At 41.2% G+C, this 142,610-nt stretch overlaps 5 protein-coding genes, 2 long non-coding RNA genes and 2 pseudogenes across 8 annotated transcripts; 3 read left to right on the top strand and 6 right to left on the bottom strand.

Annotated features, from left to right (window-relative positions):
- Positions 1-19,726: 19,726 nt before the first annotated feature.
- On the bottom strand, positions 19,727-25,313 carry LOC146235995 (uncharacterized). The gene is given in 7 exon segments (XM_084686970.1): positions 19,727-19,786; positions 19,886-20,004; positions 20,324-21,616; positions 21,619-21,774; positions 24,200-24,234; positions 24,475-24,591; positions 25,303-25,313. Coding segments are annotated over 7 exon segments (1,791 nt in total).
- A 5,505-nt stretch (positions 25,314-30,818) lies between these two features.
- On the bottom strand, positions 30,819-37,426 carry LOC146235994 (uncharacterized). The gene is given in 13 exon segments (XM_084686968.1): positions 30,819-31,111; positions 31,255-31,403; positions 31,490-31,661; positions 31,800-32,048; positions 32,321-32,501; positions 32,606-32,682; positions 32,829-33,006; positions 33,097-33,149; positions 33,152-33,366; positions 33,619-33,856; positions 33,978-34,105; positions 36,647-36,861; positions 37,253-37,426. Coding segments are annotated over 13 exon segments (2,208 nt in total). The 3' UTR covers positions 30,819-30,932.
- A 7,101-nt stretch (positions 37,427-44,527) lies between these two features.
- LOC146235993 (uncharacterized) lies at positions 44,528-45,935 on the bottom strand. The gene is made up of 2 exons (XR_014740972.1): positions 45,638-45,935; positions 44,528-45,463 (listed from the first exon to the last, which is right to left on the bottom strand). It is a non-coding gene; the product is annotated as an uncharacterized LOC146235993 (long non-coding RNA).
- Positions 45,936-60,451: 14,516 nt separating this feature from the next.
- LOC146235992 (uncharacterized) lies at positions 60,452-62,579 on the bottom strand. Its single transcript, XR_014740987.1, has 3 exons — positions 62,497-62,579; positions 61,169-61,282; positions 60,452-60,658 (listed from the first exon to the last, which is right to left on the bottom strand). It is a non-coding gene; the product is annotated as an uncharacterized LOC146235992 (long non-coding RNA).
- A 614-nt stretch (positions 62,580-63,193) lies between these two features.
- On the top strand, positions 63,194-68,522 carry LOC146235991 (uncharacterized; annotated as a pseudogene). Its single transcript, XR_014740930.1, has 10 exons — positions 63,194-65,496; positions 65,663-65,891; positions 66,021-66,303; positions 66,384-66,561; positions 66,670-66,744; positions 66,964-67,143; positions 67,289-67,533; positions 67,646-67,816; positions 68,120-68,270; positions 68,371-68,522. The product of XR_014740930.1 is annotated as an uncharacterized LOC146235991 (transcript).
- Positions 68,520-70,954, bottom strand: LOC146235990 (P2X purinoceptor 7-like). Its single transcript, XM_084686967.1, has 4 exons — positions 70,889-70,954; positions 69,168-69,290; positions 68,918-69,072; positions 68,520-68,692 (listed from the first exon to the last, which is right to left on the bottom strand). The coding sequence occupies exons 1-4, from the start codon at positions 70,952-70,954 to the stop codon at positions 68,530-68,532; spliced, it is 507 nt and encodes a 168-aa protein (XP_084543093.1). The 3' UTR covers positions 68,520-68,529.
- LOC146235989 (zinc finger BED domain-containing protein 4-like) lies at positions 69,095-78,951 on the top strand. The gene is made up of 2 exons (XM_084687492.1): positions 69,095-77,831; positions 78,051-78,951. Exons 1-2 carry the CDS (start codon positions 76,455-76,457, stop codon positions 78,552-78,554), a joined length of 1,881 nt encoding a protein of 626 aa, XP_084543618.1. The 5' UTR covers positions 69,095-76,454; the 3' UTR covers positions 78,555-78,951.
- Positions 78,952-93,610: 14,659 nt separating this feature from the next.
- Positions 93,611-98,087, bottom strand: LOC146235988 (regulator of G-protein signaling 3-like). The gene is made up of 4 exons (XM_084687594.1): positions 97,993-98,087; positions 96,723-96,784; positions 94,089-94,255; positions 93,611-93,811 (listed from the first exon to the last, which is right to left on the bottom strand). Exons 1-4 carry the CDS (start codon positions 98,082-98,084, stop codon positions 93,611-93,613), a joined length of 522 nt encoding a protein of 173 aa, XP_084543720.1. The 5' UTR covers positions 98,085-98,087.
- An 11,262-nt stretch (positions 98,088-109,349) lies between these two features.
- Positions 109,350-116,931, top strand: LOC146235987 (uncharacterized; annotated as a pseudogene).
- Positions 116,932-142,610: the final 25,679 nt, after the last annotated feature.

Raw genomic sequence — 142,610 nt, 5'->3', positions numbered from 1 at the left:
GGGTCACGATCCAGGCAGGCAGCTCTGAGGTGAAATGGTCGAAAAGACAAACGGTTGGGAAAGCGCGAAATCTGACGTCATTTCCACCTCGAAACGATTTAACTTCCTGAAAATTGCACGTAAACCCATATATATATCTATGTGTAAACCAATCTCATACGTTTGAACTAATTGAATCTTGCTTGTTTCACAGCTAGCCATATTTAAAACATTATAGTATATTTTAATTGATAATGTTTAATATATTTAGGAATTAATAGACTTATGCTCATTCTAAGGATTTTAATTAATACATTTTAGGAAAATAATAAAATAAAATAGATGTAAATACTTAATTATAAAATATGCCATGATTCATTTCTGTGAGTGTACCCTTGAACTCTATCTGCCGTATCCACCGTGGATCCACCTGTCTTTCTTGATCCCACAATGCAGTGCAGTTCAAGTGCAATTCAAGTTTTACAGTAATGTATTGGGTTATCTCAAAGGATGATTTGAATTGAGTATTTTACTGTGAAATAACATCTTCACAAAACCCCTTTACCATGTATAAACAGCCACAGAAGCATATTATCACGCTTCTAACATCAAGAAAACCATTCAGCCAGAAGTGACATGCCAAACTTTGCAAATGCATTGAAAACGCTATTAAGGAGCTGAAAAGCACTTTAGAGCAATAAATAAAGGAAAGTCTCAAAAACGGAATCTAATGGCTAAACATCTTCACAAAACACCTTTTCCATGCATAAACAGCCACAGAAACATATTATTACACTTCAAACATAAAGAAAACCATTCAGCCAAAAGTTACATGCCAAACTTTGTAAATGCATTGAAAACGCTATTCAGGAGCTGAAAAGCACTTTAGAGCCATAAAAAAAGGAAAGTCTCGAAAACGGAATCTAATGTCTAAACATCTTCACAAAACACCTTTACCATGTATAAATACCCAGAGAAGCATGTTATAACACTTCAAACATCAAGAAAACCATTCAGCCAGAAGTTACATGCCAAACATTGTAAATGCATTGAAAATGCTATTCAGGAGCTGAAAAGGACTTTAGAACAATTAAAAAATGAAAGTCTCAAAAACGGAATCTAATGTCTAAACATCTTCACTAAACCCCTTTACCATGTATAAACAGCCACAGAAACATATTATCACACTTCTAACATCAAGAAAACCATTCAGCCTGAAGTTAGATGCCAAACTTTGTAAATGCATTGAAAACGCTATTCAGGAGCTGAAAAGCACTTTAGAGCAATACAAAAAGGAAAGTCTCAAAAAGTGAATCTAAGGGCTAAACATCTTCACAAAACAACTTTACCATGTATAAATACCCACAGAAGCATGTTATGACACTTCAAACATCAAGAAAACTATTCAGCCAGAAGTTACATGCCAAACTTTGTAAATGCATTGAAAACGCTATTCAGGAGCTGAAAAGCACTTTAGAGCAATAAAAAAAGGAAAGTCTCAAAAACGGAATCTAATGGCTAAACATCTTCACAAAACACCTTTTCCATGTATAAACAGCCACAGAAACATGTTATAACAGTTAAACATCATGTTAAACAAAAACAGAGAGAAGAAAATAGGGATAAGATAAGGAAGGTTTGGGTTTGGTTAGCTGGTCATTTAGATATTTCAGGTGCCTTTCGTTGAAACTGTTCAACTTTTCATAAAGTCGATGAGCTTGACAATGTCACTTCGTCAACCAACCAATTACAGTCTAGTTACTCATCCAGGTTGTGGACAGATTTAGATATAGCCAGAGTCAGGATCCATTGTGCCTATTTGCTCCTTTCAGCCAGCCTCCTCCTGAGAGCAACACGTTCCCCTTGTTCTATTTTACATCTGTTTACTTAAGAAATAGAAAAGTATCCATAGTGGTATCGATAAAGACTCGAATCGTTAAGCAGTCTCGAAAATGGTATCGATATCGATAACAATTAACGATATCCATCCCTATACACAATGCTGTAAGATCGCCTATACTCGTGCATTGCTCTTGGTACCCAGAATGCCTTGCGGCAAGCTGAAAAGCTACTAAGTTAAGGGCCTTAGCTTGGTTAAATAAGCATTGTTTGGAGTTCTATTGTTGTGTTCGTTTTGTTTTGATATGTGTAATGCTATGGTCTATAGTTTAGATAATTTGAGTGTTCACCCTGATTGTGAATGTTGTATAGTTAGTTAGCTATCCAAGCTATCCGCTACAATAAATGTATATGCAAGTATTCCATCATGAGCAGAATATTCGCTCATCGTTGGCTGCATAATGGTACATGCGCATTAAAAGTGCGATTTGTACTCAAGTGCGGGTTGAACTCCAATTTGGACGAAAAGCCCCTCTGGGGGTCCAGGTAAAAAAGGTATATGTTAAGTATACTTAATCATAGCATACTTGAGTATACTTGAAGATTGATTAGTCATCAGTATACTTCAAGTTATTGAATGATTAATTAATTTGAAGTGTGCTGGAACAACTTTTTTTGTACTTAATATATTTAAGTTGTAATTAAATTTTACTAAAGCACAATTTAAAGTGTATTAAGTGTACTTTTATGTGCTAAAATGGAACAACTTCAAGTAAACTTAGTACACTTTAAGTATATGGACATAGCCACACTTAATATACTTTAAATTGTGCTTTAGTACAATTTAATTACAACTTAAATATATTAAGTACAAAATAAGTTGTTCCAAAATAGCACACTTCAAATTAACTAATCATTCAATAACTTGAAGTATACTGATGATTAATCACTCTTCAAGTATACTCAAGTATGCTAAGATATAGTATACTTAGCATTTTTTTTTTTACCTGGGAAGCCTCGCCCTTTCACGCACGGCCAGGGGCGGATCTAGAAAAATATTCATGGGGTGGCAGGAGATTTTGAGGGGTGGCACCCCCGTGGCAGAAGTATATATGCTGATTTAATCGCAGTCATATTAATCAATGTTTATTTGGAATCAATGTTTATTTGGAATTCCCCCAAATTAAGACATTTTAACTAAAAAACACAAGGCTACATTGTTATGGCACATTATTAAAGCCTTAAATCAAAGAGATTGAGGAAACACTGAACACAAATTTCAAAAGTGTTTTCATTGATTTATTGGCTAATCCATAATAAACTGTATCCTCAAACTAAACTTTGGTCAACTTGGCCGGCTAGCAGTAGAAGAATGTGCCACAAGTTTGAGGTTTGTATGGTCCATTTTGACAAAAATGTTGAAGAAACACTGAAAATGGTGTGTATTCAAACGGCTGCTAGATTTTTTCAGCATTCAGGCTGTCTACTCTTTTACCCCGGTCCCTAAATATGACACGGAGCCTGTACAGAGGTACAAATATGAATGTCTGTTGAATCTCGTATATAAAACTGATTTCATCTCGGTCTCAGTCGGCGCAGTGGGGAGGGTGGTTTGAGTCGTCTAGTGCTGCATTCACTTGCAGTGGGATATTAGCAGGCCCAAAATTCGCGAGTTAAGTTTAAGTAAAATTAAGTTTTACGAAAACCCACAGAATTTCAAATAGAATGCATTAGTCTGAGGCAAAATGTAAATAAGCTTTTCAACGCATTATGTCTGTATTCTTTTCTAAATGTTTAACCTGTAAACAGAGACCATTTCCACCAGTGTAGGTAGTAGCCTAGGTCTGTGATAGCAATCAAAGGAAGTCTGTCAACCCTGAAACTGATACAGTAATGTTTACGTTAGACTATAGCCAATATTAAAACGTTAGTCAAAAATGATCAGATTCAGCCCTGAAGAATTGACACGGAAACATTTATCAACCAAAATTACAGGAATAGACAAGGACAGTGAGTTCAGGCGATCTTTGTGAGGATGGATCACTTTTCTGCAAAGACTGTCAACATTCAATCGACCATAGCCTATTCCGCGTCTAACTGTTATGGAACATCTTCGGTCACTCCAACAAAAGAACAAGAAGGCTATCGTAATTCAGCAGTTTTTTAGTCTGAATAACCGCAGAAAATGTAAAAAAAATCTGCTTGTATAGAAATTCGCTCTCGCAAATATACGAGTGGGTAGGGGGGTTTGAGTCGTGTAGTGCTGCATTCATTTGCAGTGGGATATTAGAAATTTGCTGTGGAAAATGTCACACTCAGCGGAGTGGGGAGGGGGGTGGAGTCGTCTCATGCTGCATTCGCTTGCAGTCGGATATTAGAAATTTGCTCTCGCAAATGTCACGAGCCACAACTTTTCTTTGTTTTCAAAGTTGCCAACTGGGGTGGCAGCTGGGGTGGTAAGGCTAATTTTAGGGTGGCAGTTGCCACCCCATGCCACCCCATGCCACCCCGGTAGATCCGCCCCTGCGCACGGCAAATTCACTGCTTAGCTAGAGCTAATTGATTAGCGCAGTATATTTTCAGCTGTCTGGGCTGACTCAAACATCCCCTCAACTTGAATTATTTAACAAAAGCAAAGAAGAAAAGTGTCTGACACTGATCCGAACTGAGACTACTGGGTATCATAACAATGGGCTCCGCGTTTCAGCACCGTGGACATGTAGGCAGTGCCGCCGCTCCCATAACGCGCACTACGCGCTGTGCGTAGGGTACCGAGTCTTGGGGGGGCACCAAAAAATTGCCAACTGAACAATCATCATAGTTATAATAATTATAATGCCAATATTATTTCAGTATAGAAATATTACGCACCTTTTAGGCATGTATATCACAACATAGGCAGAACAAGAGATATATTTATTTGTTCAAAAAAAGTTACGATGGTGCCCCCGACAAAAAAATTCACTGCCCAAGCTCGCCGTGGGTGCCCTTTCCTATCTCAGTGGCCTGACGAACTTTGACAGTAGGCTAGGTCAACTATTCGAAAATTGCCTCAAAAAGACAAGAGGAGTCAGGGGCAGAAAAAAGAAAGAGAAAGAAACTGCGAGATGATGCCCATGCATCACTTTCAGGTAAGTCCATGTTTATTCATTGTTAAATATGGGAAATGTGCTGCTAATTTAATGGTTAGCCTGGGCATACACCTCGAACTAGCTGACGTTATTGCTAATGTTAGCACACTCAAATATGTTAGGTGCAAGCTAAATTGAGATTTTACTGTTAAACATTATCTATACATTTTACAAGTAACTGACGCCAGCTAGCTGTTACTTTACTTTACATTCTATGATGCTTTTATATGAAATGTATCAAATAGTTTTAAAATGAGTAATAAAGGTGGAGAGCTCCTTGGCTGCTTTCAGTTGTAAATGTTTTGGAAAAACAGGCTAAGAAATGTAAGGGTGGGGCTGAAAAATTAAGAGACAAAAATACATCAACTTTACTAGACAAGGTTTTACCAATTTAAAATCGGCTGTTTATTTTACATGAAGGTCAAAAAACTATTTTGCGCTGAAATAAAGGCCAACGCTTGCACGTGTTGCGCGCTCGCATTAAGTCGGGAACTCCGTAACTAGCATCATCAAACACAGAATGTGGATGCATTGGCAGCAGGGTTGCCAGGTCTGTGTGACAAAACCAGCCCAATGGCCAATCAAAACCAGCCCAATATCAGAACTCAAAATATGCCCCTGCTAAACCATATACACTGCTTTTAAAGTCCAACAGCATTGCTTTCATTGCCAAATCTATTGTAATATCTACAAAGTAACACCAAATGTTTAGTATGCCAGCATTAAAAACAGTTTTTAGAAGATTTTTTCAGAAGACTGAGTGCATTAGGCACGTCTGCACACGCACAGTGCGTGTGTGCATGTGTGCGTGCCCCATGTCCATGTGTGTATGGAGTCAGTTTGGTAGGATTTGGGCATAAATAAATTATTTCATTTAAAATATAAATTTCTAGTTAAAGATATTAATGTAATTTGCATGCAAAATATGTGTACCCGAACCAGCGGACAAAAAAATCAACCTGCGTCAACACTTCAAAAGTAGCCCAATTCCGCGGGAAAACCGCAGACCTGGCAACACTGACTGGCAGGGCAGCTGTGGTGGCGTATACGGGGCTGGTTCTGGGGGGCCGGTTCTGGATCAAAGTCCAGGGCCTATTTTTACTCCCAGTCCGTCCCTGCCAAGCCCTGATCAACCACCCTCAACCAGCTGTTTATGGACAGATACACAGCAGAGAACCACCACCTCTCAATAGGTGTTACATTGTGATGCTGCTGTTGTGTTAGGCTATTGGTATTGAGGTATATGTATAATAATAAAAAGTTAAACAGGCAAAAACTATCGGTTTTTTTCGGAGGGTGGGGGTGGGGGCATCATGAAGGAATTATGCTTAGGGAACCAAAATGGCTCTAGCAGCGGCACTGCATGTAGGTCACTGGGTGCAGGGTTAGAGCTAGCTCTACAGATGCTGGACTAAAGAAAGAGGTCCCGTTTGGTTGACTGAATAAGCTTTTCTTTTGTTGTACGATATGTTTCGATTTTCATCACCACTGGCATATGTACGTTTCATTTCTTTTCCTGCTCAAACTAACATTTAAACTTCAGATCGCTGAAACCAGTCACGGGGCTGGTAAACGTTGCCATGGTAACGGTGAGTTCGACCTATCAGAGATATCAGTGTTGTTTTGCTTAGGATTGTGGGTAGTGTAGTATTTCAACAGAAGATAGCAAAAAAGGACTACTCGCTCTTCTTCTTGCCGACTTATGTTGGGGCCAGACAGACAGCCAATCAGATATTAAATACAAGATGACGCTATGGTGGGGCTACCGGCTCTCTGCCCCACTTGGCATCAAATTTGTGTGATCTAAATTAATGGATTAGAATTCTGAGCATGCGTATTAATACAATCCCACGTCCAATGTACATTATATTGTAAAGAAGAGCTAGCCCCACCAGAGCCCCACCAGAGCCCCACCTTCACGATTTGCCTATGCTAACTCGAACACATATGAAATGTAAATAACCCTCAGTCAATGGCCTAAAGCAAAACTGATGTATAGCTAAAAATCAGAAAGGGTGAGGAAACTACATTTAAAGGCCCAATCCAGAATTTATAGGTCTTGGCATTTATTTAGTATGTTACCCATGTCAATCACATAGGAGCAACTGTAGGCAGGCTGATTTAAGTAATTGTATACAGACAATGTATAGCTCTAATGAATAGCTACACTGTGAGCTTGTGTACCGGTCCCGTTTTAACGTTAAAAAGAGGGTCTGATTCAGGGGTAACAATGAAGTCATACATTAACTTTTTAGACTAGCCTGGCTAGGTAATGTACTCCTGTGGCTAGCATGGTCTAACAGTTGAGTGTGATATCTTTGCTGGTACTTTCATTCTTAATATTATAACTATATCCATTCAGCCACTTCATGTAAGGGGAAATCCAACCAGACACCAAGGTAATTCATATTTATGCATACAAACCAATATTGACCATTATGGGGATTTGTAGAAGCAGTTTCTGTTCATACCAACCCAAACAACACTAATTGTTAGGCAACCATCAGTACTCTGGTTGGCTGTCAAAAGTAAATCCTTTATTGAAGATTGTGGAGACAATGGTGATAGCTGATGAAGGAAAGGTGAGGATAGCAGACGTGGAACTGTAGCTGGGCTGAGTCGGAGTTGTGGCGTGGCAGGACAACACAGGAGCGTTGAGGCAGTCTGGTGTGTTCTTGAGGCAGAGAGACAAAACTATTAGACTGGCATGGGTGAAACATTAACAGTCATTTGACAGACACACCATAAATGGAGTAAAAAATAAATTAAAAAATGAATAATTATAAATTGCAGACCAAAGCTTTCACTGTAGAATCACACACAATGCAAACATCTGCTCCAGTTATGAAAGTGGTAAATGGCATTACAAGGTCATTGTTCAAGAGTTACATTTCAAGAGACACAGCTCTTCCTTAGTTAAACCTATTGCCATATGGGAAATCATATCATACAAATACTAAGTGTAACATTGCCAATGTATCACCTTTCTCACACTCTGTAATCCTCTAGAATTGTATGTGGTGTCAGTGTAGTTGACGTGTTTTGTTGTTTTAAGTGTGGCAGTGCAGGTTCTACGCTTGAAAGGGATCCCTGGTGATGTTCAGAGCCTCCGCAGACAGTCCTCAGGAAGATGGTGTTGAGGGACCAGGAGAGCTCCTCAGATATGTGGACACCCAGGACATTGAAACTGGAAACAACAATACTTTCTATCAGTTACCAGTTACATCAACAGTTCATGAGTGGAAAACAAATACTTGTACACGCGTTTGTAACATGTTTCCAATAGCACACAGTACTGGATTTTACAACACATATGGGACAAAACTGTCTTATACTGGGTACAGAAGCGCAACACGCCAAGCTGGCTGAATAAACATCACTAGAGCCAGAGACTGAGCTCGAGGGTCGGCACGTTTCATGAACAGTTCAACATTCAAATTCTGCTAACGTTATTCTTCTTGTTGGTGAAGAGACAGTATATGTGACAATAGTATTTTTATTAGCTTTATTACAGTAATTATTTAATCTTTTATATAGTAATCGTTTTTGATAGTTGTTATTTAGATATAGTGTTTAGATATAAATGAATAAATACAGTAGCTTGTTTTTGTACTTTCACCTTAGAATAGTTTGATATTACAGTAGTGTTTGTATATGTAGTTTAATCAATCGTTTTCTATTAGTGTTTTTAGTTTTGTTTTCTATTAGTGTTTTAGTGTAGATTATATTGTAGTTTAAAATTAGTTTTAGCGTTCGAGTTAACGCTAGGTTTGTACGTAGGGTTACCAACCGTCCCGATTTGTCCGGGACATCCCGATTTATGGGTGATTTTGATTTGTCCCGTCCAGGACAGCTCCAGTCCCGTTTTCCAATCACAGCCTCGCCGGCCGGTATTCATATTCAGTGAACTGCGAACAGGTGTGCGTGTCAGAAGGGAGCGCGAGTGCATGGAAATATTAACGCAAAGGGCCTTGCATCACCAGTGCAGATGACCATCAAAAGCTGAAAGCACTCCTGGCCTCGGCGATTTACCTGACTGAATTTGGTGAATGATGGTTTCAATCATTTTTATATTTTCTGGTATATCTAAGTTAAGTTACCCAGGAGCTCTGTTGACATAGACTTAGCTAACGTTAGCTACAGCTTGATGAATTGAGTCATTGAACACAGGAGGAGAGAACGCAACGTTAGACAGCTAGCCAAAGCTCTGGTGGAAAATTCCAATTGAATGTATGCAGCCCTAGGGCCTTAAGGTGCCAGTATGGTACTCCGACTCCGTTACGGATGGGCGGGCCGCCGGATAGGACGGATTAATTAGCATTTCTGTTGCCTTTATGGTTCTCCGAAGGCTGGGGGTGCTGAAAACAATTCACCGCCAGAACAGTAGGTGGAGAAGCGTTTTTTTGTCGAAAACACGTTGCTTTGTTGCGTCTTTTGTAAGTTACAAATCGTCGTTGTTTATCTCCCACCTCTCATCACACGTGTGACACTCTTACCAGCTGTCACTAGTCAGACGATGAGTGCAGCAGGTGCAGTCACATAATATTATATTAAAGACAAACTCAAGGCCCGCCGCGTCATTTTATGTGGCCCGCGGAAGATTAATGGGCTATTGAAATAAGTCTACGCTGCTTTACAGCGTGCACTGACCATAAACGACATCTCTCACCATGCATTTCAATTGTGTTACGGCAAAGTGACGACATCCCGCCTCTAGAAAGCAGTGTATGCACATCAGTGTTAAACGCAAAGTTTAACTGGGTGAAGGCGAGCATGGTTTGAATGACAGCACTCCAATGCAGCCGGTTCTGCGAACGTACCCCATGTGCATTTTCAGCCAAGGTCCTCGGGCATTCAACCCAAGTTGGTATCGCTCTCGAACTTGGTTAGAGTACTCAGCCAAGGTAGCATGTTTCTGCTTCCCTTATCGACAATTTGGAGCCAGCAATGATAAAGACATCACCTTCATTAGACAAGGTTTTACCTAGGCTATTGGAAAACGGCAATGTTTATTTTACATAAAGCTCAAAAAGCTATTCTGCGTTCAGATGAAGGGCAAAACAAGTTTTGCTCTTGCGCTATGCGCGCTTGCATATTGTCACCAAACACTGAGAAAAATTTGCAAATGTAACCTCCAAGAAAAACAGCAGATTGTCCAAGAATTAAAAGGCGGACTTAAATTGTAGCATAATATGCCCTATGTTCACAAAAGCTACAACAAAAACACCATGTTTTTACATCGTTACTGACGTTACATCGTAGTTACAACTGGCCCTTTGACGGCGACCATGCTGATGTGGCCCTCGGTGAAAATGGGTTTGACACCCCTGCGATATAGACAAGGCTCTGGTTTTGTGAATTCATTTCTCCACCAAGTGTATAATCCAATGTGAAAAATTATAAACAAAAAGACTGATATAATTGGAAACAAAAAGATCCATACAAACTGTATGTAGGCTACAGTCAAAACTACAATGTACTACTCTAGGTCACTAAACTGTGGCAGTCAGTGCACAGACAACAAACTCACGTTTCTGAATTCGCTAGAGTAGAGCATAAACTAGCTCACAATAAAATTTCTCTCCAAGAAGTTCTCATCACAGACGTCTTTCAAAAAGACGACCTTAGAGAAAACGCCTTTCTGTCGAAGTCGGTAATGATGTCGTTTGGAAATGATGTCGTAGCGGACCAATCACGGCCAAGGGGTATCCGTCGCGTACAGCACGGCACGACGGATCGACAGGAATTTAAACGGTTCACGGGAAAGGTCTCAGGAGAGGGCGTTTCAGGGCGTTCCAACTATGCATAGGCCCTTCCCATGTGTCCGTAATCGTATAGTACGGAGTAGCATATAACGGCCTTTAGTGCCGCTTATAAGCGGTGTATACACACAACAGTGACACTGACAGATCGAAAGCTAATTTGATTTTTCGCTGAAATCAGCCCAAAAAATGTGCACGCGCGCGACGCGAGGTTGTCTGTTTAAGGTGCCAGTATGGTACTCTGACTCCGTTACGGATGGGCGGGCCGCTGGATAGGACGGATTAATTTGCATTTCTGTTGCCTTTATGGTTCTCCTAAGGCTGGGGGTGCTGAAAACAGTTCACCGCCAGAACAGTAGGTGGAGAAGCGTTTTTTTGTCAAAAACACGTTGCTTTGTTGCGTCTTTGTAAGTTTCGTCGTTGTTTATCTCCAAGCTCTCATCACACGTGTGACCCTCCTACCAGCTGTCACTAGTCAGACGAAAAAATAGGGGAAAATAGTAGCACTCTATAACAAAATGATATACTTATCTTATATACACTCAAGAAACTATTAAAAAACTATTCCATGAAATGAATACGTTCTTATTTTGTTTGGTATTTTTGTGATTAGCAATGATGATTGCTAGTTAATATGTATGTTGTTGTGCAATGGCAAGTCTCTATGAATTCGCTACAGTAGAGCATTAACTAGCTCACAATAAACTTTCTCTCCAAGAAGTTCTCATCACAGCCGTCTTTCAAGAAGACAACCTTAGAGAAAACGCCTTTCTGTCGAAGTCGTCAGCGTTGTCAGCGTTGTCGTCGAGTGTTTATGTACCTCCTCCCGGCTTTCCTCACACACAGTGAACGATGGCAGCTAACAGCGGACCAATCACGGCCAAGGGGTATCCGTCGCTGTACAGCACGGCATGACGGATCGACAGGAATTTCAACGGTGCACGGGAGAGCTCTCCGAGGGCCCCGGAGACGACGGAGAAGTACGGAGTACCATATAACGGCCTTTAGGGTGTTTAGCAGGGGGCTTCACAGGTGATGCTGCTGCTTTGATGTTTCCATGAGGCTCCACTTGCTCCAGTACAATGATAGTGTCAGCTAGACAAAACAAAAAACATATAAAACATTAGGAAGCTACCTACAACTGTATATGCACAATGCACTTTACTCTTGAGGTCCAATGACATAGGAAATAACTAATTTAATAAATTACCATAGGCTACCAAAGAAAACATGGAACTGTTATTTATGTAGTATGATGTGCTATTCAATTTGAAAATGATTAACAGCTGAGGGGTATGTACAGTAATACATCATGCTCTAACAAATGCTTTGTAGGCAAAATTATAGCCTTTCGTAATTGTTGTCACGTTATTGCTGCAATCAACGGCGTTGAAGTTTGTAGTTACTTACTTGCAGCTTCTGTGGCTGTACTGTCATCTAATGCGCCGTCATCGTCGTAGGGGTTGGGGTGGGGGGAAATCTGCTGCGGGATCATGTCAATTATCTTCTTTGACAGAGGATCCGTAGCATTGATTGGAGGTCCTCCGCTGGTTTGAAATGGGCTACGCCTCTCTTCCGCCGCATCTTTTTTGGCTTTAGCAGAGCCTGTTTAAGGAGAGCCTTGCCGCTCCCTATTAAGCCCCATTGTACCGAATTTGGTTGCAGTTCCACCAGAGTTCCACTGGGGGTGATTGCGAGCGAGTGCATGTTGAATGGGAGTCTATGGAGCAAAACGGCTAAATTTGTCTCTTTTACCTGATTGTCGTTGAGAAATCTCCGATTTGATTGTAGTTTTTGCATGTTCAACATGGATTATAGGTCGAAAGTTGAATGAACGAGTACTTATGTCCTTTTGATTTCTTACAGGGTGAGTCGTTGTTGCCTATAACACGCTAGCATTCTGCTAATGAATGCTGATTGGTTAGTGCAGGACTGATACGACCAGAGCTCTTGCTTGATGGCATCCGAAGCGGAATCAGAATGTCAGAGCATAAGCAACATTAGCAACAACATTAGCAAGCCAAAACTCTTTCTAGCATGTGTATTGACAAGAAGAGCCTAACCTGTCAGCTGTGTTGTCGAGCCCTGAGAGAAAAAAGTAAGTGACCAGAGCTTGCTGTAAAGCAGTAGCTCTGGTCGTACGATGTGTATGACGTCAATTACATTTTCAAAGGCTTTTTAGAACAGAAAGGTAACTTTCAAAAAAATCTAACAGCCAGCAGTGTGTATTTTTTTTGCCTCCCCTTTCGAATTCAGAATTCAAATTACTAGACAAAAAATTATATCCTGAGAAAAGTGGATTTTGAGGGGTATAGCTCCATAGACCTCCATTCATTCTGCACTCGCTCGTTAGCGCCCTCACATGGAACTTCAACCAGTTCAGAACCCGGAAGTTTCCCGAGAGTGGCAGTTCTCTCTATATTAGACATTCTCTGTCTTTAGCCGTGAGGTTTTTCCAGCAGGCTTTAAGTTGCGCCCTGTCCCTCATCTCTTTAATACCGGTAGAGCCATTGAAGCGCTCAGCTAACCGGACCCAGTTCCGCTCCTTCGTTTCTAGAGTACTGCTGTCAGTCCTCTTGTCCTCAATTATCACCCCAAACTCCTCCATCAATTCGGTCAGCAACATCTTTTCAAATTTTGAAAAATGTTACCCTCTTTGCCGTGCCATAATGTTATAGTTAGCTAACGTTAGCTGGCTAAAGTGACGGGGTTGATAAGCTATTTTATAGCCGTAGTGGTAGGTATAAACGGTAACTAACGGTAGCTATCAGTAACGGCATTTATTCAAAAAGCAGCTAGTTTAGGAAAAAGAGCGCATGCATTCATTTAGGGCTCTTTAGTTCCGTATACAGTGCCGCCACTCCCATAACGCGCACTACGCGCTGTGCGTAGGGCACCAAGTCCCGAGGGGGCACCAAAAATGTGCCAACTGAAAAATCATCATAGTATTATAATGCCGATATTATTTCAGTAGGCCTATATACATATTACGCACCTTTTAGGCATGTTTATCACAAAACAGGTAATACAAAAGATATATTTAATTGCTCAAAAAACGTTACGATGGTGCCCCCCCTCACCCCCACCCCACAAAAAAACAAATACACACTTAACTTTCCAAGCTCGCCGTGGGTGCCCTTTTCTATCTCAGTGGCCTGACGAACTTTGACAGTAGGCTAGGTAAACTTTTCGAAAATGGCCTCAAAAAGTCAACAGGAGTCAGTGGCAGAAAAAGAAATAAACTGCAAGATGATGCCCGTGCATCACTTTCAGGTAAGTCCATGTTTAATTATTGTTAAATACGGGAAATATGCTATGCATACACCTCGAACTAGCTGACGTTATTGCTCATTTTAGCACACTCAAATATGTTAGGTGCAAACTAAATTTAGATTTTACTGTTAAGCTAGATGTTACGCCAGCTAGATGTTACTTTACTGTACATTCTATGATACTTTTATATTCGATTGATTAAATCGTTTTTAAATGAGTAATAAAGGTGGAGAGCTCCTTGGCTGCATGCTTTCAGTTTTAAATGTTTATAATTAATTTGGAAAACCATGCTAAGAAACGTAAGGGTGGGACTGAAAAATTAAGAGACAAAAATACATCATGCACTCAAATAAAGGCCCCAAAATTTGGCTCGCGCGCATTGCGCCCTCGCATTAACTCCGTAACCAGCATCATATCAAACACAGAATGTGGATGCATTGACAGGGCAGCTGTGGTGGTGGTGGTGGTGGTGGGGGGGCATCATAAAGGAATTATGCGTAGGGCACCAAAATGGCTAGCGGCGGCACTGTCCGTATATGTTAAACATACGTTGTGAATTTGTTTACATTTCGTCGGAATCCATCACGGTGGACATTGAACATAAACTAATCCTGTTTTAACCCTTGTTTAAACTAGTTTAGCTAATCCAGGGTTAAAATTAAGATGTGCAACACATCTCTGATTAATTATAAACCAGTTTAAACATAGATTTACTAACCCTAGATTAACTCTAAACCAGGATTAATTTAATCCATGTTGGTGCAACCCAGCCTTGATCCGTTTGCGCGTCTGCTGCTGGCTGTCCACCAGAGGAAATGTTATTGCTGTTCTTAATTTTTGACGCCTTCTGAATTATAACCAGTAGCCTAGATGGAAACGTGCTTCGTTATAACTACCAAATAATCCTGTTTCTCTCCTCTATCCTTCGCAGGGGCTGCCATGAGAAACCCATGGTGCATGCCACTGAGGCCGAGGCTGAGAAATGTCTCTAGGATTTCTTAAGATTGGCATCCGGACGGAAATAGCCTAATCCTACAATTTATTGAATAAACATTTGATATATCATTTACTGTACATGCTGTCTTTTTTACCCCTCACTACAGGCTAATTATACATCTGGAATACATCGGCTAAATGTCGTTTGAAGGTGCAATTGATTGCAAAACCGATTTTACCTTGTCATAGTTGAATAACGACAGTTCAGTGGGTAAAATGAACATACAGTGAATATCAAAGTCCATTGACACCTCTTTCCTATGTAAATCTCAAAAAGATGTTTTTTTGCTGTAAAACGCTAGCTTTTCAACAAAGCCCCCGGTGTGACGTAGGACCGTGGACTGCCCTTTTTGGCTATGGTCTGTATCTTGTATCTATCAGGTATATGGTCTTTATCACACCCCAAAATTTACATCTAGACCAGCCCAAGGTAGCGACTATCTCCAATACTAGTTTTGCTGCTCGACGCTCTGTGTAGGCTACTTATAAAGAAGTACAAAGAAGAACGTTTTGAATTATAACATGGATATTGAAAATGGACCACGGTCGTAAATGCTGTGTTCCAGGCTGTACAGGGAAGGCTAACACTCACAGTCTTCCCATTCGACAGATGGTTGCTGTTGTTTATGAGAAGATCCCGGCGAAGTTTGACAATCATTCATTTTCTCTGAACATTTCACTCAAGACAGTTTTGTCAACCTTGGACAATTTCAAGCAGGATTTGCTAGGAAGCTGAACCTGGAAAGAGGTGCTGTTCCGACTGTATGCTCATTGTTACCGCAAGCTGTAAGGACAGTATGATGTTGTGCTAACTGTTATTAGCAATGCAAATGTGTCCTGTATATAGCATAGGTAGAATGCTAAATACGTTTCTACACACATCAAATGACTCTAGCTAGACTAGCTGTAGTCGGCATTAGAAGGGAAGCTTCCGAAAAAATAGCCAGAAAACGAACAGCAGTCTGGCTTATTGCGCCTGTCTAGATAATCTATTTTAAAGAACTGGAGAAAGGCAGGTGCCAGATACAGGATACGTTAGCATTGCTAGTAACTGTTACTAGTAACACCTAGACTGTAGTAGGCATGTAAACTAGTTTAGCTTGCTAAGCTTGCAAGAGCATAGGTACAATGTGTGATAATTTAGCCTAGGTTATTGGCAATGGGGCTAACGTTGTTTCATGTTCCTGACTGTTTCATTCAAATAAATAACCTGTGTCATGTAAATCTACAATTAACGATGCATGTTTGTCCAAATCTTTGTCAGGTTATTTTTCAGCAAGATATCTAGAGCTAGCTAACTGAAGCCGAGTTGAATCACGATATGGTTTGGTTGATAAGCCTAACGTTCTACCCACCCAGGTCAATCCAGTTTGCTTCAACAACAGAAGTGGAAACAAGTAATGTTATCATTTCAAATGATATGTAGTCAATCTGTTGAAAACAGTGTTGTGTAGACATAATAGATTTATTTCAAGTCTCCACCTTCGGTGTTTCCGTGAGTGCTGCTGTTGGCCGTGTTGCGTTTTTGCTCCCAGTAGTGATGTGTCGTACGTGAATGATTTGTTCATTTTGAACGAATCCCCCCCCCCCCCGTTGAAATGAACGAATTACTTGAAAAAAGATTTGTTCATTTTACTGAACGAGATTCAAAGAACCGAATCAGTAAAATGATTCGAACTTCCCATCACTACTCCCCAGTTTCACTCGTTGAAAACCAACCAATCAGCGTGCAGCTTATCTAAATATTAATGAGCTTACCATAAAATGAGAAAAGCTAGTGTTTTTTCCCGGGAACATTTCAGAGGATTTATCAGGGGGCATAGAAAAGCACCCGGGCCATTTTCAACCCAACCAATGTTACATACCCAATTCGGAGACCTTAAGGAACAGTGTGAAACCCAGTCAATCGCCTCTTTAAAGATCTATTACAGACGTCTCAGAGACGCTTATCCTATGTGCAAACGACCTTTATAAGACAATAAAACGATGTAGCTTCTATTATGATGTCATCATGTTCATCTGGAATACATCTGCAAATGTCGTTTAAAGATCGGATATAAACGTCTCAGAGACGCTTTCCCTATGTGCAAACGATGTGTAGAAGACGTCTTACAGATGTTCCCCTGATCTTTCACATACATCTGCAAGACGTCTTACAGACGTACATTTGCTGACTGGGACGGCGACACTTTGTTGCAGAAGGATGATGGTGCACGTTTTGTCCGTGGACCATACAGCGATTAATAAAAGAATCATGTAGACGTGTTTGAGTAATTACACATGTAAACGGAGTAATCGTATTATAGGCATGAACTGACAATGGCTATCGGGTTTCTCATGGTCAAGTGAATGCACTCAGTGGCGTAGTAGAACAAAACAGTAGCATTAGCATTATAGATAGCAAAAGAGATATTAGCAACATCTGCAGAGTTAGTAGTTGTAGTGTGGCATAAGATATAGCAGTATTGGTAGTGGAAGTAGTTGTGTTGTGGTGCTCTTAGTCTTTTAATGAGACGAGTTGACTGAATAGCTTGTCTTGTGTCTCCATTAATCAGCTAATACCAATCAGCTGTGCAAGAGACTGGCGCATGTTTGTGTGGTTGCCACGGTGATGGTGCAGCTATGGCTGCAAATGCGCTGAAATTTATGAAGAATCCACACCTCTAACAAATTAACCTAGATGCAAAACTATACGACCAATCCAAAAAATAGAAAATCAGAAATACGACTCTACCGGCAGTTTCTAAATCTGGTTGTTTTTGCCTTTTCTGACGAATTTGTCAACAGATTTGCATTGGACTCTATGGGGCGAGAGTTGGATTTTGTCTCGTGGGGCTCTGAACAAATGTGTAAGTCTGTTGGATTCCACAGACAACTGTCTATGACCAGCACAAAATTAGCTATCTATTGATCCAAAAACAAACCATGAAGAGCGAAAATTGTGGCAATGTTGGCAAACTAGAAATATTTTTTCAACGACATCTGGAGCTCCCCTCCCTTTTAAGCGTTTCAGTCTGCACTCAAGGCTTTCACGTACACACCCATGTTAAGCTCAGAAACGGTTTGAAAAAAGTCATGAAACATAATCAGGTACATTGAAAAAAGTTGAACAGATATCAAAAAGCTGAATTATTCAAAAATAGTTTAGGGTTTTGTCAACATTTTAAAGTTTAAATGGTGGCTCTTGCTGAAAGATTGAGGAAGAAGAAGGATTTGGAAGTTGAAGAAGTTTTAAGAAGTTTGAAAGGATTTGAAAGAAAAACTCCATCGGAAAACCATGTTAAAAATATTATGAATATTTATTTATATTAATTCAAGCATAAGAGGTACAAAGCTGAAAAGTAATAGCCCCCATGGCCTGAAACTGCTGAATTATTTGATAGCTGAACGGTTTTAATAGCTGAAGATTTGAAGGCGGGTCATTCTCATGAAATCCTTTTTTAATAGATTTCAAATATGACAACTTTCAAAAGCCATTAATGAGGTCATTTTCTTTTGAAACATAAAAAACAAGGTTTTCAAAACATATATTGACAATATATCACATTTATATCACATTTTACCAAACAGCTCCTAAGAAAATCTCATTACCGCAACTATCCAAAATACCAAAAACATTAGAAAAACTAATTATTATTTGTATTTTTGGAAATTAATTATGTACAGACCTGTACTGAGTTACATGAAACTTTGGTAAAATGTTTTTTTTTCATAAATGCATTTATTTCATTTGACTGATTTTTCTCATTACCACAACAGTTCCTTTAATCTACAACTTGTTTTTTCTAATATTTCAAGGAAACCTGACATATTTTAAGTTATGCTGCAAAATTGATTTAACAAAACATATATATTCTTCAAACGAAATTGAAAAGCTAAATATGATTTGTTAGTTAATTAATTAACCTCTCATTTATCAATTGTTTCGGTAATGATATACATGTTTCGGAAATGAGGGTTATGATTGCGGCAATGAGAATTAGTCAAATAGATTTTTTAAATTCCAGCATTAGTAAGATATTTGAACTATTTCAAAAGCAAGGACAGCTGCAAAGAAACACCTTAACTCACAAACATTTGAAATGAAAAGAAACAACATTTGAGCTCAGCTCAAAACTTTATTTTGGTTAAAAACAGGTTGGTTGAAAGCAACAATATACAAGATGCAATATACAGCACAATAACAAAAATGTTTTGTAAAACGTTTTACAAACATTATTTTCACCAGAATTTAACTTAATACATTATTTAAATATACATTTTGCTTAAAACAAAATTGTGAAAGTGAAAGAAAATACAATTAATGAAATGAATTGATAAAAAACTATTACAAATGTTATTAAATAGGCCAATTGAAGCAAATATTAAACTTTGTGCTTAGATTGACTGCCCCTGAATTTCAATTGCAAAGAATTTCAATTCATATATTCTGGTCAAAAACAGGTAGGCATATACAAAATTCATCAAACACACACACACACACACACATACATACATACATACATACATACATACATAAAAACAGAACACAGACATAAAAACAGAACACAAACAATCATGACAAAATGTGAAACAAGCGTTGACTTATAGAACCTCCACACGTTTCTTCGTGTGTTTAGCCCAGATCTCAGCCGCATCACTGAAATTACGTGCAGAGGATGTGGCAGGTAGTGGCTCCGGGATGATACATTTGATGTCATCAAAGTAGTACCACACTTTCTCTCCATCGTATCTTATTGTCGGAATCTAGAACTTGTACTCTCCAGCACAATTAATTGTGTCCACCTCGTACTGATCCCCCACAATCTGTAGAGGAAATAGAACAGATAAAAAGGTACAGAATAGTACTCGGGATTTATCATTAACATGGAGTGTCCATGTAACTCCAACTAAAGTTCCACATACCTTTGTGATGGTGCCAGGGAAAGGTTCTGCATCATATTCAACAAGGCACCACTTTCCCACTTCTAAAACTGGTTCTGGCTCCTTCTCTGGCTCCTTCTCTGTCTCCACATTTTCTCCTTCTATGAAATTGAATTATTTCGGGGAAAAAGCAGCCACATGCACAGCCACAAAAGTAGGACACTTCTCGGGTCTGGATAACCCCTGGTTTTGTCGATGTCAGATAATGATAAGCAGAAGAGAAAGTGTTTTGGGGTGAGATTCAACTCAGAGATTTAACTTAGTGGCACATCATCAATAATTTGATTTGATAACTTATCTTCAATATACATGCAGAGTAGTTAAGCAAACTAATGACAATTAAAATTGCTGAAGTTTTTATCACATTAACCTACCTGATGTATCTTCATGGTCCCGGTCATCGTTTTCAGTGATGGAGGCCTGAGTTAATCTCATCTGCCGTCACCATGAACAGCCTCACTGATGAATGCTCTGCAAGCTGTGTATACAGAGTGTTTGCATCTGGGATGTTAGTTCCATATGCAACAATCCTGTCTGCCAGGTTCTTGAGGGCCCCTCCCACCCCATCAGGGGCTCCCTTGCCATGCGACGCCTCTGTGAAATTCCAGCTGACATATTGAAACCCCCTCATGAAAGGCACTGTTGAGGCCAGGTAGAACGCCGTTTTGTTGCGGTACTGGGAGGTGGGTCCATCTGAAATGAAATGAATATTCCTGACTGCTGGATGCTCCTCTCGGATGGCCTTCAGCACAGGATCAAGATGAGCCCATGTTGCAACGGCATGATGCTTCAGGCAAGCTGATAGGGAGGCAAAAGACTCCACGTGTCCACCGCTCAGGTACTTGACCCCAGTATGAAGCATAACCTGCTGGTTTCCCCCACCAAAGTGGGTGTCTTTCACTTCCCTACTGTACTTGCAGCTGTAGTTTTCACTGTAGTCAATGTGCACAACCACATCCTTCTCGGTCAGGCTCTCCCGGAGTGACTTAAGTCTCTGAAATTGGTGCTGGATGTTAAACAGATGGATGGTGAACTTGCTAACATGCTCATGGGCAAGGTCAGCAAGTTTTTCTATCGAAGTGTGCTTCTTTTCAAGTATGGTGTTTTTGACTTCAATCTCTTCCAGTGCACCATTGCTGCCTTTTTTTGTCACTGGAACGGTACGGGTGACCCACTCATCCCAGGAAATGATGTTTCCTTTGGTAGACTGATCGATGGCTGTAGGGAAGGTTTGTTCTTTACATTGCATGCACCTTCTGTACATGCATTCCATGTTTTTTGTACTGCAGACACACAACTCAATGATCTGATGTACATTAGGACTTGCAATAATGCCCAGTTGGTGAAGTTTCCTGATCTTAAAATTGATGTTCTCATGGCTTTTACATGCACATGTTTCTCTTTGTGAGATATTTGGTTTGATAATCCAGAAGGGCTTTAGTCTGCAGAATTGAGCCCTGGACAGCGTGTTTTGTGGATACTGACGTATAAACTTTGAATGGAGTCTCTCCCATGTATCATTTAAGGCCCTCTTCCGGTATACTTGACCTTTCTTGCGGGCCTCCTCAGTTTTGCCATTAATTATGGTAGAGTTGTCATCTTGGTGCACGAAACGACTGACAAGATGTCCCATCAGCCGTCTCTGGCTGTTGTTGGGCAGGGTCTTGGGGTCTCTCCGGTGGGTAGCTCTTTTGTGACTAGTGGTTTGGGCTGGACCTCTTTTTTTTCTTGGAGCCTTCTAAACTGTTTCTTTAAATTACTAATTGTTCTGGCCTTGATTTCCAGCTTATCTTTACTCTCCCTCAACTTTGACCTCAGTGAGGTTATGGTTGCCTTCCTTTTTCTTCCCGCTTTGGGGGTGGAGGTCTGCACTGGAGTCGAGCAGTTAAACAGCAGTTGTGGGGGACTTACATTTAGTCATTTAGCAGACGCTCTTATCCAGAGCGACTTACAGTAAGTACAGGGACATTCCCCCCGAGGCAAGTAGGGTGAAGGACACAATGTCATTTGGCATGATGGGGAATCGATCCAGCAACCTTCTGATTACTAGCCCGACTCCCTCACTGCTCAGCCATCTGACTCCCTGGGACTTGGTGCTGACTTGGTGCTGCCTGTACATAATGTACCTGTACAGTATCTGGCTCATTGATGGAGGGAGGGGTCAAATTCAAACAATTCATGTTGTTTTTGGTAAGATCTTACGTTTTTTTCATTATTGGGGTGTGCTTGCCTTCGGCTAGCACAAACCATTGTAATCTCACATATATATTGTTATTATTTTTTGTTTATTTTCGCGCCCCTAAGGCTCAGTCAATATTTGGACTACATAGACTATGGTGGTGTCAAAAGTTTCGTCTTGGTAGCGATTGCGTTGCGTTGATTTGGATTTACGTTCGGTTGCACAGTTTAGGAGGTTACAACGTTTTTGTGGGGACAAAGTGCCTTTTGTCGACGAAGGGTAACCTGTGCTAGCTACGTCACCACGTCAACACACGTTAGCAACGACGCATGGATACAACTTGATAGGGACTTTCTAGCTCGCAAATTGGAGCTTGGATTAGGAGTGAAAAATACCACCCACAAAAAATCAAAACCATTTGGCTTTGTAGAGAAAGCGATTTTGAGTGGAACTGCAATCTCGGATTTTTGATTTAGGTCGTGACAGTCTTTAAAATTTGAGCGAGTGCAGGTCGCCCGTGAGACCACCTAGTCTTTTAGGCGGCAGCCATGCTACAAAGCCTCATAGTAGAACAACGCATGGATACAACTTGATAGAGACTGTCTAGCTCACAAATTGGAGCTTGGATTAGGAGTGAAAAATACCACCCACAAAAAATCAAAACCATTTGGCTTTGTAGAGAAAGCGATTTTGAGTGGAACTGCAATCTCGGATTTTTGATTTAGGTCGTGACAGTCTTTGAAATTTGAGCGAGTGCAGGTCGCTCGTGAGACCGCCTAGTCTTTTAGGCGGCAGCCATGCTACAAAGCCTCATAGTAGTATTTTTTGTAGCTAATTTTATAGTTCAATTTTAAACGAAAAAACAGAAAGAGGGAAATGTTATGACGATATGACTATTGTGAAAACAGCCAGGTGGTGAGATTTTATTATATGTTGCTGTAAAAACGTTGATTTGTTTGCTACGTGAGAGCCTGTCAGCCTCAGAAGCAATGTTGTCAAACAGTGTTGACACTCAGTCAACTGTCTATCTGCGTGTGGTGAGTATTTTCTTAATTTCGTACCAGGGTCAATTCTACATCTAAATGGACAGCAGTGTTTTAAAGATATGGCGATTGCGAAGACAGCCAGCGGGTCAGCATAGTTTGTTATTTGTGTAAAACTTGGAATTTGAGTGAGACAGCGTCTTGTTTTGACGTTAGCCACAGAGTCACAGACTCGGCTCGCTACACTGGCAGTGTAGTAGGCTACAGTACTGTCTTCAATGCCACAGCTACGACCAAACTTTATTATGTCTTATTACACGGCTGTTCTTAATACTGTAAAATGCTCCATTCACTTGAATGGGGCTTCCCAACGTTCTGCGGTGAACAATTTTCTAATATTTGACCGTTGCTATGCATATTTGACAGCTGTCAAGGGAAGTGGCCTTTTTGCCTCGGATTCATGGCACTCCGCAAGTAGTCCGGTAATTTTTCAACCCCAGCGTACTCTGTAGCTTAGCGACGTCAGCTGATTTGAAGCCTAAAGAACATTCAAAGTCTATGAAGTTCAACGGCGAACTATTTCTCTGCTGATCAACAATACGAATGGTAACAAATACATTGTAAAAAGACACACAGTGTTAAGTTATTTTTGTTGGCAAGTAGCCGTGTAATAAGCGGGATGATTTATAGAACGCCGGTCATTATCGGGGAAATAAGCCCCTTCAGGGCGAAACAAAACCCCTCCGCTTTGTGCTTTTCGCCCTTTCGGGTCTATATCCCTTACAAAAGAAACTTTCAAATTTCCTGCGCTTTCAAACAATCAGTGGTGTATGTCCCCCTAAATTAATATCGAACTTATTTACGTTTTGGGGGGCTTATTTTCAGTTAGCAGACGGTACTATTTGAATCACAATTCCATCTGAAATACTGCCAGTGACAACGTTGATACAGTAGCTTGTTTCAAAGGGGGTTCCTTGTTTCAAAGGCTGTTCTTAATGAATTATGCAATATGAGTACTAAATATGAGTAGGCTAAATGCTTGATTGAAATATAAAAATATCACTAGAAGGGAAAACGGACCCACCTGCAACTACAGCAAGCAAGCACACCCTACAATTTCTCCAGAAATTGTACCCTCTCTAGTTCCATGTTGTTTCCTTCTCTGATACCTGAAAGTGCAATATTTGTTATATGACTAAAGTTTCCCTCTACAGTAGAGGTATTGTAGTTCTACAATACAATGCCATTTGACTAATTGCTTTATATAATACCACAACAAATGTTGAGTGAGTGAGTGAATGGTTGAATGATCAGTGTATAACAACCAATGGGACTCACTACAACTAAATAAACATGCAATACCAGCTGCACATGACAAGCCCTGCTTAATGACTTTTCTGACTCCTGACCTTTCTCTTATCTTCCTCCTGTACTCCTCCAGGAGTTCTGGGTTGCTGTATATCCTCTCTCTATGCTTTTTTAATCTAGCACTTGCTGCAGCTTTATTTTTTACACTAGCTTTAACCCTGCAATAAAAATCAGCAAAATATCATGTTAATATGCTAATCAATTCAAAGATAGACTTGTAGTTGGCGCTCCAAGCATTACAATGCCCAACTAAAATGGCACTATTAGATGTCATTTATTTACAGGGTTTCCCGCAGAAAATGTGTTAATAAAGGTGGTATTGGGGGGGGGGGGGGGTGCCGGCAGACGGGAGGGTAGTTTGTACGATTGCCTAATGAAGGGAGACTGTCGTTTTGGAATGGAAGGGAGAAAGCAAGACAGGGTAACACGGCGGATATTGCTATTTTTTGGGGCCTACTATATTTAATCATAAATTATATATATATATATGTAATCATAAACCTGTAGGTGGCGCTATATGCTCTTACAATACCAATATAAAATGAATGAATTCTCACTACCGCAACAACAATTCTCACTACCGCAACAGGCATCAGTGTTGCGGTAAATGAGATATGTGTTGCAGAGGATGAGAGGAGCTAGCATATTTCGCTAACAATGGAGAAGCCATTATGACTAAGCAAAAACAAAATCATGGTTCATGTTAGGAACTTAGCTACCTTTATATTGATCAAATATTTATAATAAATGCTTCTTTCTAACAAGTAATATTTCATGTTGCGGTAATGAGAATCAATTATGTCGTGTACAGGGGATAAAGAGGGAAGTTTTCATTTTAAAGTATGACAAATTGAAGAGACTTATATTACCTGGTATCCATCTTGTAGGTTCTCTTCTTTGTGATGCATCTTGGGAAATTAAAACTTTATTAAAAAAATACTTTTAGTCTTTACAGGAACAAGAATAATGTTGCGGAGGATGAGAACTGCACCCCAACACCGTGTTTTTCCACACATTTTTGGGGGGGGAAAGTAAAATTGTATTACGCAGCCAATTTTATATTATTACAATACATAATAAACAATATACATATTGTTTTATTAATTTTATTTTCCTTTAACTCATCTAAAATACAGTAAAATAACCTCTGAAATGAATGGGGACACGTTGCGGTAATGAGAATTTTTGCAAAAAATTTATAAAAATACAATAATAATGAACTTTTATGCATAAATCACAGACTGTGCATGAAAGAGCGCAACATTATCTTTAATATTATGTTTTTCAATTTGACTGAAGTGTGACATTTATTTTTAAAAGATCACAGCCAATCATTGGTTTCGTGAGAATCACCCAGGCGCTGAAAGGTGCCACGGAAGAAATAGAAGATAAATAATAATAAGTTGAATAAAGATTCAAAGAACAATACTTGGAATGCTGAAGCAGCATTCCAACAACTAGAAAAGGCTGTTCCTGCAAAACAGCAGTGAGAATGCTGAAAACCTGAATGGGGATAGCTGACCATGCTAAAAAAGCTGAACATTTTGAACATTTTCATAAAGTTATAAGCTGAAGCTTCAAAGCGACCCAAAGGTATTTTAAATAGGGGCTGGAGCTGGACGAAGGCATAAAACTACAGAAAAGAGAAGAAAAATGCTAAACAAAGTGGAAAAAAATCAGAAAGAAGAGAAACAATGCATAAAATGTGAACATTTAGCAAAAAAATTTTTGCTGGAGTTTCAAAAGGCCTGAAATATTTGTTAGAAAGGACCTGCAGCAAGATGAAGGCAGAGAAGAATGATCAGAATGATTGCTGAGCTGCAGGAAAATGTGAAAATTGAGCAGAAAAACAGTTACTCAAGTCTGGGTTGAACGAATTTGAAGGTTAGAGGACAACACTGGAATGACTGGAACTTGCTGGAAAAACGTAGCAACCGTTAGTCATTTGCAACATTTCTAACCTACAATCTAGGTTTCAGGTTCAAGACGGAGAAACTAATCATGCGTGCCTGCCCACCCAGTCCTGTTCAGACACTCTTTTTTTTTTTACAATATATTTATTGGCTTTTCTTATTTTCAACACAAACAATACAAAGAAGCACCACACATATACAAACAATACTTACAAACAAACAAAAACAAATACAAAGTACAGCTCAAGTCAACAAAGATTAGGTTGAGGCCACAGGAAACAGTTTACATTTCAGGACGATCAAAAGTCACTGTTCACAAGTTCAGGTTTAGGAGACTCCTTGTGCAATAATCAAAGAATAGTCCGGTCCAAGATAGTTCAAATAGGGCTGCCAGATTTTGTAGAACTGATCCACTTTGTGATGTATAATATTTGTGAGATATTCTAAAGGAATCAACTCCAGTAAAATCTTCCACCAGCCATTAACAGAGGGGCTCTTGCATCCGCAAAAGTTAGGATGTTGTATAATCTTTTGCCAGATTTAGAGGGTATACTTCTACTTGGTAGACCTAATAGCAAACACAATGGATCCATTTCTAATTCCATACCAAATATTTTTTCAATTTCATTTAAAATGTCAGACCAATATTTCCGTAATTTATGACATGACCATAGACAATGAGTTAGGGTACCTATTTCTATTTTACATTTAAGACACAGAGGAGAAAGTGCTGGGTTGAAAGAATGCCTGCGATTAGGAGATATATGAATCCTATGTATTACTTTTAACTGGATTGCTTTTGCCCGAGTACAGATGGAAATCTTTTTAGCATAACTCCAAATATCAACCCATGTCTCGTCATCAATATTAACTGATAATTCCTTCTCCCACACACCCTTGATCCTCTGTGTGTCAGTAGTAGAGGTACCAGCTATTACACCATAAAGCAGACTAACAGACACCTTTCCTGGAGGTTGAAACAGCACTTTCTCAACAAAAGAAATCTCAGGGTGTTCAGTAAGGGTTGTACTCTTAGTGATGTAATGCCTTATTTGTAAGAAACTGAAAAAATCTTGTTTTGGAAGTTGGTATTTCTTTATCAACTGTTCAAATGACATTAAACCGTTATCTGAAAACAAGTCTCCAAGTTTGGTTATGCCTTTGTCATGCCATTGCCGGAAGAATGAGTCCATCATTCCCAGTGAAAAATCAAGGTTATTATTTATTGGAGTAAACATGGAAGTCAATTTGAGCCTCCCTTCTTGACGACGGGCTGATCGCCAAGCCTTCAGAGCATTTATTGTTATTGGATTGGTACAGTTATCTCTTATGTTCTTAAAATTCTGAAAGAATAACAAATCTTGTAATTTACATTTTGACAAAGATGATTCAATGTCTAGCCAGATAGAAGATGTCGAATTCTTTAACCACTCAGATATAAACCTCAAATGAGCACTAAGCTGATATATTTTAACGTTTGGCAAATCAAGGCCACCCATGGAACTTGGCAGCTGCAAAACTGCCATTTTTAACCTAGGTCTGCGTTTACTCCAAATAAATGAACTGAGCCAGCTATTCAAATCTTTTAAGGCCCTATTCGAAAACAGTATAGGAATCATTTGAACGGGATAAATTAATCTGGGTAACACATTCATTTTAATCAGAGCTATTCTTCCTAACCAAGAAACAGGGAGTGAGTTCCAACGTTCTAGATCTTGTTTTATTTTCCCAAATAATGGGACAAAGTTGGATTTGTACATCTGACTAAATGATGGGGTGATAAAAATACCTAAATAGACAAAACCAGAGGGCGACCATTTTAAAGGAAAGAGTGGTATAGTATTAGGTATTGTTTTAAGATTCCCTAAGGGCATAGCCTCTGATTTGTTTAAATTAATCTTATATCCAGAACATTTACTAAATATGTTAATCATCTTAAGAAGGGCCGGAACTGAGGTCTCAGAGTGACATAAAAACACAAGGACGTCATCAGCATACAGAGTTATTTTATGACATCTTTCCCCAACCCGTAAGCCATATATAGAGGGATCCATTCTAATGGCCACAGCCAGAGGCTCTATGGCCAGGGCAAACAGGAGAGGAGACAAGGGACAACCCTGTCTTGTACCTCTATGTGTAGGAAAGCATTTAGATCTTAACCCATTAGTTAAAACTGCAGTTTGAGGGTCACTGTATAGAATTCTAACCCATTTTATAAAATTACTACCAAGTCCAAATTGTTCTAATGTGTAAAATAAGAATGACCATTCAACTCGGTCAAATGCTTTCTCCGCGTCCAGAGAAAGCACAAGACCGGTCATGGATTTTTGTTCAAAGGCCTGGATAACATTGAAAAGACGTCTAATATTATTAGTGGAATTCCTGCCTTTTATAAAAACCAGTTTGGTCTTCTTTAATTAGGGTGGGCAAAATATCCTCTAGACGAGTGGCTAGTATTTTAGAAAGCAACTTTCGATCTACATTCAAGAGGGCTATGGGTCCATAGGAGGAGCAGGACTCAGGACACTTCCCCTTTTTCAATAAAAGTGATATGTTAGCCTCCTTAAGAGTTTGTGGTAATTCTGTATTTGAAAACGAATCATTAAACATTTGGAGTAGTGGTCCTATAAGCAGGTCTTTAAACTCCTTATAATATTCGGAACCGAACCCGTCAGGCCCTGGTGATTTCCCACTCTGGAGGTTTTTAATAGCATTCAGTACTTCATCTCTAGTGATTGGACCATCTAGTAAACATTTTTGTTCTTCTGATATTGTTGGGAGATCGATCTGTGTAAAAAAGCCTTCCATTAGTTGAGGTGCATCATTTGTCTGTTCTGAGGCGTATACATTTGTATTATATTCCTTAAAGCAGTCATTTATCAATTTATTTTCATACACTCTAATGCCATCGTCCTTCATAATTGCTGCTATAGACTGGGATTCTACTCTTTTTTTAGCAAGGTATGCAAGACACTTCCCTGGTTTGTCACCGTGCTCATAAAACCTCAGTTTGGTATATCTAATGTTTTTTTCTGCCTCTTTAGTAAGGTGACAATTTATAGCTGATCTGAGAGCAGATATTTCTTTTCACAAAATAGGAGTTGGTGAACTGATATAAGCTTTTTCTTTAAAGGAGACATGACATGCTGTTTTTGGATGCTTTTATATAGGCCTTAGTGGTCCCCTAATACTGTATCTGAAGTCTTTTTCCCGAAATTCAGCCCTGGTGCAGAATTATAGCCACAACGAGTAGTCCCACAATGAGCTTTCCTCAGAACGAGCTGTTTTGGTGTCTGTAGCTTTAAATGCTAATGAGAAGCGGAGGGGCGGGCAAGATGGAGGGTTGGGGTGTGGCATTGACCAGATTGCGGACAGGTACCATGCGCTAATGTTTACAGTGGATGTAGGCCTATCGCAATGGCTCGTAGAAACGCAGTCGTTCAAGCTTTCCAGTTTGACCCAGAATCTGATCCAGATGCACCTGAAGATGGAGAAGCACCTGAAGAAGCTGCAAGTCAGCGGCTACAGCAGGACGTTTCCGGATGGTTAGTTTTAAAAATGGTGTCTAGATACGGTACTTTAGTTTGTTTGTTTATGTATGCTGTTACACTTATTATCATGTAGCTAACACTAGCCTACTTTGTTGGCTTTTCATGCTGCTCTGATTTGCTATCGTTCCAAAGCTGTATTGGCATGTATTTCAGTCATATCAGTAATCTTTGTAGCTTAATGACAACGTTCTCCATGACCAGTAATATTCAAGTAATGTTACACGTAATCCATGATTTACTCCTGAAGATTTACCACTACTCAATACCTGCCATATATAAATAAAATATCAGCGCCACTATATTAGTCAGCCATTATTACATGTATATATTTGGATAGGTGCCGTTGTGGAAAATGTGCTACCATGCCTACAGAATCAGAGAACATTTGCTGCTTGGAGATACCTCAGGTACCATTCTCACCACTAAATAGGAAACGACTTTGTCTCTTCATTTGACAACTACTTATACTGACACCTACCATTTCTAATTCTAATTAGGTTACTAGAAGACTACGGGAGGTCGAAGAACAGCTCACATGTATGGTTGACCATCCTGGATTTGAGCCTGTCTGCCTCAATGTCTACTCTTTGCAGAATGCTAGCCAAATACACAGAGCTGACTATGGTCCTTTAACTATGAGAGGAATACACAAGTAAGTTGTGCTTTGTTACAAAAGTTAATAAATAAGTATTTTCTAGAGTCTTGACTGTTTATTACACCAACAAATCTTGTGCCTAATATTCATTCAATAGTGTAGACAATTTCCAGATTGATCAGAAAATGATTACAAGACAAGCATTGAAGTTTAGCCATAGGAGCATATGAATATTATTTTGATAACACCAACAATGAGAAATCTCAGCAGAACTAAATATTTGCATAAATTCTTCAGGCGTTACAGGTATCTCTCCTATCGTTCAATTGCGAGTTGGTGCTGGGGCCTCCTTGGAAGCAGAATCCGGGTCGTTATTCCAGCTTGTGTGGTCCTGCGCATCCGCTCAGAGTTTCCGGATGATGAAGGCCACTACGTAGGGTTTAAACACCCCCCCGTTTGAACCTTGAAACATAGCTAGCAATGACCTCCTCCTTGTCTGGCTTCTCATAATGTGCTGATAGGTGCTCTGGGACAGGGATGGCCAACATCGCATCAGTGTATGGCGTAGGATTGACAAAGACTTTGTCAAAAAGGAGGTCCATCATGTCAGCAACATAACCTGTATCAAACACAAGCACAATTATTATCAGTTTTTGAAATGGTTATGTTTTTGTTAGATTATTTTTTATTAGATTGATTATCAAGAGAAATACATTTTATAATTCCAAAATATGTGTTGTTTGAATTGATTTGAAGCTTTACCAAAGGTCGGCTGTGTCTTTTGAGGTTTAGCTTTGCACTCTCCCTTCCTAGCCTTTGGAAAGGAGATTCTAAAGAGAGGTACACCTTCCTTAGTTTTGGCCTGTAGTCCGTTTGCATTTTCATTGTAATGCATAGCAGCCAGGTATAATCTGGAAGTACAAGATGAAACATGTTCATATTTAGATATTTTAGGGTACAATTACCAAAGGTATTGAGTAAAAAAAAATGTTTTTACCTGCACAGCATTCCAATAAAGGGAAAGACAACATTCTTTGGGGCAAAACGAAGGATGACGGCATGGTAAGCCTCCAACGATGACGTTTGGTGGTGGGGGCTAAGTTTTGCAACATCCTTCAGCGTTCTTTTGTTGGTCAGCAACTTGTCCAACTTGTAGAAAGCTGTAGTTTCTGCAGACAATTAGAAATAATCCTCTTAGAAAACAGTACAGAAAATGACAACAATGATCTATGGTACATTTCTGAAAGTGACCAAATAGCAATGTGTAGTTGTCTGTTTAAAATGTATCCTGTATTTTTACGATATACCTGCTTGGAGCCATTTACTCTTGTCAGTTGTCTTGCGGATTGCATGCTCGCACTTGGGATAAAGAGGATCCTCATGTGTGTGGATATCTTGCACATGGTTCAGGATCGCAGTCCACTTTGCGATTCTCTCTGGCCCTGAGGTTGAGCCAGCTGCAGTCCAGTATATGTGGTTGTTGATGCTTTTCATCCACTTCTTGAGTTTCTCACAGTCTTTCAGCTTACTGATTGCATCCAGTTTCTTAGAAATTCCTACAATGAAAGCAAAATACATTCCACTTACTTAGGATACTCAAACTTCATTTCATTAACAATTTCAAAGTATTTAGTACAATGTACTCATAGTGTCACAATTTCTAAGTTAGGACAAGTCTTTTCCTAATATGGGAGCTTTAAGCAAGCTTCAAAAAAATCAAAACATCAGGTCCTTCTCACCACAGGGATATCAGCAAAAATGATATATTTGGTATGCTCTAATGGACTTTGGACATCAATCAGATTCCATATTTGAAAACACAATATACCTTTGGCCATGTGCCAGACATCGTAGTAATGGGTTATGGTTCTCTCCCTGAGGAACTTCTGCACTTGTGGATGACGATCAGTGACAATGCAATCAAAGTTGACGCCACGCGACTCGAGTAATGCTAGACTCCTCGTCAGGCCCTCTTTTTCCATATGGTAGCTACCACCAACCTCGTTGCTCTGTTAACACAGAAAAACAATATATTAAAAGAAAATACATTAGGGACTTTGATTTTCAAAAAACAACCAATAACCCCTTTACGAAATACATTTTGAAAACTCACCTGAACCAACTGAATGTCCACAACGGTGTTAGTAGGGAGATCCATCATTGTATAACTCCCATACTTTGCAGAGTGGCCTGTTTTTGTTCAAATTGTTACATTAGTAATCAGTTCACTATTCAATACTTTGGTATTATGTCTGGCATTGTATTTACATCACTCCTTTTAACTTCAAACATCTTACCCCTATATAAAAAACATTGTTATAGTAAAGTATCAATACCTGGAGAGTCAGCTCTCATGTCACCGCCAAGTATTACTTTTTCTTCCACACTTAGTCGCTGAAGATACAAATCCTGTGTGACTTTCCAGTGGTGAATAACTGCCAGTTCAATGAAAGCTCTGGCATGGCGGCGAAATGTTTCATAAAAAAACACCTGTAGCTTCATTGCCTTGAAGACCTGTTGGTGTGAGGGGCAAAATAATACATATAACTTGATCTAAATTGAAGTAATTCACAGTCAAGGTAACTACAGTTGTACATCATTTACCTTTTCAATTTGTATGAAAGATGCACCACTCAGGTACACGGCGGCAGAAAGGTGCCAGCTGGCGTGCTCCCAAGGATAGGCTGGCTATTCCAGTGTCTTCTAAATGTGCAATGAGGGCACCGCTGCTTCACAGACAGGAATGTCCCCAGCCTTTGGGTTCTCACATCACATGTCCGCGTGCAGACTGGACAGCCATTAAACAGCTCCATGATGCAGTTCTCGTACACTATGTACTTTTTGATGTTGTGGGTGGTAGTGGCTGAAGCTTCTCTATATCAAACAACAAAGAAAGGAAAACTCATTGAGTTAAACCGATTGAGCTTTCATCTGTACTGAACTATCACCCTGTTTGCAGCTGGTTTAAACATCTTTTTGCACATAAACCATCCTAAGTAATGCTATACAAAAGTCTCCCTGAGACTAATACTTTATTTTAGAATGCCACACCATTTGTAGAAATTAACAATTTAAAAAAAATTATCTAGATGCAAACATGTATCTTGACACTAGACAGTAACTTACGACTTTTGTGTAGAGTCTAACGATGTTGTGATGTAGTCTGCAGGATCATAAGTGGAATCCTGTCCCTTTGAAGCTTCTACCAAAGAGCTACCCTCCAATGGATTGTCCTCCAGCTCTTCATCGAGGTCTAGACGAGGTCTTTTGTGTGGTCTCTTTATAGGTGTCGATGACAGGCACAAAGGGTCTGCATTGGAAGTCCCAACACCAACATCTTTGCAGCAGACAGTTGCCTGGACACCTGTGAACAAAATAATTTTTAATAGGGAAAGTCTAATGAAACAACACACAATGAAAGCTAAGAGAAATGCCAGATACTAACTATATCAAAAGGACATTTACTGAAGGTGGAAAGTACATACCAATACTTCTAAAGTGGGACTGCAGAGTCTTCAAGGATAGCTGCGTGCCTACAGTACGTGTTTCCAGGTGGTCTGTCTGGCAGGCCTGTGAGAGAGGCAGTTGATTGGAAGCAACTCGATGTGCTGGCCTGTGTAGAGACAAGTACAAATTAGTAATCAATGTAATACTTTGTATGTATTCCAGGTGCAAGAATATAGAAGCTAAGCATGTTTTGTCTCATCTGATCACCCTGGTTTGCAAAGGTGCACACTCAGTCATTTCAATGAGGGGAATGGCGGATATCGCATGCGCCATTACAACAACAGCAGAACGGCTATCCAAATAACAAAGAAGGGTACAACAATCGCATTACAGTGTGTATTCACACACATATTTTCCGGACTTTAAATTGCTCTTTTTTGGATAGTTTGCCTGGTCCTGTGGCTTATAGTCCACTGCAACTTGTGAGATGTATAATCCAGACTGATTTTGATTCAGGAAAATACAGTATTTGATGCTATCTACAGTACCTTTACATTAGCAACAGTAACTGGGCTGTTAGCTGCTAGCTGCAGAGCTGATGTTACAGCCACATTCGAAGGGTAACAAGCTAGGTAAACATATACAGTAAAGCAACACAATTATGTAGTGTAAGTTGACTTACTTGTCCGAGGTTTGGAGCTGGACCTGATCCAGTCTTCAATTGCAGACGGCCAGCAAAGCCAGCTTTGTATTGTCCCGAGTTGTGGAAACAGTTGTCGCTGAAATGTTTGGCCCAGACATGCAAAACTTTGGGAATTGGTGTTGGCGCATTTCCAGCGAAAATAAAATTGAGATAGTGGCTGTGCAGAGGCTCGGATGAAGGAACTAAAAAAAGATTTGTGCTTGCATTTGTACATCCAAGCACTGAGCAACTTTTATGCATCGTTTGTTTGCTCGCCATTATGTCTCTCCAGGAAAAACCGATATCGCACTTGCCCCTGCACAGAGGGAGCTCAGTTTTTCATGGGCGGGCCAGATGATCTGGGCGGGCAAAGCAGAGAGGGGAGGTAACCTTCCCCCTATCTACGTCACTAGGGGGAGATTTTCAAACAGAGCAATTGAGCCTTCATTTTGTCAAAGGCGGAGAAGAACACGCAGGGCTTGGTTTACACTTATCGAAAATTCTAGCCACTGGGGGACCAAAGGCAGGCTAGGGGAACTCATATTAATGTTAAATAACCTCATAAAACAAAGTTTTCATGTCATGTCTCCTTTAACTGATAATTTAGCCTCTAGAGATTTTTGCTTCTCTACGTTTTGGCGCCTCTTAGTGGCAGAAAATGATATGATCAAACCTCTTGCATATGCTTTGCAGGTTTCCCATAAAAGTGAGGGATTATCTGTTGATTGTGAATTAATAGAAAGAAAAGCTTTAAATTCAGTGGAAAAGTGGGATCTAAAAATATTATCTGTAAGAATAACAGTGTTAAGTCGCCATTGTCGAGACTGATGACGAAACTGGAAGTTTTATATCCATAACCACACTTGCATGATCAGATATAACAATATTACCTATGTAACAAGTTAAAACTAACTGCAATTGAACTCTTGGCAGAAAAAAATTGTCAATTCTGGTCTGACAACCATGAGGTGCAGAAAAGAAAGTATATTCTTTGATAGCAGAGTGGAGACTTCTCCAGACATCATCAAATCCAAGATCGTTACAAATTGCAGTGAGAGCTTTTGCTTGGGGAGAAGGAGCCTTAGCACTATGAGGAAACCTATCTATGAGTGGATTTAACATACAATTAAAATCACCACCCACAATTACTGTATCGGCTCTCATTTCTGCAAGGTCCACAAACACTTTAGTGATAAAGTCTAATGGGTGAGCAGGTGGATAATAAACATTCATTATTAAAATCTCTTGTCCTTGTAAACTACCTTTAATTATAACATAACGACCATTTTTATCTTTGAGGCATTTCACCATTTTAAAGGGCAAAGTACGTCTAATAAGTATAGCAACACCCCTGCTTCTGGTTGTAAAAGACGAAAAATATACTTGTCCAAACATACCCTGTTGTAATTTTAAATGCTGTGTCATCAAGGTGGGTTTCTTGCACCAGTGCAATATCTATATTTTCACTTTTTAAGAAGGTAAGTACTTTTCTACGTTTTATGGGATTATGAATCCCTCGTGTATTCCAGGTGCAAACCCGTAGTTTATTTGCCATTACTTCAAATTCCTATTGTAATACCTTGGCACACTCCCTTTAAATAACTGAAAAATAAAAAAGACTGAGCTGCATAGAAACGGTACAAACACACAACACATACAGAACAAACCCCATAAAGAAAGGGGGAAATCCCTACTATGCAGGGAATAACAATCCTTCTTTTGCTCTCAGCCAAAAGCCGACGGCTCCACCTTGCGCAATCTCGCGCCTAACCATAGAATAAACGCAAGTCCCATTCCTCACACAGTGATGTAACTTTAGTCCACATTGTGCGTTATAAAGAAATAAGATAAAAAATAAAAAATGTCGAAAACATGGCCACATGAGTACTTACATACTGTTATATCAGTCCAATAATCAGAGCGTAGGACGGGGAAAGAGAGCACGTTTCCGTCAGAATGTTGAAGAGCCTGTCATCTTAACCGAGTGAGTCAACAAACGCCGCAGCAGCCTCCGGTGTGTCAAACCTCTTCTCCGTCCCGTTGACCGTCCACTTCAGCGTGGCGGGGTAGATCAATGCGTAGACGATTCCCATCTTCTTCAATTGCTCTTTCACAGAATCAAATGCCTTGCGCTTCCTGACTACTGCTGCCGAGTAGTCGTTGAAGAAAGAGATGCGTGGTCCAGTGCGCGCGGGCTGGTCCGGGTCCACTCCGAGACGGCGGGCTGCCGTTGCTTGTCGCTGAAGTTGTGGAACTTTAGAATTATGGGTCTCGGTCTTTGGTTGGGGCCGGGCTTGGGCGCCAGGGAGCGGTGCGCGCGGTCCAGTTTAACCCGTCCTCCTTTGGATGTCAGTTTAAGATAATCAGGTATCCACTTTTCCATGTAACGCACAGGATCAGCTCCCTCCGTACCTTCACCCAGTCCCACAACCCGAATATTACATCTGCGCCCACGATTATCCAAGTCATCAATGTGCTGCAACATGCCGCTCACTTGTTTTTCCAGACTTGTGACTTTGGCCTGCAACGACTCCGTTGTGGTTTCTATGCCAGCAATTCTATCTTCCGCCTCGCCGACTCGGGATCCCGAGCCTGAATTTGGGTTGTTTGGTCTTTTATAGCCGCAAGCACCGTGTTTATTTTAGCGTCGATGACTTTGGTGATGTTTTCAGATAGTTTATCCATTGCTTGGAAAATATCTGTGTCAGTGCTGCTGCAGCTAGCATCTTCACCCTTGGCCATTTCCACGGCGTTAGCTTCCCCGCTCTGCTCCGTGAGCTTCTTTTTCGGCCTGGATCTGGTCATGTAGTCGGTTTTTTTAAAGAAATAGTTGTCCAAACTCATTACAGAGTTACTCCCACCGCCAAAAATGACAATTATGCAACGCAAATGTGTTAAGTAATCGGATAACTGAAAAGTATCACCGGAGCCTCCTGGAACTACGACGCCATCTTCACCCGAAACAGACACTTCATTTAAGATGACATCAAAATAATAATACATAGTGCAGGGTTGCCGATGTTGTCGTTGTCCCTGGTGAGTTTTTTATACGTAAATAACAAGATCATGCTACATCTAACCAGCGGATCATTTCTTGCAAGTGTGTCAAAGTGGTATTAACACCGTAGGCTTGAATAATAACCGAAGGCGGGAACCCAGAGAGAGGATGCAATTGAAGATTTCCTACATAAGTAGATCTACTACTTCAACTTGAAAACGGAGAAGATATTTAGAGTAAAGACAAGTTACTTTACATGTGTTCAATATCGTCAATTAAAGTAAAAACTTTCCAGTTACAAAGTATTTGTTCGTAGGATTACCGCCAGCTGCAGTAAACACTTAGCGTTAGCGTTACTGTACCCCAACCCTGGTTTGGCTGTTTGTGATGGTCAGCTGTGACAGTCGCGACTTGATTTTTGCAGATTTCTCTAAAACTTGTTAAACTAAAAACTATCTACCAAGAGTATGTACACTTTAAGCTCAATGTACATACCTTGTTTGGCCAATTTGGTCGATTGTGGAAAAAAAAGTCGAACCGTTATTAGCCTAGGTATGGAGAGCCATCACTAGCTAGCTCGATTATGAGAAATGTAACTAGAATCCACACCTCAAACAAGTTAACCTAGACGCAAAACTGTACGTCCAATCCCAAAAATAAGGATATTTTCCGAGACCCAAGACTCTGCCGAAACCATTGATATCCTTTATGTGTATGTGCGGTCAGAAATACAACTCTACCGGCAGTTTAAAAACACGTCTAATTTCGAAATTCTATGACGAATTTTACCCACCTCTCCATTGAAGTTAGTGAGAGAATTTGAAAGGCTGCTCTCGCTTCAAGCCTCAAAAGCTGAAAATCTGTAAATGTGAGCTCTTTAATAGTTACCTTGGCTGAAAGAAGACAAGTTTTCCTACATTTTAAGGTATAACTTGTTTCTGTAAGTTAAACTATATGAACGTCAGAGGAATTTGTTTGACAATTTAGTTGAATATCAGAAAAAGAGCAGCCAGCAGAGTGTGCTATTTTAATCTCAATGGGACTTCCTGGTTAAATAAAGGTTAAATAAAATAAAAATAAAATTGCTGAATGTCTTGTGAACATTTTAAAGGCTGAATGGTGTCTTTAGCTGAAAGTATGCTGAAGTAGTTAAGTTTGAAAGAGGAAGAAGCTTTTTAAAGATTTGAAAGGATTTACCATTACTAAGAGAATAATTTGCACAAAAACCTTAATTCTTTAAAAAGTAAAAAAGTGAGAAATACCACAAGTCATAGCCATCATCTCCTGAAGGAGCTGAACGTTTTAATACAAAAATTGTAGGAATCTGTGAAAGTATGCAGGACTAGTTAATGCTTAACAGCATTCTCACAACTAGAACATGCATTTCCTGATGAAAATGTGTTGGAATGCTGAAATCTGAAATTCATTCTTTTAAATGGCTGAAAATACAGAAATGAGAAAATACCCTCAAGCTGAAATTAATTTAACAAATATATGACTTACACAAAAGAGGGAGTGTGGAAGCTGAACTGCATCATCTAACGAAGCTCAGTGCTTAAAAACTATGCGGGAGAATACGTTTGAACGTTGTGAAGCAATCGAAGAAATAGTTGAATTTCAAGAGGCAGTGTGGAAGCTGAACTGCATCAACAAAGCTAAGAGCTTAAATAGCCTACATGCAGGAGAAGCTGAAAGTTGAACTGTTAAACAGAAGAAGAAGTAGGCTATAGTTGTAACAAGAATATTATAGTTTTAACAGCTGAAATTATAGTTGGGATAGTAATATCAGTAGCAGATGTAGCCTATCATTGAGTGCGTTTACTCGGCTTTCTTAGTAGGATTCAATGTTTTGTTTGAATGAAACATACAGTAGTGGGGCTGATAGGAAGACACGGCGACACTTTGTTGCAGAAGGATGATGGTGCAAGTTGTCTGTGGAGCACACAATCATGTAGTTAGACGTGTTTGAGTAATCGCATAACTAATTACACATGTAAACAGAGTAATCGTATTATTGGCATAAACCAACAATTGCTATCGGGTTTCTCATGGTCAAGTTAACGCAGTCAGTGGCGTAGTAGAACAAAACTGTACCATTAGCAAAGTTGTTAGTAAAAGAGATATTAGCAGCACTGCAGAATAGTAGTTGTAGTGTGGCATAAGATATAGCAGTATCGGTAGTGGTAGTAGTTGTGTTGTGGTGCTCTTAAGGTGATCATACACGGGGCAACTTTTTGAGCAATGTTGCCGGGCAATGTTGCCGTCAACGGGCAACCAGATGAGACACGGCAACTCATTAGGGCAACTGACAGTTGGCAGCAGCCAATCAGAGGAGCAAATGTATTGCCATGGAGACACACCACAAAGATGGATGCTGAAACTTTTGCAGCTGTCACTGTTGTCTTGGCTTCTTCAACAATAATTTTACTTTAGTAAGTATCACTTATAACACAAAACTTTTGCCATTTTATTACATAAATTAATTCATATTACAAATACATACATACCATCTTTCCTTTTTTCTTTTGCTTAAATGTCGTGTGTGTGTGTGTATATATAGCATATATTGGGTAACCTTTCAATTTAATTCATCTCAGCAAAATAGAAAAAACGACATGGACCAGAAGATGGCTGCTCAGGAGGAAGAGGGGGTGTTACAGCCAACTACTGAGGGAGCTGGCTAACGAAGATGCTCCTGGTTACAGAAACTGGTTAAGAATGGCGCCAAACACATTTAATAGTCTGGTGAGCCTGGTGGAACCATCATTAAGAAGGCAAGACACAGTAATGAGGGAGGCAATACCTGTTGGGGAGAGACTGGCAATAACATTGAGGTACTTGGCCACAGGACAGACCTTCTCCTCTCTGGAATACACATTCCTGGTTAGTAGGCACAGCATTTTCAGGATAGTAGTCGAGACCTGTGAGACTCTTTACAAGGCATTACAACAGGATTACCTCAAAGTGCCATCCACAGAAGAGGAGTGGAAACACATTTCCACCAGATTTGAGGAGAGGTGGAACTTTTCGCATTGCACTGGGGCCTTAGATGGCAAGCATGTCAACATCCTTCCGCCACCTAATTCAGGGTCTCATTACTATAACTACAAAGGTTTTAATTCAATAGTTCTCATGGCTCTAGTAGATGCAGACCTGAAATGTATTTATATTGATGTAGGGACAAATGGCAGAGTTAGCGACGGGGGAGTTTGGGCCAAGTGTGGGCTGAGCCGGGCATTGGAAGACAACACACTGAACATACCACCACCAGAAGACCTGCCTGGCCATCAAACCCCTGTTCCTTATGTTGTCGTGGCTGATGAGGCTTTTGGTTTGAAGCCATGGATGATGAGACCATACCCAAGGACACAACTGGATAACAACAAGTAAAACTTTAACTACAGGCTCTCTCGTGCACGTCGTTGTGTTAAGAATGTTTTTGGAATCTTGGCAAACAGATTAAGAGTTTTTTGCAAAGCAATTGCACTGGGGCCCGTTCGTCGTAAGAGTTGAAGCTAAGCTAATCCATTGTCCCTTTAGCCCGTTAACATTAGCGAGCTAACTGAGAACCGCAAAAATCGGTTCGTCGACGGCTGATCCGCATCCAAATCATGTGGTTAATTTCAATCAGGCTAAACTTATCAGGGCAAGTGCACGAGCACGTCATACTTCAAAAGGCAGGAAAGGTCGATCACCAAAACCGTGATTTTCTAACGGTATGATGGCGGAAAAGACGAAAGAGAGAGCGGTGATATTCTCGCCATCTGAGCAAACTATTATAATGAGTCTCTACGAAGACGCATAAGCATATTATCATGGCTAAGTCAAACACCGCCACCGCTGCCAGAGCAAGACAGGCATCTTGGCAAAAAAATTGCCGATAAACTAAATGCGTATTTTGGTAAAATGGCTCATCTTTAGTGCCTTATTACCCCGATCAATCAGATCACATTTCTTTAAATGTGCCTGCTGGCAGTAGGCTTAATGGAAATGAATCATCGAATGAGATCTTGCTTGCGAAAATTATGATATCAACTTTTTCAGAATAAGTATAAAAACAAGGCCAAAGAGTATAATTGATACGAATTCATAGACACTTATGAGGATATATGTAGGCCTACTGAAAGCGCATGTACTAGGGTGATATCAGGTAAAATGGGCCACTTTTTGGTAAATCGTTTGGGACAATAATACAATACCATATATGCCTTTTGCATGTATTTTTATGATTACTAATGACTGTTTTTGATCCTTTTTTTTAAATGATGTAATAAAATATAATTATTTAGGCCCTACAGTTCTTGAAACATCAGCTGTGCCAACTTTTTTGGCACAAGCATTTTCAGGTAAAATGGACCAGCTGTTCAGGTAAAATGGGCCAGTGAAACTGCAAAGGGAAATAGTAATTTATCATCAAATTTACTTTTAAAACACAGTTGCTTATACAGCCACAAAACATTAAAACTGCATTAAACAAACATATTCATATTTGCCATAATTAAAAAAATGATCCTGAAGCCCAGACTCGTCAATGTTCCATATACATGTGACGGTGTGCCCTTCAATACCCAGCTCAACCAAAAGGCTCTCATACTGGTTAAACCACTGGCTAACCACCTCTTTGTTGAGTCCAGCAGCCCGTGCTGCAGACAGGACCTCTGGCTTGCGCATCCCAAGCTCTGGGTTGTGCTTTAGAAAGTTCTTAAACCAGTAATATCCGGCTCTCCCTGCTGTCTTGAAAAAAACAGATATGTTGTTCTTGGCTGCAAAATCAAAGGCCACTTGCTGGACATCACGTTTTGTGAAGGGAAACCCCCTCTGCGCCAATGTGTTGAGGGTGGCAGCAAGCTCCCTTTCTGCCTCCTGTGGAAGGTAGGGCTTCTGCCCTGACACATGTTCACTGCCAGTCACCTTTCCACTGATGCGTCTTTGCAGTGTTGATTGCGGCACACCCCATGCTCTTGATAAGAGGTGCACACTCACTGTAATTCCTTTCTTCTCTCCCTCCATGTATTAATCTAAGGCCCCCTTCATCCTCTCCTCTTTCCACAGATTGTAATTGTTTGGCCTTCCTTTCCATCCCTGTTTTATCATTGTATCCTTTCCTCTCTGGTCCTTGCTCCTACTCTCTTTTCTCTCTCTTTCCTTCTCCCTTTCTCCTCTCCTCTCGCTTCCTTCTCCTTCGCCATACTCACTGTACATAAAATATCTACTACCATTATTACTGTTGGGGGATTCATGGTGTGACACACACACACACCCTCACACACACACACTCCAACACGTGTATGTGTGTTTGTGAGTGACACAGATGATGGCCCATTTTATCTGAAACCATGTTGCCCATTTTACCTCAGTGGGTTAAGGTAAATTGGACCACCAAGAAAAACATAACTTTTTCAAAAAATATGTTCATATACCAAACTAACAACATTATTTGTGATTGATGCCATCAAGACAGATATGCAGTTTTTTATGTGCATGTAAATAAAAAAAAAAGATTTATCATCCTTATAATAGTGTAATTAGATTTGGTGTGCCAGGCTACTTACCATGCAGCTTTCTGGTGCAGTATTGTTTGAATTATTGGCCCGCCCACCATAGCAACCATAAAGCAATCAAATCCCCTGTTACTTGTCAGGGCTGGGATCCCCAAACCTTAAATGGCCCATTTTATCTGATATCACCCTATATATGTGTATATGCATGTAGGCCTATGTGTAAATCCCTCTTTGATTTAATTGACTGGGGCATGGCCAGGAATATGATCAATTGATTGATCAGCTGGTGAAGCGCCAAGTACACTTTTCTTACACCAACGCATGCTGTGGCTTTGCCAATGTTTTCTGCATCGCCTATACTGTATGAAAATGTAGCCTACCTGACGCGAAAAACCTGAAGGCTATGCAGAGAGTCTGAAGCACAGTAAAAGTTTCAAGTAGCTTTATTGTCCATTTCTTCACGTCAAGACATAAAAAGGAATCTATATGACGTTTCCCACTCTACCACAGTGAAACATAAAAAGCACAGGCACAACAGATAAGACATTTCTTAGAACATAGCGTTACATATTCACATACAGCAGCATAAGCTCATAAAGCATAGCTTGCTGCGGCGTGTGATATTTGCAATGTACGGCCCGAGAAGGTCTTGCAAATAAATGAGTCCTTGTCAGCTGAATCGATATCGCTCAAACAAGAACTCATCCATGTGAAATAAAGGATCTTGGCGATCATGAAGAACTCTATTGGTATGGAAAGTTAATCGAACTATATCTCCTTGGTCAGCTGGGTCTCTCAAAAAGGGAGCTGCCAATTATTTTCCGGGGGTGTGGCAAGCTTATCCAGCTACACTTAAGTTAGCCTGCTCTCGAGCAGGTTAGTGCTAATTGATATGTTACTATGGTGATTTATCTAAACTTGCTTCCACGAACCAAAAATAGGGGCGTGTTTTATCTTAGCCTGAAAATTAGCTCGCTAAACTGCTTAGCGAGCTACGACGAATACCCCCCTGGAGCCTTCCAAGGCTGTAATAATAACAAAGGCAGCATGTGTTTCTTCACAATTACCTAAGAACTGAATCCCTCATCCGTTACACCTACACACCTTCCAGTCTGGTGGATCAGGAGGACACAGAAACAGGTCGACTTATTCACGGAGCTTGGAGGGAAGAACCAGAATGTATGCGCCCTATTGCAGCTTCCTCGGACAGAAATTCATCTTTGTAGGCAAAACAAGTGAGAGAGGAGTACTGCAGCTACTTCAACACAAACGGAGCAGTAAGCTGGAAAGAGAACGCATTGTCTTGAATACTTATTCTTCCTCCACACTTCCATAACCTCTACCCATCTGTTTAATTAATACAGTATGCAGGATACAAAAAGACGATAATGAATGAAATGCAACAAATACATTTTGTTTGTTTTTATTTTCAGTTCAGCCACCCTGGAAAATGCAAAATATAAAATACACAATTAAAGAAGTTAAATTACTATTAAATAAGTTAAATTACAGATTACTATACATACTAATATACATACTCCATTTGTTTAAAATTCAGAATACAAAAAGATAATAAATAAAATGTTACAATCAAATACATGTTTTGTTTTTCATTTTCAATTCAGCTACCCTGACAAATGCAAAATATAAAATATGCAAATAAGTTAAATTACTGTTGAATCAAATCACTATACATACTACTCCTCATCTTGGACAGAGTGAGCCAACTCGATTATCTGTCTTTTCAGCTTCTTCGCCTTGTTGTCTGGCAGACTATCTAGGCAACTTTCTAAGTACTGTAAAAAGCCAGTGTGCTGTGAGGAGGCCTTTCTTTTCAGAACACCCATAGCATACTGCAAGGCCTCTGTAGCTTTATCCATTTTTTTCTTTTTGGGCTCAGACACAGCATTGTGGCGTTGGGGTTGAGGTGGAGTTGTAGGAGTGTTTGTGGAAGGAAAAGGTAAGATGTTCTCTGGGAAAAGGAATGCTGAGGGAGCAGCCAAAACTGTTGACAAATTGTCACAACTTTCTTCAGGGGTGCAGGGGTCACGGAGAAAAGACAGGATGTAAAAATAATTCCACTAGGGGAGGTAAACCTCTTCAGTGCCGGCCCCCGATTTACTGCTCTTCAGAACCAGGCCATGCTCCTGGGAAAATACAGTGCAAAGATTTTTAAATTTCCTCTTGATATCTTCCTTTGAGAAAAAAAGAACATAATTATGCTGTCCTCGGTATGTCCAGTATATAACTTGACAGCCAGATAAACTCTTCCTAACATAAAGACTCCGAAGACAGTTAACTCCTTGTCCATGGGTTTATTTACGTTGCAAGGAAAGAGTGAAACTGAAACATACAAGGATACACAATTAGCATTCGTGCGTTCGTGTATGCCCTCGCTAGCAACGCAGATCGTAAACGCAGATAGTGACAGACTTATTACAACAAACTTAAGAAACGTAACGTTGTTACAAAATAAAGCTATACAACAGTTAATATTGTTAAAGCACCAATACATACCTAAGATGCCACAACAGACGCGAGACGAGTACAAAAAATGCAGGGCCAACATGTACATCAAAGAGCGCTGGGTTCTGCAGGGCCTTTTTTAAACTTACTAACCTACGTTACGCGATTATTTCCTGTCAATATCAAGTGACATACATTTCTCTCTCAGAACTTGAAAATCTTAAAGGAACCACGCCCAAATAAAGGCACAAAAGTTTAGTAAGAAAATAACCAAGTGCAATGCACTCAGTGGTAACAGAACAATAATATTGTAACATAAATAATCTATAGGTGATATCACATACTTTTTTTATTAGGATTCCTCCGTAAGGAGGAAACCTATTGTTATTGGTGGTTTTATTATTTGTAATTCTTGTACCATGGGAGTCAATGGCAGCCCCTAGACCCCATCGACAACTTTTGGTGAAATTTGGCACACTCATTAAGGACAGTTTCTTCTATACCTACACCAAGTTTCATGTCTCCCATTAGACCACTCTAGCGCCACCAATGGGTCAAAGTTGGACTTGTGTTTACACACGCAACTTTTGAACCGTATGACTCATTTTCAAAAATGAGGTACCATTGGATTCCCTGGATCAAGCCGAGTTCAACGCACACCATGGCGTTAATTTCCGGTTATATAGATTTCCCGCCATTTCCGGTTTTATCAAAAACCTTTGAAAGCCTACTCCTCCTACAATTTTTGTCATATCTTCTTCAAAATCACCAGAGATGATCTTCAGACCAAGCCTCACAAAAGTTATCGAAGGAATTTTGATCCTCATAACCGTCTGTCCGGTACAGCCAATCAAATTCATCAGAAAAACCGCCAAACAGGATGTGAAGTCATGTCTCAGCAAATCTTTGAGATATCAACACTAAACTTGGTCGATCGGAGGAAGACACTACAACATGTTACCATGTGCAAAAGCAAATTCATATCTCAAAAAATGATTGATATAAAGCAAATTGAACTTATCGCTAACGCTAAAATAATGCTTTACACATCAGCCAGTCAAAAACTGATACTCTGATTCAATCACAAGTTCATATGAAGACTCTTGAGAATGTTCATAACACAAATCTGTGAAAAAGTTGACTGTAAGATGAAAGGTCGATTTTTGGTGAATATTTGAAACATGCTTGCTTGGCTAATTTCTAGGCAAATTTCCAATGAATGTCTCCCCTGCTCCTCCCCGCGCGTGCTCCAAAATCTCACACACACTCAGCCTTCCCTTGACACACGCGCGGCCAAGACGCACACGCAACATTTCAGGAGAGTGTGGGCTGACCAAGCCCCCACTCATTCCTTGGTCTTTAGCAAAGGCCCATGTGGCTCTTGATGGTATTGCATTTCCGATTTTGTATGCGATGGTAAAAAGGTCTCAAATCCTGAAACATTGATAGTGTAGGCCGAGAAACACTTTAACAAAAGCCCATGTGGATCTTGTTGGTATTGCATTTCCGATTTTGTATGCAATGGTAAAAAGTTATAAAAATCCTGAAACATTGATAGTATAGACCAAGAGTAACTACCACACCACAAATGGCCCACCATTACCCATAGGTGGCGCTACAGGCCACGCCCAAAAGCACAAAGATACAAGGCTTTCTGGAATGGATAGGCTCACCAAGCCCCCTCCCTTCACTTATTGGCTTGAAAAAAAGGCCCATGTGGATCTTGATGGTATTGCATTTCCGATTTTGTATGCAATGGTAAAAAGGTCTCAAAATCCTGAAACATAGATAGTATAGGCAAATAAAAACTTTAACAAAAAGCCCATGTGGATCTTGTTGGTATTGCTTTTCCGATTTTGTATACAATGGTAAAAAGTTATAAAAATCCTTAAACATTGATATTATAGACCAAGAGTAACTACCACACCACAAATGGCCCACTATTACCCATAGGTCTTCCATTGACACACGCGCGGACTTGGAAAGACGAACACGCAACATTTCAGGAGAGTGTGGGCTTACCAAGCCTCCACTCATTCCTTGGTCTTTTGCAAAGGCCTTGTGGATCTTGATGGTATTGCATTTCAGATTTTGTTTGCCATGGTAAAAAGTTCTCCAAATCCTGAAACATTGATAGTAAAGGCCAAGAGTAACAACAGCACTTTAACAAAAGCCCATGTGGATCTTGTTGGTATTGCATTTCCGATTTTGTATGCAATGGTAAAAAGTTAAAAACATCCTGAAACATTGATAGTATAGGCCAAGAGTAACTACCACACCACAAATGGCCCACCATTACCAATAGGTGTCGCTACAGGCCATGCCCTAAAGCACAAAGCACTTCACTTCTTGTGAAGATTAAAGCACTTCACTTCTTGGCTTGAAATAAAGGCCCTTGTGGATCTTGATGTTATTGCATTTCAGATTTGGTATCCCATTGGACATTCTGCAGCATTGATTTTTCTATACAGTTACAATTTGTCAAGAATAAACATTTTTCAATGGTTCGCAATGCTTTACACGTAAGCCAGTCAAACAAGTTCATATGAAGACTCTTGAGAATGTTTAGTACACAAATCTGAGAAAAAGTTGACTAAGATGAAAGGTCGATTTTTGGTGAATCTTTGAAACATGCATGCTTGGCTAATTTCTAGGGAAATTTACAATGAAATGTGTCCCCTGCTCCTCCCCGCGCATGCTCCAAATTCTCACACACTCATTCTTCCCTTGACACGCGCGGGCTTGGCAAGACACACACGCAACATATCAGGACTGTGTGGGCTGACCAAGCCCCCACTCATTCCTTGAATATCAGCATAGGCCCTTGAGGACCTTGGTGTCATTGCATTTCCTACTTTGTATGCAATAGTAAAAAGGTCTCCAAATCCTGACACATTGACAGTACAGGCCAAGAGTAACTACCACACTTTACCCAAAGCCCATGTGGATCCTGTTGGTATTGCATTTCCGATTTTATATGCAATGGTAAAAAGTTTTTAAAATCCTGAAACATTAATAGTATAGGCCAAGAGTAACTACCACACCACAAATGGCCCACCATTACCCATAGGTGGCGCTACAGGCCACGCCTTAATGCATAAAGATACAAGGCTTTCTGGAATGGATAAGCTCACCAAGCCCCCTTCCTTCACTTACTGGCTTGAAATAAAGGCCCTTGTGGATCTTGATGGTATTGCATTTCAGATTTGGTATGCCATTGGTAATTCTGCAGCATAAATTTTTCTATACAGTTACAATTTGTCAAAAATAAACATTTTTCAATGGTTCGCAGTGTTCGGAGGAATCCGCCATTACTGCTTGCAGTTATATTTAGGATTCCTCCGTAAGGAGGAAACCTATTGTTATTGGTGGTTTTATTATTTGTAATTCTTGTACCATGGGAGTCAATGGCAGCCCCTAGACCCCATCGACAACTTTTTGTGAAATTTGGCACACTCATTAAGGACAGTTTCTTCTATACCTACACCAAGTCTCATGTCTCCCATTAGACCACTCTAGCGCCACCAATGGGTCAAAGTTGGACTTGTGTTTACACACGCAACTTTTGAACCGTATGACTCATTTTCAAAAATGAGGTACCATTGGATTCCCTGGATCAAGCCGAGTTCAACGCACACCATGGCGTTAATTTCCGGTTATATAGATTTCCCGCCATTTCCGGTTTTATCAAAAACCTTTGAAAGCCTACTCCTCCTACAATTTTTGTCATATCTTCTTCAAAATCACCAGAGATGATCTTCAGACCAAGCCTCACAAAAGTTATCGAAAATAATTTTGATCCTCACAACCGTTTGTCCGGTACAGCCAATCAAATTCATCAGAAAAGCCGCCAAACAGGATGTGAAGTCATGTCTCAGCAAATCTTTGAGATATCAACACTAAACTTGGTATATCGATGGAAGACACTACAACATGTTACCATGTGCAAAGGCAAATTCATATCTCTAAAAATGATTGATGTAAAGCAAATTGAACTTATCGCTACCGCTAAAATAATGCTTTACACATCAGCCAGTCAAAAAGTGATACTCTGATTCAATCACAAGTTCATATGAAGACTCTTGAGAATGTTTATAACACAAATCTGGGAAAAAGTTGACTGTAAGATGAAAGGTCGATTTTTGGTGAATATTTAAAACATGCTAGCTTGGCTAATTTCTAGGCAAATTTCCAATGAATGTCTCCCCTGCTCCTCCCCGCGCGTGGTCCAAATTCTCACACACACTCAGCCTTCCCTTGACACACGCGCGGCCAAGACGCACACGCAACATTTCAGGAGAGTGTGGGCTGACCAAGCCCCCACTCATTCCTTGGTCTTTAGCAAAGGCCCATGTGGCTCTTGATGGTATTGCATTTCCGATTTTGTATGCAATGGTAAAAAGGTCTCAAATCCTGAAACATTGATAGTGTAGGCCGAGAAACACTTTAACAAAAGCCCATGTGGATCTTGTTGGTATTGCATTTCCGATTTTGTATGCAATGGTAAAAAGTTATAAAAATCCTGAAACATTGATAGTATAGACCAAGAGTAACTACCACACCACAAATGGCCCACCATTACCCATAGGTGGCGCTACAGGCCACGCCCAAAAGCACAAAGATACAAGGCTTTCTGGAATGGATAGGCTCACCAAGCCCCCTCCCTTCACTTATTGGCTTGAAAAAAAGGCCCATGTGGATCTTGATGGTATTGCATTTCCGATTTTGTATGCAATGGTAAAAAGGTCTCAAAATCCTGAAACATAGATAGTATAGGCAAAGAAACACTTTAACAAAAAGCCCATGTGGATCTTGTTGGTATTGCTTTTCCGATTTTGTATACAATGGTAAAAAGTTATTAAAATCCTGAAACATTGATAGTATAGACCAAGAGTAACTACCACACCACAAATGGCCCACTATTACCCATAGGTCTTCCCTTGACACACGCGCGGGCTTGGCAAGACGCACACGCAACATTTCAGGAGAGTGTGGGCTTACCAAGCCCCCACTCATTCCTTGGTCTTTTGCAAAGGCCTTGTGGATCTTGATGGTATTGCATTTCAGATGTTTGCCATGGTAAAAAGTTCTCCAAATCCTGAAACATTGATAGTAAAGGCCAACAGTAACAACAACACTTTAACAAAAGCCCATGTGGATCTTGTTGGTATTGCATTTCCGATTTTGTACGCAATGGTAAAAAGTTAAAAACATCCTGAAACATTGATAGTATAGGCCAAGAGTAACTACCACACCACAAATGGCCCACCATTACCCATAGGTGGCGCTACAGGCCACGCCCTAAAGCACAAAGCACTTCACTTCTTGTGAAGATTAAAGCGCTTCACTTCTTGGCTTGAAATAAAGGCCCTTGTGGATCTTGATGTTATTGCATTTCAGATTTGGTATCCCATTGGAAATTCTGCAGCATTTATTTTTTTATTCAGTTACAATTTGTCAAGAATATACATTTTTCAATGGTTCGCAATGCTTTACACGTAAGCCAGTCAAACAAGTTCATATGAAGACTCTTGAGAATGTTTAGTACACAAATCTGAGAAAAAGTTGACTCTAAGATAAAAGGTAGATTTTTGGTGAATCTTTGAAACATGCATGCTTGGCTAATTTCTAAGGAAATTTACAATGAAATGTGTCCCCTGCTCCTCCCCGCGCATGCTCCAAATTCTCACACACTCATTCTTCCCTTGACACGCGCGGGCTTGGCAAGACACACACGTAACATATCAGGACTGTGTGGGCTTACCAAGCCCACACTCATTCCTTGAATATCAGCATAGGCCCTTGAGGACCTTGGTGTCATTGCATTTCCTACTTTGTATGCAATAGTAAAAAGGTCTCTAAATCCTGACACATTGACAGTACAGGCCAAGAGTAACTACCACACTTTACCCAAAGCCCATGTGGATCCTGTTGGTATTGCATTTCCGATTTTATATGCAATGGTAAAAAGTTTTTAAAATCCTGAAATATTAATAGTATAGGCCAAGAGTAACTACCACACCACAAATGGCCCACCATTACCCATAGGTGGCGCTACAGGCCACGCCTTAATGCATAAAGATATAAGGCTTTCTGGAATGGATAAGCTCACCAAGCCCCCTTCCTACACTTACTGGCTTGAAATAAAGGCCCTTGTGGATCTTGATGGTATTGCATTTCAGATTTGGTATGCAATTCTGCAGCATACATTTTTCTATACAGTTAAAATTAGTCAAGAATAAACATTTTTCAATGGTTCGCAGTGTTTGGAGGAATCCGCCATTACTGCTTGCAGTTATATTTAACTATGCGTTTACACACAGTTTATATTATGAAGCAATGTGGAATTAACTGTAGAAATTACAGTCATGGACACAAGTTAAGACTGCCCTTGAGAAAATGTACTTTTTTTCCTTCTGAGCATAGTGATAGATCAGAAATTATTTTGATCTGTTCTTAAACCTTTGTCCATGACTGTTACGCAGTAAGAACCATGTTGTTGATAATAACTAACTTACTAACAATGGCAATAGCCATTAGAACTTGAAAAAATATGCAAAAACAATTTTCACAGGATGTACCGGTTATAACTTGTGCCTCATCGGACAGTTGCTGACAGAGCGTCTAAAAGTCCCTTGTTTTAAGATCCTGGTGTTTATATAGCTTTGCCTTTGGGTTCCACAAGTAGTCGTGCTCTGTATACAAGGATTCAATAAGAGACGGTGATGTTAAACACTGCTCCAACTTGAAAACAAAACAAAAAAACTATCGATGAGCGGCCCTTCATTTATTACAAGTCAGTGGTTCTCAAACGTTTTAGAGTGGCGTACCCCCGAGGCATTTAACATCATTCTGCATAGCCCCTTCATACACTACACGGTCTGTGTTTATACTTGTTCTTCATGCTAGTAAGTGCTAAATCTCCACTTTTACAAAGGTACATTGTCGAGAACAGCAGCAATATATAATGTGTGCAATTTTCGTTTGCTTTTGACTCTGCTTTAATTGGATGACATGTATTTACGGCATTTAACCTGCTAAAAATGCATGTTATGGGGTCAAATTAAATAAACGGCCAATTTTGTTTGCGTACCTTCTCCGTTATGGAAGCAAATCGTGACCAAAATTCAAATGAAAATGCATTTCCAGAAATGCTTTTTCATTTTAAGAATGTGGCTGCATTATTTGACTCATAAATAAAATGAGTAATCAATCATCCTGTTTGCATTTTAATTTTCTTCTTTAAGACTGCTCATTCTTTCACTTAATTAAAATGAAAACGAAAAAGACATTTGAAATTTAATTTTCAAAATATGCCCCAGCAAATAGATACCACAATTCTATTTGAAATGTAAAATTCGAAAATGAAAACGCATTTCCAGAAATGCGTTTTCATTTTAAGAACGTGGCTGCAAAATCGTGACCACAATTCAAATTCAAATGCATTTCCAGAAATGCATTTTCGTTTTCGTGTTCTGCCCGCAAAGAACTGCCCATAATTTGAAAACGAAAATGCATTCTGAGCGGCGCAGCAGAGTGACGTCAGTAGCCTGCTAAACGAAGCTACCCATCTTGTTCGGTAGGGGGCGGTGTGCACATACGCATTGCATTACATGACCAAATTTGCCTAGAAATTGACTGAATTGCCGGGTATTTAGAGGACGCATCACAGATCATGGCGCTCCCTCAAATTGTGCATACACTGATAGAATTAGCTGAGCTAGTAGAAACTAATAATATATCTGAGTCTGATGCCCGTGACCGAGTAGAACAAACTGAGTTGCTAGTTGCTTGAGGAAGACCCAGATCATCTGGGATAGCACACATACTTCTTGCCGACGTCGGCCCGATGTGTATAAGATACGTCGGCAAGATGTAGTATGGAGATAGTTGGTATTTGATCGAAACTGACTTCCAGATGATGTGTGGACGATGAATCAAATCACACCCGGCCGCACTACAGATATATTCTGATAGATAACTCCTTATATGCTGTTAAATAGGCTATGTCCGATCTCTCAGAAAGCAAATATTTCACAAACCATAACCGATATGAAATGTCACTTAGCAAATGAACATAGGCTGAACATTGACTTTGATAGGAATAAGGAGACAATGAAAAATATGCTTGACCATCCAAAATTGGCTATTAGCAATACAGTACTTGATTCAACCTGGATTTTCTGTGTGGGTATTATAATTAAGAGACACAATTGAAGTTCATGATTTTATATCAGGCTGGATGTTGATGGCATCAAGCTCTTAAAAGAACTCCAACACAGAAAAGAAAACAACGAAACATAAATATATAGGCTATAGCTTTGCCAGTTGTTCCACGTCTTCCATCGGTCTCCGCCGCCCTCCGAGTCTGTCTCGACTCACTTGGTAACAGTAACTGCCGATTTTGGCAAAGGAGAAGACACAAGTGTTTACAAGTTTCATAAGCACTTGCTCAATACTGTTCCTCCAATGAGCAACTGAGCTTGTGTTCTGAGGTAAAGTTCGGTCGTTCTGAAATCGTCTGCTTTTCCATGTGAAAGCAAGCTGTTTCACCTTTGGCCTATTTCAGACAAAATCTGAATTTCCGCAATCTGAATCTGAATTTCAGCAATCTGAATTCCAAGAATCTGAATTTCAAGAATCTGAATTTCAAGAATCTGAATTTCAAGAATCTGAATTTCAAGAATCTGAATTTCAAGAATCTGAATTTCAAGAATATACACAAATATTTCTTAACTTTCATATTCAAATTCAGATACCTTTGTCAGCTTTAGCTCCATACACTTTGTACATCTTTACTGTATCTGAATTTTACATTTCAAATCGAATTTTGGTATCTATTTGCTGGGGCATATTTTGAAAATTAAATTTCAAATGTCTTTTTCGTTTTCATTTTAATTAAGTGAAAGAATGAGTAGTCTTAAAGAAGAAAATTAAAATGCAAATAGAATGATTGATTACTCATTTTATTTATGAGTCAAATAATGCAGCCACATTCTTAAAATGAAAAAGTATTTCTGGAAATGCATTTTCATTTGAATTTTGGTCACAATTTGCTTCCATACTCCGTCGCCTCAATTTGAGAACCACTGTGTAAAGTGAATTGCCGAAACACAAGTCAGGGTATCTAGCTACTGTAATTAACTTTCAGGAAGGCTAACTAGCTAGCTATATCCCATAGAAAGTCTATGGAGCGGTGGCTAATGGCAGTTATCAAAACTAAAGTTAAATATTCAATGTATAAATTACAGCCTGGACACATTAAATGTGACATCTATTGCTATTTTAAGCATTTAATTAAGAAAATGTTCTGTTATGGGTTTACAAATGACAACTTACCAGCATAAAAAGATATTAGTTGACACTCCTTTTCTTCGCTCCACTGCCGCTGAGAGGCCGCCATCTTGTTTGAACATTTTCTGAAATCTCCAAGTCGTTCACGTGATCGGCGGCTAGCATTCTGATTGGAGGATCTCAAAAAGTTGCCCTCGACCGTTCTAAAGTATCCTGATAAAAATATGTTACCCATTCTCAATGAGAAAGTGCCCAAGCAACATCGCCCGGCAACATTGCTCAAAACGTTGCCCCGTGTATCATCACCTTTAGTCTTTTAATGAGACGAGTTGACTGAATTGCTTGTCTTGTGTCTCCACTAATCAGCTAATACCAATCACCTGTGTAAGAGACTGGCGCTTGTTTGTGTGGTTGCCACGGTGATGGTGCAGCTATGGCTGCTAATGCGCTGAGGGCAGAGAATACCAGAAATTCAGCAAGAATCCACACCTCAAACAAGTTAACCTAGACGCAAAACTATACGTCCAATCCCAAAAATAATTTTGGATAGATATTATATATATAAAGATATTTTCCGAGACCCAAGACTCTGCCGAAACCAGAGATGTCCTTTATATGTCTGTGCGGTGAGAAATACGACTCCACCGGTATGGAGGACCAAACCTGCCATATTTAAAAATGAATGAATTAATAAATGTCCACATCCATGCATTTAGACATAAATAAATGAATACATGTACTAATTAATGCACAATTGTCAATCAATATTACCTTATAATTTACATGTATTTATGTATTTATTTGTGTATTCATTTATGTATTCATTTATTCATTCACGTATTCATTCATTTATTCATTCATGTGTTCATTCATTTATTCATTCATTTATTCATTCATTTATTCATTCATTTATTCATTCATGTGTTCATTCATGTGTTCATTCATTTATTCATTCATTCATTCATTCCTGTATTTCTTCTTCTCAATATGTTAATGAGATGTGTCAATCAAAATAGGTAGGCGGTATTTGACACACCATTGGCTAATCGTTTTCCATGCTTTGTATTCGATTATGTAGCCTTACATCCATCCTTGCTGTCATGGACAACATAGCCTACATGGACAGGCTGGCCGACCTTGTTGAAAATAAAGATTTAATTCACCATATATGATATTTGGATAAACAAACATGTTATAAAGATTTTACTACGTTAGTTGTGGGCTATCACTTAACACCCAACTTCACTACGCTGACCAGCCAACCATGTGTTTACCCCCGATAAAAACGTAAACATTTTAAAATAAAAAATCCTGATTGTTGATTGTCAAACCAACATATTTGTCCTGTGTGTAAGAGCGAGATAGACAATCTGGCATATAGCCCCCAATCAAGCAGAAGAGAAATTTGTGAAGATTGACGACACAAAGTTAATCATCGAAGATGAAAAGTAGCTTAGTCCTAAATGGAGTTGTATGCCCCATAGCACATATTTTACAAAGACTACGGCAACAAAAGCCAAACGTTGCCACGTTATGTTGGGAATGGGATGCCGTTGCGACGATTATTGTTGGAGCAACAAGTTGCCTAAATAGCCTGTAGCCTATGTCATGTTTATGTAGGCTACATGTCAGCTTTACATGTAGAAAAGAAAATCTCAGAGAAGGTGAAAGGCTTGGTGACCGGCGTGGAGAAATGCGCGTCTAGTGTGAACAGCATCGCGCCATTCGTAGTATATTGTGGCACTCCAGGGCGCTTCGCAGCCAGTGTGTCCCAGGCGTTAGCTAGATTGAATCTATGGCTCTGGATTGATTGCAATGTCTGAACATCAGTTTCCACGCCTACTGGCCTCCTCTCATTATCATATTGGGAACAATGAATGAATGAATGAATGAATGAATAAATGAATAAATGAATAAATAAATGAATAAATAAATGAATATATAAATGAATAAATCAATCAATAAATCAATAAATCAATACATAAATGAATACTAAATAAATAAATAAATAAATAAATGTAAAATATATGTAACTATTGATTGACAATTTTGCATTAATTCATATATATATTCGTTTATTTCTGTCTAAATGCATGGATGTGGACATTTATTTATTCATTCATTCATTTGTAAATATGGCAGGTTTGGTCCTCCATACACCGGCAGTTTTAAAATCGTCTTCCTTTCGACATTCTCTGACGAATTAAATACACCTCTCCATTGAAGTTAGTGAGAGAATTTGAAAGGCTGCTCTCGCTTCAAGGCTCAAAGCTGAAAATCTGTAAATGTGAGCTCTTAAGTAGTTACATTGCCTGAAAGAGGACAAGGTTTCCTACATTTTAAGGTATAACTTGTTTTTCTGAAGTTAAACTATATGAACGTCAGAGGAATTTGTTTGACAATTAAGTTGAATATCAGAAAAAGATCATCAATCATAAAATCATAAAAATCGTGTGCCACTCTGTGGGCTGCTCAACCATAAAAATCAAGAAGGAGCTACATTTTTCATATATTTAAAACTGTCACGATTCAAAATTGGCTGAATATTTGAAAAAGCTGATTCATTTGGGAATAGCTGAATGTCTTGTGAACATTTTATGCTGAACTAGTTAAGTTAGAAAGAGGAAGAAGCTTTTTAATGATTTGAAAGGATTTACCATGGGACAATAATTTGCACAAAACCTTAATTCTTTAAAAAGTATAAAAGTGAGAAATACCACAAGTCATAGCCAACATCTCCTGAAGGAGCTGAACGTTTTGATACCAAAACTGTAGGAATCGGTGAAAGTATGCTGGACTAGTTAAAGGCCAAAAAACGGCGGAAGAACTAAGAAATTGATATAACTAGAAAAGGCTGTTCCTGCAAAACAGCAGTGAGAATGCTGAAAACCTGAATGGGGATAGCTGACCATGCCAAAAAAACTGAAAATTGTGAACATTTTCATAAAGTTATAAGCTGAAGCTTCAAAGCCACCGAAAGGTATTTTAAATAGGGGCTGGAGCCGGACGAAGGCATAAAACTACAGAAAAGAAGAAAAAAAATGCTAAACAAAGTGAAAAAAATCCGAAAGAAGAGAAACAATGCAAAAAAATATTTGCTGGAGTTTCAAAAGGCCTGAAATGTATGTTAGAAAGGACCTGCAGCAAGATGAAGGCAGAGAAGTACAGAAAAGAGGGAAAAAATGCAGAAGTACTGGCAGTTGGAAGATACTGCTGTGAAATGTATTTTTGAAAGGACCTGGAGCAAGATGAAGGCAGAAAACGGAAGAAAAGAAGAAGAAAAATGCAAAACAAAAAGGGGAACATTTCAGAATGATGAGCTGCAGGAAAATGTGAAAATTTAGTAGAAAAACAGTTACTCAAGTCTGGATTGAACGAATTTCAAGGTTAGAGGACAACACTGGAATGACTGGAACTTGCTGGAAAAACGTAGCAACCGTCGGTCATTGGCAACATTTCTAACCTACAATCTAGGTTTCAGGTTCAAGACGGAGGAGAAACTTATAATGCGTGCCTGCACACCCAGTCCTGTTCAGACACTTAATTTAAGATGACATCAAAATAATAATCCATAGTGCAGGGTTGCCGATGTTGTCGTTGTCCCTGGTGAGTTTTTTATACGTAAATAATATCATGCTACATCTAACCAGCAGATCATTCCTTGCAAGTGTGTCAAAGTGGTATTAACACCGTAGGCTTGAATAATAACTGAAGGCGTGAAGCTAGAGGATGCAATGGAAGCTTTCCTACATAAGCTAGATCTACTACTTCAAATTGAAAACGGAGAAGATATGTAGAGTAGAAACAAGTTACTTAACATCTGTGTTCAATATCGTCAATTAAAAGTAAAAACTTTCCAGTTATGAAGCGTTTGTTCGTAGGATTAATGCCAGCTGCAGCAAACACTTAGCCTACCCCAGCCCTGGTTTGGCTGTTCGTGATGGTCATCTATGACTGTCTTGAGCCTCGATTTTTGCAGATTTCTGTGAAACTTGCTAAAATAAAAACGATCTAGCTAGATTATGTACACTTTAAGCTCAATGTACATACCTTGTTTGGCCAATTTGGTCGATACTGTAGTTGAAGAAAAAGTCGAACCGTTTTATGGAGAGCCATACAACAAACATTTACCTAGCATCAACACCTCAAACAAGTTAACCTATTGATATCCTTTATGTGTCTGTGCGGTCATAAATACAACTCTTTTTGAAGTTTCCATAACGTCACACCCCAGATAGCAAACAGACGTTGAATTGACGTTGAGTTTTGGTTATATTGATCGGTTTCCGTCGGATAACCTGAATTCAACGTTGAATCGACGTTGTAAGTGGTTGTTCTATCAACGTCGTGGAACGTCGTTCCAACAACATCGATTCAACGTTGCTTTTGATTGTTTCAACATCGTTCACAACTGTTGAATGATGGATCGGATTTGTTAACAAGTGGGTACAGTACGTAGAATAGGGATTTTGCAGCATACACTTCGACCCCACATTTGAAAAGTGCGTGATGCGAGCTTCCTTTAAATGGTTAGTTTTTCTACGTTGGGCCTATATAGGCTACAATTAAGACGACGCCTATAAATAAACCTAGACAGGCAACTTCATATCACCTTCTTCTATTGTAAATTGTTGTAACATGATCATTCGCATTACAGTGAGGAAGATGGGTTGGCTACAATTGCCGTGATGACGTCGTTCTGGTCATGGGACCACGACAGATCTCGAGTGCATTTTCATTTAAACAGTTTGTAACCTATTGCAAGTGACAGTTTTGAAATATATAGCTACCACATGGATTTCAATCATAAATGTCATGTAATTAATTGGCAACACAGCCTTATATCATAGTAGTCATTCTTTTTTTTTATCTACAGAAACTATTTGGGCTACTAGCTAAGATACTAAAATTAACTTGGAATAATTTCCATTCTTATTATAAAAAATTACAGAAGCAATCAATTGGTAATGTGTGACATTATTAAGCACACATTAATGGTATAGCAGACCAAAGCTGTATAAATCATACATTGTTATGCTGCAACTTTTCTAGTACACATTAACTGTCACCTACTACAGATACCACCACCCCCCCACCCCCACTCAACGCTTTCAACTGCTTGTTTCCCCAGAGTGGCTGGCAGGTCTGTGTCCAGCGCCTACCATGGCTGCAGGTCCAGATGCTACTTGTCTTCCCCCCCCCCATTGCAAGTGTCTTTGTAAATGCTGTTGGGCTTATGTTCTGAGGTTTTTTTCTCCTCCTCTCTCATGTTATGCTGTAACTTTTCTAGTTGAAGGCAAAAATGGTTGCCTAGGTAGGCTCTCCTGCCAAAGTAAATTCCTTGTCTGTGCAAATTTTCATGGTGAATAAACACCAATTCTGATTCTGATGCAAATTTGAGCTCCAATAATTTAAGAGTTAAATGTGATGAAACGGCAAATCTCCCATGAGTTTCATTTCCAAAGACAAATAATCACAGGATATCACAGTTCTGAGTGAACCTAACTAACATTTTGGAAAAGAATACACAACTACAGCAATTGCAGAATAATAATAATAACTGTATTGATACAACACATTTTCGTACAGAGATTGCAGCTCAAAGACCTGTCCATAAAAATGCTAGTGAGAAAAGATACTATGCAGGTCTGCTTTTGCCGTGATCTATCCCCCCCACACACACACACACACACACACTGAAGCAGCACAGCTGGCAGTGGATGCTTCTAGGACTCTGGCCTCCTGGCCTTGAACTTCCTCTGCTAGCCTTCCTCGCTGCTAAGAGAGAAGACCAGGTAAAAGGAGAGACACAGATGAAAATTTGCAGCCAATTCTAGATAAGATGTTCATTCATTGTATTCTAATACAAGAACATTTTCATAGGTTTACTTTCTACAACAATGACATGTCATGAGCAAGTGAGTAATTATATCAGCTTGCTCCATTAATAAAATACTGAAACATAAAATACATATGTAATTCAGATTGAACTTCAGGTACTTCAGCCTTCAGGTACTAAGACAACAACAAAAAATGAGTAGCATCGAACCAGAATTGCATTTACACAGGTATATGTAGTATTACAGATGGTATGCATACCAACATACAGTGAGGGAAAATGTTTTGATTCCTTGCTGATTTTGAACGTTGCACAAAGTTAGGTTTTGCAAAGGGGTCAAATACTTATTTCACTCCTTAAAATGCAAAAAATGTTTAAAAAAAATGTTAACATGCGTTTTTCTGGATTTTTTGTTTGTATTTTGTCTCTCACTGTTCAAATAAACATACCATAATACAAAATCAGCAGGGGATCCAAATGCCCCGAGCCCTCCGTAGGCTCTCTTAAGGAATATGAGGGGCCAGGAGAGCTCCTCAGAGGTGTGAACAGCCAGGAATTTGACACTGGAGACATATAGTTAAATTGTATTAGGCTAACACTAGTTTTATAGTAGTATTTAGTAGGTCAATATCTCTATATTAAGAATTCTTGAGGCAAAAGTTACTTTGAGAGAATACATGTGAACTTTACATGCTACTAGTGACATCAAGAGTCAATGAGTGGAAAACAAATACTTGTGCATGTTTGTAACATATTCACTCTGCTACTTATGTACACACAGTACTGGATATAACACATATAGCATAAAAGTACAGGCCTACAATGTAGATTTCCCAATGTAAAATACATTGCAGTGCAATCATGTGACTAAAATCACCTTAACAGCAACGGGTACATTATAATCAGTAACAAAACAAGTGTTATTTGTTGCATGTTATTAACATTTACTGTTACAAATTTGACTGGTTCATCCGACCGTTGTTCACACTTCTCTGATAACGTTGGTTATGGTTACCATACAGTAAGTCACTTCTTTTAATGTCTCCATTTATATTGGGTACAGAGCTAACTCATTTTAACACACCAAAACATAGGCTGTCTAAACACATAGCCAAACACTGAGGGCACGGGCCGGGCCGTCTCGTGGATGGTTTAGCAACATATTCAAATGCTAACGTTATTCTTTCGCAGTTGGTGGTGGTTTTCAGCAAGATAAGACAGAGAGAGATTAAGAGACTTTTAGAATATAGTTAGGGTTGATAGTTGTTAGTTTAATAGTTGAATTTAGTAGTTTAATATTTTATCTACAGTAGTTTTTGACAGTTATTGTTTAGTGTTCCGGTAGCGTTATAGTATAGCTAGTAGCTAGTAAGGTTAGGTTGTTAGTATTTTTAAGTGAAGCCCATAAAGCTAGCTCTAGACGTGTACAGTAACTTACAGTAATATTTTTTATATTTCGTGTAATTAATTGTTTAATAGCAGTGTTTTGTACGGTTTTTAAGTCCACAACATAGCTAGTCTAGGTTTTAGCGTCAGTTACTAGTAACGCTAGGTTAGATATAGCGTCACTGTGTCCAATCCCGACCGCTGTAAGCTACTATTGTCCAAACACGAACGGAGTTTGGACACTCAGTTTCCGGTCTTTTTGCCGTCATTTTCTTTTGCTATCGCCAGCAAAGTGTAAGTAGTATAATTTTAGGCACACCAAACAATCTACGTGTCAAATTTCATGAACATATATATATGTTTACATGTCTAAATAATATTGGAAAGTTACTTTGGCTGAAAGACCACTCTGCGACACTCGGGCGACGATCTTTAATCTGACAAATGTGTCTGTGTTGTCATCGTACTGCTACTATGGGTTAGCATATGAGTGTATTTCTACGCTAGTTTAACACTACTTTGTGTAGCCAATGAAAATACACGATCATGTGTGACATGATCTGCAGTCGAGGGGGGGGAATGGATGGGGGCTAGCAAACCCTGCCTGCCCCCCTCCTTTCCTTTGTGACGTGATCTGTAGTCGAGGGGGTGAAGGGAGGGGGGCAGGGAAACACGTTTGATGTCAAGTTGCGACAGCAGGTTTGTTTTGTCTGAAACGTAAAGGCAGACATAATCAAATGTTTTTTTTTTTTTTTTAACAAGCTAGGCTACATCAAGTATTTTATAATAAGTGCTCATTTTTCTCTTGTGTTCCTGCCTGAACAGACAGAGACGCAAAGGAAGAGAGGAGAGTGAGAAAATAAGGAAGAAAAAGGAGTAGAAAAGAGTGAAAAATATCCATGAGAAAAGAATTGGCAGGAAAGAAAAGAAAGACAGCAAGGAGAAGTGAAGAAGCAGAAAGATAGCAAGGAGAAGAAGCAGAAGCAGAAAAGAAAGATAGCAAGGAGAAGAAGCAGGAAAGACTTGAAAGAAAAGAAAGGTAGCAAAGAAAAGAGAATAAACAGAAAAGAAAGGTAGGTAACGTGTGTCAGTATGAGAGTTTTTTTCCTATTCACCTTATTCCGCCCCGCCCACTTTTTTCATCTTTTTGCACTTCCGTTGTATTTGCACTTCCGCTTTACCGGGGATATCATTCGATTCAATGGAGAACTGTAGAGAAGTCCCACTGCAAAAATATTAAATCATTTGGTGGATTTGTGCAAGATGTGCTATGTTCGTGTGCTACAACAAGTCAACACGTACACCCTTTCACTGGATGGCTTGAAAACGACTTTTTGTTCAACTTTGGTTGGAGGTCGATGCAAATTATGTCGGCCCACAACACTCTGACCTCTTTTCTCCATGGTCAAAACAATGATCATACAGGGTCTGATTCCGTCTTCTCCACCTGTAATGGCAGCCACAAACTGCAGTTGACGCTGGGCATCTCTATTAGCCATAAATGAGTACCAGAGCCTGTTTAAGACACTGTCTTTTAGCACCGTTATAAAGTGGAAAGTATCTAAACCGGAAATGAGAATACGCGGATGGCCGCGCCCATTGTGACTTCCGGAATAAGGTCAATAGGTAAACAACTTACCAGTTTCTTGTGTTCATCACGAATGACCGCCGTTGTTGAAGTTCATTCATCAACTGCTATGGACGCAAGTGACTGGTACTTCTTTAGTGAGTGTACAATTGTCGCGATACTTTACGTAATTAAGCTCTTCAGTCCCATGATAAGTGTATTTACCATAGAGTTAATATAACTAGAGACAGCTACTTCTGTCTTCCAAGATGGCGTCCCCATTCATTTCTATGAAAAGGGCTCAGTGGCGCAGTGAGGCAAGCGAGAGCTCCTAACGGACCGCGCTATCTTTCCAGACCGACTCGTCCGGTCTTGCGCAGAAGCTTGTTCCTTGCTCCGAAACTCATGCATGCTTGCAACTAGCTGTATACGTCATACTTTGCGACAACCAGTCGCGAGCTTGTGAGCTGGAGCTAAGGCATTGCAGAAAACTGTCAGAATGTGGTACAAGTCCGATCAAGAAGCAGATAGCCTACATGTGAACTTTACGAAAATCAATACTATTACTACTGTAGTATTATATGTGCAGGGCCTATACGTTGTTCTTTTTGCTTTGTGTTTATAGTTTAACTGCTTATGTATTGTGTCGGATAAATAAACTTTAAACCTGAATATCTGGCTCCGTTGTTGTTCTAGCTTTGCAAAGTAAATTAAGCCTATACCTTTACTATTATAATGATGATGAGTGTTGTTTACAATTACTAGCTTATTGTTAATGCCATCGTTGTGGTGTTAACTGACTTAAAGTTCTAACAATATAACGACCATAACAATGTTGACGCTATCAGACATGATTTATTCATCTTTGTTTTTTCCTCAGAATAACATGTCAACAATATATAATGAAGCCGTAACATGCCACGATATTATAACTAATTTGATTAGGCTATAATTACGTTTGTCATGCCATGTGCATAATAGCGTTCATTACAAAATGGTTAAATCTGCTTCAAAATAACTTAAATTAACTCTACAAACAACCGTCATGTATGTGCAACCAATTGTAAAACTACAATAAAGGTAGGCAGCTGTAGATTATCAAATCCTTTATCTTTGTTCTCATTCAGCTCAGGTAAATCAGCGATTTGCTGATGCTCCCTTTTGTGCTCGTTCATTGTTCGTATCCGCGAGCACGTTTCCAGGCAACTTTTCTTGACGTAAGCAAATAAATGGGCTGCTAGTTTACCCATTTCGGATTGGTTTCAATCTTTGCAAAAATCAGGAAAAATTATTCTATTAAAAAGCTAGTAGTTTGAGCCAGGTTCTAGAATCGAACAACAATTATTGGGGGAGATAGTTTTCGATATGTTGACTGGAGTTAATAGAATAAAAACGACCGGACGAGTCGGGTAGAAAATCGGAAATGCAATACCAGCTACATCCACCGGGGCTGTTGCCTCAAGCCGAGAGTCAAGGGGTGGGGGCTTGGTATTTACCAACGAAACCAGAACATCTAGTCTACTGAATTTCCATACTTAAATGCTGTAGAGTAAGACTATATACTGTATATAAATAAAAATATAAATGTTGTCAAAGCATTGTTTTTAAGATGTAGATATAAACCCATATAAAATATTACGTAATATGATATCCTTGTCTTTGTAACTAACTCGTTTTGTCTCTTTTCTCATTTTCCCTATGACAGGACATTGAAGACTCAGTTTCAAGCTCTTCTTAATAGGTAATTCTTACCTTCCCTCGACCTTAACATTATGGCCTCCTATTGGGCAAAACGGAGGCTGGTGAAAATGATTTGGTCAATAGGTATGAGTGGGTTTATATACAAACAAAATGGCTGAATAGTAAATTGTGTGTTGAAGATGCCTTTTCATTTACTTGTGCTATTGTATCACAGCAATACATTGTCCTTAGGCACTGAGCTATCCGTAAGAAATACCACTAAAATACTCTCCCCCTCCCTCGTTTAAAGGCATACAGGCATCAGTGCTATGCCAAAGTGTGGCAGTAGGCACAACGGCTCCTTCAGTCTTTGGGCCATTGTCTTCAACTCCTTTGAAGGGTCTGAGGCCAGAAAAAATACCTTGTCTAGAATTTGAGGAGGAGGTGGAGGATGTTTCCTATGCAGGCACTGATCCTCAAGATTTAACATTTGATCCTGCACAGTCAGTTACGATGGAGACAGAATCATCTCAGCTTGAGTAAGCAAAGTTACAACTCTCACAATGCAGCAGTGTTATTTACATACAATGTGACTGTTGTCAGATTGTGCAATCGATTTTTGACAGAGATGTTGAATGTTGTTTTGTCTTTTTTCTTTTTCTTCTTAGCTCTTGTAGTACATCAGCAGTGTCACCGTATGGTGATGCAAAGTACATTGTTTTTGAGCAATGCCTCATCAGTCTGTTCGAGACCTGCCCTGTGTGCACAAGGCACTGTAAAGTCAAGCCACGCAGAAAAGGGTCCTTCGTAGCTGTTGACCAACTATGCCCTCATTGCCAGTTCTTCAGACAGTGGAAGAGTCAGCCAGTTATTGGGAGCACCCCTGTTGGCAACCTTCAGCTGTCTGCTGCCATCTATTTTTGTGGAGCTTCATTTGCGAAGTTGAAAAGGGTACTGTGATCATTGTCCCCTGCAGAACATGTTTGTCAAACCTTCACCTCAACACTTATTTACTTTGAATACTTTTTTAGGTGTTTGGGGCAATGCAGCTGAGAACACATAGTTATGCTGCCTTCAAAAAACATGCTAAAGCATACCTGGAACCAGCTATAATCCACAGCTGGACTGAATGGCAAACAGCTACGCTTCAAACACTCAGTAAGGCAACCACTGTCATTCTCTGAGGCGATATGCGAGCAGACTCACCAGGTACACATTTTTCTTTCTGTTCAAATGTGTATGCATTATATCAACAATTTTAGGTGAGATGTTGCCTTACAGTGAATAATTCCACTCATGTTTATTGACTAAATTCAGGACATTCTGCAGTATGGGAGCTACTCGATGATGGATATGCAGACCAACCAAATCATAGACATACAGCTGGTGCAGGTATTTGAAATCATTAGGACTAATGCAATTGATCACATGCATATGCACAAGTAGTATTGACAATAGTGTCATTACAAACCCCTATAAGCCTTAGCTGTCTTTTGGCATACACATATGTGGTCAAAATGGTCAGAAACGTGTGTACATAATCCCCTGTTTTGGCACAGAATGGAAAAAGGTTACTGGATCGCTTTTCTATGTCTGCCTCGTTCTACCCAGAGCAACGAGGTGGGGGGAAGCTCATACATGGAGAAGGAGAGTCTCATCAGAGCTTTGGACCTCCTACATGGTAGTGGTGTGAAGTTGGAGTGCATCATCACCGATTGTCACCCTCAGATCAAAAGTTCCTGAGGGACCGTAAAATCACCCATTACTATGACGTATGGCATGTAGCAAAAGGTAATGTTACCCTTTATTTATATATTGTTCAATACATATAGACGTTTATTAGTAAACACATTTGTGAAGTGGCTATAAGCTTTTACATAAATTGAATTATCACTGAACATTTGTTATGTCTTTCTATTTAAATTTAATTAATTAGGCATGTCAAAGAAGCTGGAACTACTTGCAAAAGACAAGGACTGTGCTTTGGTGAAAAAGTGGCATAGGAGCATAGTCAACCACCTGTACTGGTGTGCCACAAGCTCCCTCTCTGGAACAGAGAAGGTAGCAAAATGGAAGTGTTGAACCACATTCAAGATGTCCACAGTCATTCTGACCCAGCTTTCCCAAAGTGTGAACATCAATCCAATGCCTCAAAGGACCCTAGCAAGTGGTTTCGACCAGGTGTGTATTACACAGTGCATTATAAAGCTATGTTGTGAGCAAACATGTTGTGTATCTTCATCAATATACAAGATTCTAAATTACAATTTACATTCTCTTACATTTCTCTTAGGTTCTACAGCTCTGAACAGGATTGAAAAGGTGCTAACAAACAAGAGGTGCCTTACTGATGTTGAAAAGCTAAGCCATCATTTCCAGACATCAACTGTGGAGTCATTCCACAGTGTCATCCAGTGTTTTGCTCCCAAAAACGTTGTTTTCCCTTCATTGGAATGCTATGCAGGTATGTACAATCAAATCTTTAGTAATGCAAATGTGAATGGGGGACCAGATGTCTGCAGAAACTGGTTTTGTTCCGTGAAGGTGTGACATTAGCAATGGTCTGGAGACATCAGGCCTAATTGCCGGCCATCAAAATGCAAATTATTTCAGTTTAGGCTACTCTAACTGAAAGGCACTGGCTAGAGTCTAGTTTACAGTTTTAGCAACAGCCTTTGCCATGAATTTACAGGAATAATTTGATTGGTGTGTGCATACAAAATGATTCACAATTGTGTTACAACATTTCTGGTGTTGTTCTGTTTAGGTTGTACCTTGCTGCCATGCACTTCAATGAGAATGCCGAGCACCCATAACGGAAGACAGCCAAGGGGAAAAAAATGTATCGACTTGCGAGTTCCCAAAGGCCAAAAGGGGAGGTTACACAGTCAAACAAATGAAGACAGAGCCAAGAATGTGTAAGTATAAAAAATATTTTTTTTATTATAATCAACAAATCAAAATGTGCAACAGCAAAGGCGCTAAAATATAATATTCACATCTATTCACACACAACAGGCTATGTCTTCAACATGATGCAACTGGTGTTGGAAGAGATCATCCATGACCCCCTTCCTAATGTGGCTGCGGTCCAGCGTATTCCTGTGCCCCAGCCCCTGTGTGGTCAGCTCGACAGGCCTTCCATGGAGGATGCTGTTGTTCAACATTTGACACGGTTCAGTCAAGGGGGGATCTGAACCCAACGTACTGCCCTGAAGCATCAGGAAACTCCCTCCGTATGCGCAGCACCACACAAGAGGGGATGACAACACGGACACTTCTTCCAAGGGAACCCCAGCACCAGCACACAAATGTCCTGTAGGACAAATGTCTGCATTGCCTGCAAACAGAACAGGGTGGAAGAGCACACTTTGTTTTACTTTTTATTTTATCATTAGTATTTATTTTACATTTCAAGGTAATACACAGGATGATTGTGTTGACACAAAATAAAGTTTGTCATTCTGTCTTGATCAAACTGTGTTTTTTGTAATATGCTCAACTAATAATAAATGCTTATTGGTTATAAACACTTTATTTATATACTGTATCAGATTGGCCTCACCTTTCCATCCCTCTTATTCTCAAACGGCCATGGTCAACCCTGTAAATATTCATTGCATTTTGCAAGGAATACATATTGAGGCACACCGGGTCGAGGCCAGGATGGTCAATCATACAGGTTATTGCTTCAGAAACCTGGTCCATTCTTCTCATGACCTATACAAAAAAAAGATGACCATGCAGTTATTTCACAATTTTGAATGAGCAGAAAGCAGCATGTAGCTTGTACATGTATCTCCAGTTTTAGTTACCTGAGGTATTTCCCGACAACATATATTTTCTCTATCTAGGGGCATGTGTGCACAGTTTCCACAAGTACACCTGGTAAGGGCAGATGATTGTAAGATCACATAACTACATGGAAAGAAAGTACTCTAATAATCAGGTGGCCTTATCAGCAGGAGAGTATGGTAACAATAATACTATACTAACGTATACTTTCGTTGCTATCAGTGATATGAACAGCCCAATGCAGACTGGCTGCAAACCTTTTAGCTAACAGGGTGTCTTGACAAAAATAATACCAAGAGGGTACAAGTAATAAAACAGTGCTAATTAATAACATTTAGCTTACAATGCTAAAACAAACCTAATACAAAGTTATGCTTAGGCTACGACATTGAAGTGCGAGTTTTAGCCTACACTAGGAGCTACGCTTTTACTGTACAGCTAACAGGTGATGTTGCAAATTCAAGACAATTCGAAATGACAACTTACCAATCTGAAACAGTCATTTCAAATCTTCGGGCGAATGGTTGCTCCTCTACTTCAGATTCTTCCTCTGATTCAGGCTCAAACATATAAGGTCGAACACCTAATGCCTCCATGTTATTTTCACCATGGATGTTTTAGTTAGTGCATGTCGCGTCTTTGCTCGCAGCTTCGCTCGTTGTAAACCAACCAATCAGCGCGCAGCTCATCTAAATATTAATGAGCATACCATAAAAGGAGAAAACCTCGCGTTTTTTCCCGGTAACATTTTAGAGGATGTAAAAGGGGGCATAGAACAGCACCAGGGGCATTTTCAGTTCAAACAATGTTACATACCCTATTCTGAGACCTTAAGGAACAGTGTGAAACAACAAAAAAACACAGTCAATTGCCCCTTTAAAGAATGGTGTGACTTATAGAGGTACACCTTTGACAGTCATTGTGTCCTCCTTTATTTGTGATGCTCCCGCACATGCATTTGTCAAACAGGTAAAATGTCACAATGGCTACTCAGGCTGTGACAAATGCCATCAAGTTGGTGAGTGGCGGAGAAAAATGGCATATCCAGAGACCACTGTTAGGCTTAGATCTGATGAGGAGTTTGTTATGATGGCAGATGAGGGTCATCATTTAAACCCTAGTCCTCTCTCAGGTGTTGTGAAAATGGTGTCCCAGTTTCCTATTGCCTACATGCACCTCTGTTGTCTTGGTGTTACTCGAAAATTAATACAGTTTTGGTTAAGGGGCAAAAACTTGACCACACGGCAGCCGTCAAAAGTGGTTTCAGCATTGTCAGACAAATTAATTAATCTTCGTCCACATATTCCAGCAGAATTTGCCCGCAAACCTCATGGATTGACAGAAATTGATAGATGGAAGGCAACAGAACTGCGACAGTTCATGATTTACAGTGGGCCTGTGGTTCTCAAAGACATTCTTCCACAGGACCTTTATGATAATTTCTTATTACTTTCAGTTGGTATGTCATTGCTTCTCTGCCCTAACCTCTCCGACTCCATGATAGATTTTGCACATAGAATGTTGGTAGCTTTTGTGAGTAATTTTGGTGAGTTGTATGGTAAAGAGGAGATGGTGTTTATCATACATCAAGTAATACATTTGGCTGATGAGTATAGGCAGTTTGGTCCACTTGACAATGTATCTTCTTTTCCATTTGAAAATGTCCTTGGAAAAATAAAAAGAATGTTAAGAAAGCCACACCAGCCTTTACAACAAGTGGTTAAAAGGCTTTCTGACGTACCTGGTATACTGGTACAACCGCCAGGTGTCCAGCCTGTACTTGTAGACATTCACCAGAAGGGTCCATTGCCACCCCAGTTTAGTCTTGCACAGCAGTATAGGAAGGTTGTTACACAGGAGTTTTGCCTTTCCACCAAGCAGGGAGACAACTGCATAGCAATAGGACAAGAAATTGCACTAGTACAAAACATACTGAAGTTCAGTGGTGCAGTATATGTAATTTATAGAAAGTTTAACAACACTGAATCATATTTTTCTTATCCTTGTCCCTCCTCATACATCAGTTGTTACAGAGTTTATGGTTTACACGAGTGCTTTGGTGTTGGGCAACTTGAGAATATTCCGAGAAAATGTGTATTATTCCCAGAAAAAAAGTTTCATTGCAATCCCCCTTCTTCACAAAGCCTAATATGAAACAATAACAACAAACAAACAAGTGGATGGCAGACCCTAACCCAAATAGGAATAAGCTATGTGTCTTCAATAGAGGGGGCTCATTGATTTGTTGTTTTGTAGCTGGTTTATTGTGTTTGTGTGTTTTCCGTGCGGCTAGAGCAGTGGTCTCGGGGGCACATCCATGGTTTGAGCGGGTCGCCAATTGCTGGTTGCCTCAACATTCCATCGGGCTCAAGTGCATAAATACCCACCGCCAGTATCACACATGAAGACTAGGGTTGAGTTAGTGATTGGGTTAGGGTTAGCTCCACTTCTGTGATAGGGCTGCCTCTTTCTTGTTTCCACCTTGGGGGTTAGGTACAGCCTAACATAACAAAATAACAATACAAATATTTAAAAAGGATGGCAGAAATCTTTATAAACCAATAAGAATTATAATAATAAATGGCTACAGTTTTTAGGGTGGCCTTTTATCACTCTTTAACACTCTTATCACTCAAAATATGTTATATGCCCTGTTTAATGAATCTCAAACAAATTCATTCAATTCAATAACTATTAGGTTACAGATGGCACAGCTGTGGAAAGTGGTGGAATTTCCAGACAAAAGCACTGCAGTTGTTGCATCAAACTGGTTGGAAGAGACAGGACAAGAGAAGACATGTTATTGGCCTCCATAAGATGGACAGCGGATGCAAAACGCTGTAATGAACCACATCCCACCAGGACGAGAGTGGTCCATTCATAAAGGCGTCAGGGTCTTGGCTAACTGTGGTAAGTAAGGTTACTTAAAGAAAACAAAAAAATTAAAAACAGACTTGTTTAGTTTCATTTACTTAATTCCCTTTCAGCATCCTATGTTAAGGCAAAGCAACATCTCCAGAAGTCTTTGCAGCCAGATTGCCCTACGTTGGACATTCAGTCCAAAGAAGAGAGCAACACCAGGCAAAGAAAAAGAAGGTAAATGTCTTGTTGTACAGAGAGTTTGTAATAAAATGAATTTCCTATTGTACTGTCAATTCACTTGTACAATTCTGCTTTCATGGTGCGTGTCTGTTTGGTTGCCACGGCAATGGAGCAGCTGTGCTCGCTAACGAGCTGGGCAGAGAATCACGAATTTAGCTGGATTCCACACCTCAAACAAGTTAACCTAGACGCAAAACTACACGTCCAATCCCAAAAATACGGATATTTTCCGAGACCCAAGACTCTGCCGAAGCCATTGATATCCTTTATGTGTCTGTGCGGTCAGAAATACAACTCTTTTTGCAGTTTCCAAAACGTTACCCAATTCTGCTTTCATGGTGCGTGTCTGTTTGGTTGCCACTGCAATGGAGCAGCTGTACTCGCTAATGAGCTGGGCAGAGAGAATGACACATTTAGCTAGCATCCACACCTCAAACAAGTTAACCTAGTGTTACGGGGTGGTGGTGGTGGACCCAAGTGCACAACACAGACACGCAAAAAACGGAGGTATGGTCCAGAGGGGTTTAATGTTGGGGTAAGTGCAGAGGGGAATGATGATGATGAAAAAACAGACAGGACGGCAGGGTAGGCTGTACAGGGTCTGGCAAGGTTGGTGATCCTGGAGGCACAGGCAAAAAGTTAGTACAGGAATGTCACACATAAAAATACAGGTCTACTGGAACCTGGAGTATACTACCGAGGGTAGACGAAACTATTATCCGGCGATGAATGATGTGAAAACCAGGGTTGATAAACTGCAGGGCTGATGAGTTGATGGGAGACAGGTGTGAAGACTGAGGCAGAGTGAGTGGGTAATTGAGACTGGAGACCATGGCCACACCCACAACCGGGGAACACAAACAACCCGCCACTAGGGGGCAGAGGTCATGACACCTAGACGCAAAACTATACGCCCAATCCAAATTATAAGGATATTTTTCCGAGACCCAAGACTCTGCCGAATCCAGAGATGTCCTTTTTATGTCTCTGCGGTCAGAAATACGACTCTACCTGCAGTTTCCAAAACGTGATCCAATTCTGCTTTCATGATGCTTGTTTATTTGGTTGCCACGGTGATGGTGCAGCTATGATTGCTAACACGCTGAGGGCAGAGAATAACCAACATTTACCTAGCATCCACACCTCAAACAAGTTAACGTAGACGCAAAACTATACGTCCAATCCAAAAAATGAGGAAATACGACTCTACCGGCAGTTTAAAAACACGTCTACTTTCGAAATTCTCTGACGAATTTTACCCACCTCTCCATTGAAGTTAGTGAGAGAATTTAAAGGCTGCTCTCGCTTCAAGGCTCAAAGCTGAAAATCTGTAAATGTGAGCTCTTTAGTAGATACATTGGCTGAAAGAGGACAAGTGTTCCTACATTTTAAGGTATAACTTGTTTCTGTAAGTTAAACTATATGAACGTCAGAGGAATTTGTTTGACAATTTAGTGGAATACCAGAAAAAGAGCAGCCAGCAGTGTGCCACTCTGCTGGCTGCTCAACCAAGAAGGAGCTAAATGTTTCATGTATTTACACCTGTCATGATTGAAAATTGGCTGAATATTTGAAAAAGTTGAATCATTTGGGAATAGCTGAATGTCTTGTGAACATTTTAAAGTTTGAATGGTGTCTCTAGCTGAAAGTATGCTGAACTGGTTAAGTTTGAAAGAGGAGGAAGCTTTTTAATGATTTGAAAGGATTTACCATGACTTTTAATGGGAGAATAATTTGCACAAAAACCTTAATTGTCTAAAAAGTATAAAAGTGAGAAATACCAAAAGTCATAGCCATCATCTCCTGAAGGAGCTGAACATTTTGATACCAAAGTTGTAGGAATTGGTGAAAGTATGCAGGACTAGTTAAAGGCTAAAAAAACGGCGGAAGAACTAAGAAGTTGATATAATAACTAGAAAAGGCTGTTCCTGCGAAACAGCAGTGAGAATGCTGAAAACCTGAATGGGGATAGCTGACCATGCTATTAAGCTGAAAATTGTGAAATTCTTTAGAAAGTTATAAGCTGAAGCTTCAAAGCGATCGAAAAGGTATTTTAAATAGGGGCTGGACGAAGGCATAAAACTACAGGAAAGAGAAGAAAAATGCAAAACAAAGTGAAAAAAAAACTGAATGAAGAGAAACTATGCATAAAAATGTGAACATTTAGCGAAAAAATATTTTCTGGAGTTTCAAAAGGCCTGAAATGTATGTTAAAAAGGGGAACATTTCAGAAAGATGAGCTGCAGGAAAATGTGAAAACCTAGCAGAAAACCAGTTGCTTAAATCTGGGTTGAACGAATTTGAAGGTAAGAGGACAACACTGGAATGACTTGAACTTGCTGGAAAACGTAGCAACCATTGGTCATTGGCAACAGACTGGCAACATTTTTTAATAGAATCTAGGTTTCAGGTTCAAGACGGAGGAGAAACTTATAATGCGTGAACATGCGTGCGAATAACAGAAATTTGCCTAGCATCCATACCTCAAACAAGTTAAACTACACGCAAAACTACACGTCCAATCCCCCCAAAAAACGGATATTTTCCGAGACCAAGACTCTGCCGAAACCATTGATATCCTTTATGTGTCTGTGTGGTCAGAAATACAACTCTTTTTGCAGTTTCCAAAACGTTACCCAATTCTGCTTTCATGGTGCGTCTCTGTTTGGTTGCCACTGCAATGGAGCAGCTATACTCGCTAACGAGCTGAGCAGAGAGAATGACACATTTAGCTAGAATCCACACCTCAAACAAGTTAACCTAGACGCAAAACTGTACGTCCAATCCAAAAAATTCGGATATTTTCCGAGACCCAAGACTCTGCCGAAACCAGAGATATTCTTTATATGTCTGTACAGTCAGAAATAGACTCTACCTGCAGTCTTGAAAACGTGTTCCTTTGGTTTCCTGGTGTGTGTTTGTTTGGTTGCCACGGCAATGGAGCAGCTGTGCTCGCTAACGAGCTGGGCAGAGAATCACGAATTTAGCTGGATTCCACACCTCAAACAAGTTAACCTAGACGCAAAACTATACGTCCAATCCAAAAAATGAGGATATTTTCCGAGACCCAAGACTCTCCCGAAACCAGAATAATGTCCTTTATATGTCTGTGCGGTAATACGACTCTACCAGCAGTTTAAAAACACGTCTACTTTCGAAATTCTCTGACGAATTTTACCCACCTCTCCATTGAAGTTAGTGAGAGAATTTGAAAGGCTGCTCTCGCTTCAAGGCTCAAAGCTGAAAATCTGTAAACGTGTGCTCTTTAGTAGTTACATTGGCTGAAAGAGGACAAGTTTTCCTACATTTTAAGGTATAACTTGTTTCTGTAAGTTAAACTATATGAACGTCAGAGGAATTTGTTTGACAATTTAGTGGAATACCAGAAAAAGAGCAGCCAGCAGAGTGCTCAATCATAAAAATCAAGAAGGAGCTAAATGTTTAATTTGCACAAAAACCTTAATTCTTTAAAAAGTATAAAAGTGAGAAATACCAGAAGTCATAGCCATCATCTCCTGAAGGAGCTGAACGTTTTGATACAAAAATTGTAGGAATCGGTGAAAGTATGCAGGACTAGTTAAAGGCCAAAAAACGGCGGAAGAATTGAGAAGTTGAAAAGCAATAGTGAGAATGCTTAACAGCATTCTCACAACTAGAAAAGGCATTTCCTGCTGAAAATGCGTTGGAATGCTGAAATCTGAAATTCTTTTTTTAAATGGCTGAAAATACAGAAATGAGAAAATACCTGCAAGCTGAAATTAATTTTGAAAATGTGTGACTCACTCTAAAGAGGCAGTGTGGTAGCTGAACTGCATCATCTCACAAAGCTAAGTGCTTAAATACAATGCGGGAGAATACATTTGAACGTTGTGAAGCAATCAAAGAAAAAGTTGAATTTCAAGAGCCACAATACATATCACCAGTGTTGGGAGTAACGCGTTACAAAGTAACGCATTACTGTAATTCCACTACGTTTAGCGGTAACGAGCATGTAACGAAGTATTTTTTTAAATCAATTAACACAGTTACAATTACTGAAATTTAAATGAGTTCGTTACTCGCGTTACTCTCTTTTGTGAAAAATGAACACTTGCAGACAAGAAGACAAGATAGGCCTACTTTAGCTGCTTCTGATCTGACATCGCAGGACCTTGGTGGCGCAATGATACACCAATCGAATCAATCAATGAGCATTAAACCACATCATGGCCGACAGTGCGGATAGAATGAGCTTTCTCTCCTGGAAGTATGGACATTACTTTTCGCTCGTCGAAAGTAAAGACAAAAATGTAGTGGTGAGTTGTAAATTATGTGCAGGTGCAAAGACCCTATCCACATCTAAGAGTAGCAATTCCAATCTTATGAAGCACCTGTTGAAACAACACGCTTCGACAAAGCTAGTAGCGAAAGACCCCAGCCCTACGGATGCTGAAGGCGCCACTCCATGCAAACAACCAAGGCTAGACTTTACACGGACTGCAGTGCAGCCGATAAGCCAGGCAGAGCTGAATAAATTGATTGCTAGGTATGTTGTCGATGACATGCATCCTCTGTCAACTGTCGAGTCAGTTGCCTTCAGGCAACTAATAAGCAAAATTCCGGTGATAAATGGAGGCTCGGGGCAAATGTGCAGGAAGACGTTTTCCAGCTATTTAGACAGAGAATATGCGAAAATGCAGGTCGAGCTAAAAAAAACATTTGAGGGTTTACAAGATGTCTCTACCACAGCAGACATCTGGACTGCTTACAATAAAAGCTTTCTAGGTGTAACTGCACACTGGATTAATCCAAACAACATGCTACGTGGGAAATCAGCCCTGGCATGCCAGAGATTCAAGGGCCGACATACGTATGACATTATTGCAACCGAAATAGACAACATCCACTCATCCTATGGCCTATCTTTCAAAGTGACAGCAACTGTTACTGACAATGGCTCTAATTTTGTCAAGGCGTTTCAAATGTACCAGCCACCTGAGCCAGACACTGAAGATAATTTGGAGGAGGATGAGGCGACTTTTACAAACCTTGGGGATGTGCTAGATAATGCTGTCGATGTCAATGACGTGGTTTTACCCCCACATCACAGATGCGCATCGCACACATTGAACCTCATCTCATGCACTGATGTCGATAAGTGGCTAATGTCAAAGCCAGAAACGAAATCTATCTACAGAAATGCTACCACAAAATGCGCAGGGCTGTGGAACAAGGCAAGTCGGTCAACGGTGGCTTCGGAGATTGTCAACGACGTTATTGCTAAGAAGCTGCTTGTACCTTGCACCACCAGGTGGAATTCGTTCTATGATGCGGTAGCTCGAATTTCTGAGATACCTGTGGCCGAATTGAATACAATATCCTCCCAACTTCAGATGAAATGCATCAATGAAAGGGAACATCAGGTCCTTAAAGAGTATTGTGTTGTGATGAAGCCACTTACTGTGGCTCTTGACATTCTGCAAGGCGAGGACAATTGTTTTTACGGAACACTCTTGCCCACTCTGGAGACGTTGATGTCTAAGACTCTGGATTTAAAAAAACACCTTGCAATCCTTGATGGCCTACCAGAGGCAATTGTTCAGGTAAGAGCTGCTATTTTATTTTGCATTTATATGTATCCAATCAATAGCTCAGTTTCATTTATTTGTGTCTACATAATGTGAAGTATTTATAAGTGCAGGTCAATTTAGTAGTGACTGCTCTGTAATAAGATTTATGCTATATGCCAAATATGTATAATACACTTGTTTTTAAGACTTGTTTTAATACTCTTGTTATGTCTTTTGTGTCATGTATTTCAGGCAATCAAAACCAGATTTGCATGTGTTCTTGAGGATAATGATGCTCTACTAGCTGCTGCAACCCTACCCAAGTTCAAGTTACGTTGGCTGCGTGGCCAGGAGAGGAAAGACCTTGTAAAAGCAAGTCTAGTAGCAGAATGCAGAAAATATGTCCCAGAGCAGGATGAGCACCCAGGGGAAACCCCAACAACACAGCGCCGGCCATCTACCAAAGAGGATGAATTCTTTAGCTTTGATGAGAGTGAGGAGGATGCCTATGTCTCTGTTGAAAATGAAGTAGCTGATTACTTTAAATCAGGAGCCACAGGGATGGACGCTCTGAATCAGTTTCCCATAATAAAGAAAGTTTCACTTAAATATAATGCAGCCACTCCATCCAGTGCCCCAGTGGAAAGACTCTTTAGCCTTGGGAACCTGATTCTCTCTCCAAAGAGGAATAGGCTCTCAGATCAAAAGTTTGAGAAGCTTCTCCTCTTGAGGTACAATAACTGGTTTGAAAGCTAGCAATGTTGTGGCTACTGGTCAGAGGTGAGAGAAGAGACTTGTTAGCCCATTTTTACGTTTGTTGAGAATCTCATCTCTTATCTGTATTTAGCTTTGCCATATGAGGCATGTTTGTTAAAACATTTTGTTAACCTTTTGTTAAATCACATACTCAATTATATGCAGCACCTCAAGGCACCTTTGTTTTCTCTTTTAATTAGTGTTAATACTGTAGGCCAATCACTTTTATTTCATTGGGCCTAATGCGGTTAAAAAAACACTGTTAAATGACTGAGACAGTTATTTTGTATTAAGTTAAGTATTAAAAGGGACTTTTGTACTACTGCTTGATTTGAAAGCCTGTTGCCCTGTTGATTACAATAAATAGGTCTAAAAAATATGTTTATTGTGTTTGACTGTTCAGTACTGTTCATTACATTAAAAAAGCAGACATAAAAGTAACTTAAAAGGTACTTTCCCTAGTAACTAATTACTTTTGATATACAGTAACTGGTAAAGTAATTAAATTACCTTTAAAAGAAGTAACTAGTAACTGTAACTAATTACTAATTTTCAGTAACTTGCCCAACACTGCATATCACAAATGTAAGGAATGAGACAGCTATATAAGCAGAGTGGTTGTGTAAGCTACCACTCTGTATCAGCAGTCATTTAATAATTCCATACACTTAATCATTCTACCGCCCTTATACTGTTTGCAGAACATTACAAAGTGTGGTGTAGACCATTACATCACAGTAAAACATATTTATTGTATGAAAATTACACAGTTCTCAAATACACATGTATGGTTTTAATTAAGATGAACACGAAAATTAGACCATCACGTCGCCTTAAAAAAATGAACGACATTGAATAATTAACGAGGCTAAGTACCGCCAGAAACTACTGGTACATCGCATTCAGTTGGTTTAAACGGCTGCTATAATTTTAGCTGACCACTAGATGTCACTGTGCTCTCCAATTTCAATGCGCCAATAGTTCGGCTCTTTGGTTCGGAGCAATCCGGAAGAAACCAAAGTTTCACAAGGCATCGTTCGCCCATCCCTACTAATTACACATGTAAACGGAGCAATACTATTATTGGCATAAACCGACAATGGCTATCAGGTTTCTCATAGTCAAGTTAACGCACTCGGTGGCGTAGTAGAACAAAACAGTAGCCTACCATTAGCATAGTAGTTAGTAAATGAGATATTAGCAGCATCTTCAGAATTAGTAGTTGTAGTGTGGCATAAGATATAGCAGTATCAGTAGTGGTAGTAGTTGTGTTGTGGTGCTCTTAGTCTTTTAATGAGACGAGTTGACTGAATCGCTTGTCTTGTGTCTCCACTAATCAGCTAATACCAATCACTTGTGTAAGAGACTGGCACTTGTTTGTGTGGTTGCCACGGTGATTGTGCAGCTATGGCTGCTAATGCGCTGAGGGCTGAGACTACCAGAAATTTAGCAAGAATCCACACCTCAAACAAGTTAACGTAGATGCAAAACTATACGTCCAATACAAAAAATTATATTTTCCGAGACCCAAGACTCTGCCGAAACCAGAGATGTCCTTTATATGGCTGTGCGTTCAGAAATACGACTATAACGGCAGTTTATAAATCTTGTTATTTTTTGTTTTCTGTGACGAATTTGTCACCACATTTGCATTGGACTCTATGGGGCGAGAGTTGGACTTTGTATCGCTTTCGTGGGGCTCTGAACAAATGTGTAAGTCTTTTGGATTCCACAGACAACTGTCTACAACCAGCACAAAATAAGTTATCTATTGATCCAAAAACGAAGCATGAAGAGCGAAAATTGTGGCAATGCTGGTGTCACAGGCCAGGACGAACCCTAGATAATTGTTTATTGGATACACCTGTGGCCAATTTAGATAGGGAGTGTTGGATTGGCTGTGTGCTGATATAATACTGCAATGGTTGTTTGTGAGGGGGGTTCGCCAGGCATGTTGACTGAAGTATGTCATTCTTTCCCTGGGGATCGGCACAAGAAAACCTGTCTTCTAAACGCGGCTGGAAAAGGGCCACAGGGAAGTTGGGCCTTCTACCACGCTCTCCGTAACACCTCCCGAGACTGCGAAAGACGGACACCACGCCCAACGTTCTCGACTGCCAGCTGTCATCGCCTGTGGACGTAGCTTTGGCCGGCGTTGCTGCTCGGGACTGCGTGCCACTCCGTGGATCGGACGCTTTGGGGAAATCGTTGTTGCTGGTATCGTTGTTGATTAAGGAAAGACTCTATACCTTGTGTTGGGTGGTTGTCAATTGGAAAGTGATTTTTATTGTTTTAGATCTAACTTTGTAATAAAGTAATATGTGAGTTGGTCATCCGTGTTGGAGTTGTGTGCTAGAGATTTATAAACCCTGTAGTGGGTGGAGTGGTCAAGGTGTGTCCTATTAATGGGCAGGCACTTGACATTTTTGGCGTAGTCGGCAGGATACTTCTCTTAAGCACACTTCTCCTACACGGTTAACCATGTCAACCTCAGGGGAGGGCTCCAGCGCCTCTGGGGCAGGGCCACCACCTCAGCTAGCAGCAGTAGCTATGCCCTGGTTTATGTGTTCTCCTTGGGTCCCTAAATTCACGGCTGAGAGTAGTGGAGTTAGGTTTGGGGAGTGGCGGGCACAAATGGAGGCTATCCTGCGGGCACAAGGACTGACCGAACGGCAACAAATTGATTTCATTATGGGTGCATTGGATGGTCGTGCAAAGAGAGAAACCATGTTATTTAATCAGGCTCAGAGAAATTCACCTTTATGTTTATGGACTGCATTACAGGACCGGTTTGGAAGCCTTACTCCGCCGCCAACTCTCCGTTCAAGGTTTTTCGATTGTAACCAGGGAAGTGAGGAGTCACTGGGAGATTTCCTCCTACGTACACGGGAATCGTTTGGCCGATGGCTTCAAGCAGAGCCAGATGGTTCCGCTAAGGAAGAATCTACACTGCGGGACCAGTTCATAAAGGGTCTTAAAGAAGGTGCCCTGAAACAGGAGCTGCAAAAGTATGTGCGACGGCAACCAGGAATGACATTTGACCAGGTAATGACCGAAGCAGAGTCACTGGCTAAAGAGATGGAAGGAGGCAACTACCAGGTCTGTCGCACGACTGCGCCTCTTATGGACACTGCCCTAGTCCCCCTTACCACAGCAGACCTGGACCAGTGGAAAGAGAGAATACGTACCGAAATCAGACAAGAAATGAAGGAACAATTGGATTCTATGGCCGAAACCCTTATAAGAGAACTTCGACAACAGGCTACCGCCCCCCAACAATCCAGAGAGGAACCGAGGGGATATGTGACCGGCGGTCAATACGTCCCCCTTTCCAGTAGCAGACGGCCTGCTTTTCAGTGGGGTCGACAAGGCAGACCGATCTGTTTGAAGTGTGGACGGCCTGGTCATGTTCAACGTTTCTGCCCAACCCAGCAAGAGGAGCATGCCCCTTTAAACAGGAGCCCCCGACCACTGTAGGGCAGGTGGTCGGGGATGCAGGCGCCAGGACAGAGGTATGCCCTGAGAAGTCTGTTGTTGTAGGGAACTGCCCTCTGGTGGAAGTTGAGGTTAGTGGGATAAAGCTGCCCTGCTTATTAGACACAGGGTCACAAGTAACAATGTTTAGCCTTAGTTTCTTCAAAAAATGGCTGGGACACCTACCTATGCAGGATACTGCAGAACTCAGCTGGTTAACACTAAAGGCTGCTAATGGGTTAGGCATTCCCTATGTGGGCTACGCTCTTATTGACTTTTCAGTGGGAGGGGTAAAAGTCCCAGGGAAGGGGGTAGTTATAGTCAAGGATGATTGTCTAGGGTCAGACCAGGGAATTTTGGAAATGAACGTTATTACCCATTGTTGGAAGGAACTGTTCCAAGGTGTCACCCAGAGCACCTCAGGGTTTAGCGTAATGGTGGGGGCAGCTGCTGGGAAGGAGTGGCAGAAGGCTTTTGCTGTGTGCAAGGAAAGTGATGCAGAACGATGACCCAGAACAGGAACCCGGCACCGCACGCCTGACCAAGAGTTATCCAAACAGAGTCCCAGCTAGCTGTGAGAAATTACTATGGGCTCGAGTCGTCGGCTGTGGCCCCTCCCGAGACTACTATGCCCTGGTGGAGGATCCAGGAAAGGGAACGGCTTGGCAGGTTGCTCGCTCTGTTGTGAGGGTCCAAGGGGGAAAGTTGCCCCTACGACTGTTAAACCTAAATCCTTATCCCCTTGACCTTCCTAGGCGTTGTCCGCTCGCCACAGTAACCTTCTTGGAGCCTACTCAGATTTGTGGAGAGAAAGACCTTGTTCTACATGCCACGCCCCAAGGAGAGGTAGAGGTGGATGTACAGACAATCCAGTTACAGCCAGATGGACACCCCCTGGTGGACCTTCCTCCAGTAGAGGGTCTGGAGTCAGAACAACAGCTAAGGTTAGAAACTCTACTCACCCACTGGTCATGTGTATTCTCTGCTCATGAGGAGGATTTTGGTAAGAGTGCCGCTGTTTTGCACCATATTCCTACGGGCACTGCCCCTCCAAGTCGAGAACGATATAGACCAATTCCACCTAGCCTTTATGTAGAGCTCAGAGGACTGCTGGCTGGCATGTTGGAGTCTGGAGTCATACAGGACAGTTCCAGCCCCTGGGCTGCACCAGTAGTTCTGGTAAAGAAAAAGGATGGGACCTGGAGGTTCTGTGTGGACTATTGCCGGCTTAATGCCTTGACCCACAAGGATGCATATCCACTCCCTCGCATCGAGGAATCCCTTACCTGCCTCAAAGAAGCCGCCTGGTACTCGACTCTCGATCTGGCCAGCGGCTACTGGCAGGTAGAAGTGAATCCTCTCAACAGGGAAAAGACTGCATTCACCACGCCGGTGGGGCTTTTTGAGTTCAATCGAATGCCTTTTGGACTCTGTAATGCCCCCGCCACATTCCAGCGACTCATGCAAAAGTGTTTGGGAGAAGGTAAATGACTTCTTGTTGATTTATTTAGATGATGTCATTATTTATTCACCTGACTTTGAAACCCATATTGGACACCTTGAGAAAGTGTTTCAGAGACTTGCCAAACATGGACTAAAATTGCAACCCAAGAAGTGCCGGTTCCTTCAAAGGGAGGTAAATTATTTGGGCCATGTGGTGAGTAGAGCAGGGGTGTCCACAGATCCTGGGAAAATAGCAGCAGTACGTGACTGGCCACAACCAGAAACCACTACACAGGTGCGTTCATTTCTTGGATTTGCTGGCTACTACCGACGTTTCATTCCCTCCTTCTCCAGGATTGCTGGCCCCCTTAATAGCTTGCTGGCTGGGACTGCGACCCTGGGGAAGAAGAGTCGTTCAGTGGTTTGGACCCCGGAATGTCAACAAGCGTTTGACCAACTAAAGACTGCCCTGTTAAGTGCTCCGATCCTGGCATATGCAGACTTTAGTAAGCCATTTGTTGTTTACACCGATGCCAGCCTGGGGGGGTCTAGGGGCAGTCCTGTCCCAAGTTCAAGATGATAAGGAGAGGGTTATAGCCTATGCGAGCCTCTCGCCTACTGAGAAGAATGACCAGAATTACAGTTCTTTTAAACTCGAGCTGCTTGCCCTTTATTGGGCGGTAACAGAGAAGTTTCGAGATTACTTGTGGGGGGCAGACTTTATAGTATATACCGATAACAACCCCCTGGTCCACCTCCACACTGCAAAGCTTGGGGCAGTGGAGCAACGATGGGTGGCCCAGCTCGCTAACTTTCAATTCCAAGTCAAGTACCGCCCTGGTCGCACAAATCAGAATGCAGATCTTCTCTCCCGGCTCCCTAGCACAGAGGGACAGGTTTGTCTGAGCCAAACGATGCCTGAAGGGGTGCCACCGGCAGAATTAACCGACATGGAGCCTAATTGGGGGCAGATTCAACAACAGGATCCACACCTTCGATCGTTGTCCCAGAAAGTCAGTCAAGGGGAGAGGCCCAAAGTAGGGATTCAGCAAGGTGTTCATCCGGAGGAAAAACGATGGTGGAAGGAATGGGACCGTATAACTAACAGGAATGGGACCCTTTGTCGTAAGGTCTGGGATAAAGTTGAAGGCGCCTGGAGGTGGCAGATCCTGGTGCCCAACACTGCTACCAAAGGTTTGTGGGAGAAGTATCATGTTTCGCTCGGACATCTGGGTGCTGGACGCACCGAAGCTGCCTTGCGGCGAGGATTCTATTGGCCTCGTCTGGGGAGCGATGTGCGAGACTGGATCAGTGAATGCACCCAATGTGTGCAGAGCAAATCGGGACCAGAGGTAAGGGCACCCCTGGTGCCGATCACTACTGGCTATCCGTTGGAAGTGTTGGCCATTGACTACCTATGTCTGGGTCGGCCTGGTGACTCTTACCCTTACCTGCTTGTCATGACAGATCTATTTTCTAGATATGGCTGGGCTGTCCCCACCAAGGATCAGACTGCAGAGACTACTGTAAAAGCTATCTGGTCCGCGGTAGTACAACACTGGGGTTGTCCAGAGCGGATTTTGTCTGATCGGGGGGCAACATTTGAGTCTGCACTGGTAGCTCAGTTCTGTCAGCTCTATGGTTGTGCAAAGATTCGTACTACTCCATATCGGCCACAGGGGAATGGCGCCTGTGAGCGTTTCAACCAGACCTTGATCTCTCTCCTTGGGTCCCTAGAGCAGGAACAGCAAAGGTCCTGGCCTGAGCAGTTGCCTATGCTGCTTCAGGCATATAATAATACTGAACATAATAGCACTAGGCTTACACCATTCTTTGTAATGTGTGGCAGGCATGCCCGTCTTCCTGTGGATGTGATTTCAGGTGTAGAGGTCCCTGCACTACGAATGGACCTGGATGGTTGGGTGAGGCATCACCACGACCAACTACGCAGAGCCTATAGTCTGGTTGGGGAAAGGGCCAGTCATCAACAGGAACGGGACAAGCGGAGGTATGATAAGCGAGCAAGGGACCTTCCATTGTTGTCAGGTGAGCGAGTTCTCCTGCGCAACTTCAGACGACGCTACCAGGGTAAACTTGCTCCAAGATGGCAGCCTCAACCTTATGTCGTCTTGGGGCCATTGCGCCCTGGATGTCCAGTCCTGCGTATCCGGCCTGAAGGGGGAGGGCTGGTTCGCACAATTCATCGGAATCATTTACGACCATGTCCATATAAAGTCCACAGACCTCAACCAGTTGAAGACCCAACAACCTCCTGCCCACCTGCAACTGAACTGCCCGAGCCTATCCTGAAACCGGATTGGAAGAATTACACTTGGTACCCACCCTGCCTTCCTATCATGCCTCCCGTCAGACTAGAGCCCGCTGCTCCCCTAAGGTTGGTAGATGGGGAAGGGGTGGGGCCAGTTCGTAGGTCAAACAGGGAGAACAGACAGCGCCCACTGCGATTGAGAGACCATGCGTGGGTGGTTGGGTAGTAGGTATAGTCGGGACGACTATAGATAAAGGGGGGGGGAGTGTCACAGGCCAGGACGAACCCTAGATAATTGTTTATTGGATACACCTGTGGCCAATTTAGATAGGGAGTGTTGGATTGGCTGTGTGCTGATATAATACTGCAATGGTTGTTTGTGAGGGGGGTTCGCCAGGCATGCTGACTGATGTATGTCATTATTTCCCTGGGGATCGGCACGAGAAAACCTGTCTTCTAAACGCGGCTGGAAAAGGGCCACAGGGAAGTTGGGCCTTCTACAACGCTCTCCGTAACACCTCCCGAGACTGCGAAAGACGGACACCACGCCCAACGTTCTCGACTGCCAGCTGTCATCGCCTGTGGACGTAGCTTTGGCCGGCGTTGCTGCTCGGGACTGCGTGCCACTCCGTGGATCGGACGCTTTGGGGAAATCGTTGTTGCTGGTATCGTTGTTGATTAAGGAAAGACTCTATACCTTGTGTTGGGTGGTTGTCAATTGGAAAGTGATTTTTATTGTTTTAGATCTAACTTTGTAATAAAGTCATATGTGAGTTGGTCATCCGTGTTGGAGTTGTGTGCTAGAGATTTATAAACCCTGTAGTGGGTGGAGTGGTCAAGGTGTGCCCTATTAATGGGCAGGCACTTGACACTGGCAAACTAGAAATATGTTTTCAACGACACCCGAAGCTTCCCTCCGCTCTAAGCGATTCAGTCTGCACTCTGGGCTTTCTCGTTAACACCCATGTAAATCTCAGAAACGGTTTGAAAAAGTCATGAAACGTAATCAGTGATATTGAAAAAAGTTGAATGGATATCAAAAAGCTGATTTTTTTAAAAATAGTTCATGGTTTTGTCAACGTTTTAAAGTTTAAAAGGTGGATCTAGCTGAAAGATTGAGGAAGAAGAAGGATTTGGAAGTTGAAGAAGTTAAGAAGTTTGAGAGGATTTGAAAGAAAACTCCATTGGAAACCCATGTTAAAAATATTATGAATATTGATTTATATTAATTCAAGCATAAGAGGTACAAAGCTGAAAAGTCATAGCAGTCATAGCCTGAAACTGCTGAATTTTTTGATAGCTGAACGGTTTTAATAGCTGAAGATTTGAAGGCGCTGAAAGGTGCCGCGGAAGAAATAGAAGAATAAGAAGAAGTTGAATAAAGATTCAAAGAACAATACTTGGAATGCTGAAGCAGCAATCCAACAACTAGAACATGCATTTCCTGCTGAAAATGCGTTGGAATGCTGAAATCTGATTATTTTTTTAAATGGCTGAAAATACAGAAATGAGAAAATACCCTCAAGCTGAAATTATTTTAACAAATGTATGACTTGCACAAAAGATGGAGTGTGGAAGCTGAACTGCATCATCTAACAAAGCTCAGTGCTTAAAAACTATGTGGGAGAATACGTTTGAACATCGTGAAGCAATCGTAGAAATAGTTGAATTTCAAGAGGCAGTGTGGAAGCTGAACTGCATCAACAAAGCCATAAGAGCTTAAATTGCCTACAATGCGGGAGAAGCTGAAAGTTGAACTGTTAAACAGAAGAAGAAGTAGGCTATAGTTGTAACAAGAATATTATAGTTTTAACAGCTGAAATTATAGTTGGGATAGTAATATCAGTAGCAGATGTAGCCTATCATTGAGTGCGTTTACTCATCTTTCTTAGTGGAATTCAATGTTTTGATTGAATGACACATACAGCAGTAGTAGGGCTGATACAGGAAGACACGGCGACACTTTGTTGCAGAAGGATGATGGTGCACGTTTTGTCCGTGGACCATACAAGGATTAATAAAAAGAATCATGTAGACGTGTTTGAGTAATCACATTACTAATTACACATGTAAACGTAGTAATTGTATTATTTGCATAATCTGACAATTGCTATCGGGTTTCTCATCATGGTCAAGTGAACGCACTCAGTGGCGTAGTTGAACAAAACAGTAGCATTAGCATAGTAGTTAGCAAAAGAGATATTAGCAGCATCTTCAGAATTAGTAGTTGTAGTGTGGCATACGATATAGCAGTATCAATAGTGGTAGTAGTTGTGTTGTGGTGCTCTTAGGCTCTGTTCGAAAACTCTTAAAATGCGTCCTTCCTTCCTTCCTTCCTTTTAAGACAGCGAGGTCTGTTCGAAATGTCTTAAATCTTCTCTTCCTGTCTAATAAGATACCTTGAAATACGTCACATAACGGTCATTTTTTAAGAGAGCATCTGAGCTGCCTTGCTGTCTTAATGGCGGCACGTATTACCCATAGTTCTGTGCGCGGGGTTACCGTAGGCAACAAGTTAAACAGAATCCTTTCACCGCCATTGCTCTACGTTTTTACAATTCATATTTCAGCTAAACGGTACTTATAAATCAGTATCTGAATAAAAATGTATCGAGAATTGGGCAGTGTAGTTGCTGAAAATGTACTTATTTTATTGATAAAACTCCTAATTTGTAAATTTGCTCCGACTTTTTGATAACGTACAGTAGCTAGCATCGCAGTGCAGACACTAGTTGCTGCGTTTAATCATAATCCTATCAATTGAGTGAAATACAAACACAAATGTTATGAGCTATTGAGCTTATATCTAACACAAGTTTAAATACAGCTTAACTTGACTTAGTGTGACAACAAACTCAATGCAATTGACTGCCGTCTGACAAAGTGCGCTAGTGCAAGCACATAAGTACACGCAGCGCGATGACGTGCATCCTGTCTTAATAGGCTGTTCGAAAACAACGGTTTTTAAGATACCTTACCCCGAAGAGAGCTGTCTCGTTAGACACCTGTCTAATAAGACATCAAGGATTAAGACAGCTGTCTAAGTTTTCGAACACAGCCTTAGTCTTTTAATGAGACGAGTTGACTCAATCGCTTGTCTTGTGTCTCCAGTAATCAGCTAATACCAATCACCTGTGTAAGAGACAGGTGCTTGTTTGTGATGATGGTGCAGCTATGGCTGCTAAAGCGCTGAGGGCAGAGAATACCAGAAATTTAGCAAGAATCCACACCTCAAACAAGTTAACGTAGACGCAAAACTATACGTCCAATCCAAAAAATTAAGATATTTTCCGAGACCCAGGACTCTGCCGAAACCAGATATGTCCTTTTTATATCTGTGCGTTCAAAAATACGACTATAACGGCAGTTTATAAATCTTGTTATTTTTTGTTTTCTGTGACGAATTTGTCACCACATTTGCATTGGACTCTATGGGGCAAGAGTTGGACTTTGTCTCGCTTTCGTGGGGCTCTTAACAAATGTGTAAGTCTTTTAGATTCCACAGACAACTGTCTACAACCAGCACAAAATTAGCTATCTATTGATCCAAAAACGAAGCATGAAGAGCAAAAATTGTGGCAATGGTGGCAAACTAGAAATATGTTTTCAACGACACCCGAAGCTTCCCTCCGCTCTAAGCGATTCACTCTGCACTGTGGGCTTTCTCGTAAACACCCATGTAAATCTCAGAAACGGTTTGAAAAAGTCATGAAACATAATCAGTGATATAAAAAAAAGTTGAATAGATATCAAAAAGCTGAATTATATAGAAATAGTTTAGGGTTTTGTCAACGTTTTAAAGTTTAAATGGTGGCTCTAGCTGAAAGATTGAGGAAGAAGAAGGATTTGGAAGTTGAAGAAGTTTGAAGTTTGAGAGGATTTGAAAGAAAAATCCATTGGAAACCCATGTTAAAAATATTATGAATATTGATTTATATTAATTCAAGCATAAGAGGTACAAAGCTGAAAAGTCATAGCAGTCATAGCCTGAAACTGCTGAATTTTTTGATAGCTGAACGGTTTTAATAGCTGAAGATTTGAAGGCGCTGAAAGGTGGCGCGGAAGAAATAGAATAAGAAGAAGTTGAATAAAGATTCAAAGAACAATACTTGGAATGCTGAAGCAGCATTCCAACAATAATAAGAAAGAGAAACAGGAAAACAATGCTTAACAGCATTCTCACAATTATAAATAGAGTAAAGTAAGCAAACAGTGCTTAATCCGCCATGACTGACGTCAACGCAGCAAACCACAAGAAGCTGAAATGTCCGACTTCACAGATTCGTTTTTAACTCCTCCTCGACTGCAAGTGGCCACTCTCGCCAGTCGTTTCATGCAGCCGCAGTCCATGTCGAACGCACCTTTTGAGATATCAACACCAAACTTGGTATGTCACGTGGAAGACACTACAACATGTTAACATGTGCAAAGGCAACATCTTATCTCCAAAAATGATTGTCATCAAGCAAATCGAATTCATCGCTAACGCTAAAATACTGCTTTACACATTCGCTGGTCAAAAACTGATAATCTGATTAAATCACAAGTTCATATGAAGACACTTGAGAAAAGAAGATGAAAATTTGATTTATTGTGTATATTTCAAATATGCGTGCTTGGCTTACTGCCAGGGATATTTCCAATGAAAAGTCTCCCTTTCCTCCTCAGCGCGCACGCTCCACATTCTCACACACTCACCCTTTCCCTTGACACACGCGCGAGCTTGGTGAGACACACACAACATGGCTGACCAAGCCCCCACTCATTCCTTGGCTTGAAGCGAAGGCCCTTGTGGATCTTGATGGTATTGCATTTCAGATTTGGTATCCCAGGAATTTGAGTTGATTTGGTTACATATATGGTACATATATTGTTATTTGGCAAGTGCATCTCAGGTGATGTTACGGAGTAATCCAAAAGTAATGTAACTCGTAGTGTAACTAGTTACTTTCAGCAGTGAGTAATCTTGTAAAGTAAAGCATTACTTTAAAAAAAAGTAACTAGTAATGTGTAATCTATTACTTTTTTGTGTAACTACCCCAACACTGTTGACCAATCAGACAGAACAAACGTCTCACTGAAGAACAACACATATTGTTTAACCAGTCAGTTGATTTTATTTATCTTCGGTAATGACATCATATGTACTCTATTTCATTTTTGCTTGCTATCTTAATAGATGCTTTTGAATTGTAAACAGTACAAATGCATTTTATAAAACTAATTACAATCAATGAATGAACCAGGAGATATATAGCACAAACCTTGTTATCTCACATATATATTATTATTATTATTATTCTTTTTGCCCCCCTAAAACTGTCAATATTTATATATATATACATAGACAACCTAGGTGTCCAACGTTTCGTCTTGGTAGCGATTGAGTTGCTTGTATTTGGATTTACATTCCGTTGCACAGTTTAGGAGGTAACAACGTTTTTGTGGCGACAAAGTGCCTTTTGTTGACGAAAGGTAATCTGTGCAAGCTACGTCACCACGTCAACACACGTTAGCAACGACACATGGATACAACGTGATAGAGACTTTCTAGCTCGCAAATTGGAGCTTGGATTACAAGAGAAAAATACCACCCACAAAAAATCACAACCATTTGGCTTTGTAGAGAAAGAGATTTAGAGTGGAACTGCAACTGAGATATATATTTCAATATATTTGTTCTATGTTTTGTACTATCTTAAAGAATCATATACTTCGTTAAGTCCCAATAGCTGCCTGCTACTAGGGTCACACAGTCAGAATGATTTGCTAAAATGTATCTATCTAAATCTTATTTATTTACCTTAAAACTGTAGTTCAACGTTACAACTGAATTGTTTTTGAAACACAAACTCTTAACAAATAAAGGTAATATGGTGCTCAAGCCATTAGTCTTGTGCAAACAAATGAAATAAATTATTTAAATAAATAATCATTTGAACATGTGAATCAGGGAGTCAGGTGGCTGAGCGGTTAGGGAATTGGGCTAGTAATCAGAAGGTTGCTGGTTCGATTCCCGGCCGTGCAAAATTATGTTGTGTCCTTGGGCAAGGCACTTTACCCTACTTGCCTCGGGGGGAATGTCCCTGTACTTACTGTAAGTCGCTCTGGATAAGAGCGTCTGCTAAATGACTGAATGTAAATGTGAAGCAGTTCCATAAAGGCCAATTTCAGCTCACGCAGTCCTCCTAATTCAAGTCAGATTTAAGTAGTCAAGCTAATTGCGCGTTCACACAATTCTTAAGCAGCCCGAGAGGTAAAACATGAATCATACAATCCACCACGGCAAAGGCAATGCACACGGCCACGTGACTTCCTCCAGAAAGAACGTTCTCTTTAAGCCTTGTACTATGACAGCGCCCTCATCCACTGCTTCATCAAAATGAAACGACACGTAGGCTACGTAGGTGGAGGTCCTTTTTTAGACCTTTGCTTCTTTGATTAAAGAACAGACACCCCTAAACATATGTCAATTTCATTTGTAGATAAATAGATAGCCTACTAGTAATCAATACATTACCCAGTTGCCTAACTTTTTAACATGGTTGTGTTGGGAAATGGAGGAGATATAGCCTATGGATTTTGGTTTGTTTTGCAATTGTAGACTACTGTTAACAACTATATAGCTATGATAACTATACTCGGATAATTAAGATTGAGATAGGCCTATCCCTGATGCCTAAACATTTAATCACAAACTAGGCATCGTGTATCAAATCATTGATGGTGTGTATCAAATCATTGTTCATAATCGATTAATGCATTAGGCTAAATGTTGTAGCCTATGTAGGATATTTAAGTAGATTTTCTATCAATGTTGAACATATTGAACTGATGAGAATAAGAAAATGAGAATATCCGTGGTAAATCATAATTTTTCCCGTTGGGTCAGTGTTACAGGAAGGTCTGGTTAAGCACCAAGTCACGCTAAGCCTGACCGTTAGCCTGTCGCGGACCAGACTAGTTTTGCAGCCTAAGTTGCCATAGTAACTAAGTTTGAACTACGTTGAGCTAGCTTTATGGAACCAAATGTACTAGAAATGAGTCCGACTCACTGACATAAGTCTGGCTTATTCCGTAAACTCTGTTTATGGAACAGGCCTGTGGGTTTCTATTAATTAGCTACAGTGGTTCTCCTGTTCTCTTGCCAGTCAGTTGTGATGGTACTGAGTAGGCAGGTATTGAGACATGGAGAAACGAGAACTATGACTTCTGTGTTGTACTGTAGTGTGAAAATTGGTTCCAAAGAAAGAGATAGCTAAAGCATTGTATATTTTTAAGACATTGTAAAAGACAGAACAAAGTTGACAGCGGACACAATATTACCTGACTGTCTATGCAAGTACCCCCTTCTCTTTCCATCTGATCAGGGACACTTTACAGTGAATATGTAACGCTTCCCAAGTGAAATTGCTCACTTGCGACATAGTCCAATGACAGTCATTAGGAAAGCATCCCTTTTCCTGCATGAGTACTCAGAACAGCTACAGTGATATTACTTTACGTTTACATTTAGTTATTTAGCAGACGCTCTTATCCAGCGCTCTTATCCAGAGCAACTTACAGTAAGTACAGGGACGTTCCCCCGAGGCAAGTAGGGTGAAGTGCCTTGCCCAAGGACACAACGTCAATTGGCTGACTCCCAGTCCTCCTGCATGCTAGTCCTCCTTATTCCTCCATCCCATTATTATGTGAACCGCTCTCCCTCTCAGTGTCACAGTCCAGAAGATGACAAAATAAAAGATGATGCGACAACAGAAACACAATAACACAAGCATGCGCAAACTGAAAGTCAACCTTCCTCGCCCTATGCTTTGGACTTTGCCTGTCTTCTCTCTTTCTCGTTGGTGTAAATGTTTTGTCTTTATGTCTACGATGAAGAGGAGGTGGATGTTGAACTGTTTTTCTTTTGATTGACTAAGTCTATATAGAGTTCAGAACGGAGGAAGCGAGGGTAGGAGTCCTTCTCCATCAGCCCGTATATCCTCCGCTGTGCCAGATCAAAGCAGGAGCGTGTCACATTCTGCAGGTTCTCTTTGGTATGCTCTCTGGTGTACGAATCTAAGTTCACCTGCGAAAGGGAAGGAGGGGATGGTGAACGAAAGAAACAGTTTAATTGGAATTAGTCCCAAGTGAGGTTAAGTGTTTCAGAGCTTTTGACTTGGGGCTGGTTGGCCCTGGCAGAAGTCATCCAATTAGTTCACTTCTACATCAGCTTCCTGAAGTATCTTATGCTGATAGCCATTACACATTCATCACTACAATACTACATCACTCGCCGGAACAAAGTAACAGTTTGCGTCAGTCCTTGATTCTATGTCAGGAACAAGTTTATTACCCATACTTACCTCTTTACATGACTGGATAGCAATATATTCTGCAAATATTTTCTTGGATTTTGACACCATCTTGGATTGGGACTTGATTTTCTTGTAATCCTCACATGCCAACCAGAATTCCAGGTTCTCCTCACTGAACTCTGTGCGCAGAAAAGCTCTGAATGCTGCCAGACCATCTGAATTACCGGAAAGAGAAGAAAAGAAATAAATAAACACAGTAAGCTCTAAAGCACGTGTCAAACTCAAGGCCCGCGGGCCAAACGTGGCCCCCCACGTCATTTTATGCGGGATCTTAAATGGGTCATATATTGAAATAAGTCACAATGCATTTTGATTATGTTACGGCAAAGTGACCACACCCCGCCTCTAGAAATCAGTGTATATACACATCAGTGTAGTTCCAAGTTTAACTGTGGGTGAAGGCAAGCATGGTTTGAATGACAGCACTCCAATGCAGCCGGTTCTGCAAATGTACCACCTGCAGAGTACAATCTCCATTGGCGTTTTGACACCAAACACAGAGATAAATATGCCAAATTTAGCCTTCAAGAAAACCAGCAGATTGTCCAAGAATTGGCGGACTGCAATCGCAGCAAAATATGCTAAATGTTGTTTTGCCCTTTCAGGGCAACCATAATGCTGATGTGGACCTCAGTGAAAAAGAGTTTGACACCCCTGCTTTAAAGGGAAGCACTTAGAATAGCACAGTCTGTTGAGTCACACCATTCCAAACGGAGCTAACACCGCTTAGCTGTCATCTTCCAAATATCTCTCGCAGTTGTCTTGCAACAAATAGGTCACATCATCCCACTCACCCTATCCTGAACTTAAGACTTTCCCCCTTGTTTTCAACCAAACATATGAGCCTGTCCCCTTTTCCGTTTTTTTTATGGACTGCCTGTCTTCAGCAGAGGGTGTTTGGGAAGTGAGAAAGAGGATGGGGGAGACATTTCCTTGTCATGCTTTACCAGATTTGGGGGGGGATGTGTGCTGTATTTGGTATCTTGATAACGGGATAATTCAAGAGTGGGCACGCTAGCCTTTCACCTCATAACAAAGAAAGATTGAGTATGGAGAACAGAGAGCAACAGAGAACATGAAGGAAAGGCTCAAGAAGTGTGAGAAAGAAAAACTCAAGGACGTAAATACCAGATGGATCTATCTTGCTATGATCCCTTAGCCTGGTCCCAACCAGACTCTCATACATTTCATTTGTACATAGTCTGGCCTCGCTCCATTGACAAAGGGCTTCCTTGAAGGTGGGTACCCTGAAGTTTAAAACTATTGGAGCTGCCCAGAGCCACTCTGGATCTGCCATAACCAATCGCTAGCCTTCACCTTAGCCAACTCCTTCACCACTAACGGAGCTAGCTGGAAAATCAAACGAACCCCGTGGGGATCAAAGATTGTTCTTGCTCCGGCTTTAAATTCTGGATATTTGCCACCGTAGCCCTAACGGACCAAATGGCTTTGCTCGCATCTTTCTCCGCCGCCATTAGGAACTACAACTCAAACTAGCGCACAACCTCGATGTCATCCTTCTCAGCCACTCCCTCTGTTCGCTGATTTGCCGGTAGCAAGTTAACCTGAGACATCTGACTTACGTGCCGGATTCACAGACCTAGTACAGAAGCAAAATGACAATTGAGTGGAAGTACGTGGGAGAGCAGAGCCAGGCTAATGCTCCCTCCCTCACACATCAAAAAGGTAACACTCCGCATTTGATATTTTTCATGTGACCTCAGGTGCGTTTAGTGTAACTTCCACAACGTTTTACAGAGTAGCAGAGCAGGTTATTGGATTTTTAGGGCAAGCTGTTGGAAGAAATGTAGCAGCATTCCTTCAGCAGCATTTTAAAATACATATCCAAATAGCACAGAGAATTTGCTACGTAGAAGTTCCATTCAAGTCAACTTAGTCAACCAAAAATGGTTGAACATTTTAATTAATTGAATAACATTTTAAATTAATGTAATTAATTAATAGTGTTTGGTTTGTTTTCCTTAATGGTAAGTGTAGAAAATGAGTATATTTACCCACCAAATTACTACATACTGTAAAATTATCATAGCCTCTTAAAAAAAAAAAACTGTTTCTCTGGGTTTTTTTGTTAGCCACTCAGAATCAAATAGGTAATAGTTTATTGCTACTGCCGTTGAAGCAATAAATTGGTGTGGCAATATTTTTACATTGTATATTTCCATCCATTTTAAGATATGAAATGAAATTAAGGCATTTTGTAGATAATAAGAAATGTATCTTATTTTGACCAAAAAACAATATGGGTGCAAAAAAGAGAAAAAAGAGAAAGAGACTTCTATGTCAGGGCATTGACATTGGTGGGCCTAGACTGAACATCATCAGGGAAAAGACTCAATTCCGGCTCTCAAAAACATGAATTATTCTTTCATTCAAATATAACAACATTCTGTGGACTCCCCCCCTATAAATAGCCTCTCTATGTCTCTCTTTCTCTCAAATGCAAATACATTCTATTAAGTGGAACTAGACGGGTAGAACTGGCCATTCACTGCAGAGCTGACTGAAAGACACACACATTTGAAAAATAAGTTATGCACTTTCAATTTGACATGAGAATTACGGCATGCATACCAAACGGTTAGAGTTGGTAAAACAACTCACATTTATGTATCAGGAGCTTGTCCAGGGACTCCCCCCATTTGAGAGCCTCTTCCGGTGTAGGCCTGCAAATGAAAGCAGAGTGGTTCTTTAGCAAGCCCATGTCTACCAGGTATCTCATAGTGTGACCCATCTGAGCTGAGACTCCGCTCAAATGGACTGGGCTGGACTCAGGAGGAACAAGAGAGAGAAGAGAGGGGATGGTTTTTCTAGTATTCCTGTATATATATATATATATATCTATTATGGTCCTCCTTCCCTTTCTTGCTGTCTGGCTTTATTTTTCAAATTTTGTTTGCACCTTATTGTATCTTTAGCAATTGTGGTGCCATGTGTGAGTGCCAGTGTGAGTATGTCTGACTGCCTTTGTAGAACTACTAGCTCTTATACTGCTTCTCACGGCAGCTCATTGGGCAAGGAGGCGAGGGGGTTGAAAGAACCAATGGGGAGGGGGGTTTAATTGAGGCACCACTCACTCTACCCATTTCTCTGCCTCTACAACCTCTAAGCCTCTGTGTTTCCTATTCTTAGATAGTTCAGGGAAAAATCACACACTCTACCTATCTATCATATCTGGGAGCCTTTTTGAGGAAGTAAAAGATTTATTTGAACCAAACAATCTTTTTTATTAAAGATTACAGCAAATGATGTTTTACAAGTAAAAAGTAAAAATATAACACAATCTCAAAAATAATGTGATATGAATGTGAACAAATGCTGAAATGTAATTTAATTCAAGTTAAGTGTGTAAATGTTGTTAAGATGGATGTAAATGTTCTTTTCCTATGTTTTCCTCTGACTCTCCTTCTGTTTCTACTATAATGTAGATGTGTTGCCTTCAGCTTCATGCTAATATTACTGTATATAGCTTTTGTAATCTATAGATGACTTACTGTTTGTATAAAACTTCATCCTGTTTATCAGACAAGATGTCTGATCTGTAAAAGATCCCAATGTAACTCAACATTAAGACTAGACTAAACGTTTGAACAATTTAACTCCTTTAACAGTACATTTCATGCACTAAATAAATTTAGCCTGCATCAACTGGAATGGACTGATGGTGATTAGTCCAGTAATCCAGTCATATCCAATTGCAGTTCCACCTTCTTCACTTCCTTCCTTTACTTTATTTCCCACTTTTAAAGCATCCCTCTCTTTTCCTCTGCTACACCCACACATCTGTTTCTGCCAAATTATTAGCTGGGCTGAGATCCAGGAAGTGGACAAGCAAATATATATCACAAACACACCATCTCTTGCAGACACTTACTTTACTGACTTCATGGATTTGTCCAACTTTCCAGCTGAATTGCTTGCTGGAGATTCATTTCTCCTCCTCAGGAAAGCAAGCCTGTTCTTCATGTCTTTGGCCCTGAGAGAGGGGGGGACAGAGGAAAAAAAACAGTAATGTGGAGGGGAAAAAAATTGGTGGAAAAAGAAAGGAGCAAGAAAGACAAGAAAGAGATAAAGAGAAACATGGATGAATCGATAGCATAAGTATAGCATAAGAGATCAATAGAAAGAGAATGGGAAGGGAAAAATTAAACAATGGGGCTTGATTATCCCCCTAAATAACCCCAAACAATTTAATCCAGATGAGAAGAAACACTTAAGTTTAAAGATTACTCCAATGCTCCAAATCAAATCCATATGAAAAATCCAGAAAAGACAGGAAAAAAGCAGAATGATTGCCAGGTACAATACATTTTAAACGTTAGCAAGATATTTGAGAGCGAAGAGGTAAATTGTTTCCAGTAGGAGGGTTGTGACTGATGAGCTTTCCCTCTTAATTCTATTTTAGTTGTTAAAGCTGTTATAACTCTTTGTCCTTTCTGTCTATCCCTGACAGGTTTCTAGGCAATGAGTGAGCGTTGCAGAGGAGGAGAAGGAGGAGAGTCTACAGTCCTCTGTGCGCTTACGCCACTCTCAAGGTACCCTGGAGAGGGAGAGGGGAAATGTAGTGGGCGCTAACCCAAGGCCAATGCCCCAGGGATGGGACATTGGGCACAGCATCACCCATCTTCAGTACCCACCCCCTGCCCCCCCCCCCCACACACACACACACACACACACACACTCCCCACCGATCCACATATACACCACTCATTCCTCCCCAAAGGATATATGCCAACCCTAGTCCTCGAATTTTATCGTAGAATCCACAATAGCATCTACAATAGCATTACCTAGCTCCACCCAACCTCGTTGGGATCTGACCTCAAGACACCAGGTTTGATTTCCATTGAGCCTTCTGCCTGCTAATAAGCGCAGCTACTATATTGAATACTCATAATCACTGCTGTCACCTGTTACAAAACATAAGCACAAACTTAGCAGTAAAAAATAAAGAGCCAAGGTAACATTTTTGAATGAACATCCAGCATCATTCACACAGACACACAAACAAATGGATGCATGTGCATACAAGTATGCAAAAAGACAGAAATACATGTCACATGGCAAGCAGTGGGAAACAAAGGTTACATAAGATATGAAGGGTATAGGCAGAAGATGGCACACTTAACTGAATGGCTTATGATTATTTAAATAGAAAATGTAAAGATATACCATAGTAATGAACGGACTGAAACAACGGTTATCAGGGGCAATCTAAAGCTGAGTAGTTTCTTCAATTAAAGAGGCGCACATAAGGTGTGGATGTGTGCATATGTTGGTATGTGTGAAAGTGTAAAAAATATACCTCTCTCAAGCAGATCAATTAAATGAGACAGGAAGATATCGAAGAGGCGAGAAAAGGTAGGACATCCAATAAAAGACGGGGGGGGGGGGGGGGGGTTTCTGTCACTCTTTCTCCGCTCACGTTGATCTCTAGCAGGATGGAGTGAGTCCTCCGGCCAGTGACGAAGGATAGAGATGAACAACCCTAGATAAATATCTGTGTACTACACAAGATATTTATGGCAGATGCAAAACAAAGAAAGGAATTCATATCAATCATATCAAGAATTTGGAACCTCAATTTGACCACATCAGTCAGCAATATTCATATATGAGAGATTCAGTTTGAACTTATACAAAAACATATATGCAGTGAAAGATATTTGTCATTTTAAATATAATAAATATAAAAATATAATATCTACCATATCTATTTCTTGCTGTGTAGCTAAAAAACACTCCATTTTCAGTAATCCTGTTATTGGCCCATTTCTAGTCAGTCAGAAACCATCATTACCCAAATTTGAAAGGCCATGCATTCCTAATAACGCTACAGTCTGTATTTTATTGCTCTCATTTTTGTTTATATATTACATAATTTGGCTTTAAGGGTTGCACAATACAAAAAACACAAAAAACACTGGAAAAACAGCAGAATTTGCAAGGCCAGAGTAAAGGTGTTAACATTTAGTCAAATAGCTGACACTCTTATCCAGAGCAACTTACAGTAAGTACAGGGACATTCCCCCCAAGGCAAGTAGGGTGAAGTGCCTTGCCCAAGGACAACGTCATTTGGCACAGCCGGGAATCAAACCAGCGACCTAAGCAAAATAAGAGACTGAACTGCGTTGGGTTGTATGTGTGGAAACCATGAGACAACGCAATGTATTTGACGAGTCTAAAAACAATAGTTAGAAAATGTTAAGATAGAATAGTCCACACTGACACCATGTGGGGGATTTTAAGTACTGCATTTGAAGGGCTGCTCCATTGTCAGCAAATTCATGTCAATTGATTCAACTACTGAAGAAGTTGATTATTTTGAGCTTGGTATAAAATAATAGCATTAGTATTGATATGCAGATTACATTTTATCACATACAAAAAACAGACATTTTACCAATCATCAGTGATGTCCAGCCTACAAGAAGAAATTACAACTTAAACAATGGAGCCACAGCTAACCCAGTGGACGGAGTAAGTAAGGTAGAGGTACCCTGATAGTGATAATTGTCAAAGTATGAGGTAGTCTGATCTGGTCTAATGGAATTGCCTGTCACCATCACATCTGACTTGAATGTTTGCTTGTTTGAGTGTAAGTGTACGAATCTCCTTCCTTACATGCCTGTAAGTCTGAAAATGTTAAACGTGTGTATGAGGGTATTTAGCACCTCAATTATCTCAGGGAGGTATTCCCATGTTGCCTGGTTCACATTACTGACAGTAATAGCTGGCCAGGGGCTATTCCTGGTGCTGTAGAACTGGGCCAAGCTCCCAGGGAAAGACGCTAAGAACATGCAGACCAGAGGACAGAAGAGCTTCATACAGACAGGAAAGGTAGACAGCATTGAGGAAAGACTAGGTGAGCAAATGACTGACTACCATTAGGCATAAAAAATTAAAATAAAACAATTGTCATTAAAACATTTGATCCGGAAATAGCTTAGCAGTAAAAAAGTAGGAGTCAAGACAACGACTGCATATCAAGGAAGCCATTACACATTCCGAACATTATTCTTTGTTGCCTTTTTATCCAAAACAATTTCTCATTCTAGCCTTTTCATCAGATTGTTAGACTGCATGTCGGTTCAGTCTTTGGGCTTGTCAAAGAATGGGTGTTGTTTCGTTAGGACCTTTGGATATTTTTGAAATGCAAAGCCTGCAGGATACTGTCTAAATGTTGCCGTCACATAACAAACCTGTTACATTTTTCCCAGCTTCTTGGTTATCAGAATAGTTTTTTATTGCCATGTTCGTTTTCACAGACATGGAATTTACTGTGGCAGGAAGGTGCATACAATAAACATACGGATCTTAATTTAAAAAACAGTCAAAAAACAATAAAATAAAAAAGTCTAATACTAAGGAGTTAAACAATAACTAAAGAGCTAAACAGTACTGTAACATATAAAAATATCTAAATAGATATAAACGTTTCAAGAAAATAGAATACAATTAAAAATAAGATAAAAATAGGGCAGCAAAATGGGCAGCAAAAAGGGCAGCAAAATGGGCAGCATAGTGCAAAATGTGCAAAGAAGGTGGTGGATGGACTTATAATAGTGTTAATGTCAGTGTGAGTCCTTGGCCTTGTTGAAGAGGCCAGCAGCAGATGGAGAGAAACTGTTCCTATGGCGTGAGGTTTTGGTCCTGATGGACCGCAGCGGAGTAGCTGGAACAGAGAGTGTCCAAGGTGGGAGGAGTCGGCCACAATCTTCCTCGTTCGCTTCAGGGTCCTCGAGGTGTGTAGGTCCTCGAGGGTAGGCAGATTGCAGCCGATCACCTTCTCAGCAGGGCGGATGATATGCTGCAGTCTGCTCTTGTCCTTAGCAGTGGCAGCAGCATGATGATGGAGAAGGTGAGGATGGACTCAATGATGGCTGTGTAGAAGTGCACCATCATTGGCAGGTTGAATTTCTTCAGCTGCCGTAGGGAAGTACATCGTCTGATGTGCTTTCTTGGTGAGGGAGCTGATGTTCAGTTCCCACTTGAGGTCCTGGGAGAGGATAGTTCCCAGGAAGCGGAAGGACTCCACAGTGTTGACTGGGGAATCGGGTGATGGGGGTGAGTGGGGCTGTATTCTTCCTCTCCACAACCATCTCCCGTCTTAAGAGCATTTAGCTCTAAGTTGTTCTAGCTACACCAGGTCACCAGATTGTCAGCTTCCCACCAATAATCAGACTCATCCCCTCCAGAGATGAGCCCAATGAGGGTGGTGTCATCAGCAAACTTCAAGAGTTTGACGGACGGATGACTGGACGTGCAGCTGTTGGTGTACAGGGAGAAGAGCAGAGGGGAAAGGACGCAACCTTGAAGTAATCCGGTGCTGATGGACCGAGAGTCAGAGACTTGTGTTCCCAGCTAAGCGCACTGCTTCCTGTCAGACAGGGAGTCCTTGATCCACCTGCAGGTGGAGTCAGGCACGTTCAGCTGAGAGAGCTTGTTCTGAAGCAGGGCGGAGAAGATGGTGTAGAAGGCAGAGCTGAAGTCCACAACCAGGATCCTAGCGTAGGATGCTGGGGAGTCCAGGTGCTGTAGCGTGAAGTGGAGGACCATCTTAACTGCGCCATCCAGACCGGTTGGCTCTGTAGGCAAACTGCAGGGGGTCCAGTAGAGGGTCTGTGATGGATTTGAGGTATGCCAGCACCAGGCGCTCAAAAGACTTATTTACCATAGAGGTCAGGGCGACAGTTTGTTGTGGAAAACACATCACACTGCTGTAATTATGAAGGTACAGAAATGGTTATAGATTATATGATTGAAAATGAACCTCTTAATCACCTTTTTACTTTTATATGCTATATTACTGAAAACCAGATGCAAAGCTGTTGACCGATTAGTATTACAGTATTATAAAACATAAAAGACATAGACGCCAAAATGTGGAAGACCAGATAGATAGTTTGAGTGCAAGAGAGAGAAGCGTGTGTGTGTAGGTTTCTTCCCGGAAGGACTACAAGACCCAGATAGGGAACAACAAGGCCCAGATATCATAGGACAGATTTATGTCTTTAAACTCAGTATAACCTGTGCAGCTGGGCGGCAAGGCTTCACGTGGACACTGGATGGGAGAAAGTTAGGGAAAGTCCAGGGTATTTAAATTCTGTGACAATGGACCAACCGAGAGTGAAATGCACATATGAATCTGTGACTACATATAATGTACCAATGGTAAAATATCAAAAATAATGGAGAACAAATATATAAGTGAATGTCCGGAGAAAAATTTCTGTCAGACTCCGGGTTCTACTCATGTTTGTTGGAATCAATCCTTTGTGTTAGATTCGAATAAACACTTTGCATCATACTTTTGCTGCCGTTTTCTTGCTGTCTTACATTTTGTTATTGGTTAAAAACTTGGTCTATTATTTCGACGACAGGTTCTGTAGTCATTATGTCCTGTTAGCCTTGGCTTTTTGGGCACAGGGTTGATGGTTGAGGACTTGAGACAGGCTGGCATGTCTTCAGGGAGGTGTTGAAGATGGTGGTGAACACCGGAAACAGCTGGTCAGTGCAGTGCTTGAGGGTGGCTGGAGAGACAGCATCAGGCCCAGCTACTTTGCGGGGGTTCTGCCTCTTGAAAAGTCTGTTAACTTGACTCCTTGAATATGTAACGCAGAGCCAATCCGACAAACCACGGTACCATTTCACACCTTTCTCCATCCCCTGACAAGGAAAGGGTATTCCCCTTGTCCTCATCTGCCAGCAGAGGCTTCAAAGCTTCTGACCTAGCATGGGGTCAGAAATATGGGTGGAAATCCCGGGGGGGGACATGACCCCCCCAATCCTGGGAAAAATATGATTTGTCCCCCCCAATAAATCATTGTAAACATAACTATGTAACTTCAATAACATTAATAATATATAGGGGAGTCAGATGGCTGAGCGGTGAGGGAGTTGGGCTGGTAATCAGAAGGTTGCTGGATCGATTCCCCACTGTGCCAAATGACATTGTGTCCTTGGGCAAGGCACTTCACCCTACTTGCCTCGAGGGGAATGTACCTGTACTTACTGTAAGTCACTCTGGATCAGAGCGTCTGCTAAATGAATACATGTAAATGTATGTAATATGCAATGAAAGCGCTTTGCTGATTATGAACACAATGGCGCTTTTTGATTGACATGATTGCGAACCCCACCCTTGGTCCCACAATGGTTTGATCCACAGCCCCAGCCCTCAGCAGTGATGCAGGTGCGTGTGTGCAAATCGGACAGTGTCGTTGGTGGCTGATGTCCAGTAAGTAGGATTGGTTTGACAATTTATTTCTACCACTCAATACAATAAAACATTCATTTATGTCACCATTTTCCCTGCATTGATCACTATGTTTGCTAGCTAGCTAAGTAACATCACCAGCTTTTTGAATTAAAGTTAGTAACTGAGAGAAGCTAGCAATGCAGTAGTTGTGTTCATTATCTGACAAGGTGAAATGAGTGTCTACCATCTGAAATGCACGTAGCTAACGTGAAATTAATCCAGTTAATCGCACCATAGCGATTTCAGTATGGTTGACAACCGTGGTAAAGTTGGTTGGAAGTTCGATATTCAACAGATATTCAGACGCCCGGTTTAGCAACGCTACGACCGGCCGCTTAGCCTATGCTTTAGGTTGCCTAAACAACGCGTATGTTTAGGGACCATCAACAAATTACACATTTCAAATTTCAACAGTCAATGGCCGGGTTTCCCAGATTCGTTAAGAAGCTCTTAATGCTAAGAGCTTTTAACCGTGCGTGTCCACTACAGCGGAGTGGCGCGGAACGTCGGCTTCCAATTCATTTTCAATGAAACCGGGTGTTGACACTCGTGTAGGGCATTGTGGGAAGGCGAGCGGAGCGTTGCAAGTTGGATTTTCTCAACTTTATGGAAATGAGGAGCGTGAAAACGCTAGCGTTGGCCAATCAGATTGGTTTCTTGTAACGTAGCAACTGTTGGTCATGGCAAACATTCTAATAGGTTCTTCTGTTTCAAGATGGAAGAAAAACTTGTATGTGTGTCTGCATACCCAGTGTTGTTCGACATGTCTCTGTACGATTATAGAGACATAAACAAAAACAATTATGCCTGGCGTCTGGTTGGCAATGGCGTCCCTGGTGTGTTTTTTTGTACTTTTAAATTCAGTCAAGTTACATTACTTAACCCTTGTGTTCCCCTCGGGTCATTCTGACCCATCAGTCATTGTGACCCACCGTCGTTTGCGACAACTTTACCGCATACAAAAACAAAATGAAGCATTTTCTTTTAACTGTTGGGCTGTCTCAGACCCCCCACATTGCGAAGGTTAAAAGAAAATTATTTTTATTTGCTTTTGTATTGGGTAAAATTGGGTAAACACAACGATGGTTCGTTATGAACCTTTTGGTCATGTTACCCGAAGGCAGCACAAGGGTTAACTTTCTTCTGTGCTAGCTGCAAAGTGTAGCTAGGCTAGCTCACCCGGCACACGATTGACATTCAACTTTGAAATGCTAAAAGGTTAGTATACATGTCAACGTTTATGTCTGATAAATATTTCTTTGTAGTTGAGGTTTGCCAAAAGAAATGGAAAACCTTGGGGGACACCTTCAAGAAGGAAAAGAATAGGGAGAAAGAGCGTAGCAGGAGTGGAGCAGGTCTTGGGAGTGGTAGACCATGGAGATACGCTACTGTCATGAGCTTCCTAGCTCCATTCCTGGAGTTCAGGGAGACCAGTAGCAACTTCCCTAGGAAGACAGAGCCCCCAGCCAGCCAGTCAGAGCCCACAGCCAGCCAGTCAGAGCCCCCAGACCGCCAGCCAGTGCCCCCAGCCAGCCAGCCAGTGCCCCCAGCCAGAGCCCCCAGCCAGCCAGCCAGAGTCCCCAGCCAGCGAGGATGAGCGAGCTAGTGATCAGTCTAGAGCTTCCCTTGTCGCAAAAAGCCAGCCTCCAGCATCCTCTGGCACTCCGAGTCAGGCTAGGAAGAGGGTGCAGAAGGAGAGGCTCACTACCTTTGAGGAGAGGATGCTTGATGCTCTTAAAGCACCTGCACCTCAACCACCACCACCACCGGAAGACGATTACCTTTTTTAGAAGCCTCCTACCTTCTCTGAAAAGAATGCCACCAGGCAAGCGTTCAGAGCTCAAATTTAATATACACCGCTTGTTTTATGAGGCAGAGGCTGAGTTGCAGGCCACAGAGTGACAGACCTACTAAATAAAAATGAGTCACTGACAGAATCTTGCGTGCATTTTATGTAATTGGTACTATCAATAGTTGGTATCATTTTACTTTAAACATACAAAAAGGATCTGTAATGTTTGGACTTATCACTGTCACAATCTGGAGAAAGTCACTTTGGATAAAAGCGTGTTTTTCATTATTTAACTATTTAGGGTCACATGTTTGCTACTGCTTTTGTAACTTTCTTTAAAAGTGTTTTAAAAGTGCAAATTAGAAAATATAACAAACGACACCACCACACACTGATTTTATGAAAATATTTTTTTTTTTACCGCTCTGCACCGCTGGCCTTCCCACAGTGCACGCTTGGGGGCGTGTCAGACAGATTCATTCAGAGCTGTAGTTCTCTTAAATCACTGTTGTAGTTCGTATAATGTCATGGCAAATGTGCAGACAAAATACAACTTTTACACACATTAAGCAAAAATCCAACACGCTTTCTCGATTAGACATGATCTTATCTACTGCACACAATAGGTTATCTTTTCCCACACTTTTTTGGGGGCGAGTGAAAGATGAAATGCCACCCGCACTCTATGTGACGGGTCTTGTGCCGGCTGGAAAAAAAGATGCATCAGACATAAACATTGACATGTGTAACCTTTTATTATATTTCTCGAAACCTCTGCAAATCAATCGCTAGATTATGACTTGCCACTACACATTCACTGTATGGATAGCGCAATGCGCGCAAGCAAAATTTTGGGGCCTTTATTTGAGTGCATTATGTATTTTTGTCTCTTTATTTTTCAGCCAGCATTTCAACGTTAAATGTCAATCGTGTGCCGGGTGAGCTAGCTAGAATATGCAGCTAGCACAGAAGAAAGTTACGTAATGTGACAAAACTGAATTTAAGTACAAAACACACACCAGGGACACCCTCAACAACCTCAGAAACCCTGCGCCAGGCATAATTTTTTTTGTTTATGTCTCTGTTATCAAACATATCAGACGTATCATACAATACTGGGTATGAAGAGACATACGATGAGTTGCTCTTCCATCTTGAAATTGTCAAACCTAGAAATGTTTACCATGACCAACAGTTGCTACGTTACAAGAAACAAGAAACCAACCCGATTGGCCAACGCTAGCGTTCTCACGCTCCTCATTTACATTAAGTTGAGAAAATCCAACTTTTGCCGCCCCGCTCGCCTTCCCACAATGCCCTACGCGAACGTCGACGTCCCGCTCGCCTTCCCACAATGCCCTACACGGGCGACAACGCCTGGTTTCATCGAAAATAAATTGGAAGCCGACGCCCCGCTCTGCCCGCCCTGCTGCAGTGTGAACGCACCGTTAGGAGCATTCTAAGAGCGTTCTTAGAACGCTCTTAAGAAGCTCTGAGCGTTAAGAGCTTCTTAATAAATCTGGGAAACCCAGCCAATAGCTTTTCAACAACATGAACTAGGAACATGAAAATTATGTTTAACTGTTCAAAATGTATGCGTACACATCGCACAGCCTTTATTTTGTTTATTTTCATATCAGGTTGAAACAAAATGTTTTTTAATTCAAAATAAATTTTTGTGTTTGATATGATGCTGGTTACGGAGTTAATGCGAGCGCGCAATGCGCGCAAGCGAAATTTTGGGGGCTTTATTTGAGTGCATGATGTATTTTTGTCTCTTTATTTTTCAGCCCCACCCTTACGTTTCTTAGCATGGTTTTCCAAATTAATTATAAACATTTAAAACTGAAAGCATGCAGCCAAGGAGCTCTCCACCTTTATTACTCATTTAAAAACAATTTGATCAATCGAATATAAAAGCGTCATAGAATGTACAGTAAAGTAACATCTAGCTGGCATCATTTATTTCAAATGCATAGATATTGTTTAACAGTAAAATCTAAATTTAGTTTGCACCTAACATATTTGAGTGTGCTAAAATTAGCAATAACGTCAGCTAGTTCGAAGTGTATGCATAGGCTAACTATAAGTTAGCAGCATATTTCCCGTATTTAACAATAATTAAACATGGACTTACCTGAAAGTTATGCACGGGCCTCATCTTGCAGTTTATTTCTTTTTCTGCCCCTGACTCCTGTTGTCTTTTTGAGGCCATTTTCGAAAAGTTTACCTAGCCTACTGTCAAAGTTCGTCAAGCCACTGAGATAGAAAAGGGCACCCACGGCGAGCTTGGAAAGTTGAGTGTGTATTTGTTTTTTTGTGGGGTGGGGGTGGGGGGGGCACCATCGTAACGTTTTTTGAGCAATTAAATATATCTCTTGTTTTGCCTGTTTTGTGATAAACATGCCTAAAAGGTGCGTAATATTTATATAGGCCTACTGAAATAATATCGGCATTATAATTATAATAACTATGATGATTTTTCAGTTGACACATTTTTGGTGCCCCCTCAGACTTGGTGCTCTACGCACAGTGTGTAGTGCGCGTTATGGGAGCGGTGGCAATGCATCCAACAGAGTTTCACATAGAATAAACAAACATAATAAGCACAGTAATTACAAATAAAACAGTTTAACACTGAGGATAAAAGTGCAGGTAGAAATACTGGAGTGCAAAGGAGCAAGATTAAATAAATAAATCAATACACTATTGTGATGAGGTAGATGGATGGGCTGTTTATGTACAAGTGCAGTGATCTGTGAGCTGCTCTGACAGCTGGTGCTTAAAGCTGGAGAGGGAGATGAAAGTCTCTAGCTTCAGAGATTTTTGTAATACGTTCCAGTCATTGGCAGCAGAGAACTGGAAATAAAGTCGACCAAATGAGGAATTGGCTTTTGGGGTAACCAGTGAGATGTACCTGCTAGAGCGCGTGCTACGGGTGGGTACTACTATGGTGACCAATGAGCTAAGGTAAGAGCCAGTGGGTTTGGCGTTGGGTGTGAAGCGATGGCCAGCCAATGAGAGCGTACAGGTTGCAGTGGTGGGTAGTGTATGGGGCATTGGTGACAAAACGGATGGCACTGTGATAGACTGCATCCAATTTATTAAGTAGATTGTTGGCGGCTAATTTATAAATGACATCGCCAAAGTCGAGGATTGGTAAGATGGTCAATTTAACATGGGTATGTTTGGCAGCATGAGTAAAGGATGTCTTGTTGCGATATAGAAAGCCAATTCTAGATTTAAATTTAGATTGCAGATGCATAATGTAAGTCTGGAAGGAGAGTTTACAATCCAACCAGACACCTAGATATTTATAGTTGTCCACGTATTCTAAGTCAGGGCCGTCCAGAGTGTTGATACTGGATGGACAGGCGGGTGCAGACAGTGACCAATTGAAAAGCATGCATTTGGTTTTGCTTGTGTTTAAGAACAGTTGGAGGCCACGGAATGAGAGTTGTATGGCGTTGAAGCTCGTCTGGAGGTTAGTTGGCACAGTGTCTAGAGAGGGGCCAGAAGTATACAGAATGGTATCATCTGCATAGAGGTGAGTCAAAGAATCACCAGCGGCAAGAGCAACATCATTGATGTAAACAGAGAAGAGAGTATTGAACCCTGTGGCACCCCCATAGAGACTGCTAAAACACCAATTCTCTGCTAACGACGCTACTTCTGTCTGGACAGGGCTCTGGCAGATCACCAACTACAAGCCCAAAGCCCCCCACACCGTTAACGACACCCAACTGGCCAACGACCTGAAAGAGTTCCACTGCAGATTTGAAAGACCATTGGTCTGTCCTGAACTGCACTCCCCACCAAAGATGCCTCCCCCACCCCCACCCATCACCACAGTGACGACTCTACATTCAGGAGGGAGAAGTTACCAGACTTTTCAGGAGGCAAAACCCTCGCAAACCAGCTGGGCCAGACTCAGCCACCCTCAAGCACTGCGCTGACCAGTTGTCTCCGGTGTTCACCACCATCAACGCCTCCCTGGAGACATGCCATGTGCCAGCCTGTCTCAAGTCCTCAACCATCATCCTTGTGCCCAAAAAGCCAAGGCCAACAGGACATAATGACTACAGACCCGTCGCCCTAACCTCTTTGGTAATGAAGTCTTTCTAGCGCCTGGTGCTGGCACACCTCAAAGCCATCACAAACCCCCTCCTGGACCCCCTGCAGTTTGCCTACAGACCCAACAGGTCTGTGGACGATGCAGTTAACATGGCCCTCCACTTCACCCTACAACACCTGGATTCCCCAGCATTCTATGCCAGGACCCTGTTTGTGGACTTTAACTCTGACTTAAATACCATCATCCCGCCCTACTCCAGTACAAGCAAGGTGGATTACAGACTTCCTGTCAGACAGGAAGCAGTGTGTTAAGCTGGGAACACACGTCTCTGACTCCCGGTCCATCAGCACCGGATCTCCTCGGGCTGCATCCTTTCCCCTCTGCTCTTCTCCCTGTACAGCAACAGCTGCACCTCCAGTCATCCATCCATCAAACTCTTGAAGTTTGCAAACGACACCACCCTCATTGGTCTCCTCCCTGACGGGGACGAGTCTGATTACAGCTGGGAAGCTAACAACCTGGTGACATGTTGCAGCCAGAACAACTTAGAGCTCAATGGTCTTAAGACAGTGAATATGGACTTCAGGAAGAATACAGCCCCACTCACCCTGCGTCACTCCCCAGTCAACACTGTAGAGTCCTTCCACTTCCTGGGCACTATCCTCTCCCAGGACCTCAAGTAGGAACTGGACATCAGCTCCCTCACCAAGAAAGCACAACAGAGGATGTACTTCCTACGGCAGATGAATAAATTCAAGCCATCATTGAGTCATCCTCACCTCCTCCATCACCGTCTGGTATGCTGCTGCCACTGCCGAGGACAAGAGCAGACTGCAGCGTATCATCCGCGCTGCTGAGAAGGTGATTGGCTGCAATCTGCCTACCCTCGAGGACCTGCACACCTCAAGGACCCTGAGGCGAGTAAGGAAGATTGTGGACGACTCCTCCCACCCTGGTTGCTTCTCCCCTCCGGCAGAAGGCTGCAGTCCATCAGGACCAAAACCTCACGCCACAACAACAGTTTCTTTCCATCCTCTACTGGCCTCTTCAACAAGGCCAAAGACTCCCACTGACATTTAACTTGTCTCGTCTCTCGTCATCTACCGCTTATCCGAGCGTCGGGTCGCGGGGACAGCAACCTAAGCAAGAGGCATTGACATTTAACTATTATTAGTCCAACCGACACCTGTTGCACTACGCGCAAGCCAACTTATTTGCACTATTGCCCATACATATTCTTATTATTATATATATTTTTAAAATATTTTATCATTTAGAATTTAAATTGTTTTATTTATTTATTATAATAATATTATATTTATTTTTTATTTTTTATTTTTTTGATTGTTATTTCCTAGGATTACTTAGACTACTGTAGTTTTATACGTTTTTAATGAAAATCCATATATGTTTATTGTTTGCACCTTCCGGCCACAGTAAATTCCGTGTTTGTGTTAACCTTGGTGAATAAAACCAAATTCTGATTTTCCTCTCTCACTATTGTAGATTAATTTCTGAATTTTGAAACGTCAAAAGCTTTCCAGTCATGTGACCTGTATATTTCAAAGGCCTGTTTAACTGCTAACAAAGTACATTTGCACATGTCCATTTAGAGGCTGAGACTCTCATCCAATCACAATTTATGTTAATGACAGTGACATATCCAAACCCTTTGACTCCAAGGAAGTGGATTAAGGGGTAAAACCCAGGCCAACTATAAAGTCAAATAGGCCTGGACTGGTAACTTGTCACACCGGGCAAATGCCTGGCTGGCTGAAGCACTTTTTGGGCCGGTGTAAAACAAAAACGTGATAAGAATAACAATTTGCCCATTGACCGGCCCATGAACCAGGGACAGCATTGGTTCTTTTTATATGCTGACACTGGAATAGCCTAATAATTTATCTTACAAGTCCCTATCCATCCCCCTTATTAATGTTTCTTGTGAGTCTGATGCCATGGCCCAGAGACATATCTGTGGAGCTTGTTCACATGCTATGACAACAACGACGATGATAATAAACCAAACAAATTAACGTTGAAAAAGGACGTACGAGGATGGCTTTGGACACAGTCATTGTAATCAACAGAGTTTCAGAGAAGCACAAGCTACTAAAGAAACTGCTTTTATTGTAAAGGAACATTAAATTGTTGGTATCAAGACACAATTATTAAATATTGTTTATTATATGGCAACGACGGTACGAGCTTTCTGATTGGCTAATGGGTAGTCATGCCAGACGCGTATTGCCCTCCTCAGCGGTCAATACGGCTCCGTATTGCCCTCTGACATCATCTTCAAAATGAGCGACGAGTCAGCTGCTGAGTTTTACTATCCAGATGATGCTGAAAAGATTTGTCATCGAAAGTGAGGATGAAGACTAGACTCTTTTAATCACTTGTGTCGTTATTTTGTGTTGAAATTAAAGCCATTTTAGCAGAACCATGTTGTCCGCTTTCTATCAAAAGTAATGAGTTGCTCTAGGCAACACATGAAACACAGCGTGAGAAGACTTGAGAGCTAGCTACAATTAGCCTAGAGGTACCATTTATTTTCGTTTACAAAATGAAAAGAAACTAAAAATGCCATATAATAAACTACTTACTAACCTCGACCGTTCGGTCATGCTTGGAAATATCAAACCTCGGCATGACTTCCCGATGATTTCCCGGCATGACCTCACTCTCGGTTAGTAAGTAGTTCATATCTGGACACTGGAGATAATGTGATACATTCCACATACTTTGTACATACTTCGTACATACATACTCGTACAAAAAGTTTACTATTTACTTAGGCCTACTTTCATTTCATTACATAATTTCAAATGACACTTTGACTTTCAGTAAAGCATCTTTGACAATGACTTGTACTACTACTTGAGTATGGAGATTGTGTGGGCCTACTCCACTGCCCCCTCTCATCACCAGGGAGTCAGTCAAGAGTGAGTGAATACAATGGTCCACTTGCACCGGCACAATTGTACACAGCACTAACTCTGTACAGATCCTGCTGTTAAAGCAGATCACTAGATCCAGCTCTTTGGAGTCTGCTGTACTAAACTATGAACTGCAATCCCGTGGGTCAACTGGACACCAAGGACATCAACACTGCACAAGACTGGACTCCTGGCTTCACCTTGTTTTATCAATCAGTGTTTTTCCAGTTGGAACAAGAACTCACTAAAATGGCGTAACCATTTGCATTGCGTTGTTCTTGTTTTTGTCATATCTCTGATTATTTGTCCTATCATCTAGCCTTTTCTATAGAATATCATTACTTTTTGTATTTGTATTTGATGTGTATTCTTGTAGTTTAGTAGAAAAAAAGCTCCATAGTATTAGGTGTTGTGCAGCCTTATCCGAAAAATAAGTATTCTGTAATGATTACAAGAATCTTCTGCCTTTTAAAATAGTATTTAATATTGATATTAGTGCTGTCAAACGATTAAAATATTTAATCGCGATTAATCGCATTAATGTCATAGTTAACTTGCGATTAATCACAATTAATCGCACATTTTTATCTATTCTAAATGTCCCTGATTTCTTTTTGTCCCAATCTTTTTTCAAATTTTAATGCTCCCCCTCGTCAAAGCCAGGCGATTGCAATGTTGTTTTCAATAAAAAAAATATTTGCACAGAGGAATCCGAACCACTTTTCTATGTTGATAAGAGCATTAAAATTTGAAAAAAGATTGGGACAAAAAGAAATCAGGGACATTTAGAATAGATAAAAATGTGCGATTAATTGTGATTAATCGCGAGTTAACTATGACATTAATGCGATTAATCGCGATTAAATATTTTAATCGTTTGACAGCACTATTTTTTTTAATTGAAAACAACATTGCAATCGCCTGGCTTTGACGAGGGGGCAGAGAATTCGCATCAGCTGTGTGCTTGGCCATCAAGTGGTATTTCAGACTGGACGTGCTGGGATGATAGCTCAGTTTACAACGACAAAACACACAGATCACTGGTCTTGTCAATAGAACCATTTGGCAACTTTTTAAAAGCAAACTTTCCATTCAGAATCTTATTGGCATCCATTTCGGCATCTCGCGCTCGTCATCCACTCAAAACGTAACGTTAGCCTACTACCAGAGAATGTCTAATATCCGTAAACGGGCTCTGCTACTACTCTTTAGCCAGCTCGCAAGCCAAACGAGTGTTTGGCGTGCCTGTTGTTTTGTTTCCGGTCTAGCTAGATCCGGTGTGGTGTTGTAGTTTTTCTAACGTCGGTAGTTGCAACAGCATGTGAAAAAAACTACAAAGTTTGCTAGGCCAAAAAGAGCGTTAATTGCGCGATAAAATAATTGACGCCGTTAATTTGGGTTTGCGTTAACGCCGTTAATAACGCGTTAAACTGACAGCACTAATTGATATTATTATCATTTATGTAGTTATTCAACATGTTATATCTTGGTAATAAAGGGATGGATTTCTTAGTCCTATTAATTATCACATTCTACACATACTTGACTACACTAAATGAACAACCTCCGTTTTAGACAGTAGGCTACATTTAACACCAAATATTTATTGACAACACAAAAAACAGTATTTTTAAACATACACATACACTGCAGAGTGTGTTGTCCACATGAGTAAGCTGTAAGGAATTCTATTTTGCATTGGGTAAGAAACAGTTTTTAAACAACGGGTTTAGATACGGTCTTCTCCTGGAGGTCAGCGTACATCTTCAATCAGCTAGTCAGCTGTTTCTGTGCCAGAAAGAAGTTAACAAGTTGAGACGACAGACGCGCATCGTGTTAATTGGCTCTTCATTGAACTAGTCAGTGAACACTTTTATGACATGACCAAATGATGTCACATGACGTGACATGACCAAAATTATTGAAGTTTGAAATATTAATAAGTTAATTGAAAAAAGTGTGAGGTGAAAATGAGAAGACTAAAGGCTGTGCAACATGTATGCATAGTCAATGAACACAGAAATATATTTCAGAATGATAGGTCATATGACCAAAAAGCTATTGAAGTATTAAGGAGGGAGTCAGGTGGCTGAGAGGTTAGGGAATTGGGCTGGTAATCAGAAGGTTGCCGGTTCGATTCCCAGCCATGCAAAATGACGTTGTGTGCTTGGGCCAGGCACTTCACCCTACTTGGCTCTGGGGGAATGTCCCTGTACTATGAGAAAATGAGAAAATTGAAGGCTGTGCAACATGTGTGACCTCGTCACAAGACGACGTCACATTACCAAAAAGCTATTGAAGTTTGAAGATTTATTTTGAATTAAAAACATTTTGTTACAACCCGACATGAAAATAAACAAAATAAAGGCTGTGCGATGTGTATGCATACATTTTGAACAGTTAAACTTAATTTTTATGTTCCTAGTTCATGTTGTTGAAAAGCTATTGACTTTGACATTTAAAATATGGAATTTGTTGATGGTTCCTTCACATACGCGTTGTTTAGGCAGCCAAACACAGGTTAAGCGGCCGGTGTTGTCGCCCAACTGGTTACCACGCTAACTGGTTCCCCAGCTGTGCGTTCACGCATCAGTCTTCCTCCATCACCAGATTCGTCACAAATTCACAAATATATTACTGGCGATTTTCAAGTCGGATCTCACTTCCAACATTGGGGTCATTTGTATTACACCACGAGCTACTGAAGCAAATAGGAACTCTGGTATTCAGTCACAAATGTATTAACTACATTGGGCATTCGTTTCCTATGCAATTTTGTGTATGGCTGAGTGTTTCTTTACTGTATGTTTTGAAATCACATATCTATAATTTGAGTGATAAACCATTTTTACAATATAAACAATAGTTGTAGTGCAAGCAAGTCATTAGAATGCATTAAAATAATTACTTTGTAACTGTTACAACCAACTAGATTGCCGTGAATAAATACATTTGGTGTAATTAAATTTTTACGTCTTTTGCAGAACCCTAAATCTTGTGGAACATCTGGAGACTTGGATTCTTGGGTCAGAAACAATAATACTTGGCGGGCTGAAATTCTTTGGACTTTAAAGAGTATTACATCCCATTACTCCAACAAGAGTGCTGAAAATAATTCCACGTTATTCCAGCTAATGTTTTCAGACAGCGTGATAGCAAAATTGTTTGCTTGTGGTGAAAAGAAGACATACTACATGGTTAATCATGGCATTGCTCCTTATGTGAAGCTGCAACTTCTGGAAAAGGTGAAAACAGATTCAGGGTATGTCTTGCTGTTTGATGAATCTCTTAGCTGAAGCAGATGGATGTGCACATTAGGTTTCTGGATTCAGTTGCAAACAAGGTCTCCACACACTACTTGGATTCTGCCTTTATGGGGCACGGTACGGCAGAGAACTGTTTGGAACATTTCAAGCACTTGACAGAAGAGCTGGATTTGAGTAAAATTATTTTGATATCAATGGATGGGCCCAATGTAAACCTTAAATTCTACCGGGATGTACAGACAAACAACTGATTGAAATTGGGACATGTTCCTTACATAGTGTACACAATACATTGCATTTTATCGCCTGTTTCATTATACACCTGCATGAAGGGATGATTATGTCACAATAACTGGTTCATCACTGTTTCCAAAGAAGTTCTGCTCTCACAGATGGGTGGGAAATGTTAAGGTTGCCTCATCTAAGAACCTTTGTGAAAACAGTAGAAGCAGACAAGAAGTTTACCACTCCAAAGTGTAAAACATTCACAGTAGTGGAAGAAGCTTGTGAGGATCCACTACTCACATTACATTACATTTACATTTAGTCATTTAGCAGACGCTCTTATCCAGAGCGACTTACAGTAAGTGCAGGGACATTCCCCCCGAGGCAAGTAGGGTGAAGTGCCTTTCCCAAGGACACAACGTCCAACGTACTCCCTGCAAAGTTGCATTTCTTTGTCTATGTAGCAAAGCATGTGCAAGGCTATCTACAAAAGTATCAGACTGATAGCCCCATGATCCCATTTATGGCCTCAGACTGGGTAGACATGATCTCCGCTGTGATGAGCAGAGTACTCAACAACAAATGTAATGGAGACAATGACAGACCCACTGAAGATGTCCAAATATGAATTGAAAGATGAGGATGCATTATGTCTGGCCAAGGTAGACCTTGGATTTTCCACAGACAGATCTCTCAGACAAATGGCCGGGAAAGTGAGTGAAAGAAGAATTTTGGAATTCAGAAACAATGGAAGGCGGTGTGTTTCCTTCAATTCTTAAAGAGACTTTTGGACAAAACCCCCATTCGCTCCAGTCAAAAGGCTTTTGAACCATTTAGTTGACCTAAAAAGATTTCCGGAAAGCAAGTGTGATTTTCTGTGAATGCAGCCATGAGCACCGAAACAAAAAGGACATGCATCACAGAGACTTGTTTATGATTATGTCTCAAATGTTGGAGGATTTGAGAAAGTTCAGATCACTACCAGAATCAATGCCAGCTATAAAGCAGCACGACAAAGATATGAGTGTTCTCTCATCAAGCAGAGAGAAAAGAGAGCTGAGAAAACCAAATGCACAGACCAAGAGGAGGAACAAAGACAAAAAAAAGGAGCTTGAATCTGACATTGTCCACTTGGAGATAGAAATAGAAAAGGCAGCCACTGAAGTTGAGACCTCGTCCAAACCAAGAGAATGCATAATTAGATTTAAACATGACATGACATGAAAACTTTGTTTTATTAGGTTATTTAACATTAATATGAGTTCCCCTAGCCTGCCTTTGGTCCCCCAGTCGCTAGAATTTTCGATAAGTGTAAACCAAGCCCTGCGTGTTTTTCTCTGCCTTTGACAAAATGAAGGCTCAATGGCTCTGTTTGAAAATCTCCCCCTAGTGACGTAGATAGGGGGAAGGTTAACTCCCCTCTCTCTGCTTTGCCCGCCCAGATCATCTGGCCCGCCCATGAGAAACTGAGCTACCACCGTGCAAGGGCAAGTGCGATAGCGGTTTTTCCTGGAGAGACATCATGGCGAGCAAACAAACGATGCATAAAAGTTGCTCAGTGCTTGGATGTACAAATGCAAGCACAAATCTTTTTTTAGTTCCTTCATCCGAGCCTCTGCACAACCACTATCTCAATTTTATTTTCGCTGGAAACACATCTTCCCAAAGTTTTGCATGTCTGCGCCAAACATTTCAGCGACAACTGTTTCCACAACTCGGGACAATACAAAGCTGGCTTTGCTGGCCATCTGCAATTGAAGACTGGATCAGTACCAACTCTCTTGGGTCCAGCTACAAACCTCGGACAAGTATGTCAACTAACGCTACATAATTGTGTTGCTTTACTGTATATGTTTACCTAGCTTGTTACCCTTCGAATGTGGCTGTAACATCAGCTCTGCAGCTAGCAGCTAACAGCCCAGTTAACGATTAATTAGCGATTTAAAGTCCGGAAAATGTGTGTGTATGCACACTGTAATGTGAGTGTTGTACCCTTCATTGTTATTTGGATAGCCGTTCTGCTGTTGTTGTAATGGCGCAAGCTCCTCATTAGCATTTAAAGCTACAGACACCAAAACAGCGCATTCTGAGGAAAGCTCATTGTGGGACTCAAGTCAGGCAAGACCGATCCCTGCACTCAGGCTCAATCGTAGTTACACTACTCACTCCCCCCGCTAAGAACGCCCTACCTTCCCTCGTTCCCGGGTCGGGCGGTCACTGGTGTTCAGGTTGATTAGCGCTCCCGCCTACAATACATGGCGTCATATGGTCCGTGCCTTTAAATACGATTCTCTCCCTGTGTAGTTCGTTGATGCTGTCAAGTGTGCGACCTGCGTGTTCGTGCTGGCTGGATCTTCCGCTCGTTCAGTGTCTCTCGCTTGTAGTTTTGGGGCTTACGTCGGCTTCGGAGCTGGGCCGGTTCTGGACGCCTTCCCGGTTTTGGGTTCCCCTCCCGGTTGGTCGGCGTGGTTCGCTGCTCGTCGGGGCTCAGATGGTTTTCCCTGCTCCGTAAGTTCGGTGGTTTGCATGCGCTGCTCTCCCTGGCCTCCGCTGGCCTCCGCTGGCCTCCGCTGGCCTCCGCTGGCCTCCGCTGGCCTCCGCTGGCCTCCGCTGGCGGCTCCCTCGCTGGTGGGCTTGGCCTCTTTTGGGGCTGGCATTTCTCCTCGATTGAGGTCTCACGTATGCGGGGCGGGCATGGTTTTCTAATCCTGTTTATCTTTGTTCCTTTCCCTGAGTGCAAGGGTAGGGTTTTCCACCAGAGGTTTTTCTGCGCCGTCCTGAACTCAGCTGGCCGAGGTTGGCGAGGGACTCGATGGGTGCATCGTTGTTGCGTTGGTGTTCTTTACTGCTTGGTCGTGAGCTCTGTCGTTTCCAACGGAGGATGGAATTCAGAGGGCAGGCCTACTTGACGCTGATCAGGGATCCCGTTACCGGTCGGCAATGTATGACATCTGCCCGGTGCTCGAGCTAGCCCTGTATGCCTGACTGTGGCTTCGGGTGCGCTCGGCGAAGCTGCCGCATCGTCGGCGGATGCTTCCTTAGTTGGGGTGGAATTGACTGGTAGATCTAATTCTGTTTCTGCTTTTCACCCGGTTCATCAGTAGCTATGCTACAATTGTTGAGCTTCCTATCAACTGAGACCAAATGGTCCCATTCGGCATTGTTGCTGCCAATGATCGCTTCCAGCAAACTTCTCTGAAATAGCAAAGTCACGTCTCGCTTGAACTCGTTATTTTGGGGGGCTTATTACCAATTCCTGATGCTAACGTTAACTCGCGATTTATCTGATTGCTGTCAATTGAGGCTCTTGTCCTTCGGACAAATACGTTTACGTTTCACTTGTCTATGTGTAGAATTGTTCGAATATATGTTTAGTTGATTTGGTTGCATTGGATGTAATTGTCTGTACATCTCCGCCAAAAGGTGGCGCTGGTGCGGACGAGATACAGAAAAAGAGAGCACGGCACAGGTCGAGTGGTTCGAAAAATGCTGTTTTTCAGTTTGGCAGTTGAAAATATTACTGTGCTCTGAATGTTGCTGTATGTACCTGTTGGAGGTAATAAAGAGCTCAACTTTTCTACACCCAAGTGTTTGGAGTGGTGTAACATTTTGGAGGCTCCGCTGAGATCTGACATTTCTCCTTATGGAGAAAGACTGAAGAAGACCGGTGAGACGGTGAAGTGTGCGAGCGCGAGAGGCTGATGCTAAGTGAAAAGCTACAGTTAAGCTAGTACGACACGGACCGTTTTTGCGTAATTTTCAGTTAAATCTAATAAACAGGCATAGCTGTTAACATGTCAGAGCATCGCGAAGATTTTCTGTTGAATTTAGAACAGAAATTATGCAGACTTATAGTGAACGAACTGCTAAGAGTATGTGAACTGTGTGGCATTGCCGAAGAAGACAAAGCCATTTCGAGCAGGGGCCGCCGAGCTCTGGTTGAGCTCATTGTTTATTTTTGCGAGCGCGACAAGTTTTTGCAAAGCAAAGATGAAGGCATGTCTGTGCTTTTAGAGTTGAACGATACACTAGATTCGTTGCTAGAAGCAAGGCCATCGGCTGTGGCGTCGGGAGCAGCGTCCCTGTCGTTACCGACGGGCGTGGAAGCGGCAGAGGCGACGCGCATGGAGCGGTCTTCAGCCCAGAGGGAGGACCACGGACCGTCAGCGGATCAGGCACCGTCACCGTGGTTGTCATCGCTGGAGCACCAAGCGGCGCCGAGGACAATGCTGGACATTGGGACTCAGCGCAAAGGACGAGGCTCCACGAGCAACAACTGTTGCATGGCATCTTTAGGCGGATTCAGGAAAGATTTCCGCATAAATGGTCATGTGGGTGAGTCTACATCGAAAGACACCCTGAGCTTCAGTAGCCTTGAGCATCAGATTGAAAGTGGCTTAAAAAAGGGCTACCCTGAAACTGACGTAGTAGAGGCTGTAGTCCGTGCCATAAGTCCTGGACTGAAGCTAAGGAGCTATTTAGAAGGAAAAATAGATCTCAGCTTGACCAACCTAAGACAAATATTAAGAGCCCATTATGCAGAGAAAGATGCAACTGTGTTGTATCAACAACTGACAAAAGCAACACAAGGAGATAATGAAACACCTCTTGACTTTTTGGTTAAAGTGCTTGATTTTCGTCAGAAAATCCTCTTTGCATCTGAGCGTACCCAGTCTAGTCTCAGGTACAACAAGGAGCTTGTCCAAAGTCAATGTTTCCAGTCAATTATGACCGGACTGTTAAATGGAAAATATCAGGGCAGAAATGAGGATGTATCTACAGGACGAAAACAGCACTGATGAGCTCCTGTTACAGAAAATGCAAATCGCACAATACAATGAAAGTGAATGAGCCCTAAAAACTAAAGCAAACAGGTCAACTCTTAGGGCAGAACTAAATGTTGTTGAGCAGGCCGAAGCACTGAATGACCCCTGCATAAGCCGACCTGTAGCAAAACCTAACAAACCAACAAAAGACAACTCACTCTTCACAGCTCACAGCTCAGCTTACAGGTCTAGTAGCTTCACTTGTGCAAACAGTCCAACGTGACAAAAGAAATGACAGTGACAAACAAATCAAAAGACAGAGAAGGCAATGCACTGCGTGTCAACAAGGGAACAAAGACTGTGACCATTGCTTTAAATGTGGCAGTGACTCGCACTGGGCAAAATGATGTAGAGTAGGGGGAAGTCAGAAACCGGGAAACTGGAGGAGGCTAGACCAAAGTCCTTATGTGTTAAACCCCAAAACTCCAAAGGGGTCCAGTATGTAGAGTTAAGCCAAAGCAGGAAAACTGTGTTACCAAAGACTGAGACAACTCGTGCCAAAGCTAAAGACCAACCATCTAGCATGCTTAACCCTAGTGCTAAACGCAAAAAAATAGCACAGCTGGTAGGCAAAAAGTGTCTAGTTTGGTGCAAAATGGAAAAGTTTAAAACTCAAGCTTTATGGGACACAGGAGCCCCAGTTTCAATAATGAGTGAGTCATGGAAATCCATCAACTTACCAGATTTAAAAGTCCATCCCATTAGTGAACTACTAGGTGATGAACTTTTAGACCTGAGAGCTGTAAATGGATCTGAAATCCCTTTTCAGGGCTGGTTGGAAGTTGGCCTTAGCCTTTGCAACCCAAAAGGGAAAGCTGCAGCTGAAAAATGTCTTAGTTCCATTCTTAGTAGGTTGCGACATTATGCAAAAGCCTATAATAGGGTTTAATGCTATTGAAGAACTAATAAAACGTGACCCTACTGAGTCTGGTGACAGAGTAGCTTTAATCAGAAGCTCACTAAAAGTTGGGGCGGGAAAAGCAGAAGCACTTTTGAACCTTATCCATACAGGTACTAATGAAACTGTCACTTACCCAGTCACAACAGGGCGCACAGCTGTTATTGTGGCAAGTGGACAAATACACTGTATTAGCTGTCCTATTAAAACAGATCTAAGAGTAAAAACTGAACTGCTTTTTGAGCCAGATGAAAACTTATCCTTAGATGAAGGGTTAAAGTTTAACTGTCAGTTGTTAAGCGTATCAGGCACTTCAAAAAAAGCAAAGTTTTATGTCTCTGACACTACACAGCGTGACAGTTTTGCCAGCAAAGACATTTTTAGGTAGCATTGAGAGAGTGACACACTGCTATCCAGTCAATCTTGACCAAATTCAGGTTTGCTCAGTTGTAGCTGAAAATTCTCAATGTTCGCCTTACCCACCTGAGAAGCCTTGTGACCCACCTGTCAACTTGAGTCACCTCACCCCAGAACAACAAGCTGTCGTCATGGAGATGCTTAGGGAGGAGTCAGGTGCATTTGCCAAGCACGAAGAGGACATAGGCTACATAAAAAACGTAAAAATGGACATTAAACTGACCGATGAGATCCCTGGAGCCAAAGCCTACAATGCAGTCCCTCGTGCACTATATGATGAAGTGAAGATACATGTCCAGGACTTGTTGAGTAAAGGTTTTATTCGCAAATCAACTTCACCTTATGCCTCGCCTGTGGTGTGCGTAAGGAAACGAGATGGAAGCTTAAGACTTTGTATCGATTATAGGGGCCTTAACAAAAAGACAATTCCAGACAGACACCCTATACCACATATCCAGGAGATATTTGATGGACTTTGCGGCAACATGTGGTTTAGTGTGCTTGACCAAGGTAAAGCGTATCATCAAGGTGAAATCAGTGAGGATTCAAAGAAATACACAGCCTTCACAACGCCTGAGTGTAACAGGATTCCATTTGGTCTCACTAACGAGCCCTCAGCTTTTCAGCGCAGCATGGAGGAGAGCCTGGAAGGACTTAGAGACAAAATATGCACCCCATACTTAGATGATGTCTTAGTGTACAGTCGGACATTTGAACAACATATTGAGGATTTGAGATCTGTCCTCAACCGTCAACAAGCTTGGGGAATAAAACTGCGACCCAATAAATGTAACTTGTTCAAAAACGAAGTGCGTTATGTAGGCAAAATCGTTTCTTCTGAAGGGTACAAAATGGACAATAAAGAAGTATCTGCAGTACAAGCTCTTAAAAATGCCTCACCTACAAATATCAAAGAACTCCGCAAACTTTTAGGGGTTTTAGGATATTAAAGAAGTTATGTTCAGGATTTTTCAAGACATGCAAAGTGTTTGTATGAATTGTTGTCATCTGACCACTCAGGCTCACAACCACAAGTACGGTCAGGCAAGGCAGGACAGCTCGCACCCACTCAGAAAATCACCTGGACTGACCCTCATCAAAAAGCTCTAAACTATCTGGTAGACGTTTTAACCAATCCACCAGTCATAGCTTACCCCAGATTTGAGGACCAATTTATATTGCACATAGATGCGTCCGAGGAAGGGCTTGGTGCTGTTTTGTACCAGAGACAGGAAGGTAAACTCAGAGTAATTGGGTACGGCTCACGTACACTGACACCAGCAGAGAAAAACTACAGGCTGCATTCAGGGAAACTTGAGTTTTTAGTGCTCAAGTGGGCCGTTACAGAGCGCTTTAGAGACTACTTGTTTTATGCCCCCTCAGTGACAGTCTATAGTGATAACAATCCTGTGACCTATGTTTTAAGTACAGCCAAACTAAATACGACAGGACACAGATGGGTTTCCGAGTTGGCTGACTTTAACATAACGCTCAAATACCGACCTGGAAAAAGCAATGTGGACGCAGACTTTTTGTCCAGAACACCTGCCAGTATGGACTTGTACGTGTCTGAATGCACCGAGCAGTGTTCACCTGAAGTGTTAACTGCAATACTAAATGCCGGTTAAAAAAAAACTAAAAGCTCAGTTGCAGGACTCTGCTATAGCTTTTGTCATCAGCCTGAAGGAAGCAGGAGACAAGCCTAATAAAACACCTGCAAACAAAGATACTAAGGTAAAACAACTACTACATGAGTGGAACAGACTTTGTATTTCTGATTATGGTTTATTGATGCGCAAAACTGTGACATACTCTCAAATTGTGCTTCCAGAGACATACAAAGAACTTGTGTACAAATACCTTCACTGTAAAATGGGTCACTTAGGGGTGGAACGGGTGTTGAACTTAGCAAGAAGTAGGTTTTACTGGCCTAACATGCACAAAGATATTGAGTTTTTCATTACTAAAGTGCGTAAATGTAACATCCAGAAAAAACCTACAGTGCAAAGTAGAGCTCCTATGTGTCATGTACCAGCTACTGCACCATTTGCAATGGTTTCTATAGACTATAGATATCTTCATCTTGAAACAAGCAGGGGAGGGTATGAATATATTTTAGTGTTACTTGACAACTTCACAAAATTTGCCCAAGCTTACCCTACTCGCAACAAATCTGAAAAATTGCAGCAGATAAGATTTTTAATGACTATTCTCTTAACTTTGGGTTTCCTGGAAAATTACACCATGACCAGGGCAGGGAATTTGTTTAGTGAACTTGCAATGTGGAAAATTTATTCTATTCTGCTCATATGGTATTTAGTTTGGGTCATATGAAAAGTACGTTTTTTGGTTCATATTGGTATAAAATACTTTGCTAGTGTTGAGGACAACATTTGTTTAGCAGGGGAGGATTGTAGCACTTGAACAAGTGTTGGCTGAACTGTCTAAAACAGTAGTAGAATTGTTCGAGTATATGTTTAGTTGATTTGGTTGCATTGGATGTAATTGTCTGTACATCTCCGCCAAAAGGTGGCGCTGGTGCAGACGAGATACAGAAAAAGAGAGCACGGCACAGGTCGAGTGGTTCGAAAAATGCTTTTTTTCAGTTTGGCAGTTGAAAATATTACTGTGCTCTGAATGTTGCTGTATGTACCTGTTGGGTGTAGAAAAGTTGAGCTCTTTATCTCCAAGTGTTTGGAGTGGTGTAACATATGCACAAAAGTCACTTGATCGGGCAAAACTAGCCTGGCTATCGGAGGTCGCTTTCTCAGGCAAATTACGAATGAAACCGGCTCAGTTAAAGAAATCCAAGATGCTGGCTATCTTCATCAGGCTACATTAGGCAGTCCTCCCTGACGTTTCTGATGTATATGGAGTGAATACAACATTGTGCACACTGCAGTGAGCGAGTCTGACTGAGGCTAACGTCAAAACAGTCTAACGGGACGCAATCTCACTCAGATTGCCTGTTCAAACAAATCAGAACTCCTTTACCTTTAAATCTAACTATTTGTATTATCTGTGTGGTCCTTTCGCCATTTAAAATGCTATCCTTTCCCGGTTTTCTGCAACCACATTGTGCGCGCTTCCCGACTGTTACAAACAAATAATTGGTCTATTCAAATGAGGTTGCTAGCTATCGCACATCACCATTTCCTCTTGCAGAGGAAATGTGAAGTCAACTGTTTCATCTACCGTTCTCTTTTGAATCGTTGATGAGCAACAAGTTATGCTTTTAAATCCATGCTATCTTCGTCAATACATGTATGAAAATTGAGCGGAAGTAGGCTGCGTGGGAGGGCAGACCGGGCTAAGACTTTGTACCCTCTGTAGGTGAAATGTCACATCTTCCTTACAGTGGGGGGGCAAATGCTCCCCTGCTCCTGCGCTTAATCACTAGGACGGTCGTGTGATTGTGTCTCCTACGGCTCGCTATCCTCTGTTTTCCCCATTCTATGCTGCTTCCATCTCTCAGCGCAGGTCGCAGAGGCTTCATGCAGCGCCTGTTTGGGTAGAAGCAGCCCGTATCCGCCTCCCGTTTGAATGTATATCTTTAGCGCAGGTGAAACGTGGCTAAAGTGGCATTTGGCTAGGTTACTACGGATAAGACATCCCTGCTTGCTGTTCTGTTGGACGCCGATCCGCTTGTCATGCTAGTGGGGCATTGCAGACCTTGCCGTGCCGGTTGGGTAAGCTGCTCCTCTCTACCCGGTTGTACGTGGTTCTGTGTTTCGCGGGTCTCTGAAACGGTGCGCGTAGGCCGTGGCTCGGAGTCACTCGACACCATTGCTACATGCTGCTCCTGCAGAGTTTTTTGGGGGACTTCTTAGACTCCAGACTACTAGACTACTGATTTAATTTATTGTTCTTGCTGTATTGTTATCTTTGTTTGCTTTCCTACAGGTACTCTCTTGCACTTCGAGTTTCATTTTGTTTTGTAAGGCTGGGTGTCAAACCTGCCCCCACCTCTCATATGCTAAAGTCTGGAGTTTCTCGACTGTCTCAACTTGATGGCTCTCACACCCCATTCAAGATGTGGTCTGATTGGTTGCTCTTGTGTATAAAGGGAATTGTAATGCATTGTTCTTTGGATTCTTCATCTCCTGAGACCTTCTCCTCAGTTCTGCCTTGTCCTACTGTCCTACTCCTTCCTCACCTCTTGCTTTCTCTCTGATTTACAATGATCATGGTAGAGTAGGTAAGATTGAAAACTTTCATATTGTAACATGTTTGCCTTGTAATTGATTTCATTCATTTGCAAAGTTATTAAATACGTATTTCACTTAACCGTACTTTGACCATTCTTGCTCTGATTTAACCCATAGAGTCAAATACCTGGAATTCTATTGGTATTGGCATTATTTGGTTCATGCTAATACACTGTTCAGTTTCCCATCTTCCTTTAAACCATAGGGGAATTAGTTTTGGTTGTTTGGACAATATTTACCCCCCTACAGTTTAATTGTCTAACTTGTTTAATTAGGCCCCTACATGGTTTATGGTTCTTCCTGTTGGCATTTATTTGCCTTATCATGTATGATTAATGTTTTGGCTACCCACATGTTTAAGGCTCTCGTTGTTCAAGATCATTGACCTTTGCTCTTTCGTAAGCTCTCTTGGAACTCGCTTTGGATGACAGCGTCTGCTAAATGAACAAATGTAAAGTTAATTGGACACTACAACAAGGGGCGCTTGCACTGTCATCATTGCGCACAGGGGTCCTTTCTGTCCTTTCCTGTCCTTAATGGGCTATTTTTTGGAATAGGTGCTGCTAGTTCGCCATCGCAGGGTGTAGTGTCTGTCTCGACGCAGCTGTGCATCTTCGTCAGCGTACATGTCATATCTTTCGTCCCGATGATGCTGCCGTCATCAATGCCAAAGATCGCTACGGCCTTGATGGCTCACGATGAACAATTGCAAATAACTGGTGGTGGTGGCAACATGTCTTGTGTAAACTGCTCCTCTGTCTGCAGGCATCGATGCCCTCTCCGTTGCTGGCTGATCCCAGGCCTTCCGCAGCATTCCATAACATCATTCAGGGGGCATAGGTCCTCCAGCATCACAGGTTATCACATATATACATGAGGGCGTCGGTCCTCTATAGCTATAGCTAATGCATGCTACACATCATACATTGGGGCGTCGGTGCCATGGCCTTTGCTGGCTATTGCACCCTCAGGGCTTTGCTAGCCCAGGCGTTGACTGGCTATTGCACTTCAGGACAGCGTCCTCTAGCCTAGGCTGGCTATAGCGTACATACCATTAGGCACGTGACTTCAAAAGGGCATCGGTCCTCCAGCCAACAAAGGCTCATATGCTCCTCAGCCGGCAAAAGCTACTCACACACTCATGGGCGTCACCCGCTAGCCTACATAGGTCATCTGTACACGGGGACGTCGGTCCTCCAGCCGGCACAGGCTGTGCACATAGACTCAGGGGCGTCGGCCCCCTAGCCTACCTAGGTCACGTATGCGGGGACTTTGTCCTCCGGCCGGCACAGGCCTCGCACATAGACTCAAGGGCTTCGGCCCTCTAGCCTACATAGGTCATGTACGCGGGGACGTCGGTCCCCCAGCCCGCACAGGCTGTTCACATAGTCTCAAGGGTGTGCGCCCTTTAGCCGACCTAAGCCGGCAAAGGCTTTCACCTGCAAATCTGAGGGCGTCGGGCCTCAGCCAGCCACGGCCAAACTCCGACAGCATGAGGGGGTCGGCCCGCTAGCACATTCTCATCATGCACTAGGGCATTTGCCTCTGGCCTGGAGGCTCCAGCGCAATCATTGCTTCTCTTTCCGTTAGCGTCTCTGTATAGGTACAGGTCTACGGATCTGTCTGTGCTTTGCCATCTCCTGAAGGATCCGGCCCAGGTATGTATGCTCTAGCCTAGGTCATTCTGTATAGCTACATTCGTATTGATCGCGGTCGCTCCGATCGGTGCTATGCACCCAGGTCGGCAGCTCTCCGTGTTGTGTTTGTGTTGCTTATTCCCCAGCGGTTTCATGATTCCTCCTGTTGGTGAGTATGTTTTCGTTTGGTCTCTACCTTCCTACCCTTTTGGGGATCCTTCTTCGGGTGTTGGGCAGGCGCCCGTTGATTTATATAATCCCCCGCGGGGTCCAAGCTTCAAACATTGTAGTACATTTATTATTCTGTAATAAATATCTTTCACTTATCCAGGTCTCTCCTGATTGAAATGAAGCATAGCGCAAGTTCAGTCAGGCAAGACCCATCCCTGCACTCGGGCTCAATCGTAGTTACACTACTCACTCCCCCCGCTAAGAATGCCCTACCTTCCCTCGTTCCCGGGTCGGGCGGTCACTGAGGTTCAGGTTGATTAGCGCTCCCGCCTACAATACATGGCGTCATATGGTCCGTGCCTTTAAATACAATTCTCTCCCTGCGTAGTTCGTTGATGCTTTCAAGTGCGCGACCCTCCACCTCCCCGTTGCCACCCGGTTCCTGTCTCCATCTTCGGCTCGATTGGTCGTCGGCTGTGCCACCACCACCAGTGTCTGGACTCCTTCGGGCGTTGGGCAGGCGCCCGTTGATTTGTATAATTCCCCGGCGGGGTCCAAGCTCCAAACATTGTAGTACATTTATTATTCTGTAATAAATATCTTTCACTTATCCAGGTCTCTCCTGATTGAACCCGTAGTGGCTATAATTCTGCACCATGGCTGAATTTTGGGAGAGACTTCAGATACAGTATTAGGAGACCACTAAGGCCTATATAAAAGCATCCAAAAACAGAATTTCATGTCTCCCTTAATAGTTTTAAAAAGTCCCTGAAAGACAAAAAAAAAAATACTTAAACAGATTTGTTAAATCTGCCACAACCTACACCACTTTAACAGGGCTTCTACACAAGACAAAGAGAAATACAGGTAATTATTTTATGTAATTTGTACTGCAAGACAAAACCCTGTTGAATACTCCTGTACAATTACTCCTGTTTAATTGGGAGAAAGTTCAATGTTTTTTCTTTACTTCTGTTATAGCACTGAATAAGAATCTAATGAGAAGTTTATGACCTCTTTGTACCTGCTCTTTAATGCACAGAAAGTACTGTGACTTTCATGTTCTCATATTTAGAGTTGCCACAGTCATTGAATACTTTAATGTGCTGTACCTTATTAGTACCATCTTATTTAATATTTATTTATCTATTTTCCTTTTTTAGAATTTCCGTCCGTCTTCTGCCGCTTGTCCGGGGATCGGGTCGCGGGGGCAGCGACCTAAGCAGGGAGGCCCAGGCTTCCCTCTCCCCGGCCACTTCCACCACCTCTTCCTGGGGGACCCCGAGGCGTTCCCAGGCCAGCCGAGAGACATAGTCCCTCCAGCGTGTCCTGGGTCTTCCCAGCTCACCAGGGAGGCGTCCAGGAGGCATCCTAATCAGATGCCCGAGCCACCTCAGCTGCTCCGCGTCGAGAGGAGCAGCGGTTCTACTCTGAGCCCCTCCCGGATGACCGAGCTTCTCACTCTGTCTCTAAGGGAGAGCCCGGACACCCTGCGGAGAAACCTCATTTCGGCCGCTTGTATTCGGTCACCGCCCATAGTTAGTGACCATTGGTGAGGGTAGGAACGTAGATCGACTGGTAAATAGAGAGCTTTGCCTTTCGACTCAGCTCCTTCTTCACCACGACGGACCGATGCAGAGCCCGCATCACCGCACCGATCCGCCTGTCGATCTCGCGCTGCATTCTTCCCTCACTCGTGAACAAGACCCAGAGATACTTGAAGTCCTCCGCTTGGGTCAATGTGCCTTTCATCAACCCCAAGTTTGCGTGCTACAAGTCTGTTGCTGCTTTTGAGTGCTTTCTGCAGCTTTCTGTTTGAAAGCTAAAGTATAAGAATGTTTTGGCATGATACTTCAGATTTCTACAAAAAGTGGAGACACGCAGCTTCAATTTTACACTCAGCATTTGTTTGACCTCCTTGTCTAATTGTTTGTCTGCAGCGTTTAATCAAAGAAATATTGAATGTGACAGCAATATTTTTTTTATTTAACTGGCCTTTTTAACATCACAAGTGGCCGCAGCTTTGCCCCTTATGGTCTAGGACTTCCCCTAGCTGCATTGCAAATCAAGAATAGAGCTTTTCATTTGGCCCAGTGGCAGACTGTCTGAGGTTGTCAAATGTCACCACTCATTGAATGCTTCTTGTCCAATAAAATAGACTTACTTGAATGGAACTAATTGTTGTGCACACATTTATATTCCAGTTATAAACAAACATCAACCATATTGTACATGGACAAAGTTGCTTCCTAATTGCATTCACTCTTATTTCATAGTTTTTGTGATAGTAGAATAACTACATATGTGTCTTACATAAACATACACACTGAATTTTAAATCAATTGTAGTCAGTGTAGTTACATGTGGTAATATGTCCATGTCATTGTTGTGTTGGAAATGTATGTGAATGCTGGGTGGTTGACTATTTCTTATTGTATGATGTGTGTGAGATGTAAGCAAGGTAAATATTCCGTGAGGTTTTAAGATAGATAGCAGTTTTAGAATAAACAAATACTTTATTAGCAATGAACAAAATGTACAAGTTAAAGTCAAATGAATAAGTAAAATGATAATAAGTAAAAGAAAGTATGTCGAGCACACTCATGCTGTTTGAGGTTGTCAAATATCACCAGACATGGACTTCTGCCTTAATTGACATGCACCAACTCAGAGCAATGAGTTTCAACAACCATCAGCACAGTTATTCAATTTGTTGACTCTACTCTTAATGCAAGACTATGTTTAAGTTATTGTCTGACATTCTTTGTCGGCAACTGTTTATGGAGGAACTAAGGGAGAGCCCGGACACCCTGCGGAGAAACCTCATTTCGGCCGCTTGTATTCGGTCACCGCCCATAGTTAGTGACCATTGGTGAGGGTAGGAACGTAGATCGACTGGTAAATAGAGAGCTTTGCCTTTCGACTCAGCTCCTTCTTCACCACGACGGACCGATGCAGAGCCCGCATCACCGCACCGATCCGCCTGTCGATCTCGCGCTGCATTCTTCCCTCACTCGTGAACAAGACCCAGAGATACTTGAAGTCCTCCGCTTGGGTCAATGTGCCTTTCATCAACCCCAAGTTTGCGTGCTACAAGTCTGTTGCTGCTTTTGAGTGCTTTCTGCAGCTTTCTGTTTGAAAGCTAAAGTATAAGAATGTTTTGGCATGATACTTCAGATTTCTACAAAAAGTGGAGACACGCAGCTTCAATTTTACACTCAGCATTTGTTTGACCTCCTTGTCTAATTGTTTGTCTGCAGCGTTTAATCAAAGAAATATTGAATGTGACAGCAATATTTTTTTTATTTAACTGGCCTTTTTAACATCACAAGTGGCCGCAGCTTTGCCCCTTATGGTCTAGGACTTCCCCTAGCTGCATTGCAAATCAAGAATAGAGCTTTTCATTTGGCCCAGTGGCAGACTGTCTGAGGTTGTCAAATGTCACCACTCATTGAATGCTTCTTGTCCAATAAAATAGACTTACTTGAATGGAACTAATTGTTGTGCACACATTTATATTCCAGTTATAAACAAACATCAACCATATTGTACATGGACAAAGTTGCTTCCTAATTGCATTCACTCTTATTTCATAGTTTTTGTGATAGTAGAATAACTACATATGTGTCTTACATAAACATACACACTGAATTTTAAATCAATTGTAGTCAGTGTAGTTACATGTGGTAATATGTCCATGTCATTGTTGTGTTGGAAATGTATGTGAATGCTGGGTGGTTGACTATTTCTTATTGTATGATGTGTGTGAGATGTAAGCAAGGTAAATATTCCGTGAGGTTTTAAGATAGATAGCAGTTTTAGAATAAACAAATACTTTATTAGCAATGAACAAAATGTACAAGTTAAAGTCAAATGAATAAGTAAAATGATAATAAGTAAAAGAAAGTATGTCGAGCACACTCATGCTGTTTGAGGTTGTCAAATATCACCAGACATGGACTTCTGCCTTAATTGACATGCACCAACTCAGAGCAATGAGTTTCAACAACCATCAGCACAGTTATTCAATTTGTTGACTCTACTCTTAATGCAAGACTATGTTTAAGTTATTGTCTGACATTCTTTGTCGGCAACTGTTTATGGAGGAACCATCCCTCAACAAATTGCTTTGGTCATGCTTTCTTAAAAGTCTTTAATTTAGATGTGCCAAAGAAGATGATAACAGGACCAAGCTGTGTTTGGTTGATTCAACTGTATAGTTCTTAAGAAGAAGACCTTCTGTTTCTTTTAACAGTAGAATTAGCTGTGGCCAAACTAATCAAAGAATGCCTACTAGTCTAAAATGTCTACTAGACTAAGGAGTGAAGGTGGGAGCTTGGTACTGTTGGCCCATGTACTGTTATGGTTTTCGAGTCAAACAACTTGCTAAATGATTAAATGTCAAATCCAACTTTAAATGTATAAATGAGAGAATTAAACCTAGAGGTTTAAAAGGCTACGTTTGTTTAAACAAACCACAGACAGGATTTGGGGTAAAAGCTCTAGAAATTAGCCAAGCACACATATTTTAAATATTCACAATTAATCTACTTTTCATCTTACATTAAACTATTTCTCAGATTTGTGGGGGTGCGGTTATAGGTTCGAGAGCCTTTTTTGCTCCGCATGAGAAATAAGGCATATGTAATGAATTTCAGAATTTTGGGACAAATGGGATGCAAATGGCATCACTTTGAAAATTGACAATTGGGGGGGTGGCCGTAGCGCCACCTATGGATAATGGTGGGTCATTGTGGTGTGGTAGTTACTCATGGCCTATACTATCAATGTTTCAGGATTTGGAGAACTTTTTACCATGGCAAACAAAATCTGAAATGCAATACCATCAAGATCCACATGGCCTTTGCAAAAGACCAAGGAATGAGTGGGGGCTTGGTAAGCCCACACTCTCCTGAAATGTTGCGTGTGCGTCTTGCCAAGCCCGCGCGTGTGTCAAGGGAAGACCTATGGGTAATAGTGGGCCATTTGTGATGTGGTCTATACTATCAATGTTTCAGGATTTTTATAACTTTTTACCATTGTATACAAAATCGGAAAAGCAATACCAACAAGATCCACATGGGCTTTTTGTTAAAGCCAATAAGTGAAGGGAGGGGGCTTGGTGAGCCTATCCATTCCAGAAAGCCTTGTATCTTTGTGCTTTTGGGCGTGGCCTGTAGCGCCACCTATGGGTAATGGTGGGCCATTTGTGGTGTGGTAGTTACTCTTGGTCTATACTATCAATGTTTCAGGATTTTTATAACTTTTTACCATTGCATACAAAATCGGAAATGCAATACCAACAAGATCCACATGGGCTTTTGTTAAAGTGTTTCTCGGCCTACACTATCAATGTTTCAGGATTTGAGACCTTTTTACCATTGTATACAAAATCGGAAATGCAATACCATGAAGAGCCACATGGGCCTTTGCTAAAGACCAAGGAATGAGTGGGGGCTTGGTCAGCCCACACTCTCCTGAAATGTTGCGTGTGCGTCTTGGCCGCGCGTGTGTCAAGAAGGCTGAGTGTGTGTGAGATTTTGGAGCACGCGCGGGGAGGAGCAGGGGAGACATTCATTGGAAATTTGCCTAGAAATTAGCCAAGCAAGCATGTTTCAAATATTCACCAAAAATCGACCTTTCATCTTACAGTCAACTTTTTCACAGATTTGTGTTATGAACATTCTCAATGTGTCTTCATATGAACTTGTGATTGAGTCAGAGTATCAGTTTTTGACTGGCTGATGTGTAAAGCATTATTTTAGCGTTAGCGATAAGTTCAATTTGCTTTATATCAATCATTTTTTGAGATATGAATTTGCCTTTGCACATGGTAACATGTTGTAGTGTCTTCCTCCGATCTATTAAGTTCAGTGTTGATATCTCAAAGATTTGCTGAGACATGACTTCACATCCTGTTTGGTGGCTTTTCTGATGAATTTGATTGGCTGTACCGGACAGACGGTTATGAGGATCAAAATTCCTTTGATCACTTTTGTGAAGCTTGGTCTGAAGATCATATCTGGTAATTTTGAAGAAGATTTGACAAAATTTGTAGGAGGAATAGGCTTTTAAAGGTTTTTGATAAAACCGGAAATTGCGGAAAATTTATATAACCGGAAATTGACGCCATGGTGTGCATTGCACTCGGCTTGATCCAGGAAATCCAATGGTACCTCATTTTTGAAAATGGGACATACGGTTCAAAAGTTGCGTGTGTAAACACAACTCCAACTTTGACCCGTTGGTGGCGCTAGAGTGCCAAAGTATGGGACATGAAACTTTGTGACTTGGACCAGGGGACTGTCCCTAATGAGTGTGCCAAATTTCACAACTTTCCACCAAGCGCTTCTAGGGCCTGCCATAGACACCCAGTCTTAAGAATAATAGTAATAAATATAGCTGCAAGCAGCAATGGAGGGGCCAAGCAGTCCAGAGCAGGACATGGCCTCCATAGCACTTGCGCAACAATTAAGTCACAACAACCTGTTGCACTCATGCAACACACCAAGTTTGGTTGAAATATCTGTTTGCGTTCCAAAGTACTGAGTGTTTAAAGTGTTTTTTTCTGGTATAACACCACAGGCCTCCTCTGCTCCTCTTGGGAACGATGGAACCCAAGTTCGGTGACTATCGCTAAAATGCTTGCTGAGTTACGCTCTAACGTGTCTTTTGTGGCTTCGCCGCCGCCTTTGATCGGCTCTACCGAACAAACGGTTTCGAAAATTTGAAAATCCATCAGACACCTTTGTGAAGCTTGGTCTGAAGATCATCTGTGCCAAATTTAGTAAACATTGGACAAAATTTGGGGCGTGTAAAAGGTTTTTACACTTTTCCATGAAATCCAAAATGGCGGCCGCGTCAATTTGGTTGTTATGAAATATTATCGATGGTCAAGCTTGATATCTCACAAGACATCAACAGACAAAGAAATTACTTTATTAAGGTAAACACTTCAACAGTTATTAGCCAAAACACGTTTATGCTTCCGGCCACGCCCCCTTTTAGTCACATGACACCATTTTTGGAGGACATCCTTAGAATAAAGTTCTGAGTAGGCCTACCAACTTTGGTGTCACTGCCTCAAAGAACTGCTGAGATATGGCTTCACTTCCTGTTTGGCGGCTTTTCTGCAGAATTTGATTGGCTGTACCGGACAAACGGTTTTGAAAATTAAATATCCTTCGATAACTTTTGTGAAGCTTGGTCTGAAGATCATGTCTGGGAATTTTGAAGAAGATTTGACAAAATGTGTAGGAAGAGTAGGCTTTTAAAGGTTTTTGATAAAACCGGAAATAGCGGAAAATCTATATAACCGGAAATTGACGCCATGGTGTGCATTGCACTCGGCTTGATCCAGGGAATCCAATGGTACCTCATTTTTGAAAATAGGACATACGGTTCAAAAGTTGCGTGTGTAAACACAAGTCCAACTTTGACCCGTTGGTGGCGCTAGAGTGCCGAAGCATGGGACATGAAACTTTGTGAATTGGACCAGGGGACTGTCCTCAATGAGTGTGCCAAATTTCAAAACTTTCGACCAAGCACTTCTAGGGCCTGCCATAGACACCCAGTCTTAAGAATAATAATAATAAATATAACTGCAAGCAGTAATGGCGGATTCCTCCGAACACTGCGAACCATTGAAAAATGTTTATTTTTGACAAATTGTAACTGTATAGAAAAATGTATGCTGCAGAATTACCAATGGCATACCAAATCTGAAATGCAATACCATCAAGATCCACAAGGGCCTTTATTTCAAGCCAGTAAGTGAAGGAAGGGGGCTTGGTGGGCTTATCCATTCCAGAAAGCCTTGTATCTTTATGCATTAAGGCGTGGCCTGTAGCGCCACCTATGGGTAATGGTGGGCCATTTGTGGTGTGGTAGTTACTCTTGGCTTATACTATTAATGTTTCAGGATTTTAAAAACTTTTTACCATTGCATATAAAATCGGAAATGCAATACCAACAGGATCCACATGGGCTTTGGGTAAAGTGTGGTAGTTACTCTTGGCCTGTACTGTCAATGTGTCAGGATTTGGAGACCTTTTTACTATTGCATACAAAGTAGGAAATGCAATGACACCAAGGTCCTCAAGGGCCTATGCTGATATTCAAGGAATGAGTGGGGGCTTGGTCAGCCCACACAGTCCTGATATGTTGCGTGTGTGTCTTGCCAAGCCCGCGCGTGTCAAGGGAAGAATGAGTGTGTGAGAATTTGGAGCATGCGCGGGGAGGAGCAGGGGACACATTTCATTGTAAATTTCCCTAGAAATTAGCCAAGCATGCATGTTTCAAAGATTCACCAAAAATCGACCTTTCATCTTAGAGTCAACTTTTTCTCAGATTTGTGTACTAAACATTCTCAAGAGTCTTCATATGAACTTGTTTGACTGGCTTACGTGTAAAGCATTGCGAACCATTGAAAAATGTATATTCTTGACAAATTGTAACTGTATAGAAAAATCAATGCTGCAGAATTTCCAATGGGATACCAAATCTGAAATGCAATAACATCAAGATCCACAAGGGCCTTTATTTCAAGCCAAGAAGTGAAGTGCTTTAATCTTCACAAGAAGTGAAGTGCTTTGTGCTTTAGGGCGTGGCCTGTAGCGACACCTATTGGTAATGGTGGGCCATTTGTGGTGTGGTAGTTACTCTTGGCCTATACTATCAATGTTTCAGGATGTTTTTAACTTTTTACCATTGCATACAAAATCGGAAATGCAATACCATCAAGAGCCACATGGGCCTTTGCTAAAGACCAAGGAATGAGTGGGGGCTTGGTCAGCCCACACTCTCCTGAAATGTTGCGTGTGCGTCTTGGCCGCGCGTGTGTCAAGGGAAGGCTGAGTGTGTGTGAGATTTTGGAGCACGCGCGGGGAGGAGCAAGGGAGACATTCATTGGAAATTTGCCTAGAAATTAGCCAAGCAAGCATGTTTCAAATATTCACCAAAAATCGACCTTTCATCTTACAGTCAACTTTTTCACAGATTTGTGTTATGAACATTCTCAAGAGTTTTCATATGAACTTGTGATTGAATCAGAGTATCAGTTTTTGAATGGCTGATGTGTAAAGCATAATTTTAGCGTTAGCGATAAGTTCAATTTGCTTTATATCAATCATTTTTTGAGATATGAATTTGCCTTTGCACATGGTAACATGTTGTAGTGTCTTCCTCCGATCTACCAAGTTTAGTGTTGATATCTCAAAGATTTGCTGAGACATGACTTCACATCCTGTTTTGCGGCTTTTCTGATGAATTTGATTGGCTGTACCGGACAGACGGTTATGAGGATCAAAATTCCTTTGATAACTTTTGTGAGGCTTGGTCTGAAGATCATCTCTGGTGATTTTGAAGAAGATATGACAAAAATTGTAGGAGGAGTAGGCTTTCAAAGGTTTTTGATAAAACCGGAAATGGCGGGAAATCTATATAACCGGAAATTAACGCCATGGTGTGCGTTGAACTCGGCTTGATCCAGGGAATCCAATGGTACCTCATTTTTGAAAATGAGTCATACGGTTCAAAAGTTGCGTGTGTAAACACAAGTCCAACTTTGACCCATTGGTGGCGCTAGAGTGGTCTAATGGGAGACATGAAACTTGGTGTAGGTATAGAAGAAACTGTCCTTAATGAGTGTGCCAAATTTCACAAAAAGTTGTCGATGGGGTCTAGGGGCTGCCATTGACTCCCATGGTACAAGAATTACAAATAATAAAACCACCAATAACAATAGGTTTCCTCCTTACGGAGGAATCCTAAATATAACTGCAAGCAGTAATGGCGGATTCCTCCAAACACTGCAAACCATTGAACAATGTTTATTCTTGACAAATTGTAACTGTATAGAAGAATGTATGCTGCAGAATTACCAATGGCATACCAAATCTGAAATGCAATACCATCAAGATCCACAAGGGCCTTTATTTCAAGCCAGTAAGTGAAGGAAGGGGGCTTGGTGAGCTTATCCATTCCAGAAAGCCTTGTATCTTTATGCATTAAGGCGTGGCCTGTAGCGCCACCTATGGGTAATGGTGGGCCATTTGTGGTGTGGTAGTTACTCTTGGCCTATACTATTAATGTTTCAGGATTTTAAAAACTTTTTACCACTGCATATAAAATCGAAAATGCAATACCAACAGGATCCACATGGGCTTTGGGTAAAGTGTGGTAGTTACTCTTGGCCTGTACTGTCAATGTGTCAGGATTTGGAGACCTTTTTACTATTGCATACAAAGTAGGAAATGCAATGACACCAAGGTCCTCAAGGGCCTATGCTGATATTCAAGGAATGAGTTGGGGCTTGGTCAGCCCACACAGTCCTGATATGTTGCGTGTATGTCTTGCCATGCCCGCGCGTGTCAAGGGAAGAATGAGTGTGTGGGAATTTGGAGCATGCGCGGGGAGGAGCAGGGGACACATTTCATTGTAAATTTCCCTAGAAATTAGCCAAGCATGCATGTTTCAAAGATTCACCAAAAATCGACCTTTCATCTTAGAGTCAACTTTTTCTCAGATTTGTGTACTAAACATTCTCAAGAGTCTTCATATGAACTTGTTTGACTGGCTTACATGTAAAGCATTGCGAACCATTGAAAAATGTATATTCTTGACAAATTGTAACTGTATAGAAAAATCAATGCTGCAGAATTTCCAATGGGATACCAAATCTGAAATGCAATAACATCAAGATCCACAAGGGTCTTTATTTCAAGCCAAGAAGTGAAGTGCTTTAATCTTCACAAGAAGTGAAGTGCTTTGTGCTTTAAGGCGTGGCCTGTAGCGACACCTATTGGTAATGGTGGGCCATTTGTGGTGTGGTAGTTACTCTTGGCCTATACTATCAATGTTTCAGGATGTTTTTAACTTTTTACCATTGCATACAAAATCGGAAAAATATACCAACAATATCCACATGGGCTTTTGTTAAAGTGTTGTTGTTACTGTTGGCCTTTACTATCAATGTTTCAGGATTTGGAGAACTTTTTACCATGGCAAACAAAATCTAAAATGCAATACCATCAAGATCCACAAGGCCTTTGCAAAAGACCAAGGAATGAGTGGGGGCTTGGTAAGCCCACACTCTCCTGAAATGTTGCGTGTGCGTCTTGCCAAGCCCGCGCGTGTGTCAAGGGAAGACCTATGGGTAATAGTGGGCCATTTGTGGTGTGGTAGTTACTCTTGGTCTATACTATCAATGTTTCAGGATTTTTATAACTTTTTACCATTGTATACAAAATCGGAAAAGCAATACCAACAAGATCCACATGGGCTTTTTGTTAAAGTGTTTCTTTGCCTATACTATCTATGTTTCAGGATTTTGAGACCTTTTTACCATTGCATACAAAATCGGAAATGCAATACCATCAAGAGCCACATGGGCCTTTTTTTCAAGCCAATAAGTGAAGGGAGGGGGCTTGGTGAGCCTATCCATTCCAGAAAGCCTTGTATATTTGTGCTTTTTGGCGTGGCCTGTAGCGCCACCTATGGGTAATGGTGGGCCATTTGTGGTGTGGTAGTTACTCTTGGTCTATACTATCAATGTTTCAGGATTTTTATAACTTTTTACCATTGCATACAAAATCGGAAATGCAATACCAACAAGATCCACATGGGCTTTTGTTAAAGTGTTTCTCGGCCTACACTATCAATGTTTCAGGATTTGAGACCTTTTTACCATTGCATACAAAATCGGAAATGCAATACCATCAAGAGCCACATGGGCCTTTGCTAAAGACCAAGGAATGAGTGGGGGCTTGGTCAGCCCACACTCTCCTGAAATGTTGCGTGTGCGTCTTGGCCGCGCGTGTGTCAACGGAAGGCTGAGTGTGTGTGAGATTTTGGAGCACGCGCGGGGAGGAGCAGGGGAGACATTCATTGGAAATTTGCCTAGAAATTAGCCAAGCAAGCATGTTTCAAATATTCACCAAAAATCGACCTTTCATCTTACAGTCAACTTTTTCACAGATTTGTGTTATGAACATTCTCAAGAGTCTTCATATGAACTTGTGATTGAATCAGAGTATCAGTTTTTGACTGGCTGATGTGCAAAGCATTATTTTAGCGTTAGCGATAAGTTCAATTTGATTTATATCAATCATTTTTAGAGATATGAATTTGCCTTTGCACATGGTAATATGTTGTAGTGTCTTCCTCCGATCTACCAAGTTTAGTGTTGATATCTCAAAGATTTGCTGAGACATGACTTCACATCCTGTTTGGCGGCTTTTCTGATGAATTTGATTGGCTGTACCGGACAGACGGTTATGAGGATCAAAATTCCTTTGATAACTTTTGTGAGGCTTGGTTTGAAGATCATCTCTGGTGATTTTGAAGAATATATGACAAAAATTGTAGGAGGAGTAGGCTTTCAAAGGTTTTTGATAAAACCGGAAATGGCGGGAAATCTATATAACCGGAAATTAACGCCATGGTGTGCGTTGAACTCGGCTTGATCCAGGGAATCCAATGGTACCTCATTTTTGAAAATGAGTCATACGGTTCAAAAGTTGCGTGTGTAAACACAAGTCCAACTTTGACCCATTGGTGGCGCTAGAGTGGTCTAATGGGAGACATGAAACTTGGTGTAGGTATAGAAGAAACTGTCCTTAATGAGTGTGCCAAATTTCACAAAAAGTTGTCGATGGGGTCTAGGGGCTGCCATTGACTCCCATGGTACAAGAATTACAAATAATAAAACCACCAATAACAATAGGTTTCCTCCTTACGGAGGAATCCTAAATATAACTGCAAGCAGTAATGGCGGATTCCTCCAAACACTGCGAACCATTGAAAAATGTTTATTCTTGACTAATTTTAACTGTATAGAAAAATGTATGCTGCAGAATTGCATACCAAATCTGAAATGCAATACCATCAAGATCCACAAGGGCCTTTATTTCAAGCCAGTAAGTGTAGGAAGGGGGCTTGGTGAGCTTATCCATTCCAGAAAGCCTTATATCTTTATGCATTAAGGCGTGGCCTGTAGCGCCACCTATGGGTAATGGTGGGCCATTTGTGGTGTGGTAGTTACTCTTGGCCTATACTATTAATATTTCAGGATTTTAAAAACTTTTTACCATTGCATATAAAATCGGAAATGCAATACCAACAGGATCCACATGGGCTTTGGGTAAAGTGTGGTAGTTACTCTTGGCCTGTACTGTCAATGTGTCAGGATTTAGAGACCTTTTTACTATTGCATACAAAGTAGGAAATGCAATGACACCAAGGTCCTCAAGGGCCTATGCTGATATTCAAGGAATGAGTGTGGGCTTGGTAAGCCCACACAGTCCTGATATGTTACGTGTGTGTCTTGCCAAGCCCGCGCGTGTCAAGGGAAGAATGAGTGTGTGAGAATTTGGAGCATGCGCGGGGAGGAGCAGGGGACACATTTCATTGTAAATTTCCTTAGAAATTAGCCAAGCATGCATGTTTCAAAGATTCACCAAAAATCTACCTTTTATCTTAGAGTCAACTTTTTCTCAGATTTGTGTACTAAACATTCTCAAGAGTCTTCATATGAACTTGTTTGACTGGCTTACGTGTAAAGCATTGCGAACCATTCAAAAATGTATATTCTTGACAAATTGTAACTGTATAAAAAAATAAATGCTGCAGAATTTCCAATGGGATACCAAATCTGAAATGCAATAACATCAAGATCCACAAGGGCCTTTATTTCAAGCCAAGAAGTTAAGTGCTTTAATCTTCACAAGAAGTGAAGTGCTTTGTGCTTTAGGGCGTGGCCTGTAGCGCCACCTATGGG

The sequence above is a fragment of the Hypomesus nipponensis genome, chromosome 22 (assembly GCF_054491055.1).
Source record: "Hypomesus nipponensis isolate SF chromosome 22, ASM5449105v1, whole genome shotgun sequence".
NCBI classification, from domain to species: Eukaryota; Metazoa; Chordata; class Actinopteri; order Osmeriformes; family Osmeridae; genus Hypomesus; species Hypomesus nipponensis.
The sequence above is the reverse complement of the archived record's forward strand: the minus strand, read 5'-3'. Positions and strand labels throughout refer to the sequence as shown.

What these genes read in the sequence shown, in the direction of transcription:
- LOC146235990 (XM_084686967.1), bottom strand. Translation starts at nt 70,954, where the DNA reads ATGGACCCTTCTGGTGAATGTCTACAAGTACAGGCTGGACACCTGGCG. An exon ending in CGGTTGTACCAGTATACCAG is followed by an intron (nt 69,291 to 70,888) that starts GTACGTCAGAAA and finishes CCTGATTATTAG; the next exon opens with AGTACTTTCTTTCCATGTAG. An exon ending in AGAATAAGAGGGATGGAAAG is followed by an intron (nt 68,693 to 68,917) that starts GTGAGGCCAATC and finishes TTCTGTTTGCAG; the next exon opens with GCAATGCAGACATTTGTCCT.
- LOC146235988 (XM_084687594.1), bottom strand. Translation starts at nt 98,084, where the DNA reads ATGAAGAACAGGCTTGCTTTCCTGAGGAGGAGAAATGAATCTCCAGCA. An exon ending in CAAGCTCCTGATACATAAAT is followed by an intron (nt 94,256 to 96,722) that starts GTGAGTTGTTTT and finishes CCGGTAATTCAG; the next exon opens with ATGGTCTGGCAGCATTCAGA. An exon ending in CTATCCAGTCATGTAAAGAG is followed by an intron (nt 93,812 to 94,088) that starts GTAAGTATGGGT and finishes TCCCTTTCGCAG; the next exon opens with GTGAACTTAGATTCGTACAC.
- LOC146235989 (XM_084687492.1), top strand. Translation starts at nt 76,455, where the DNA reads ATGGCCGACAGTGCGGATAGAATGAGCTTTCTCTCCTGGAAGTATGGA. An exon ending in TACCAGAGGCAATTGTTCAG is followed by an intron (nt 77,832 to 78,050) that starts GTAAGAGCTGCT and finishes CATGTATTTCAG; the next exon opens with GCAATCAAAACCAGATTTGC.